Consider the following 144,179-nt stretch of genomic DNA (forward strand, 5'->3'; position numbering starts at 1 on the left):
TCCGCTGTCTGTTTTCTTTGGCACAGTGAAACCTATTTGAAGGTCACACACATTTAAATGAACAGCTATACTTAGTACTCAGCTGGAACCGGAGCCTGCCAAAATCATGAAGCCTGGTTGTAAAAATGGGTTGAGGAATACCAAAAATACACAGTGAAAATAAGTACCATACATAGTGAAAATTTCATTTGAACTCATAAAAAACATACCACATACTGTTGTGATATAATACTCAGTTATCAATCAGCTTTTTACAACCCATTACGCTAGACTGATATGCCACTGAACAGTTTATATGATGATAGCCATTTATCTTTCTCTAAAGCTGTTTAGGCTTAGGCAGCAGGGACTGCCAACATGGCAACCACAGTCTGTAGGCAGTAAGAGCGCAGCACACACAAGCTGGCAGCCTGGCTGGTAGTCAACCTATCAAAAGTGATCATGATCAACAAACCTTATGGCAGAACCACCAGTTAGGTAATACGTTACTCACTGATGGACATAAGAGAATGAATCACTATTAGCAACCCAGAAAACAAAATAAAATTGGGCAACACAACATTGTTTCAAAACTTGCCTGTAGTATTTCTTCTACATTCGACAAGTGTCACATTTCCCCTCCTTAATTAATATTACTATATTACTCAAAGACAAGACCCTGTCAAAAAAAGTTTTTTTTTCTGTGCTTCAGAACTTTTTTTGATCTCCCTCACAGACTTTTACTCAAGAGACTTTCAGACGTTTCGTAAGGGGAAACATTTTAGACAATGCGAGTGCAGCCCCTGTCTGTGCCAGAAGGTGCGGCTTGCCAGGCACACCCTGTTTCCAGTCATCAGAGATAGCCTTGTAGGGTGTCCTAGTGGCTCAGTGGTCTGAGGCACGTACCATGTGAATGTGAAGACCTGGGTTTGAATCTGGCCCAGGACCTTGGTTGCATGTCACCGCCCGCCCCTCTCTCTCTCTGAGTTTTTCCTGTCTCTCTCGACTTTGAAGTGTTAAATAAAGGCCCCCAAAATATGATATAATAATGACAATCTTTAAAAAAAAAAATGAAAGGAGAGAGAGAGAGAGAGAGAGAGAGCAAGCCTTGTATGGAGCTCTCACTTGTTCATCATCCCCCATGGGCAACTCACTTTCCTGGCATGGGAGACTAATCTGCAATGAGAGGAGCTTCGCAGTGACACACTGACACACATTGCCCAACCAGGCCAGTGAGCTCCCTGGCTAACTCTGATGTAACACTGGCCTACTTCTATCGCTAGAGACAAGCTTAACGAATGCAAATGCCATCAAATGTTGCACTCGCACATATAATCGGACTGAAACCCTCACATAGGTGCACACACACACACACTCTCTCTTCTGATTACAGCTCCTGCACTTGAGACCCATGTTTTAACATTGTGTTCTTTTATGCCTCATTACTTTTGACACACACCACATGACCTTGAGCTAAGATAAAAGGGGCTCAAGGTTTAACAAGCTGAGACTGAACAAAACCCTTCCTCACCCCTGCCTCTCCGAGTTCTAAAATACTTCTCTCCCTGGTCTCACATGATCTCACTCAGCAGGCATGCACTTCCAGACATTGGCCTACAAAGCCGCACAAAGGACCACTTCTTGTAACAACTTGGACAGGTGTGCACCCTTAAATCCAGAACATTCATGGCGGAAGAGGGTCATCGACTGAACCATGTTCTGATCTAAATATATCTGTGCTGAAAGTGTCCCCCCTCTCTGACCTACAGACTAAAGCCAGAGCAGAGCCAGTCTGAGCCTCCGTCTGGCGCTGCCAGCTCAAACTGTCCTGCCAACCTCCTGGCCGAGTCCCGCTGCATTCTTCGTATTTATGTAGATAAGGCTGCTCTATTACCAAAGTCCAAGTCCAGACTCACAGGCAATATGGTGCCTTATTAAATTACAAAGCCAGCGAGAGGAAAAGTCTAGAGTTTGGCGCTGCTCCACTGTGTATGAATAGGTGGATACTGGAAGCCAGTAATGAATCATGATGTGATATCTCCTACTTCTCTTACTTAGGGATCATACTACTCCGTTTGGACTCTTGCCTTTGATTACAAAACCAAGAAATTAAATACAGCACATGTGCGCTTCAGGGTGCAGCGGCAATGTGACGTGAGATTGTGGTGGCTTTATTACACAATCAGTCCCTAAAACATCGGTCGATTATCCAATCGGCATGTAGAGCAGACACCAGGGGCAGATGTGAGAGTTGAGAGACAGAGCAATGGGGCACTGTGTCTCTTTATAATCCTTTTTTCTCTCTGTCTCTCAGTCTCCCACCCTCCCAAACGCCAAAACGGGGTCATGTTCATAACAACATAAAGGACAAAAAGGAGGAGCTGTGCTGGGGTGTAAGGGAGGGGAGGGGAGGGGAAGCAGCAGTTAAACCAGTGCACTAACCTGATCTAAGCCTGCAAACAAAGCACCTCTTTGAGGCTGACGCATCAATGCCCTTCACAATGCTCCCACTCACACACGCACACACACACAGACACACACATATATACACACACACACGCGCGCGCATGCAAACCTAAACGGACACACCTCCCTCTCCCCAGTGTTTTGCCTTTTGGGTAGTCTCAGTAGTTTAGCTAAGATTGCATCCCTTACAACAGCCAACCCCAGCACCCATGGGATCGTGTCAAGGTGACACTCCCTGCCAAGAACAGCACAGCTCTGGCAGCGTTTTGCTGCGTCCCCCATTTTCCTGATTTGACTTGAACGGCCGCTGCACCGGAGCTTGCATAAACAGCTCAGGAGGAAAGTAGGTCATCGTGCGCGGGAAGGGAGAAGAGCGGAGAAGGAAAAGGGAAGGAGAGAGAGAGAGAGAGAGAGAGAGAGAGTGCTGACGGATGGATCGATGAAGGTTGTGGCACTTTCTGCGTCACTCTGTGTTTGTCTCTAGCAGGATAGATGCTCTTGGCAAACAGAGCAGAAACAGGGCTCTCATGTTACCTGGTTCCCCTTCACAGCCTGGGGAAGAGGGTTAGTGGAGCAGCCAGCCACCTGGGGAGGGAGGGGAGAGAGAGAGAGAGAGAGAGAGAGAGAGAGAGAGGGAGAGAGAGAGAGGAGAGAGGGAGGGACGGAAAAAGAGAGAGGGGTGGGAGAGCAGAAGGGAGGGATGCGGGGGGACCCCAGGATTACAGAGATCTGGCTTGTTTCCAAGGTGACACTCGAGAAGCTCAGAACACATTTCTGTGTCAGGTTCCAGGATGCCTGCGAGGCCAGGTCAGGTTCAGGTAATAAGGCTGCAGGGCTGGACAATTTCCCTGCCTCCATATAAGACAGTAGACAGAAATCACAAAACTGAATTTACTTAGCATGACACAACTGTCGTCAAATAGCCTTGAATACACAGTGATCTACATCGCATGCAAATAATGAGCAAACTCAGATTTCGATGTGCAGGAAGCAGACATGTTGATGCTTTATTGTGTAAGTAAATGTCAGAGGTTTCAAGTCCAGTTTAAACAGCCTCAGGTATTATTGACCCCTTGCTCACCTATGACAAGAACTAACTGTAGACTTTATTCTATAGAACCTACTGTAACTAAGCAAACACACCTGTGCATACAGGCACGTGTTGCATGTGCAGATGCACACATACACACACACATACGGTACATACACATGTGCAGTATGCACACACACTCTTCCACCACACTGCTGTTGACATGAACTAATTATCTACCATGCGAAAGGCAAAAGCCGCAATTCCTCATCAACGATTATTTGACTCATTACAGGGGCCGCTATAGGTCAGAACTAAACATTGTCATTACATGAATAGACAATAACATAATATCTCTTTTAAAAAAACACAATGGCCTATAAATGTAGGCCTGGATAAAAGCTTTATGAGTCATGAATCATATCCCAGTATTGTAAGCCTCTTTCAAGAAAGCATGTAAGTGAAAAAGTGAAGATTAAAAACATTTCTGTTTTGCGTAACTGCAAATCTTCTAGCCTGAGGCTCAGCACACATCTTTACCCCATGTTATAGAAAGGTTAGAGAGAGGGAGGGAGGGCTGGCAGATGAGAGGCGGAGAAGAGAAGGACTGACAGCAATAAAAAGGTAAAGGAAGGGCAGGGGAGAAGGAGGGAAAGAAGGAAGGAGTGATGAATGAGAGAAGGAAACACCAACAAAATAAAGCAGGAAGCACCAGTAAAGATGACAGTTTTTAACTTCTGGTAAAAACCACAAGTAGAAAATCACTATGTATTTGAAAGTCAACCACTCATTTTTAATCTCTGTTTGGTCTCCAATTAGGCTAGGGACAGGATTAAGTTGGTTTGGGTTTGTCATCAACTTTTTAGGTAAAAACTGTGACAAGTTTTAGCTTTTCAGCTTGGCCAGAAAGTAACAACGACAGATGAGGGGATCAGTGTTCACCAGTCAGATTCTGTCTTATGCTGCAGTTGCTCAACCACAGCCAAACTGGTCTGAAGCGGCTGGCTGACTGAATAGAGCTGGGGCAGGGAGTGGCCTGGCCCCGATTCAGCTTTGGGCCCACTCTAGCCCCCCCTTCACTGCACTCCCTCCCTGCCTCCATCAGCCTCTCTGGGTCACGCACACACACACACACACACGACATACACACGACACACACACACACACACACACACACACACACACGACATACACACACCCACAAGACCTTGTTGACCTGCAGCCCCAACTGTATCTCCCCTGCAAACAGTGGGTTGACAAAAGTGATGTAAGGGGTGCAGGCTTTGACACAAATACCATAAATTCTGTTGTTTGTGCATTCACTCTCACACTGAAACATCGAAACAAGAATGATGGAATGATTGTAACTGTCTTGTAGCATTTTTTACATGACAGCCTGTATGAGAACTCAGCAGATTCTCAGGATGGTGCCTGTGTAACACCAGGTGATAGGTAATGGGAGAAGCCTGAGGCAAGAACAGGTGGAATAAAACTAACCCAACAAGGTTCTATCTAAGTTAATCCCTCAACCTTTGATCTACCTATCACTATATTCATATGACCTATTTTTTTTTTAGCATTCCTGAGTCATGATAGCAGAGTCATGATATGTGGTGTGAAAACCCTCCAGTATGGTGCCTCAGTTATCTCTCACCACCTACACTGCAGTGCAGGGGGATCCCCAGTACAAGTCCTCCCTCTCAGCAAAGTAGAAATGCAAATGCAGCAATGAACCTGCTGCTGGCTGGCACAGCAGCCAACCTGGGCTGGGATATTATCTGCAATGCCAGGCTCTCAGCGTTACATAACGACGGCTCTTATTAGAAAGTAGGTCAGTGGAGAAAAGAACTGAGTGAGAGAGAGAGAGAGAGAGAGAGAGAGAGAGAAAGAGAGGCGTATGCGCAAGAATGCACAATAATCAGGGTGAGAGAGTCAGAGAGTGAAATGGTCGAAAGGGAGTGCGAGAGGAGAGAGAGTGAGTGATGATGGAGGCCCAGAGGGCACAGAGAGGGAGAGGGAAAACACTGCAGGGAGTAAAAACAAAGAGCTAGCTGTGTCATTCCCCCACGGGTTTCCTTCCTGTTGGGCCAGAAGGCTATCCACCAACTCAGCGGCTGTAGAAAAAACAGAGAAAAATCTGCTCAGCGCACCGCCTCACTGCTGCCCCACCCAAACGCACACACACACACACGAACAGTAGCCCCACCTGCATCTCCCTTCCAAACAGTGGGCTGACTTACAGAAGTGATGTAAGAGGTGGGGGTGCAGGCTTGACACAAATACCGCAAATTCTGTTGTTTGTGCATTCATCGCCGCTCTGGCAAAACCCGACTGCAGCTCCACCCAAGCCACACAGAGCAAAAAAACACTTACTACAGCACTGAGCCGGCTGCCTCACCCACCCAGCCACTTTCTCAGGTGGTCAAGACTTAGATCGTCTAGATTCCCCACAGCAGGGGAGGATGTGGTGGAGAGATATAGAGATACAATCTAGAGTTCATTGGTTCATCTAAATTTTGTGGTATATTCACATACTTTTAAGGAGGAAGCTCAAGCTATAGATCTGTTATACTCTAACATTCACAAACTCAATGTAAAACACTTTAAAACCTATGATGCATAAAGAACTCGTGTTTAGCTGTCTTCATATCAGAAGCCCAGACAATAAATCAAGTGGAAAAAAACATTTTCAGAGCAATAAATCACTAGGTAAACACATCCTGTAGTGGGGCAACAGCGTTCCCTCTAAGGTTACCAAGCTGCAATCACAGACTGGCCTGTTAATACACAGGCCCACCTCTTCTTGGTATGTTATGTTCCTGTTCTCGGAACAGTTGGCCTGCACGCTGCCTAATTTCAAAGAATTCTCAGTCACAGTCTATATATAATGGTTTATCATGCACTAGCATAAATCTTAGGTATACCCTCTGGGGACGATGAAGAGAAAGAGATGTTTGTTCTGGCTGTTTCCCTGTGAATCAAGCAGTGGTTTGTAACGCTCTGCTATACGTCGGTTTACATAATTGATTGCTGGTCCACATGCAGGGTTCTTCTCCTATACTAGCGATAACTTGAGGGGATGTTTAGGGCAAAAAAACATTGGTTCTATTTGTTTTTCTTTATTACTTTATGGTTTAATGGTTTACCATGAGGAACAAAGAGCGCTAAATTCACCGAGGAGGAATGTGTTTACAGTGTGACGATAAGCCCTAATGCAATCATTGCAACATTCTGCTAAGGAAAACAATAACAACGTGCAACGTGAGCTCCGAGTTTAGTGTGCTGCTGCTACAGGAGAGCAGTGATGTAAAACAATATTGCTGCATTAGAGTCATACATGCAACTGTGATAATCTCATTCAAATATTGACTTTATGGCTATCAAAGGCTTTATGATACAGATCATAATGAAGCATTTACTGGTAATGTGTAATGAGTAATACAAAACCACCGAAGCAGAATTATAGAGCTACGTGCAAACAGTCAGATAGGAAATGTTTTTTGTGTGTGAAAAAAGCCAGATCTTTGCTTCTTAACGTCATAGGTTGATAAAATCAGAAATCCTCTTCACTCTTTTTCTTCCCTTTGAAGAAGCATAGCACTGCTGTTGTGTAAAATGCTTCTACCTTCTATTTTGGCATTTTTCTTTTTGATGTATTTTGTATGTGAACTGTAAAGTTGCATGGCCCTTTGGATCGTGAGCATGTTTCATCACCCAATGATCCATGAAAGCAATTCAAAACCTAGTTTCTATTTTCAAAATATACATTCAGCAGGCATCAGTGAGAAAATCAAGCACGTCCAGCTGGAAGCAGCTTACACTGTTTCTTTTTGACTTTGGCTGGAACCGTGAAAACATTACATTCCTACAAGCAGGCATATCTCAAGGCATCAGTGTTATGGTGTAGGTGGGAAAGCTCAGGGGAAGGTATTACACAATAACAGGCAACCTGCTGCCTTTAGTTATAGTTGAGTAACATACGGCTGGCCGTGTTACTGTGGGAGGCGGGCAGGGTGAGTGTGGAATGTTTGTTTTCATTTAAGAGGGCTCAGGCGGGGGGCCCCAGGGCGGTATAGATCCTCCACGCACGTGCTCTAAGGACAAGAAGCATCATGTGCCATGGCTGTGTGTGTGCCTGAGTGTGTCCATGTGTGGCATGTATGTCCGTGTGTGTTTGCACATTTGTGTGTTTCCGTGTGCATAAGTGAAGGGAGGGTTCACTCACGGCAAATTACCCTCCCTCGCCTTGGCTCTGTTTTTGTTTTCAATTCCTCATCCGTGGCTAAAAATTAGGTCAGCAGTCACATGTGATGTGTTTCAACAGGAGGAGCAGAGAGATACGGATAGAGAAAAGACGACACAAAGACAGAGACTGATATTCTTAACCTTTTCAACAAATATTAACATCTGCCATTCTGCAACTGACCCTTAATGTTGAAAGCCAAAACGTCATCCTTTGTTTGTGGATTTCTTGAGGCCAGATCATCACCTAATACAATAAATGGGTTCGGCATCAATGGTCTTTTCTCTTTTCAGCCAACACCTAATGGCAGTTAGCTGTATGTTAGGACAACTGTTGACTTTGGAAGGGCTCCAGCATCAGTCTTCAGTCACAGGTGTTGCTGGTGCACACAGACCCTCTGATACCAATGTTTACAGACAATGGGAGTGGCAGTTACAAGGAAACAACAAGCAAAACACGAAGAGACACAGAGATAAAATATCCTGCTCACAGTCTTAGTTTGTGTAATGTGGTAATTCATGGCATTTGGTATTTCTTAGTGCCTCTAAGTCATTGTTGCTCTATATTAAGCCAATGAAAGGTGATCAAATGAAACATTACCAGGGCACCTTAGTATTGTCCTGACATGGATGACCTCAGTGAAAAGCGTTGCGTGGTGCAGAGCTTCCACATGCTATCATCTGGGGTAACCTTTCATCTTATGATGCCTGACAGCCATTATTTCAACCAAAAATAGGAATTAGTCAATCAGCCCTTTGTGGGTTTCCACACAGCGCTGACGGCTGCGCGCTGCAAGCAGTAGGCAGAATGTAGGTCAACTCCTCCCTCGCTCTCCAGCACGGCCCCGCCTTGCTCCTATCCTTCCACGAAATAAGTTTTCAAGCAGCGGAACCTCGAGTGAACCCGTGGGCCACAGCAGAGCAGCTGCGCCCCGTTAGGCTGTGGGGTAAAAGAGGGGTAAGGAGGTGCGGTGTGGGGGTGCGTGTTCAGGGGCAAAGTGGGGTTCCAGCAAAGTAGGGCATGCTAAAAATTCTGACTTGGCCCTCCTACCATGTCTCAGTCTCTTGCCCTCCCTCTGGCAACACCCCCCCTCCCCCTAAACCCCCCCACCCCCCCCTCCTCTCTCTCTCTCTCTCTCTCTCTCTCTCTCTCTCTCTCTCTCTCTCTCCTGCCTGACTTCAGTGGAAATCTGCTCTCTGCTCCAGGAATCCTGACCATATACAGCAGCCTGTGGGATCACAGACTGACAGACTAAACTGTAGTCACGTTTCTTCGCTGGCTCTGCTCTAGATTCGGTCTTAACGGCTGGCTGCAGGAATGCGCTGTCGCCGTGGCGACCCCTCTTAAGAGTGGCCGTTATCTTTCAACGGGTTCAGTTTTAGTTTTCCCTAGTGTTGATGCGGATCTGTGACTGTTTGTCTTTGGGAGGGATGCAAAAGAGAGAGAGAGAGAGGGGGGGGGGGGGGAGAGAAGGAAAGAGAGAGAGGGCTTAAGGAACAAGGCCACCTTTTAAGGAGACAAAAAACAAAGGGGGTATTTGATTTCGGTTTAGGAGTGGGATGGGATGGGATGGGGTGAGAGAGAGAGACAGAGAGAGAGAGAGAGAGAGAGAGAGAGAGAGAGAGGAGAGATAGGTTGATGGGGTGATTTTTATTTTCCACTCAGACAGGAATGTGAGCAGAGCCTCTCTTTGGGGGCCCCTGGCAGCAGCTGACTATGTGAGGGTGTGGGCGGGTGACTACAGCCTTCCGTTATGAGTCTGCCATTCAGGGCAGTGTGTCACATACTGGGGAAAGCACACACTCTCTCCATCACACCACCGGCAGATCGGACTCTGGCCATTAGTCTGTGAGCTGGATTATTGACACTGAGATTCACATAACAGAGGATATTAAGTCATAGCTTAAGCCTCAACAGTCTGAAAAGATACAGGGGACTGAGTACGTCGCTGAAGTCAGGTTGATGACTCATTGTCTTTAAGATATTGAGAAGCTTTTAAACCAAATACATCTCCTTGCCTTAGGATAATAAAGGTTTTCTGAAGACAAAAAATACTATAACCGTTTCATAAATTTAAATGCAATTACTGCAACAAGTGTACAGGCCCCGTCAGTGACTCAAAGAATAAAGTGTTCCATTATTCCACCAAAGCATCCATTTAAAACTAGATTCATGACTTCATGTGTGTGAAACCTTCTCTCTTACAGTAGGTGTCTATTTCCCAGGCTGATGTTTGGAAACAAGGCCAAGTCATTACACTACCTACACAGATTCAAAACACAACACGCAGCCTCTCATTTCAACCTGAAATATGATCCGCACGGCAATAAAACAGGCATTAATCACATATTGGGAGCGATGACAGAAGTGTCACACACAGCAGCAGGGCGTCAGCAGGGTGTCAGCATCGCCGCGGTTTACAGAGGAAAGGAGATACAGTGGGAGGACAGAGGAGATAAACCTCGCAGAAGGGTCTCCTTGTGAGATAAGCGAGATATGATATGAAACCAGAGATGTTTAACTGCATTCAGTGTCCCGTTATGCAACTCTTTACAAAAAGAACCTTTTGTACACGTGTGACTGCACAGAATAGTGCTATCTAATCCACAGTGGCCTGCATAGAAAGATTCACAAACAAATGCAAGCATTGAAAGGGCTTGTAAACATCTTATGCGACAGCTTGTACATTGGCTGTAATTCTTGGCAAAGAGACAGACCGGTGAAGCACTACATGTTTTGTACATTTTATTAAATTCTCACATATAGATGCTAAGTGCCCATCAAAGCGCTGTAAGCACACACACACACACACACACACACACACTCGTACCCACACACACTGATGCACATACACTTGACATACATCTTTTGTTCACGCTGCCTCTTTCCCTCTCTTGCTCTCTCTCACAAATACACACACACACACGTACACGAACACACACCTACAGACTGTGTCACGGTGTAATTGATTCGTCCTCGCACACAAAGCCGCTGAACCTAGTTTCTTATCCAGTTCTATCCAGTTTGTCACAAAGTAGCAAACAACGGGCCTCAGGTGAGTGAGACCTGAGAGGATCGTGAGCTGAGCATTGACATTCCAGAGTGCCTTGTGTAAGAGTGTTTCTGGGATCAGGTGTCAGGAAAAAAGACACACGGACCTCTGCCGTTTCCTAACGGGGTCAGAGGTCAAAGCTGCGCTGGACAAACATCACTGGAGCCGCCCCGGGAGATACCGCTTCAACAGCGGCCAAATTCAAGTCCAAAAACATCAAAAACAAGCATCAATCATGTCGAACCTGTGCATCTTCTTTTCCAAGTGATGGTGTACTATTCACATTTTCTGGAATATGAACAACATGGAATATGCAAGTGCAAATGATGTTGGTGTAATTTTAAATCCGCTCAATAGGATTAAATATCAGAGGAGCGAACTGTTACAAAACGACAGGGTGCAACTGGAGACTTGTTCTAGTTATTTTTGTGCCAGTGAAGTCACCGCTCGCTGGGGTTCATGGTGTCCATGGCCTGGACCAGTGAGTGCAGGTGCAGAGAGAGTCCTGCTGACTGACATGTTGCAGGACACGTTATCCCTGCCCACAGTGAAGATGGCTTCCTGCCACAGACAAAGGGCCGGGCCGAGAGCCTGGATTCCACATAGGCCTCCATGTGGATCTGGTTTATTGTGCCAACCAGTCATCAGCTCTCACACAATGACAGGCCTTGTATCCATCCTCCATCACTTGCTGTTCTTAAACCCTGCTCTCTGTCTCTTTCTCCCTCTCTTTTTCTTTCTGTCTCTCTCTCTCTCCCTCTCCTACTCTCTCCCTCTCATAAACTGCCCCTCACTAGACTCAGCCACAATCTCTCCATTACCTCCCTTCCCTCATAGATGACATGGGAGAAGGGGGATGAAAAAACAACAGCAAATGAATTGGAGTGAAAATGAATGAGGTGCCCATTGAGGAAACTCACACAGGAAATTGAAGGGGAATTAATTGGAATAATAGCTCTGCTATGCTAACCGTGCCAGTGCACAGTTAGCTTACTCAACAGACCTCTAACCACAGTCATCAGGGCCTAAGGCAGAGCAGGGAGGGAGAGTCTTCTCAGATCCATCTTTCTAGACCAAGGCTCACAGACTCAAGGACGTGGAAAGGACGATGTACGTAAGTACGATCACAGCCTACGTAAATACGCTGTTATGTTTACATAAAAGAGGCATGTTTCATTATTTTTCAATGACATTCAGCGGTTAGGTACGTAACAAACTATTCCAAGCCCTCTGTTATTGTTTGCAAGCACCATTACTGCTGACCCAGGAGAGGAGAGGAGAGGAGAGGAGAGGAGAGGAGAGGAGAGGAGAGGAGAGGAGGCAGCCGGAAGGATTTGTTCTCACTGTGCACATGTCCATCTAGGTCAAAGAGTTCTTTACAGGCCTCCATAGAGTCAACAGGACGACAGCCACCTGCTATGGGGCAAGCACACACGCACACACACACACACACACACACACACACACCCAGAGCCCACTAACCTTCATGTGGAGCCATGTACTTAGTCCCACTTGTGACTGTACCACGTAACCACTGCTGAGCTGAATCTTTAGACCAATCCAAACTCTTTATCACTTTAGTAACATGACAGTATGTATTAACTGGTTACTATAACCACAGTGGTTAGTCTCTCGTATATACAAGCAGACAGGGATTTGACATGGTTTTTAGGACTTTACTTCTGCTCTCTAAGCTTTGTTGAATACGAACAAATGAACCACTGCACACACACGCATGCGCGCACACACACACACACAGTAGACACACACCTAGCATTCATTAATGATAATTTCAGGGTCTTATCTCCATTAAATGACACACATCTACACTAACAGGAGGACTGTAGATGGGATCAGTTCTCCTGTCATAAATCCCCCCCCTCTCTCTCTCTCTTTCTCTCTCTCTCTCTCTCTCTCTCTCACATACACACACACACACACACACACACACTATATTCCACTCCCCTAAGCTTCTGGGAAAGAAACACAGAACGTGTGTGTGGCGTTTCACTTTGGCGCCACGTGAGTTGGTGGTAAGTAGGCCAGTCAGTAAGTCAGGAGTGGCAGGGAAGGAGTGCACAAACACACAGGCTAACTCCATTACCTCATACAGTGGATTAGTGTCAACAGGGCCATCCATCTGTCTAGGGCCGTCCTGGTTCAAGTGACTGTAAGGAGAGCAGCGAGGACTGGTGTTCCTGTTCTCCTGTGTGCCCTGGTAAAAACACCTCACTCACACACACACACACACACACACACACATATATATGCACTCATAAGCATGCACACAAACACCCAAGCACGCACCCTCACATACAAGACAAACACGCACACATAGAACACATGGACTCCAGGTCAGCGAGTCAGGCCAGTAAGGTTACACCTGTAGTCCTCATTGCTGAATTAGTGTGAACAGCCCGGGGACAAAAGGAGTACTTCCTGTTCCTTGTATAGAGTGTCAAAGGACGAACTGAAAGACAACAAAGGAGGAGGAGGGAAGGGGTGCTTCCTGGTGCAATAACCTTAAAAACAAGCCTTCAAGTGTCTGTTGACTGCTAACAAACACATATACAGGAAATGTCCAGTAGCAGCTTCTCTTGTGTTAGGCCAGTGAGACCCAAGTATTAAGTCAAATGAATAACAGTTTTAAAATCCGTCAGAAATACTGCACTGAGGAAGATTACCAGTTTTCCTTTCTGGGACAATTTTCTGCAAAAGTCCAACAATGGGCTTCAGTGGCAGCAGAACATTTGTTAAATACCATATTAAAATACGACAGCTCAATCTGATGTTTTTCATTATTTAAAACATTGCCTGTGACACTATAGCAGGTATGGCTGAGAACACTAAAATGAATTCTGATACTGATAAAACTGATGATTCATTTTATAAATTTCAATATTTTGCTTCCAAAGTAAATTTTTGTCCTCAGTTTGTCCTCAGTGGGATTGTAAATCTTTCAGATGAATGTGATTTTGTGGGCCAAGAATATTAAACTGGCCTTTTGTTTTTTTCATTCTTGCATAATTTGTTGACATGGCCCTTTACTCGTCTGCCAAAATATGACTGTGCAAACTCAGTGCAAACCCTGAGATTATCTCCTGGAATCAATTGTTGCATTTTTTTCAACATCCTCAGTACTGTTTGAGGCATGTCATCCACACCTTGGATGTGATGAGAGAAATACATCCCAACAATTTGATATGCATAATTTGTAACAAAGATTTAGAGAGGGTTCAGGTGCCCAGTGAGCAGATAGTTTCCCCAACTTTGGAATCCACTGCTGAAGCCTGTGAACCACCTGCGATGTTTATGCGATGTTGCATTTTACAGCGCCGGGTCTCACAGGTTGTTTGGAGAGGCTGGAGCACAAACAGCATACGCAAACATCTACAGCAAAAAAAAAAACACTGATGGTGTGGAGAAGCAGAAGAGGTAATGTCAACGGCGCTAGCAACAACAGCACAATAAAGTTGGAGGGCCTTGGATACCAAGATAGAAAGACTGAGAGAAAGAAGGAAGTATAGAGGCAGAAGTGGGCTATAAATGTATGTGGTGACAGCAGAGGAGTCAGTTTACAGTAAGGGCCTCAACTCCTCCCCTCCACTCAATCCTTCCTCCTCTAATCCAAACACCTGGAGGGGGAGGGAGGCGGGTGAACAGCAGGCCCCATGTGAGCGGCTGCTCACATGCAGCCGGCACGCAACGTGTTACAGTAACACCTTTACTGGGGCCAAGGCGGGCGGTTACGTAAAGCAGCCCCACAGAATACACGCGCACACGCACACACACACACACACACACACAGTACCGGCACATACGCCAAGGGCAAGGGACGGGGTGGTCGGGTGAGCAGGTGGGAATGAGAGCAAGTCGGAAAGGAGAGAATGCATCAGCTGTTGTTTGTGTTTGGCGTTTCACTGCTTCCATGCTGTGTAAAAGTGTGCCACCACAAGTTTCAGCCCTAGTTGAATCACTCCATTAAGCTGGCTGCCAACACAGCATAATGTGTGAGCACTTCACGTTCAACAAGTTTATTTGGAAATGTTACGCATTCAGAGGAGGTGACTAATCCCATTGCAATTTTCTCAAAGTGACCAGGGGAGCGGGATTTAAGACAAATGTGCGCTACGTTTGCAGTAGAATCACTCCTGAAGTATTTGTCAGTTTCAAATTCTAGGCCAAGGTTGTGCTGCGTTGCGTTGTGTTGTGATTGACTTGGCAGGGGTTAGAGGGCTAAGACAGACAGACAGACAAACAGAGAGAGACTAGACCAGAGGTAAATACACGCAGGCTGCATTTCTCGAAGGCTTTTACGAGTCAGAGAGACGGGTTAAGCTGGGATTTCAGTCAGTCAGGTTATGTGGGTCACTGAACCTGTAACGCCGGGTTTTTCAGAACCTCTCATAACGCCGGCGATGACAGTTACAGCAGCACTAGTTCAAACACTCTGCTGCACAGTGACCTTCAGCCTCAGCCGTGAGCAAATAAACGCTAGAATAGCTAAACCGGTGAGACTTTGTTACAGCCTGGGAATGTAACTGTAGTGGGAATATGTCACCAATATGAGGCTGTTCAAAAGACGAGGGAGTTGTGTTTTACACTGGGGCAAAGTGTCGCTAATGTCATGTGTGTGAGCAAGCACCTGGGTCTGTGTGCACCAGAGATCACAGAGAAGCTTCTCAATTTGATTTGGCTTCCAATCCTGTCATCACTCACCCTCTTTTCCTAGAAGCCCTCCTTCCAAAAATTCCACTGGGACTCGTGGCAAAGATCTCTCTCTCTCTCTCTCTCTCTCTCTCTCTCTCTCTCTCAAGTAACTCCTGCACAGACAGCTCCTTATTAATAGCAACTAAAACATGAGCAGTTGGGGCATGTTTAGACTGAGCTTAAAGAAGAATCTGCTGTGCAAAAAATACAACTGAGTGAAGATTTCAGAGCAGCAGAGGCAACGAGGATTCTCGAGTAAACTGAACAGACTATGCAAATGAGCGACATCTGGACAGGGCATAGCAAACAAAAACTGCAACTGTTTGCTTGAAAAAGAAAGAAAATATGGTCGACAAGGGGCAGAGAAGTGAGATGAAATCTAAATGTAAAAACCTGTTTCCTCTCCTGCTTGTTCTGCTTGTTTGTTGTTCAAGAAAAAGTAGGTTATTGACATATACTAAGTCAGGGAATAATAATGGTTGCCATTGTCCGTGAAGCAACAGGCCGAGCAAAGGATATGGGTGGGTTCTTGGTAAAACGGAAAAAAGGCAATGCTCAGAGAGAAAGAGAGAGAGAGATACAGAGAGAGAGAGAGAGGGAAGGCCAGCACGTGAAGGCAGGGAGTGTGTTGTCTGGGAGCCATGTGCTTGGGCCAAGCGTGTGAGCGATTGAAGTTGTACACGTCAGAGCATGACTCACACTGGAGAAGGCCAGCGCACCCCCCCTCACCATCTCCATTCACATACACACACAGACAGACACACATGCATACATAAACACACAAACACCTGCGTGCACAAAAACACACACCGCCACTTGACTCACACCCTAACCAGAGACGCCAGGAAAGTACGGAAAAGACATTAACCTCTCCGCTGAGCAAATGAGGAAATAATGGTAGGAAACATGTTGAAGTAACTATTCTCTCCTGATTGACCAAAATAGAGAAAATGTGTCACAGCAACAGTCAAATGGGTCAAACGGGTCACCGCAGAGCCTCCTGATCTGAAACCTGGGGCACTGCAGGGCATCAGGTCATCAAGCTGCTGCCAGGAAAGGAATATATCCACAAAAAAAATAATTTAATAGGAAATATGAAAATAAGGCTCATTTTCTCATTGATGCCCATGTATTTTTGAAATTATCCGTTTTTAGCAGGTTTCATGGGCCTAAACGTCACGACACTCATTCAACACATAAAAAGCCATATGCAATTTCAATCCAAGTAAAGAAAAAATGAACACCAAAGTTTGAGCTATGTGGGTTTTACCTCACATAACAGCAGCAATATACAGTGGCATGTAGTAAAACCAGTAGCCAGTAGTGGAGGTTTCAGTTAGAGCAGTAATAAGGAGGGTCAAAGCTTAGCTTCCACGGCCTGGATGGGAACCATGAATGAGCTTATGTCAGGCAGTAACAGCAGTCGTAAAAGAAGGAGAGAGAAAAAGAAGCAGCTCCAATTTATGGACGCTGTTTTGCAAATAATGTGATTAAAAACTCATTAAAAACTTACAACAGTGTCACACCTGAGAAGCAAGAAACAGCACCAATTATGGGCCAGAGAGCTTTATAAATAGAGCAATAAAAATGTACACGTGAGCTTCCAGTGTGTGTCAAGTGGTTATCAGTTCCTGCGTGGTGGTAGAGATAGAGAGGAAAAGGTTAAGGATGAAAAAAGAATCCTGATCACCATCCTACGTTCATGTTAGAGATGAGGCAGAAAGCCATGAATAGCTTGTGTGGGCAGCAAAACATCTGTATATGAGTTCAAATATGCACACAAACACGTAAGCGTCTCAGAAATAAAGTAAAGAGTCACATTTAGACCACAATGCATATGCATGAGTGTGTGCACATATCGCATAGCCAGTCTGTACACTGCCAAGAATAGGTGTGCATGCGTGCAAACAGGCACGACTGTCACTCATGGTGATTCACTGTTTGTGTGCATAGTGCAGGTCTGTGTGAATCTGTAAAACTTTCTGTGTATGTGTGTGTGTGTGTGTGTGTGTGTAAATGGGGTCAGTACTTGGGCTATTCTCAACACAAGCACCCCCAGCTTCCTCTTCTGAGAATGGGGAACGAGGTTGTGTTTATCAACAGTGTGCAGAGCCGGCACATGCAGACGGGGCTTTGGGTCGGCTTTGTGACAGGTTTTACAGCCACCGGCACATCTATTTAGGATGGTGAAAACAGGGCAGCAACTCGGTGACCTCGACACACACGCATGGGCTGTCGTCACATGTCCACATTCCTCTGGCTCTAAGCTGTAAAAACAATTGAATGCCATTCTCTTCCACGAGGGGAAGAGCCCACCAGGTGAGGCGGGAGACAGTTGGCTGTCATTAGCTTTACAAGCTCAGTCTGTGCAGAGATCAGAGGAAAGTGTTTCCTAACAGTTTCATAGCTTCCCATCCCCTCATGGGCCTGCAGTCAGTGTGGTTATAAAACAACCAAATGATACAACAATAGACATGTTGCTGCCATAATACTGATTTTCAGGAGAAAGGAAAATTATTTTACTTTAAGTATGAACCTCTAAGTCATCCCTATGTCAGTCAAAATTGCTTTATAAGCTGCTGCTACTCGAGCATCGTGGGTTCTATTAGTAAAGCTAATGGCATTGCAAGCGCAGCGGAAACAAAAGAGGGGTAACGTCATACAGCCTTTTAGTATGCATGTGCAACATTTTCTTCTTATCCAGGACACAGGAACTGATGCAATTATGCTATGTGCTGCTAAAAAAGGGTGAGTGCTGATGTAGAAGCCTGGCTTGGATGCGAGAGAGTGCAGGTTATCAAGTGCGCACCTCCCATCACAGAGGTTTTATTGAATTAGGCCCACAACGCCTTCAGGAATCCCGACAGTAAATTTAGCTTTCACTAATGCCTGTTCTCAGCACAGATCAGATCTGCACTACACTGCACCTTTACACTTAGCACTCAACAGTACAATGTATTCCAATATCAACGTTGCTAGGGTTAATGAGACAGCTGACCCTGCCTGCTTGAAACACTCAGAAGCAATACCAATCCAAATAACACAAATACGCTTTCAAGACCATGTGAAGATCATGATATTGCATTTATGCTGAGAAATACTGCTAGACATATGTGGAAGTGATGGAGAGGAGAACCCAGAGTTCACTGCAAGCTACTTAATATTCACATTACACCAAGAGTCCTTGCAAGCGGGGCGTGAGCTGAGACGTCTGTGACTTCCTCACACACTCTGAGGTCAAGAGAGGCGAAGATCATCGATTTTATTGACATCTAAACTCCACGTCTCATCAATCCTCATTAGAGAGCTGCTAGCCGATTTCCTGGACAAATCCAGATAAGACCTTGAATTTCTCACCTGGCCTGCACAGCGGCACTCCAAAGGTATGCACCAAAGATAATACCATTTTGAATTTCTAAGGGCGAAGGGCAGCATTGATATAATAATGTGCACTTATGAGCTCACACACACACACACACACACACACACACACACACACACACACAGTCAAGTCAAGCTCTCGACTGGACATCACACACATACATAATGCATGAGAGAGTATGAGAGGAGAGCAGCGTCCTGTTTCTCCTCCAGAACTGCTGACCGATGCATCTCACACACACGCACACACACACACACACACACATTTACACACAGTAGTAGGGAGCTGCAGCATGGCATGGTGAGGAGGAGGCCTTCTCATCTAATGAATCCAAGTCCGTTTCCCTCTGCTGAGTATGCGTCTACTGCAGTCAAGTGCATTGAGTGGGCAGATGGGCCGACAGCGCTCAATAGAGCACAGACTCTCCTCTTTTTAGGTCTGTCCTGACAGAAATCCTCTCACGCTCCAGTCATCTGAGCAGCTGAGCGACTGGACGAGGTGCATAAAGATGGATTCCTTCTAGTCTGATGTCATTATTTTATCCATGTTACAGAAATGGAAAAGAACTACAAAATCATCCATAAATAAAAAACATCCAAAATCAACTCCACATCCAATTTTGAGGGAGAGCATGAAGTGGAGTAAACGCTGGAAGAATGTTGCATTGTGGGATAGACCGATATCACTCCAGGAGGTCAGCACCTTCATGCATCTTCTCCATTACCCATCAATGATAACCTGAGGCTGTGAAGTTAATTGGAAGCTGGTGTTGTGATATAAACATGAAGGCACAGAATGTTTGTTCAATTTATTAAGGTGCAACCTCATTTAATTGTGAAATCAATCTGGAACCAACTGTGTAAGAGTAGAGTACTGCCAGTGGGATACTACTGCATCCATGTGGCCTATGGATGTAAATACATTTCTCTAGTACATGAGCTCGCCAACGGGGGAGCATAAAGCTATGTGGTGCCATCTAGCGGCAACATTTCATCTACTATTTCCATCAAGGTTATTGTGAATATGAGATCAACTACATAACTCAGTTGGTAAGGGCTGCGATTCAGGGGTGAACAGGACAGTGTCAATAACTCATTGTCCAAGTTTTCAATACTACTGGTTACAGTTCTTCTTATCTTTCATAAGAAGCCTTCACCTTCTAGTAAAGATTGGCTTGAAGATGTCATTAAGTAGGGCAGGCTACTGGTGTGAGCAACCTTCCAAACTTTTATTTATGAAGCATATTAACCAAGCAATTCAATATATTAAAACATATTTAGTCGGTTTTGCATTTTGGAACTTAGTGTGACTAACAGGCCTATAACCAATAATATTATAACTGCCAATAATGAAATAAAAACACAATTTTATAAAGCCGATAATGTGATAAAAAGTCAATAATGTAATAAAATCTTGAACCATTACATTATTGGCTTGTTACCCATTTTTGGCTGAATAATGTAATAACCTCAATCAATAATGCAATAACACTCTGAAAATGTCCTTTCCTCTGAGCACATGAAATGAAATACATATGAAATAAGTGTTGATTAATCTCCCCAGTTATAATAATTTGGATTGAAGTCTTTCATTTTGATAACAATGAAGTAATTCACTCTGCCATTCTAACGTGTCTTTGCTCACAAAATGGTCTAGATGTGAAGATGTAGAAGAAGAATGTATATTGTGTTGAATCTTCACAATACAATACATTAGGTTTCATGCCTTTCCATAAAGACATATAATAGTTATCAGGGGCGTACCATAAATTTCTGGACCCTGTGCAAATGCAGTCTCTGTGGGTCCTGTGGGGTTTCTGTATATGAGGGCCATGTGTTTCACAATATTATAAGCTTGGTCTAAAGTTGATAACCTCCTAATATATCACTCTGTGCAAAGATTTATTTTAATACTGCACCACTAACGTTATGAATTCTTATAATATTAAATAGCAGGCTATACTTAAGAATATTATTGTAATATTCAATAATATAATATATAATATTCTTATCATATTCTTTTTAAAATATTCAATAGCAGGCTATTTTAAATGAGTGTGGTTAATGTCCCTTTCATTGAAACTATGCTACAAACAATTGCTTGGATTAACTTTTAGCTGACACTTTATCTCTGAGTCTCTGTTAAGAGTTAATGTTAAGGTTTGATTGTTTGTTGATACAATTTGGTATGTGATCTGCTGAGTGGGCTGTCCAAAGCCAGCAGAGTCAGCCGTCCCTTTAGCTGTCCCTTCTGTACCTTCCCCAGGACCAGAGATGTGCCAATGCATCAGAGTCGGAGGAAGAGGAAGAGGAAGACTAGCAGCGGTGACAGCAGCAGCAGCCCCCCTCCTCCCAAGAGACACCTGAGACTCTGACTGTAGGTACTGTAAATAGTATAGTTTTAGACATAAATAGGTTTTTAGAGATTTGGTAGCCGGCGCGATACACTGTCCTCAGATCTCGGTATGATTGTTTGTTGATATAATTCGGTTTCTGATCTGCTGAGCAGGCTATCTCAAGCCAACAGAGTCAGCTGTCCATTTAGCCTATATTTGTTGATACAATTCGGTTTCTGATATGTTGAGCGGGCTGTTCTAAGTCAGTAGAGTCAGCCGTCCCTTTAGCCTATAGGCCTATTTGTTGATACAATTTGCTTTCTGATCTACTGAGTGTGCTGTTCCATGCCAGCATTGTCAGCCGTCCTATTAGCTCAGAGCAGCAGTTGCAGCCTCCTACAATTTTAGACATAAATAAGTTTTTAGAATGATATGGTAGCTGGAGTGAGTCATGATACACTGTTCTCAGGTATTGGTGTAATTGTTTGTTGATACAATTCGGTTTCTGATCTGCTGAGCAAGCTGTCTGAGGATAGCAGAGTTAGGCATTCTTGTAGTCTTTAAGTATTGATAAAATTTAGAAGAAGAAGTTACAAAGTGCTTCATGGAGAAAAGCAGCCAATACCACCAGGCTTCACGCTCCTCTCCATCAGCCAGTAACACCAGGCTTCACTCTTCTCTCTATCAGCCAATACCAGCAGGCTTCACTCTCCTCTCTATCAGCCAATACCACCAGGCTTCACTCTTCTCTCTATCAGCCAATACCACCAGGCTTCACTCTTCTCTCTATCAGCCAATACCAGCAGGCTTCTCTCTCCTCTCTATCAGCCAATACCAGCAGGCTTCACTCTCCTCTCCATCAGCCAATACCACCAGGCTTCACTCTCCTCTCCATCAGCCAGTAACACCAGGCTTCACACTCCTCTCCATCAGCCAGTACCACCAGGCTTCACTCTCCTCTCCATCAGCCAGTACCACCAGGCTTCACTCTCCTCTCCATCAGCCAGTACCACCAGGCTTCACACTCCTCTCCATCAGCCAGTACCACCAGGCTTCATTCTCCTCTCCATCAGCCAATACCACCAGGCTCCACTCTCCGCTCCTCTCCATCAACCAGTACCACCAGGCTTCACTCTCTTGTAGCGGGGCACTGTTATTGTATTTCATTTTGCCATTTTTGTTTTAGTGTTTCTAGATTTTTATGAAAGGATGGTTGTATATTAGTTGTTATTGGTAAGTGCGTTCCTGATCGGCTGTCTCTCTGTTCCCTCCTATGTTCCGGTGAGTCACGTGACCCACTGGACCTGAGCATCTGTGGCTGCTCAGCAATCAAGGGAAGTCCAGTCGGTGTCTTTTTAAAAAGGGGCTCCGGACTTGAAGAGGAAAGCTGTTCCAGAGCGAGCGAGGCTTGGCTACTTCTGTGCAGTGTTGTATGCCAGGCACGTTAGAACTATTGTCTGAGAGGGGGTGCTGTATGTGTATTTTATTTTTTATTTTTATTTTTTTATTTTTTGGGGGGGGGCATCTTTATTGTTATTCTAGTCTCATACATTGCCAAAAATTGACCTTCTCTGTATACACCTTAGTCGCATTTCTTGAACTGTTCAAGTTGCGCATGTGTCCAGCTCACCATGTGAAGGTAAAAGGTAATTGTAGTCTGTACTAGGCTACATTAGGGGATTCTGACCAATATCTGTCATCCACAACAGTTTGTAGGATATATTTCGGTTGATGAAATCGCTATATCCATCCAAAGGCGGCTTGACAGTTATGTGCGTTCCACCTGCGGCCGCTAATTTGAATGATGTGGTGCGCATTTTCAAAGCGCTGCGCAATTACGCATACCTCAACCAATGTAGGTACCTTGATTAAAATTTGCACAACCAGCACCAGGCTCTTGCAAAATAGGTACAAACTTCTGTGTTTTTGTGCGCACCAAGCTGGTAGGCTATTCCCACAGCTTCCAAGTTTCTACAGTACAAATCATCAGGAATACAGGAGATGGACAGTGACACTGAAGACGCGCTGGACACATCGGCTCACAGCTCCATCCAAACACACCGCAACAACTGCATGCGTCGTCGTCTGAAGCATTCAGTGGGGAAAGTCAAATTGGTGGCATTGGTCTCGTATTTTGGTGGTATTGTAGACCTATTGATCGCCTGGTGTGTAAACTGAAACAAAATTGACTGTTCTTCCTTATATGAAGCCTCCCGGCTCGCTCTGTAGCAGACTTATCTTTTGCGTGCATGCAATGTTCCCTTGTATTGGGGCTCCTTTTTATGTGCTTGTATGCTTTTAGTGCAGATTTTATGTACGGGGTGGCCTATGTATTTTTAATTTAAATAAAATTGCATTTTACCTTATCCACTTAGTGTCTGCCATCTATGTGTCCTTAATCACTGAGGTGCTCTAACCCAAGCCTTATTAGATATCCACTTTGTTACACGCTACCCTAATCTTAATGACATTTATTGTCACGATCTCAGCCCTAGCCCTTGTGTCCTGTCATTGTCTGCCCCTGTCTGCTCCTGTTGTCCGGTCCATCACTTCCTTTCACGCCACCAGATGTCCTCGGACTTCCCCTCATCACCTGTTCCCCCCTCCTGCTCCCACACACCTGTATTCCTGTATTTGCCCAGTTACCTTGTTCCCTCTTCTCCTGCCTGCCTCTGCCTATCACTTCCCGGACTCTCCCCTGCCAGCCAGCTGTCCCTCATATGTAATCTGTCTGTGTGTGTATATCTAGTCTTGTTTCCTTGTAGCCTGTGCCAGTTCATTGTTCAGTGTTCTGTTGTCGCGTGTGTTACCTGACCCTGTGTTTCCTATCTCCTTGCCGTGTCACCACCCAGGTTTGGTTCTGTTTTGCCTTTGTTCTGCCAGCCTGGTTGTGGTTTGTTACTTTTGGTTAGCCTTCAGTTAGCTTTGCCTTTGCCTTTTGGATTTGCCTGCCTTGGTTTTGTTTGTTGCCTGGTTTCATCATTAAAGCCTTTTTTCGTAACCCCAGTTCTCTGAGTCGGTCATTGCATTTGGGTCCAGCCCCCCTCCTCACATACGTGACATTTATACAGATAGTAGCCTATTCTGATACATTTTCTTAAGAAACAGAATGGGCTACCCTAGTCTGTACCACATTTATACTCTTAGTAGCCATTTCTGATACGTTTTCCTACACAACAGGATGAGCTACCCATGTCTTTAACACATTTATACAGGTAGTAGCCTATTCTGATAAATGTTCCTACCCGACAAGATGGGCTACCCTAGTCTTTAGCACATTAGGCAGTAGCCTATTTTCTTAAGAGACAGGAAGGGTTACTCTAGACTGTACCACATTTATACAGGTAGGAGCTTATTCTGGCACATTTTCCTAGGCGACTGGATGGGCTACCCATGTCTTTAGCACATTTATACAGCTAGTAGCCTGTTCTGATACATTTTCATCACCGAATGGATAGGCTACCCTAATCTTAATGAAATGTATACAGCTAGTAGCCTATTCTGACACATTTTCCTACCCAACGGGATGGGTTAACCTAGTCTGTACCACATTTACACAGCTAGTAGTCTATTCTGATACATTTTTCTAACAGACAGGATGAGATACCCTAGTCTTTACCACATTTACACAGCTAGTAGTCTATTCTGATACATTTTTCTAACAGACAGGATGAGATACCCTAGTCTTTACCACATTTACACAGCTAGTAGCCTATTCTGATACATTTTCCTAAGCAACAGGATACGTTACCCTAGTGTTTAGCACATTTATACAGGTAGTTGCTTATTCTGATACATAGGATGATAGTGCATTTGCGGTCAGGTTGGCCAAGACATGATGCTATTTTGTTAGTTAATTGTTAATGCTGACCTGGTCATGCTGAGTGAAGGCATGGCTTTCTTTTTACCATAACCTTTTCCACTTCAACATATATGATGAGTATCTAGTAGGCTTAAAAAACAAAACAAATGAAATGAACATTAAATGAACATGGCAAGCGAGCGTGACCGCATATAGTCTACATGCATTCCGCTATTAAAATATAACAAGCAAAAATAAAATTGTCCACATTTCATTGTGTGCATAACTAGAACGTTCAAGGACCCATGGGTGTATGCATTTGCTGATGCTACTTTCAGGTGTCAGTGGGCCGTACGAGGCAACGTGTGCTGCTTCAATCCTCTCTCTCTCCCTTCCGCTCCGCCTCTCTGTCCCTCTCGCTTGCTCGCTCTCCCATTTTCTGCTACTGGACTGCCATTTTTTTTTTCATGACAATTTTAGCCTCTTAATAGCGCCGCTTATGCTCCCCGACCTTGTTTTGGTTTTGAGCATGTTTGCGCACTCATGTCTGTCACGTTCCTCATCAGCATCCAGGTGGGAGGGCCTTCGATATTTTTTATGGATGCAAAATTCAGTCTCTCAACCCATTTATTTTGCTGATATTTGTTTATTTATGACACAAATTACTTGGACATTTAAAATTGTACACCAAAGCAAACTAGTGTCCAAGCCCTTTGAGGGCTTGGACACTGGGTAGTCAGTTCCACTATTCCCCCAGCTGTGACTCTCCAGCAGTTAACATACTGCATGGACTCTGGTCTTATTTTTATACTTTTATTTTATACTTTTAAGTTTTTTGGTTGTAGCTATTTTTTCTGACCACTAGGGGGCTTTTATACATGGCTGTTGATGGATCTAGCAATTTTTTCAGTGTGTATCAGAATCAGAAATTAAAGTTCACCTCGATGTAGGCTGTCTGTCAGTATAAACATGCAGTAGCTCATATGACAAGTCAGTTTCATAGCTGATTCATAGAGAATCAAGCATTGATCTAATTTAGCTGAGACATTTGAGGATACGCACATGCACACACACACTTTTTCTCTCAACATTTTTTTCTGAGAAGAGTTTGAAAGTATGTAATGTTAAAAGTTAAAAGAAATATAAGTAAGCCAAAATACCACATGAATTCCAGCCAGTTACTCTGACTTGGCTAGAGGAAACTAGAGGCTATACATGTTGGATGTAGAGTGTGAGAGTCTAAAGCTTTATTTACAAAGATAAAAAGGTCTAAGTAACTGATTTGCAATGGATAAAAAAAACAAAATCAACATTTGAAGAGATTTCAATTATTACATTATTCAGCTAAGAAATGGTTAACACGCTGATAATGTAATAACTAGCCAATAATATAATATTATTACATTATTGGCAAAAATTCTATTACATTATTGGTTCAAGATTTTATTATCAACTTTTTATCACATTATTAGCTTTACTACATTTGGTTTTATTACATTATCAGTAATGACATCATTGGCCTCTACACACGCAAAGCATCAGCTTTCAAGACAAATGATTAAAACCTTATGGGAATGTACAGTTTAAATATAACAGGCTGTGTGGAAAAGAGATGAAAATGGTGTATGAAATCCCTAGAGAAAAATTCCTGCCCTACAAATTTAATGATCTTTTATTTACTTATTTTGGAAAGCGCCTTCTGTGTTTTAGAAAAGTGCTACGCAGATAATTATTATTATCTTTATTCCTTCCACTTCCCCACTGAGTGGTTCAATTGGTCTTAACAGCATAAACACAGTCAGACAATTTCAGACAAATAGGCTTGAAAAAGTGTTTATTAGGAAGATGTCAATACAGTGTGACAGCAGATCTCAAATGCTGGATTTTTTTTTTTTTTTACCTGATCTTCAAAGCCAACAGCGTATCATTTCTTTTTTGTTTTACAACCATTGTATTCTCTTAATTGATCACAAGAGTGAACAAAAAGCAATCTTTTAATAAGGTAAGAATGATATGATCAGGACTCTACTGTCAACAGGTGGCAGAGTTTAGAGAAGCAAGGTAGTGGGAAAGAGTTTGCTGCTTCAAAGCCCCAGAGGAATTAAAAAGACATCCATTCCCTTCCTCAACAGCTGCCATACCCTTGAGCAAGCCACTTAACCCTTAAATTCTGTAATTGAACTGCTGAGTGAGAGTACAAGGCTGTGATTTTACCAGGTGTGTGTGTGTGTGTGTGTGTGCGCACATGTGTAACCCTTCTTCTCCTTGCAACTACTGTCCTCCTGTGACAATGTGTTCATTATCAACTCACAAGAAAACATAAATGTGTCAGTGTGGAATAACGTATACGCTCCCCTTTAAAATTTAGTCAAGCCATTTTAGCACCAGTTACATCCAGGCTTCACGAGTCTGGACAAAATTTGTTAAAGAGTAACTAAACCCCAAACCCAAATCTGTATAAAGCCTGACAGGTGATGTCACCAAAGATGAGCCAATAGCAGAGCATAGATGACAATTTCAGTAGCATGTTTTTTACCAATAGATGTCAGGCTTTACACAGACTTGGGTTTGAGGTTTAGTTACTCTTTAAATACATTTTTGAAGAAAATCTGAAGTAAAAAAAAGTTTCAACATTGATATTTTAAATATTCTCAGTATCCATTAATCACAGAAATCTCTACAATGATAACTATATTGATCATAGTTTTATGAAAATAACCTTTTTTTTTTCATATTTCCGTACCAGTCAAAACACAACTTAAAGCCACCTAGTGAATCAACAGAACGTGTTAAGGTGCACAATTAATCACCAATGGGATCAACATGAACCACAGTGGAACCGCAGGAGAAATAAATACAAAACATTACAAAACCTAAAAGCTGAAAATCCAAATCACATATACAGCACTAACACTGAAATTCTAGTCGGCGTTACACAGCAAGGCACACTCATCGTTAGGTCGTCAACATAGGCCTAAATCTAGATAGCCGTTCACATGTGTGCATCCCGTCACTTGCGTGTCCTCAAAGAGCTGTCTGTCAAAGTCACTGCTGCTGCCATGGTTACCCAGACTCAGGAATGCCATCCTTCCAGTCGGGGCTGCCGCTCTTCCTTTCTGCCGCACATGATGAGTATCGCGGTGACGCTGGCAGAGCGGGCCTGAAACTCCCAAGGAACATCGTGATCCGGTGAGAACGTTCCCACCCACTTCTCAGATGGCACTGGCACAGCAACACACACGCAGACCAGGCCCGCTCATCTCAAGTGGCTGAAAACCTGTTCGGGGGCCTCAAGAGTCCATTAACTACTGTATGTCCTTCATACAGCGTTTGACCCCATTCCCTTTTAAACACACAGGTTATTAATGGTGCTCAGCTGCGTTGGGAAATTGTCCGTCATTTCTCAATGTCCATGTGTAAATAGGTCACTGCTGTTGGCATGTGTTGTTCTCTGGAGGGGATGTGAAGTGTGGTATGTGTGAGTGTGTAGGGTTGGAGTACGGTTTGAGTGTGTGTGTGTTTATGCACATGGATTTATCATACATGAGATCTAACAGCAGTCTCAGAGTTAAAACCGTTGATGCTATTTGCAAACGTACCCTTGATTCTGTCATGTGCTTCAATCCTGTGACCATTTCCAAAGAGGTAAAACACTCCAGGGAAACTGTTAAAAAGGAATGTGTTCAGTTTTCGAGGTTCAATGGTGGGATTCACAAAGGGTTTATTCCACCGGGAATTAAAGGCATTTCTGTTCCAAGTGTTTTTAAAAACAGTTCCCTCCGTCTCGGAGGTGTGCATTCTTCTTCATAAAGTGCCATTGCATCATCTTGTCAGTTAACATGATTACTTCACATTTTCACCTCTCTGTTATCCAAAACGGACGGACCATCTTGAAGGACATACTGTACTTGGTACGCTTTCCCTCTTTTCTTATGAACAGATTAAACAGATTAAAAATAAGCAATTCCCCAAGCTCAGTCCATCTTGCACTGGTAGACTTTTCTTGCAGACCCAAGGCACTATTTTGTGTACCGTCCGAGACTGGAAGTGGCTCTCAGTGGTTTCTTCTGGCCTTTTGGGAATTGACGCAGAACAAAGTCAAAGTTTGCTGTGGTGGACATGGCATAGAAGACGTTTGCTTTGTCTGGTATGAGCAACTCTGAAAAGAGAAGAAACAGGGTATAACAATTGTCAAAAGTGGACATCGGCATTTATCAGCAACATTTCAGCTATTCTTTTGACAGTACAACACCAAGAACATGTAGAACAAGCTTTTCTGTTCTGACCTCTTTCCTGGGAGATGACCTGTGTGAGGGTGAAGTCCTGGCAGCTCATGTGTTCGAGGTGATGCTTCTCCAATGCCCTCTGAATCACCTGGGCAGTTTTGTCCTGGCTGGTCAACTATGAAGGACAAAAAGAGTCAAATGCACCATTAACACACAGACCTAACAAAAGCAGGAAGTCATTGACTTAAAACGCTCTAGCCACTCATCTAAAAGTCAGCCTTTGCATTACGTTTCCCTGTTTCACCCATTGCAACCTTGAGTTGATGTCTTAAAATCAGAAGAGTTTCAGTCAAGAGCATTGCCCCTTTGGCCCATTCTAAATGTTAAAGGTGTAGTGCACATACCAATCCGTTCAGTCATTCCTTTACCTTACAAATACATCTTGAATACATCCATTATTTATTTACTGTGTTCACTGAATATCTACTAAGTTTACACCAAGAACTTATGGACTTAAGACCACCATTTTCCAACTGACATCTCAGGATAAACTCACCAGGATGCTCTTATACATGTTGCCATTGTGACTGCCCAGCTCCACGCTGACCCTGACTATGCAGGAGTCGGCCACCTGGCGGTTATAGACGGGCAGGGAGGTCATGGACACGGAACGCTTGTGCTGCGACGCCAGGGTGGGTTTTGGCCGAGCGCCTCCGCCGGACGTGGCCGGAGTGCAGAGATCCGGCTGGGAACTGGAGGAGGAGCTGGAAGGAGTTGGGGAGTCCGGAGAGGAGGTGGTGGAGGAGCAGGGCGAAGAGGAGGAGGAGGAGGAGGAGGAACAGAAGACCTCGGACACATTGTTGCAAGAGTTGGAAAAGGACTGCAGCGAGAGAAGGAAAGCAAGCAAGAGAGACGAGACAAGAGACAAAGAGAATATCGATACGTTTTTTTGTTGGAGAAATTGATTTTTCTGCAGGGAACAACTGAGGTATTGAGCCATGCTGGAGCAGTGAGATCCGTGCTCCATTAAACAAACACTACTCCAGCTCGGCTAAGGACGGGCTCAATGGAAATTCCACTTCTCAAGGACGCGCACTAGTTTCGATAGCCCATCAATGAGGATCTGTTGTGATGGGAGATTATATAAGTGTTCCTCTTTTGAAGTGAAGGCCAGTCATTGTATTTAACTGCTCATTACAAATGCTTCAGGGTGTGTTTGACTGCTTAAAAAGGGGATGATTGTTTGTGAAGTGTAAATAGTGGATGTTTTGCTGAACACAGAGATCCATTGGATGAAGGCGCAGCGTGACCAAACCTTGAACAAGGAAACCACTGATTGCACAAATGAGGACAAGGGATGGACAGAAACAAGGATATGAGACAATGAGATGGATACACACACACACACACACAAAATAGTTGTTTACCTGCAGTCTGATGGAACAGGCTGAGTTTGGTGAGGATAGATCCTCCATGTCAGATCCACTGGATCCAGAAGACGACACACTGATCTGGTCTGCCAGTAGCTTCTTAGATCCTTCACTCACTGTCAGGAGGCTGAAGACAGAGATACGACTAGAGTATGAATCGAAGAAGCAGGATCAAATGCATTAGCCGGAAGTTTTACTATTAAAAATTGTTTTACTTGTTTTAGTATTCTCTTACGTCGCCACACAGGCATTTTGTTAGGCAAACAATGAGAGTTTGTAATGCAGTTTGCTGTCACACAATAGCCAAAGCCAACAATCACTGTTCATGGCAAGACATCATAAAAAAATAAATACTGTACATGCATTTCAAATCCTCTGACTACAAGACTGCAATATTTAGTTTCTTTTTCCTTTACTGTGTGTTGCATAACAATGCCTCTAAAAATTATATAACACTAACCCTAACCCAAAATAGTAGAGTCCTTTCAAATGATGGCAAAGGTACCCAAATTTAGAAAGCGGGTCAGCCAGGACATTTTGACGACTGTCACTGATTTTAACTACTGCCGGCTGTGACTTCAGAGTGTATTTGTTGCATTCAGGTCTATCTCTGTACGTATCATGAACGTGCACTGTGCATGTGATAAGCTTGTAATCGACACTGCAACAGTATGTAGATTAGCCCACAGTACAATACTCACGAGGAGAGTTTCTTTGTGAGTGTGCGGTGGCTCCAGGGAGTTGGGGAACAAAGATCCACTGGAGGCTCCAGTTGCCTCGACAGTTCATAGCTGTAACAAAAGTAAATATTTAGAGCCTCAACTGCAGCTTTTCATTTACCTAAGAAAACTTTGTTTGTTTTTGTTAGTGGTTGGCGAGTCTTGAGGCACTTAAAGAGGTGATCTACATATTCGTCTTTTGTTTTTTTTTATTTTGGCAACATCTTTGGTGCTAAGCAGTCATTCCTGTGGTGTTTTTGCACTGCACTTCCCAGAAATGACTTGGCAATCAAACAGGTCAGTACTGTAGCATTTTTCTAGGTACCAGTCTGTTCTTTGCCTGCTCACCCATGGTGGCTATTGCTGCTCATGCCAATTACCCAGTTGTTCTTCTGTTTATTCCAAACAAACCAGTGATGCTGCTTCCAGTTACATAAAAACGCATCACTTCCTATGTGCCAGAGGATTTTGCCTGGGAGAAATCTACCTAACACCAGGTTTTTAGAACAACAAATGCAGCAAATGTAAAAGCTTTCATGAACTGGGTATAGGTTGAATCACTATTGTGTTATATCAATCGGCGATATAGAATAGCAAAACTTTGTTCAGTTATACAAAAATGCCACCGATTATGACTTGTGTCAAGTGTCAAGTGACACTAGTTCTATATGACAAGACTCTGACTCTAGTCTAGATAGTATTAAATCCGCTGTTCCAACTGATAACAAGACCAGAAATTATTAATTGACACAGTATGATTAAGTATTAAGTATACACAGATATATGACTAATTGACACATTGAACCACAGTATGACCGCACACTGTGATGAATTTAAGTGCAGAGTGTTTTTCTTAGAAACCTACACGCCTTTATTTGTCCTCATGGGGTATGAAATCTCCAATGACAGCAGAGGAATTTTTACAATGTACATTTCAGATTATGCAACTACCAAAGCTGTTGTTGGGCTTTCAGCGGGCTACACTGTACAGCCTGATCCTATCACAGACTCTTCTCATTGAACTATAAAAACAACGAGGGATAAATAAATAACTGAGGAGCACTACTGTGAAGTTTGCAAAAAAGGAACAAGGGGCGTGTTTTGATACGTTGTTCAAATGTAATAGGGGGAAAAAAATAAAAATCTTGAAGTCGACACTGAAAGACACTTCCTCCACCTCACCTCTCCTGGTCAGTGAGCAGCTTGTGTCCCTGCAGCCAGGCGGCGATCCTGGGGTGCTGGGGCAGGTTGTACTGGGAACAGGACGCCTGGAGCAGCCGAATCTGTGACAGAATGTCAAACTCCTGCAGGGAGAGGAGAGGGGCGATGGAAAAACAGGTAAACTGGAGTGACAGAGACAGCGAGCCGTCCCGACTCCTGTCACCTGCGTGCTTACATAACCCTGCCTTGAGCAACAAGGCACAATGATACTTTGAACAGTCATGAAGCTGTAGTCAAGGCTTCCTGAGAGAGATAAATGTGTAAGAAAATAGGCCACAAACAGCCGGCACATAAAACAGCACAAAAGGTGCACAGGTCTCTCCCCTTCAGCATGTCAAGTAGTAAGAATATACTATCAACTCTCATTACTCAACACTAACAGGCACACCCAGGAGACTCAAGAAAAAAGAATGCAGTGGTGATAACAGAATGTGGAATATTTGTTGGACACCTTTGTTTGCTTTCTTGCTTTCTACTGTAAATAAAATGATCAATAAAAGTGAAAGATATGGAAGAGGATAAAAAGAGGAACCACACTTACCCTCCTCCTCTTCTCAAAGTTTATGAGCCCCCCCTGTCAAGAGAATATGGTATGATTATATATTGATCCTACTATATATCTATGATTAATTATACGAGAAAATTAGAAAACACTACACTGTTTACATGGCAAAATGGAACCGCCAATGGAAGTAGCATGTATAGAAACTTAATTTGACAAGGCAAATAACATATATCATTCTGTATTTTGTTTGCTACATGATTGGCTTCATCTAATAAGAGACCGATTTGAAAGTGTTAATATCTACAGTGAAACAATGTGTTACACAGGAATTGCCACAGTACGCACCTCCATAGTGTCTGGCAGAGCGGTGTCCAGCATGGTGAGGGCGGTCAGATAGGTGCCCAGGTAGGGAACCACTCCACTAGAGGTACTCTGCAGAGACACAATACACACACACACACACACACACACACACACTGTTCTTTAGCTGCACAAGTACACCAAAACTCTTTTAAGAGTTTTCAAGGCTTTGTGTGACATTTTCAAGCAATCAATTTTCCATGCCTTTTTCTTCCAGAAGTGTTCCGTGGTACGAATTGCATTGAAATCGGTGTGCCTTCACATACAGTACGTACGTCACAGCAGCAGCACTGCAGGTTCATGTTACGGCCCAGGAGAACACGCATATGACTCATAAACGACTCCTGTCTAGTCTATTATTACTGGCCTTTAATCCTGGTAATCTGAGGCCATTTCAAACTCGTCAGAGACATTGAGGGGGGCTAAAGATAGGTTTGAGTCTCTGCCATGCCAGAGGTCCTCCTCCCACACTGGGGGGAACCAGCACAGTCTCTTGTGGTTTTACAGAGTTGTATAATATGGGAAGATTTGGATTCTACGTGGGACTTTTTGAAAAGATGAAACTGAAAACGAGGCTTAGGTAAAACTACTGACAAGACAATATCAGAATCCTTCCTTCCTCTTTCCCCCGCAATGGTAAAGGATTATAAGATCAACTGAATAGGTTTTCCTCACTCGCCATGTGATTCTATTTTTGTAATATTCCAACAGTATAGTAGACCGTTTGTTGCAACTGAAGAAGAAGATCACTGCTTAGCATTTAGGTTGAACTAGACCTCAGTGACTTATAGCAGTGGGCTTCATCTCACTTCTCACTCTATTCTCACCCTGAGGTATAGCTTACCATCTGTCTGGGGATTGGACACCGCTTGGATATCTTGGGAGAAATGTTATCCACGGCCGGTTGGCCTCCGTCCTGTGAAAAGGGGGTCAGATAGAGCTATATTCAGCGGGAGGTTATGGACACATACAGGGTCCCATTGTCGAATCAGTGAATCGAAAATAAAAACATTGGCTGTGATTTTCACTTCTGTGTGTGTGTGTGTGTGTGTGTGTGTGTGTGTGTGTGTGTGTGTGTGTGTGTGTGTGTGTGTACACCAACATGTACGCACACATGCTTTGGGAGGGCTGGAAATGAAAGTCTGAGCAAATTGGAGGTTTAGATTTTCCTTCACAAGCAAATTCCTTTCTTCAATACCAGGTTTGGATTTATTATACAGTAACTTGGATGTCCTGTATAATGGGAACCAGTCTACTGTTGAGCACTTTCTGTATGTATGTGTGTGTTTACAGTGTGTTGTCTGTCTAAAGGAGCCCAAGGATTAGGCTAAAGTGTGTGATACTGTTTACACAGATAAAAGCTTCCTTTATAAAAAGGGAGCGCCTGAAACCTACTACAATGCAAAGTGGAGGAGAACAATAAGGTAAAAAGGTGCGAGACACTTGAAAGCATTTCCAATGGGGAATCTATTTGAGCATGATTATGCAGCAGCAAATATTAGTGGAAGTTGCTTGGATGTTGTGGACAAAAAGTACTGATCTATTGACTTATGAGTCCTTTCACTGTGACTAGACACAAGGCACCTCTGATGCAACCGCCTAAAGGAGGCTAAAAAAAAAGAACACTAGCTTCCCATTAACACTGAGTTAAGCTATTTCTCTAAACATTAACCTAAAAGAAACATTAACCTACAAGATTTTTTTAATAAGTCAGTAGAAAATCCATGTACATTGAAAACTTGGGAAGACAACTGTTTCCAAGCACTCCAGTCACATGTTTTGAACAAGTAGAACGTCTTTGTATTGTGTGTGTATTGTGTGGATGTATCCTGACCTGTTTAAGATCACAAATATTCTTAGAGATTAAAGCCCCAATCTGTACTTCCAGTAAAGCACCATCTGTTGAAACACTGTTGCCCCACTACTTGGTTGGTTAACGATTTGATTAGCCTTCAATTCATTGGATTGAAGGCATTTTTCTATGTATTTCCATGTGTAATTTAACTAAAAATCCACATAATTTCAAGATTGGGGCTTTAGATCTGACATGCTTTATAACAAGCTCATCCATCCCTCCTATGCTGTTCATTCTGTCTTTTGTCCTTCTCACCTCAATCAGGATCTCTCTGTTGGTCAGAACGCAGTTCTCATCAGGAAAGGTCTCCCATAGGTTATCAAAGGTGGCCATGCTGTCCCTAAAAACAGAATAAAAGCCATCTGTATCAAATATACCACTATTTAGTCCAAAAACAGGCACTTTACAATCATGATGAACTGTTACGTACAATAGCAGGCGTTTACATTTTAACTTTCACTTCTTGGTCCAAGAACAGATGGTTGACAACAGAGAAATTTATGAGGTTATAGTTCAGTTCAGTTATCCTTGACATTATCATTGTTCACTGGAATGTTATGGAACATCAATATTTATGACTTGAGATGAAATATGGGTCACCCAAAAGAGAGACATTTGCTGACTTGCATCCTCAATGACATTAAAATGTTATTTGATGAGGGTTCAATGCCCTCGTTAAAGGATAATTATGTAGAACACAATAAAACAGCCATAGAGACGGGCCCAACCCTTGCCTTTTAAATGTCTATGACCCAGCCCGGTCCTTGTGTCCCTCCCTGCCTGCAGTGCCTACCTGCTAACAGCAGCCCAGGTCTTCCTCAGCCTGTAAACCGCATTAGACTGAAGGGCCGACAGGATTGCCCTCAGAGAGGAGAAGTTCTTCAGCTGACGACATTCCTGTAGAAGAAACAACTGATTAATATTCCTTGAGTTCAATGGATTCACTACATTTGATATACTACTCCTATTTATTTCAAATAGCATATTCCAGTTAATCTCCTTTTTTGTGTTTCTGGTTACACTTCTGATAGGTTTAGTCAATCAAGCTGTCATGAGGGGCAACCTTGTCTGAAATGTCAAGACTCAGCGTGGCTCAAGACTCTGACAAGCACATAAAGTCAGCTTTATAAAGTCATAAAGCTGGAATGTTAAATGCTGAATTTTTTGCAGCTAAGAAAATTATGAGATAAATAGGATTGGAAACACATTTGTTGAAATAACAATGCTATAGGGAGGTTTGCAGCCAAAGGTTGATGTAAAATATCGAATTTAATACCCCAACCCCACAGAAATGTTATGCACGCTATCACTCCCATGTATAAGGTCATGGTTGTATGGCTATTAGTTGGTGCATTAGAAAAATGTCAAGTGCATTTCTTTGTTTTCATTGCTGAACAGCATTAAATCTTGCCAACATTAGCTGACACCAAAGAACAATAACAACTTGCCCCTATGTAAATCAATGCTTGAAAGACTCCTTGTAGAGGTGTTTTCTGATGTATCTGCATGTTAGTTTAAAAGTTTAATTAAAATCTGCATAACCACACTGCCATACAGAAATACCCCTGCTACAATTTGGAGTCAGTACTGCAATGGTGCCTAATCATTAGCCATTATGGCTTCAAGTCAAGCAGCATGGCTTCCCCTTGACTGACCTGTGCTACTCTGATCCACTTCTCTATGATGCGGGCCCTTTGCGTGGGCGTGGTGGGCGGCCTGCGGGACAAGGTGGGGCTGGAGGTGCTGGCAGCAGGCCGGCACAGCAGGGAGATGATGACCCGGTTGGTGATGGCATTGAACTGGGCAATGGTGGCCCGGATGGTGGGAGACATGTTTTCCTTCTTGTCTCTCTGGGACCACACACAGCCCAGACACTGGTAAGGCACCACTCTGACAAACAGAGCCTGGAACACAGGGGAAATTAATCATTAGCCTTTTGCTGTTTTCAATAAGTGCCATATCCCCATAGCTCCAAGTCTTGTGAAACATAAGGAGGTTGAGGTCAAGTGGCAGTAGTCAAGTGGTTCATTCTCTTATGGCAATGTGAAACAAAAAATAAAACCACAACGGAAAACTCCATTACACCGACACCTCCTGTGATTCAGACCAAATGACAGTGTGATATAGGTTAAGAAGCCTTTCCTCTCACTTACAGAGTCCAGCCGGGTCAGCTGCTCTGCGATGGCCGAGACAAAGAAATCCATGATGTCACCTTGATGTGGAGAGTTTTCACAGTCTGATCCTTCATCACCAGAACCCTCCTCGTCTTGTTCCACATCTGGCTGGGCAGAACTGCTATTTGTTTCAGCTTCTGAACAAACAGAGAGAGAGGGGATCAAGAAAAAAATAATGGTCATACACTTATTTCAGAGATTGTCAATCATTGTTACCTATAATAAGACTGATGGTATGGTACGTGGACCACTAAAACATGTGGACAATAGGTAATGTGGATGAGCAAGTTAATCAACATCTGAGACCAGCAACCAAAACCGACTAAAGTAAATCTTCATACTTTTGTTCCATATAATCCAACATATTATTAAGGATGTGATAAGGAACATAAAAAAGCAGGGAAAAGGCAGTAAAATGGTGATATCCCATTAAAAATGAATGGGAGTTGTACGTAAAAAAAAAAAATGAAATCCCAAAAGAACCCAAAAACTAATCACAACAATTTCAGCACAGATGATATCCCTACTGCAGACATTATTTCCCATCTCAACTGCCTCAAAAAACTGCCCAGGTATGATCACTTATGGTTATAAGGTCATGTTGTGTGGTGGAGGTTCACCTTCTCTCTGGAACCTCTTGAGCAGTGCCTCAGCCTGCCCAGCCAGGGAGCAGAAATTTGGCTGGCTCCGCAAGTTGTCGGCCACAGCAGAGCTGATCCTCAGGTGGTCCAGCAGCAGCCGGAGCGAGGGGTGCAGGGGGGGGTCCCTGAAGTCCTCACTGTACTCATCCAGCCATGTCTGGACAAGGGCCAACAGGGGGCTGGGGAGACAGCGGTAGAAGCGTTACATTTAGTTATTTAACTGGCCAGAATGAGTGAGCAGGTAGGGGTTCAGTGTGTTGCAGGAAATATGGCTGCTGACGGACAGGGAGAGCTGTTGTGTGGGTTGAACTTGAGACCTTCTGGTTACGAGACGGCCTTTAACTTCTAGCCACACCTGTCATGGTATGAGGAGGTGGTTGACACCGGTCTGGACTAAATGACAGCCTAGGGGTTGCAGAAGGGCTTAAGAGCCAATAGAGCAATTTGTGGCTGTATTTCCAGCAGTGGACAATATTGGTTAGGGTTAGAGCTTTACTGCAACCTGCAACAGTGTTCATATGAAGAGATCTATTTCATTGTAAGTTGCTGCATAATAGTGTCGGCTAAATTCCTAAAATGTAAACGTTCATAACTTTATATAATTGATGCAATATGGAAGATCCAGTCTGCAACTTTTGAAAGGTGTAACTTGATTAAATGGGGAATATCTGATTTTGTAATGAAACTCTCCATACTGCTCCATAAAATTTGAATAAAAATTCATCCACCCACCTCCTGTAGCATTCACTGTTGTCCAGATCTGACATGGCACTGTCCCTATAAGGAGAGAACAGGGACACAGTCAGGCACAGATATGAAAAGGCCACTGAGCTCGTGGCCATACTCTCAGGTTATTATATACGTTTTTTTTACATGATCATTTGCCCCTGCCATGCAGCTATCCTGAACCTGACTTCATGCTAACCACAATCTAAAACCGCTCTGTGCATAATTGTTGTTGTTGAAAGAGCCACAGTAATGAGCACCTGCTAGGTAGTTATTATTACATCAAAGATGGCGGGAGGCTGTTGCTTTGTCAGGGAAACGATGTCGAAAAAAAAGGCCCTGACGCAACATGGTGACTTCGCATGTACAAAAGTTGTTTTTCAAAGGCTCGCACAGAAGAGACGGCCTGTCATCTGCGCCCCGACACGCTGAAGCAAATTACACCAAATCTTATTCGGTAGTGCGATTAACCAGGAATGTGTTTAAAGAGGAGTGTGCTTTCTGAGCAGGGGAAGATGATAAGCAGAAGAAAAAGGTGAAATCACACCAAAATGTTGCCAATTGCGATGGTTGAAAGAGCCATAGAAACCCAGAGAGAGAGAGAGAAACAAAGACTGAAGCAGAGAATGTGTGAATGGCAGTGCGAGTGTGAATTTGAATGAGAATGAGTGTTCCACTTTGAATTAATGGCGAGGGGAGCTGCAGTGCCATAGCACAAATATTTAGCTCATTCAACTAACCATTAACTAGAAAAAAACTAGATCGAAATGGCACACAGTGGTACAGAAAGAGTGTTAAGGTACTTTGGACATTTGTATAAAAAGGTTGAATGGCTTTGGACACACAACTTACATCTTCTACATTGTTAACTGACATGAAGGCCTATAAATTCAGTGACACCATGATATAGACACTATAAGAGACTCCTCCCACAGTACCTCTGGAAGAGCAGCTCTATGAGCGTCGACATGCTGGTGAAGGTCCTGTATGTGGAGAGGAAGATCCTGCCGTAGTCCTGCTCCTGGCAGCCGGGGTCCAGCAGATGGTTGACCAGCAGGTCCAGAGTCGCGGCCTTCAGACGGCGCACCTTGCTGGTCCGGTACTTGACAAAAGCGCAGCATGGCTTGGTCTCGCCGGGGTCGGGGTCGGAGGGAACGGGCTCCCGCCGCAGGGTGATCCCGTACACCACCCCCTCCTCAAACTCCTCACCCCACTCCTGAACTGGGTTCTGCGTCAGATGGAGGTCGAGAATAATGTTGTTTAGAGTTTGAGTCTAGTTTACGCCCACGCTAAGAAATAGGGATGGGACGATATATCGAAATTGAATATATCACGATACAAAAATGTGACAATACGTATCATGGGGCTGAAAAATGACTTGCGATATTATCTCCATTTTATTCTGCTGTAGTAATCACAAATGAGACGGCTTGACCATCAGTTTCACAAGCTCTCCATCCAAATTATTATTATTTGCACTTTGTAAGACATTTTTAAATTGTTGTTTACATTCTAGCAAGCAAATCCCATCGCTAGAAAGATTTGTGGCTCAGAAATAAACATAACTCTGCACAATCAGAATTTGTTGTCATTGAACTTTAATTTATGACATCGTATCGTGGTTGTATTGAATCATGAACCCCATATCACATATCGAATCGTATCGTGAAGTAAGCATATCGTCCCATCCCTACTAAGAAATGGGTTACCATGGATACCATCCAATGCCCAGAGTAGCCTTTGTCCCTTGAAATATACAGGTCAGGACGTCTACGGAAGACATAGTTATGTTACTGGTCACAACACCGGGGTCAGAGGCTGGGCCACGTGGAGGTAAAAATAGCAGCAAGCCTCCATAACCAAACAGCTAGGTCAACCAACAGACACACAAACAAGTGACATGACACCCCACTAAGCCTCTGGGTGATCCTGCATGTGTGAGTCAGCAGCTCTGCAATATTTGCCCTATAGTCATAACCATCGTTTCAAGCCTACGATGACCACACAAACAGGTTAGCGTGTGATGATGAGCTGTTCAGGTGGAGCACATCCTGCAGCCAGTAATTATCAGGTGTTTGTCCACTTTACATGCTGACGTTCGCCAGTGTTTAGTTTTCATTTTCACAATTTACCTACCAAGCTGTAACCTTACATTTCCAGGTACTTTGTAGGACGACATGAAATTGATGTTTATGGACAAATACAGGATTATCAAAGGTTAGTGCATTGTAAGCAAAACGTGAAAACAGATGCAAAACAGTGCGTAAATGTCAGCGAGCTCTCGATTTCATAACCTCACTCATCCTCCGCTGGCCAATACGAAAAGAGGTTGAGAACTGTTATGATTTTGATGAAACGTGATGATTTTGCATTATGCTTGCAGACAAGAGATCAGACCTCGTTTGATCTCAGTGAGAGCGATCAGTGTTTTAGCAAGAGCTCCTCCAGAACGCTCAACAGCACTCAGCATTATTATGTAGAGGAGCAGGATTTATCGAATGCAAATACTGAGCACCTTGTTCAGGCTTTGCTGTTTGGGAACAAGATTATCTGTGGTATAATGAGACAGCAGCTGTGTCGCTTCATTTAAAAAGGCTGGTCAAAGGCAGACACCTGACAATATATGATTGTAATTCTAAAATTACTGTCAATGACCGTTGAACTCTCCAGCCTCAATGCGGGGTCACTTGCCAAACAAATTTGTAACCCCCTCAATAACAATAACAAAACACTACAGTTTCTCTTGGAAATCTGTGTTCCCATTGTGAATTTGCCAATCAGCCACCTTATGTAAGCCGACATCTAGCTCATTACCGCCCTTGAGTAGTCAGTCCTCTATTTCAATACTCCCCCTCAGTGCATCCCTCCTCTCATCTACCTTTTCACTCACTCCATCCATCAAAGCACCACTTGTTTAGATCACTACATCGCCAGTCTTTTCATCCATACAACACAAAATACACATCTAAGCCCACTTTCACCTGTTACTGTCTTGTTTACTGTCCATGAGCTGGTTTCTATATGGTTTCAATAATAAGCCTAGGTGTCAATATCAATTTTTGTACGAGCATCACAAAAGTTATGGAGCTAGACTGGGGAGAAAGCCAATAACCTTCAATACCATGTACAGTTGATGCTAAAATTTGGCCTTTACCTTTATTACTTAATACTCGAGCATGGTATAAAATCTGTTCTCCTGTGGTTATTCTGTGCATTGATACAAATAGCACAGCATATATTGTGTATCATGGGTCATAGGATCTGAATCATTCTACTATCCAATTCCATTTGCCACAGTAGATCTAGACGGCTTCTTGCATCTTAAATGAGGATTTCTAAACTCATAATTTGTCTATTTTATTCCAAGCTCATGTCTGGGCAAGCGTTAGTCACAAAAGACATTATAGAGAGGGGATGAAATGGGAGCTGGCTATGTGTCACACCGTAATTATTTACAGCAGACCAGCGTATATAGGTCAGGAAAAACCTTTAATTGCAGTGTCTGCTAGTGCTGACTAAGACACATAAACCCCATTGTCCTTAAAACTAGAATAGGCTAATTAGCTTCTGCACAGAGGGGAAACTGTGCATTGTGTCCTACTGTGTTACTCATTGTCAGCAGGGGCACTATTGGCACTATGCACTCTACACAGCCAATGTATGAATAACATCATGGTGCTGTAAGAACCCACTGGAACATAAATATAAATAACACTCAGTGACAGATACATGCTTAGGTACACATAAGGTAAATAAACGCACAGTCACAAATATAGAATGGGCTTGACCCTTTACAGCTTCAGCTTTTTCAGCTTCTGTAAGCCCATGCTTACAGCCTGCAAATTACCAAAAATGCAGTATATTCCAGATGTGTTATTCTAATATTAATATGCAGAGGTTATTCAAAATAACTCTGGAATTTAGAAGTGAAATGTAAACTTCCAACAGCCAACTTTCCACAGCAGGACCAAGTGGGACTTCTAGAGCCAGGGCCATCTTAACATATGAGACCAAAAGCAGTATTTTTTAAATCTATAGCACAGTTAAATTAATTTCAACTGATACAAGAAGCATCTCATCTCTCATCACAAAAATACTTTTGATCTTTTTGCTTTTTTTCTTAATTAAATTCAGTGTCATACATAAATAAATCATATTGTAGACTTCAGTGAGGCATTTCATTTTACATCTAAAAGTTTATTCTTCAAATAATTTCAAAAGTTTGTTTTACCATGGTTAACTCCCATTTTCCCATCTCGTCCGCTCTTCTACGGAGTGTGACTTTCCATCTTGACAGGAATTACAATTCTTGAACTGAAAATAAACTTCCACCTTGCGCGAGAGTAAATTTAAGGCTGCATGTTGATATAAAAAAAAAAGTTTTCTAAATTATCTTGCTTGGAACTACATTCATGCGCCTGTATTAAAATTCCAAAGACGATTTTTGTTCCTGCAAAATATTCGTTACATTTTATGTCCGCATAGAAATTTGCATTGTACCATGTGTCAGCTGCGGGCTATGTGTTAAATCTGTGTGAGACAGCGGTGCTCTAAATTAATCCAGCTCGGTTCTCTCCGCAGTAAAATGTGTTTTTTAATCCGCCGATACTCGCTGTGAAGCTTCCAGCTGCGTGTGGAAACACTTGACAGGCGGACTGAAACTCGCAGCTCTTTATAGTGGGTGGCGACTTTCTGCGGGACGTGTTGACTAGGGAGGAGTGTGTTTGTGTTTTGTGTGTGTGTGTGGTGGGGGTGGAGGGGTGGAGGGGTGGAGGGTGGTTGGTGGTCACTAAAAATTCTACAGTATTAGCCTATATTATATAATGTGTCTGTGGTACTCAGTAGTGAGTTTATGGTGCCCTTATCGCAGGCTATTTATGTTTTTTTAGGCTATTGTTTTGCTGTGATAGTTAAAATAAAATGTATTATAGGGTTACTGTGGTTCTGTTTCCTAAGGGGATTACCGTGGGATGTCTGATTGATAATAGTTAGGAAAGCAATTGTCTCAATAACAGAACATTTATTCCAATATGCTGTTGACAAAATGATCTGTTACTGTATCTCCAAAATAAATTTTGGCCACTTAAAATATATTTCCAATGAGTGTCACCACTACTTACACATTGGCCATTAAGACATTCTATATGTGCATTCTTTCCACATGAAACGTCTTTTTAATTTACAATCGTTTTACTAGCAATTCCATTCATTTGATATGTTAATTTCCTGTCCTCTGAGCAGCAAAACAGCAAGTCAACCTTCAGTGTGCGTGACTAGTCTTTCTGAGGGCAGAGATAGAAATCTGCAATTCCCATGATCTCACTTGTGAACTCGTATTGTCATGTTATCAGTTATAGATCACTATAGGGGATGGTCATATGATCCTGACAAAGCTTCTTCACTTTGACCTTTCATTTAGCTCAATTCATGAGGCTTGTGTTTCAAGAGGCCTACAGCTGACCCACTGCCTGGACTACAGGACAATTATTTATGTTACAATTTAGGCTTTCAGCAGATGCCTTTACCTAACACAACATTAAACAAGTAAACATGTTGTCCTCCATGAATGATGCAGGCACCTCTTGGGCAAATCAGCAACAAGATGCATCATCCCTCCAAGTTTCATCAAAATCAGTTTTCAAATTTGACCTTTAATTACAGCCTCCCCATCAGGCCAGTCAGTGTCATTTTGTAAATGCCAGAGCACAGTGCCAAAATGCATCATCCCTCTACATTTGGTCAACATCAGACCAGTGATGTCTAAAATATCACATCTGAGTTCAAATGTATGACCTTTGATTATAGATTAGATTTTCAAACACTTGTACATTTCCATTCCAACATATTATTAGATGACCAGTGAACCAAATCTCTGTTTCGTGTTTTTGTTAGCCGGTCATGATGTTAACCATATGTCTGAGTTTATTTGATTGTCTGTCTGGCTGACTGTCTCTCTGCATGACGGTCTGCTTTCCAGTGTGTGCCCCCTTCTGTCTCTGTATCTTCCTCTCTGTCATTTGACCACTACATGAAATTTACTGTATTTTCAAAATGCTTTTGTAGACAGCTGATGAACATGTTTGCTTTTTTTTTCGATCTGCAGACCGCAAAAACAATGAGTGGTCAAGACCCTGACCCAGGTCACCAGTGTGTGTGTGTGTGTGTGTCTGTGTGTGTGTGTGTGTGTGTGTGTGTGTGTCTGCGTCTGCGTCTGTGTTTCATTCAACAACTTTACAACCTGACCTACTTGCCACTGGCTTTTCCAAGAAAGTGAAAACATGCTTAACTTTTCTCTGAAAGATAGCTGCTCCTTCCTGTGCATGGGATGCTGCAGTGTTGATGTGCGTCATCATCACAGCACCTATACAGCCAGACATCACATGCTCTTATTTAGTCAGTCACATGCAAAAGTGTATGCGAGTTCACGAACATGTGGCATGAATGACGCCGGGCTTATGCAAAGCAGCCAGCAGAAAGTAGTTCTTTGACCCTGCGTTGATGATCATGTTTGTTATATCCAAAAGTTCATATTCATTCTTTTGCCATCACAATAGCACAAGACTAAGTGACACTAGCATATGTGCACTGACGTTCACGTTTCCTCTTCTATTTCAATCTTGGTGCAGATTTAATTTGTTTCCAGCCAGCCAGTTACGCCACTGCTTTGAATCCAGTGACACCTTTAGGTGTGGTGCTTCCCTTGAATCTGTTTCGCTGGCATCATACATCAGCTCCGGCTATAAACACAAGTCTGAAAAGGACGTAAGGACGCCACCTAAACCTGCAATTAAAGTGTCATCTCTTAATATATTGTATAAGCTCAACAGAAGGACATTTCTAAAGGCTTGGGCAGACTTTGCTTATCTTCATTTTGAGGACAGTCTGACTGGTTTTTCATGTAAATGGGGAAAGCTTTTAAATCAGGTTATAATGACTGCTTCCAGTGAGTCAGTAATGCCTCTTCCTATCATGAACCTTTGCAGGGTGATATGAAAAATATGAAATATAAAAATGACACATTCTGTAAGTACTTTCTGAACACACCCAGTTCCACCTCTGTGTGCAGGTCTCTCCAAAGCTCTTCAAATTGCATAAGGCCCTTGAGCCGCAGTCCACCGAATGTTTTCAAGCCTTTTGTTTATAGCATGCCTGCGTTCTGCCATGAGACTCCAATCAGGGATTTCACTTTTTTTTTCTGATACCTCCTTTGTGATCTACCATTCACCCTGATTTACTCTGAGTCCAGATACTTAATTGGTGTCTGACATCACATAACGGCGGTAGACAAGCAACTGTTGGCCGAAAAGGAAGATGCAAGGAATACATCTGTCCAAAAACTATGAATATTTCCCCCAGCTAATGAGCCACTGATCCCCTCCAAACAGGAGAAGCCGATGCCCCGTGGCAGAGAGCCACACAAACTAAGAATCTGAAACACTTCACAGAATGCAGGCCGGAGAATTGAGAGAAAGGCTGAAGCATGAAGGTTACAGCTGTGGTGAGGAATGCAGACAGGCGGTTCTTTATCTACGCAGAGCAAGAAACAAATACCTTTTGAAAATCCTCGCATTCATGAGCCACATGAGTGGAGCTGATCTTTAAGGCCGAGGATATACAGTGTGATCTTTGCTTCGCCGAATTCGGAAATTTAAGCCTACACTAAAAGTTAAATTGACCAAAGGTGTCTGAATTTAAAAGGTTTTAAGACAGCTTTCTTCTCTTTTCTTTCTTTCTTTCTTTTCTTATCCAGGCACTGATGTTACAGTAAGCCTCAGAGCTTCAGAGCGCTCGGCTTATCCCCATAAATCCCCCTCATTGAGGAGAAACGCACGGATGATGAAACTCACACATTTAAAAAGCAGATGAGCTCAGAATAAAGTAAATGCAGGCTGTAAGCAGTATGCAGAATTAGAGCTAGACTAAGTGATCCACAAGGAAAGATGAAGTAGGGTTGTCTTTGAATAGGAACTCTGAACTTTGATTTTATAATGATCATGTAACCTGATCAGTGATTCCTCAATACTCCCAGTTTGTGAAGCTTTGTGCACGCAGGACCAAAAATGCATTTCGGTTAGTAGTTTGTGTGTGAATGTCTGTTTTTAGAAATAGTGTTGCTGAATTAGGTCAGATTCCTTGTGCATAGAAGGTGGCATGCAGCTTTGATTTGCCCTTCACAGCGACTGCCAGCCTCTTGGTTTGAGAGAAAGCCTCTCTCTTTTGCATTTGATTCATTAGCGTATTCGGTTATTTAAGTTATTTGCTTGGTTCACACACACAAAAATCTTAGATATTCCTACTTAATTATGAAAAAATGTTCCAAAATACTATGAAAACGTATAAATGTTCCATCAAGGTATTATCAGTAAGCTGTTTGTCATTTTCTATGGTTTCCAGGGCCACAGTAGGAAATATCAAGTGCATACCAGTCAGTCTCAAGGACTGCAGCACTCCTGCTAATGGCTCGACCACTCAGGTGTTCTCCATGGCCAATGGAATGAAAGGAAACGCTCACTGGCCAGTGAACCTCGTTACCCCCTGGGTCTCTGACGCAAAACCACTGCTGAGCAAACAGCATCCTCTGAGATTCAATTCCTCAATAATCACTCACTGTTTGATTGCAAACAACAGAAATCAAAGTCATATCGTGGGAACATTCATGACACTAATGCGTGTTTACTGTGCTGTCTATTCAAATTAAGTTTATGACGGTTAAAAATCTGGCATTAGGTCTACACTGAATGAATAGAACCTCTGGGAGAGGTGTGGCATAATGAGATGAAAAGCAAAAAGCAGCCCGGTCCCATGATTACCCCTGGAGAGATCTTCCATTGTAAACCGCAACGGACTTGTTACCATGCCAAAAAACTCATTAAAAGCAGGTGATGTCATTTCTGTCATTGAAAAGGCGAGGTTATTCTCAATTTGTTCATAAAGACTAGTTACTGACAAGCCCACAAGAGCTCAGATAGACTCAGTTGGAACGACAACACCTGGAGGGCCCACATGTCAGCCGTGATATTCCCCCTCAGCTCAGTGTATCTATTGATTGGGAAAATACTGTACATACAATTATGTGTAAACAACACATGATAAGGGGAGGAACATGATGATCAGCCGAGACTCTGTTCCCCTTGACCCATGTGAGTCAAGTAAAGACGAGATGTATACAGCATCCTCCTCTACAAATCTATCTATTTAGGAATGTGTTGCTCAAAATGTATTTCCTGCCGTCATACTTAATTGCCACTTGCACAACATTTCAAACATGCATTGGAACGACAGGAACGATTGCAATTGCTGTTGAAACATACCCATGCCTATGTGCAGTATGTGCTACATACTGGACAAAATAACTGAGACACCTAACAATATAGGAATATTAAGTACCAAATAAATAATAGAGCCACTTTTTGCCTTCAAAACTGCTTCAGTCCTCCTTGGATCATACAAGTCCTGGACTGTATGCAGTGCAGTATAGTTTTTGTTAAGACTATGTGACTGATGTGTTGATTCAGCTGTATGCAAATATTTGAGGCCATACTTCGGTTGTGTCTAGCAACTATCCTGTTCAGTGTCCATCTATCCCTGACCATGACCTTGCGACCACTGGAACTCTTTGCCAGTGGGGTTTGTCTCTGCTGACATGAGACTGTTCCCCTTTGCAGTTTTTGTGACCGATGCACCTACAACTCAAGCACCAGCTATTTGACCTCTTTGGAACTCTGGTAGTTGCTTCATTTTCACACTCAGATGTAAAAGTGGTGACTGTCAGACCTCTTCAGCTGACACATACTGCTTATTGGAATTCAACTTAATATGACTCACCTGTGAAGCTGCCTTTGTAATTGTGATTTCTTCATGCCTTCATTCTTTGTCTTTACCCACTTAATCTTACTCGGGGCCATGAGGGCTGGAGCCTATCCCAGCATGCACTGGGCAAAAGGCAGGTGAAACATCCACTCACACTCATTCATACCTATGGGCAATTTACAGTCTCCACCTGACTTGCATGTCTTTAGACTGTTGGAGGAAATCGCAGCAATTGTGATTTAGTTAGTTACTTCAAAATTTAAGTCCTTTCCCATACAGTGTAATATTTACCCATAGATTTACCTGAAACTTTGCTGAGGTGCTAATATGAATGATTCTTAGGATGAGGGAGAGAAGTGACAGCATTATGTGACCAAATCTGTCATCTATGCAAGGCAGACCTCTCCTGGGACTGTCAGATGGCTCTTACATAAAGCCAGCATTGCCACCACACAGGTGATAAAAGCCTCTTCTGCTACCACATGCTGACAGAACTAAACTGAACAGTGGGTGGGGTGAAGTGGGACAAACAAGAGAACATGTTACATTAGATTCAGCACTCCCTCTCATGGTCAAATGTAGAACAGCAGACATGACGGTGAAATCAAAGCTTTCATGATAGGTCATACTTTGCAACTTCAGGCACTTTACTGTGTCTCAGCTTAAGAGGAACAGTCTCACACAGCTTATATGTATAAAACTATTTTTTATTTCAAAAAACAAACATGCTCAATTTAACTCCACAGGCATGAAACAAGCGCCTCACACAAAGTGTGTCCCTAAAGTCAATTACATTGTAAGTTTAGCTTCAACTCCCATTTCAATCCTTCTCCACAGGTTTGCTGATAAAGTTCCTCCACAGTATCGGATGCCTTATGCAAGAGTCTAAAGAAATGACCAACTTTGTAGACAAGGCTTTGACAATGACTGGTAGAGTAATGGCTTTGGTAACAATAAGGTTAAATATTTAAAATGTTACATTGCTTTCATAAGGTTACACATTTGAAACAAAAACAGCAACAAAACAGCAAAGGCCTGTGTATACAGTTAAAACACCTTTTAATAGAACTTTTAATAGATTAGTTTAACGTTCACCTTCATGTAACCCAAACATTAAAAATACAACATGCTCAAATTAAGCTGCTTCTTTAACCAAAAATGTACAACACATTGAAAGCATGCTTATGTTTGTAACTGTATTCAATAAATGAATGAATGAATAATCTTCAAAATTCTAAAATACTAAAAAAGGACACAGCTCTAAATTCAATAGCTGACATAATGAAAAATATATTTGCCTCACTCATAAAAAGCAGAGACATGCAGCATTAAAATAAAACTCAATTTTCGGGAATGTGAAACCCTTTTAAAACCTGAGGGGACGACACTTGCACATTGGACTGAAGTTATGACACGTGTGCTGGTCACACATATAGTAACACAATGGATGACACTACTGATTGTCACATAGGCACTTGGTGACTGATGGCATTAAGTCCTTGCTCGAGCCAGTTTGTTTAAAGGTGTATTCCACTGTACAGAAACCACTCCACAGTGGATTTTAGCTCAGAGCCTTGCCTCACTAACACTTCCACCGTTAGGAGGCGCTCTACTCTGCAGGCTGCGTCTTGTTCTTCTTATTCAGGACTTTGCGGAGGCTCTCTGGCATCAGGAAAGGCCTTTCTGGACTGCCATCATTCCTCTCAAGATCCTCCACTATAAAGGGATAAAATGAAAATGCCATTAAACTACAGCAATCAGATGTACGGTTTTAACTCATGAAAACAGTCTAAACATTTCTTACCATAGCAGAGGCACTTTACAGCGCAAAAGCAAAGTCTAAAGGAAGCCAAGTCATTTAAAATTACAGTCAAGCTTCACAATTAATGTTCATAACTAAATCTAGAGTAGGAGTTTTACAAAGTTACCTTTGCTTGTTTCCAGTTCCACACATTTATCACACAGAAAAAAGTCAAATAGGCAGGTAACAAACACTTGCAGCTTTAATCAATAGTTTTGACTATCACTACAAACATGCAGGAAAAAAAAAACAGAGCCACCATTTAGGCAGTTCAAATCCCTTAGCTTCATGCAGTGGAGAATCACTGCCCTCAATACTGCTTGTCAAACCAACTGCACTGCCAGGCACATACAGTATTTCATGGCAAAGAGGTACTGAATGCAAATGCACTGCTTTACAGGGAAATGTTCCACATATGAGACTATCAAGCTACCAGCCTCAAGAGAATCACTAGTGTTCATATAGATATAAAATCACTTATGGCTTAGTAAGTGAACAGAAAATAAAACAGTGCATTGACAGTAGAGCGCACTAAAGTAGTAGCATTGATAGTGCATAAACTGTAAACAATTAGATACCTTTAAAGTTTTAAGTCCAAGGTGCGAACATTAGACCGACACTAACACTGTAAATTAGGCACATAATCGGCTTCAAGTTTCTATTGGCCAGTGGCAGTGGTAGAACTATTTAAAAAGGCAAAAAACAAGTCTCAAAATGTCAGTTTACCCCCGCACAGGCCAATCACTCCATATCATCTCCAGAAAATTAGTTGAGCATGGCAATTCAACAGTTGTCCAAAACTACCATTAACCAACTACAGACATCGTAAGTACAGTATCTACCATAGGCGAGGAAAGACACGGTTGTCAACAAGGGCAACTTTCTAACCTATATCCTTTATCATTTCCTATAGGAGACCGGCCTTAAGTTATATTTCATGCAACATATTACCCACATATTTCTGCACACATCTGATCTCATCATTACGGACACATGCTTGACATTCTATCAAGCTAACCATCAAATCCTTAACATCTTATTTCCCATGATTCCTTGGGATGAAAGACAGGTAAAAGGAAACAATTTCTGATGTTGTGATTGCACTGGGCAGCTGCTGGGAAAGCAAAAAGACAATCTTCCAGCAGGGTTCAACAAAGTATCAGATCATTACTATAATTATTATTTGAGGATGTCTCCAGCCGTGACAGGAGTCGTTCTTTTAATGTACAATTCACAAAGTGACGCATGATTTTTCGTTGTTGCGTTATGCCCATAACTTAGTGACAAGTCTGCTGCAGATACACACACTGTGTGCCAACAGTGTCTTTGCCCGCACTACTCCTCCTAACTAAGCTGCTTCCTCCTCCTGCATCTGAGTCTGCTGTTGTTTCAGCTGGACGTCTTCATCTTCCGGCTGCTGAAGCTGAGCAGAAGATGGATCCTCAGCTTTGTTCTCCCAAAGAATCTCATGGAGCGTCGAAGACATGTAATAAGGCCTCGCAGCTGAGCCGTCATTGCGCTCCAGGTCTTCGCCTTATTTTGTGCGTGTGTGTGTTTGTGCATGTGCAAATGAATCGATGTAGAAGGAAATTATTATTGAAGTCATGACCATGAAGTGTCAGAGGACCAGTAGGAAGGGGAGGTGGAGGTGGTGAATTGAGGGAAGTGAGAGGGAGAGACAAGAGAGAGGGGGAGAGAAAGAAAGTCAAAATAGCAAGCCAAGACACCCACAGGAATTTCAAAAAGATTTTGAAAGTTAACAGTCCAACACCAGCAATTAGCAAGTTAACATATTGCAAGCCACAGATTGTTATTTTGAAATGGTGCTGAAAATTTGAAGTGAGGCACACCATACTCATGCAATTTAGAATTAGTGACAGCCCAACACCAGAAGCAATGAAGGAGTTCAAGTAATGAGGGAAGTTTTGATTCAGTCCATCATTGAGCTTGGCATTCTACATCAAGCCCTGAATGATTTGTCTTCCCAAAAATTAGCCTTTCTTCCTTGAATGTACCATGAGATGTTTGCAATGTCCCTTTCTTACATACCGGAGATGTACATCTGGCACTTGTGTAACCGATCTGAATGCATTATGTAGATGTCAAATATGAGAAATAGACTGAGGAGGTGCTACTTACAGAAGCAGAGGAAGAGCGTGTCCACACACATGGCATAAACGCTGAAGAAACCATGGGCGATGAGGTAGGAGCCAACCACCACAGTCTAGAGAACAACAAGAACAAACACACATTTCACCCAGAACATATATATAGCTACATAGCTACAAAAAAGCAGGGGGAAAAAAACAGATTAACTGTAATCTCCCATTACAAATGACAAGAAATTGGTGGTCCAAAAAACTGAAATCCTGAGGAATTACAAAAAAGAAAAACCACATCCCTGTACATCCAGAACATGAAATTATCTCTGATTGAAAGCACAACTATCAGACTCACCAGGATGGGCACCCAGTAGTAGTGGAGATTGGGAGCCGTGTTCTCAAAGGCCTTTACTCTCCCAGAGAAGAAAAAGAATGCAAAGATGCCTGTGGTGGAAAGACACAACTCACAATCCACATTTTCTAAAATAAAAAGGTTATCCAACTCAACTAAAACGTGCCAGCATGAAGATTAAGGATGAAATGAATAGAACAGCCAAAGACTGACTCACCCACAAGCCCCACAACAAGGAGTTTGCCCAAGAACAATAGGAAATCTGTCACTTTGTCCAGGACAGCTACCCTGGGAGATTAAACAGAATCAATTTATCTATTAAAATCTAAAAAAAAAAATATTACTAACTGTATGAAATCAGAAATGAAAAATTTACATCACACCATCTATTCTACACTCACCTGATCATGTTCCTCATTAGGAGGAAGAAGGCATCTCTGGCAGAGGTGCAGAAGTTTTTACCGTAAATCGCCACCTAGGGACAAAAGGCACTCATTACATACAAGACAAACTTCCAGATCATGAATAATGTGTAGCCATAATAATGATATTAGGGCAGAGGGCACCAAAATAAGTAAACCACACACCATAATGTAGGCATTTCTGTTGAGAAACTTGATGAATTTCTCCAGGCACCAGAAGCAGCACTTCAGACAGCACAGCAGAAACTTGGTAAACTTATTATGGGCTCCTGTGAGGGACCACACACACACACACACACACACACATACACACACACACGCACACAAACATCTACTGTAACAACAGAAGTAGCCAACACAAATCTTCTTGGGTCTGCATGTTCAGAGCCCAACCCAAACAGAAAAGTATCTGGCATCATTCCTGGGTTAAATAGGCGTTAGGTAGCAGGACAATACAATGAATGCCAGGAAGTTAAACAAAGGAAAATATTGGGTCATCAATGTAGTATACCTTCCTGCAGCTGACAATTTACTTGCTACTTTCTGAGTTACTCTGATACAGTAAACATTACCAATGTGGGACTGCAAGCAGGTTAGAACAAAGGCTAAGAATTATTTGCGACTACACTTTGACCCAGGTCTGTATGTTATCATCAGTGTAGATTGTAGCCTAAAGTAGATATCTACATTGCGTTGTATGTAACAAAGGTAACAGACCTTTAAGCTTGTGGTCCAGATACTCCAGCAGAACCCTGATGATCTGAACAATAGAAAGGATGAGAGAGCCGAACGCCAGAGTTCCTGTGTGATACCTAACACAGGGAGAGACAGTAGTATAATAAATACATAATAAAATCCAAATCCCACACACTTACAAGAAAGTTATGAAAGTAGCATGTTTTATGTCATGTGTATCAACTGAAAGAGCACCTATGCAGACACTTTTGTATAAAACATGAGGTAAATCACACGCAAATGAATTCAGCATGTATTAAAGTGTGTATCAACCGAGAGATGAGCGATGTAGACACTAGAAAAGCACGACAAAGCCTCCACACACATGCAAGCACATACACACACCTGAGAGATCTCCCCAGGGCAGAAAAGACCGGGAAGGCAGGCATGTCATCTGGCTTGACGAAGGCCCAGTAGTAGGAGGCAAAGGCCCCTGCCAGGGTCATCTGTCCCAGAGCCGTGACAAAGTTGGCACACCAGAAGAAGAGGAAGACATTGTAGAACTGCAGGCCGATCAGGTACTTGTGGTAAACCGTCTCTCCACCGTAGAAGGCAAACAGGCACTCGGAGTCAGGGCAATCCACTTTGAGATGAGTGGTGGTGAAGTTCTGACCACAGATACAGGTTATAGAGATTGTACACACAGTTTGTAATGATTTATGAGACGAAAAAACAAATTTAACGATCATATACTTCAGTCACTGTATTAAGATAAGAAGCTGCTTGTGGGTTCTGATGGAAACTGACAATTTGTTGACCAACAAGATAAAATATGAGAAAACTCACAGCTGGGTCACAAGTTTTCCTCGAGTGCTCACAGGCCGTCTCATTGAACACTTTGTAGATGGGCTCATTAGAGGTCGACAAGAAGCTGATCAATACTGTCAAGGACTATAATGATAAGGACTTCTAAGACTACAAATCCCAACCTCATTCATCACTAATGTTTATCCAGGTTTTTGTCGGCCACACATACCCTTTTACAGCAACGCTCTGCTTCACACTCATACAGCTACACACACACACACACATTTGGCAGCTGCCCAGCACAAAGCTGACTCTCTGCTGCTGGCCACTGGGCGGCAGTTGGTGGTTTGGTGCCTGGCTCGTAGGCAGCTCAGTTGTTGTTGAGGGAGGGGAGACCATTACTCATTCACTTTCCCTGCCCATTATTCCAAGACCTGTGACAGCAATATTTCAGTCCCAAGTCTGCTTTCAGGTTTTTGGCTACTGCCAGCCCTAAATAATAACATTCAACACCACTGACTGTAACTTGAAAGGATACACAGCAGTAACTGCCCAGTAGGCGATGACCATGGCCAAGAGGCAAAAAGTGAACAGAGGGTAGAAAAGGGAAGACATCACATGCGCAATGGCTCTGTAAACACAACAATAACAGCACCAGTGAGGAGGAGCAAGCAAGGGGAAAAGGGGAAAAAAAACATCTATTGTTATATTTGAATTACCTCATCTGTGGCTGTGCCATTAACTTGACATTTCAATCCATTACTATGAGTCACACTAAACTTATTTTTAAAGCAAAGTCATTTAACATCTAGCTTTCATTGATCTGTTTTCCACCCTTTCCACCCTCTCCTCTAAATGTCTCTTGGTGTCTTATGTGAAGTCTGACCTGCTGGCCTCTTTGATAAGAGCAATGGCAATGAGGATCCTCTTCCTGAGGAAGATAAGCAGCAGGATGATTATAACCTCCACGATGGCCAGGATAATCACTAAGGGAGAGAGGGTGGGCCAGAGAAAGCAATGATGAGAACCCAATATACTGTGCAGAGAGGATTCATTGTGAAGCTTTACAATTCAGTTTTACTGTATGGGCATGTTGGCCCAATTTTGTAGCAAAGCCATCAGGAATTGAGTGTGAGCATGTAGTAGTGAGTGTGTGCACATGTATGTGTTGTGTACTCACTGAAGGCCAGCCAGGTCTGTCTGATCTGCAGGTAGACTGAGAAGTCTGTCTGGAAGCCCAGGTCCTGTAGCGTCACATCAGCGCCAGGCTCTCCCTTCAGGGAAGCATACTCCATGTAGCAATGGAAGATTCCTAATCAGCAACAACAAACAAACCACAAGAGAGATAGAATATTGTTAAAGTGGGAATGGTAGTAAGCAAAAAGATTTTCCCAACAAAAAGGGAAGAAGTGTATGCAAAAGAATAAAAATGGAAATTATGATATTCAAAAAATCTTATTCTAAACTCTAGAAAAAAACACAGCAAATGTTTTTCCTCAAATGTAGTTCCTACAGCAAGTTTAGTTCCTCATGCTACGTTCCATTCAAGGTCGGAAAGACCAATTTGTAGGTGGTAATGACACAACTTCCATATGTTCCAGTGATGCAGCTCAGAAAACCAGGGGAGAAACATGGACGCCTGTAAGATTTTCTTTGCCCAACGCATGTTCCCCATGCAACAGCTAATGTTATGTCAGTGACATTTGATGTTAGCTAGCAAGTTAGTATAGAATGTTAGCGACACTATGGCACCTTTAATTTCAAATCTATATGCTTAACCGTTTACCACTCAGGTGTTTTGATAACTGTAAGGTCATGTGATGCTGAAAATCAAATGTATCTTTACGATAATAAAAATGTTAAAAGTAATGCTGTGTAGCATTTACAGTGTATGCCACCATGTTGACATTATGTTAGATAACTGCATCTCTGCAACCTCAGGGTTAAGAAAACGAACTTCTTGGAATTCTAAATTGAAGGGCCGTTCCACAGCATTTTTCCTAGTAGGAAGAATTTCGGACTTTCTAACATCTCTGGAACGCAGCATCAGAACCGCTCATTTGAGGTGAGATTGACAAAGATGATGATCATGTCTTAGAAGAAGCCACTTTATCCCTTACCGTATCCTATGACCAGTATCACCATGACGATCATGACCCAGACCATGATCCCTGCCAGGAAGCGCAGGAGGACGATGAAGAGCAGGCTGGTGAGCATAGCAATAACCAATCCTCTAGAGGGAGAGAATTGAGGGCGTGAAAAGAGAAGCTCAGCAAAGACAGTGAGCAGTAAAAACAGGTGATATCATTTCATGCTTTGTGTATGGTTTTTGAAGGCCTTCGCAGTTCTCTAGTTGCAGGAAGTGGATTTTACGATGAAGCATAGTGACTTACATGAGGATCCAGTACCAGGACTGTGTGTAATCCTCAAAGATTTTCATGACCACCTGACGAGCCTCAATCACCACAGTGGCATTCCTGTGGGAAAGATAAATGTGTCTTTATCCCGTTGAGCACAGTGCAACTCTATTGGCTTTTTCCCCTTCAGGTAATACTTATAAAACCTATTTTGGCAGGCTGGGGCAGTCCACAGCACAAGACAGCCATTTTCAAATTTCATTTATAATCAAACATACTGCAGTATGTTGTCCTAAACAAATAACAAAAAATGGTGACAGTATGAAAGCTTAACTTAATTTTGTATCACAACGATGCCTGTGATGTACTCACTTGACTCCATCCACTAGATCCTTGGCGTCTCTCATGGTCCCGGTTCCATCGTCAAATTGAGAGTTGTTTCCCACAGTGATTGCCCCTCCTTTCTGGCCCAAAGCAGGGAAGCACCTACGGGTGACTGGAGGGAAGTGGAAGAAAAGCCAACTTATTAAAAAGGAACTGGTCAGGGGTCAACAGTAGAGGAGCATGCATGCTCAGCAAACCCTTCACTGGATAAATAAAAGTATAAAAACAGTTGTGGCACAGTTACAGTATGACAGGCTGTGCATAAGTTTACTAATGTGGACCAACTAGAGGATGACAAATACACTCTGCTTCACAAAAGTTCCTCTGAATTTTCCATTGAAGTGTCATACATCCTACAAACTTTAATTCCTTGACTGGATTTGAAGATTACGCTCAGTGTTCAATATGATGTATGCTGATAGTGGCTGGGCAATATCAAAGTCATCTAGGCCATATCGCTATTAGTTGAAGATAATTCTTCATAACAACAAACACAGGAGGTCTACAACTACATAAAATTGTTAATCACATGTATTGGAACGAAATTACAGTTTTCCATACTTTTCAGGACTTTTTGTTCAATTCCCAATAGTATTAAGATGTATAAATTCACAAAATCAATTTCCATACACCAGATGTTTTTTCCAGATTTTCCAGACCTGCATAGGAGCTGTGGAAGTATGCAAAATATATCCTATTTTGAATTATCTATTTTGCCTTCATGATGTAGAAATGAGACATGAGCAGTATACACGGAGCAAAAGGGGCCAAGTGGTGGAGGGCAGGGAGAGTATTTTACAGATGGGTTGGTAGGTAATCAACTCACAGGGTTTGCTGGGGGTCAGCATGGCCGGACATAGACCTGCCTTCAGGATCTCTGGTACACTCTGAAACAACACGTTAAATAAACTGCATTTGAATGGCTTGTATAAAAACAAATAAATAAAGGTGTTTCAAAGCTTTTTGAAAGTATTAATAGCTGAAGTTGAAGACGTTGACATTGGCCAGAAGCATGGTGGAAGGTTGGAATTTAAGTGTCACAACAACCAAAATTCCCAGCATGGCATTGTACTCACCATTGTGTTAGTCACCCCTTCCTTGCAGAAGTTCTTGTAATAGTCAAAATCCTTCTTGTTGATGTAGGCCTTGATCAGCGTCATGAACTTATCAGGGCACTTCTCCACACACATCTGAGGTTGAAGCAAAATTTCCAGCATGATATAGTTTAATCAAGTACAGGGGTCTTACTGTATCAAAAGCGTTCACAGCTCATGATTACACATAGAACAATGCAGCATGGCAGGGTGGCGAATGAAATGGTGAGAATAACAGAAGTTTTAGTCCATATGGATAAAAGGAGCAAACAGAAATCAAAAGTACAGTTTACAAAAACAGTAAAGGCCATGATTCATGATGAGAGCTTAAGAGAAGAGGGGAGATCACACCTGTGTGGTAGGACACTGGAACTCCAGCAGCACCATGGGGCTGGCACACTTCATGATGTTGAAGTAGAACAACAGCGGCTTGTTCCTGTTTAAGGCAGACAAAACCACACACACACACACACACAATGGTCAGAGGCAGAAGGAGCTTAGAGAAAACTTAAATGAGGGCGGTGTTAAAAGAACAGAACAGGTGATAATGATCCATGTCTGTGCACTTCAATGTCCAGCAGTGTATTAGGAACAGTGAAATCCATGATAGGAAGGCAACTTACTCCAGTGGGGTGCCGGCCTGCCCACAGAACTGGCCTCGACTGTCTGTGGGGTAGATCACCTTCCTGGGGTCACCCTGGGACCAGGCTGGGAGACAAAAAAAAACACCAAGCAACCAATCCATCATAGGTCATCAGTAAAGGATATAAAAAGGTTGTCTGGTGGTTTTGTGCTCTTTGTCAATGATCTACACTATATTAGTAAGTTATAGTTGTATCTATTCCTTTCAGCTCCTAGTGGAGTAAACCAGGAATTCAACAGTGCTTTTCTGAACAAACCAAGACACAGTGCTGTTTCCTTACCAAGTATTCCCACTGCAACATATCCCAGGATGGCAAGAATGAAGAGGATGCAGCACACAATGTCTGTGCAGCCCCTAGAATGCAGAGAACAGAGAAAGGTTTGGAGGGACGAGGGAAAACATTCTGTATTTTCCTGGCCTGCACACTGTAAAAACCAGGGGTAGAATCAAACCTCTATCTCACCTGTTGTGGATTGGGCCCTTGAAGGTAGGGTCATACTTCCTTGGTTCACCTACACACAAAAAAATGCATTTATCATTCAGTGAGCTCTAAGCATTGTGGCTAAAAGCATGGCTTGTTGTGCTTGTGGAGTTACGCAACGGTGATTTTTTAATGATAAAGAAGACACACTGGTGCCATCTTAGTCATTGGTGATTAGGACTTAATACAAATATGCACCTTGCAACCAGACTGAGTCATGAAAACAGCTGCTGGCTTACAAGACTTTTAAGGGGGAGTCGATTTAACGTTAAAGAAACAGTACTCCCCCTTTCCTCCCATTCTCCTGTGAAATGACTTTTCCCTGCAGGCAGACACGCCTGGCAACCCGACAAATTCCTCCCTGGTGACTAAGCAGAGGCGAGCCCCATGTGAAATAAGGACCTGACATACCCTGCACAGCCACTAGAGGGGGTCTGAATCATTTACTGACCTACATTTAGGAGTTAAATATAGTATGTTTAAAAATTAGGTATAGGCTACAGTTTTTATAGCAATAAATGAAAAACAAAGCTGTATAATTTTAGTCATTTAAACAAATTAATTCAGCATTCAAAAGTCTGTAAATACTATCTGTAGCTGGAAACATGAAAAATATTGAATACAGTGAATATCAATAATGTATCTAAAAATGTACACCTACTTTTGAAACACACAATATTCATTAGCAAGTTGATGCTATATTTATGCCATAACCATGGATTTGAAGTTGTAGCCTATAGGCCTACATCACTTGAAGGTAAAACTTGAATTTCAAGTGTCACTACAAACACTGACCCATATAAACCAAAGGGCAATTTTGTCCTCACTCAAAATACGTTAGTGCCATATTTTGATTTGCAGTTAAAGCGCGAAGCATGGAATGCAATGATCAATGATTGCATTGCATCATAGCCTGATTTTCTGCAAATGATCATTCATTCATACAAATTAGCACTAAAGCAACGAAGCTTTTTGTGTACAGTGATTTCATAAATCACCAAGACATCTAAGCCAAAAATAAATCCAACTTCAGCAATCCATTTCCTGGCCTTAATTGTCCCCATGGGAAAATGGGTTTGCAGTGCATTGAATTTAAATGCTGCTATAAGGTGGTACAATCAGGACGGAGATGTCTCAATATCAGAGAGTACGGGTAAGGAGTGCCTGGTCTATCAGCTGATGTACTGCAGGCTTCTGATAAGCCTAGCTTGCTCAGACATACTGTATAGTCAAGTTAACTGCAGGTTATCTAAGGTCACTATGTCAGAGCTGGGAGGGAAACTATCTCTTATATAAGTAAACACATCTCGCACCAGTAACCTAATAGCATTAATCTTGGCTCAAAGACAAGAAGCCTCATTTGGGAAACATTAGCTTTGATAGTTTTTAGTCAGGTGGTTGATCTCCAACCTAGAAATTGCAAAGCAATGCACACCATTATTGTTGGAGTGGAGGCAAACAGAAAAACATGAATTAAAAGTAATAGAGTAATGGGCTGCACACCCAACGCTCTAACATCAAAAATATAAATTTTAAAATTATCTTTATATCTATTAGTCTTGTCAGGACTTTCAACCTCCCAAAGCACTAACAATCAACCCCATACCAGCACAATATGTAGGCTACTGTATGTGCACATGTGTAGCATCATGTATGGCAGCATGTCCTGACACCTGAGTCACCGAGTCTAGACAGTGGAGTATGATATTCTGTGTGGCGTCTTGGCACATTAATAATTTATGCAGTCAGGGTGATAACGCTGCAGCAAGCATTTACCAGGTAAGCTCTTAGAGACGCATAAGTCTTTCTAACACAGCTCCCTCTTAGGAAAAGAGAAATAGAGAGAGCATGGGTGTAGTATTTCATGTACATGTTGTGTGGAGTGAGTATTATCACTGAGGTGCCCTTCTTGATATGGTAACAAAACATAGCTGAGCCAAGGTTGGCTTTGTTTTCCAAATAGAGCGACAGAGTGGATTTCCATAGCCAAATACAACAACAAAGAAAGAAACTTATTACAGACACATTTGAATAGAACGCTTAAGATGAAGGCGGGCTTGTTGACCTTCTCTTTAGCCGTAGCAACCAGTGACACAGGTATGAAAAGCATCCATTCAGTGATATTTTCCTATTTGGATGAAAAAACAGCCTATCCTTACTAATCAGCTCCTTCAATCATTATGTTCACACAGCACAGTAACATTTGTGCAAGCCAAACCGCTGATAAAAGAGCTGCCTGCACTCCAGCACACCTGTATAATCAACAAAGCTGCCAGCAGTAGCAGGTTCCACACACACACACCCATTCCCTGCTCACCATGTCGACAAGCTGATACTGCCACTCTAGTTTCACTCAAAACAAAATCACTTTACACTTTAACAGCCTTCAAGAGACTGATTCCTTTTGTCAGCAGTGAGAAAAGACAAGCCTTAAGATGAATCAATAAAGATACTTTGAAAAGAACTATTTGGCAAACAGCTAAATAGGAAAAAAAGCTTCTAGTCAAGGTGAAACTTAAGTCAGTATGAGCAGCCGTAATTAGTTACCATGCTTTCCAAAATACGCTCCGTCCTCCTCAGGCATCTTGAAATTCCTTTCTGGGCCAAATGTTGAAATAAGCGGAAAACCCTTTCACTCTTTCCACCTTTTTTCCAGCCCCTTTTTCAGCTTCACTTCCTTCTCCTTCCCACCAGTCTGTGTATGTATAAATGATCGAGAGAAGGGGAGACACAGGTATTGTGGAGGGAGAAACCTGTTCAACCTGTCCCTGAATAGCAGCAATGCTCCACCTCAGAGTTCTCCCTGTGTTTTTCCTGCAACAGCTGCCTCTCTCCTATCTCCAGTCCACCTGTCCATCTCCCTCTATCTCCTCCCCCTTTTTTCTCCTCTCCAACAGACCTCTTATTGTCTGTCTTTCCAGTTTTATTCCTGGTTTCTATTCCTCCTCTTTCTCTGCCCTCATCTCCAGAGAGCCATCCAAACAGGTAGGTAACTCAACTACAGGGGAAGCTGGGGCTGAACGAAAAGAGGCGTGGACGCACAAATAGGTGCTGTTTCACACACTGACCCCTCCCCCTCCTGTTTAGAAATGTTTGTGTGTGTGTGACAGAGAGAGAGAGAGAGAGAGAGAGAGAGGGAGAGAGGGGGAGAGGGAGAGAGAGAGAGAGGGAGGTAGGGGGATATTGGGAGGAATACCAAGTAAAGTTGCTCAGATCGGAAACGTGTTTGGAGAAAACAAGGAGGAATTTGCCTGCACCGTTGCCTCCAGTAGTGAGTGTCAGCAGGATTGTGGAGTGTTGTGTAGCTGCTATGGAGGAGGAATGATGAGATTCAGGTGTGCAGGATATTTTAGTCTGATGACTGCAGGCAGCAAACATCACCTGCAGTGGAGCGCATGCCCACAATATTAACTTGAAAATGAATCTTTTTTGTGATGTTTTAGCCTATATAGCACTAAATGTTATGTTTCAACTAGGCCTATTCTTGAAGCAGTCGAATGTATCTTCATTTGGAAGTGAATACTTTCACAAATGGGTAAAAACTCAAAGGCTGATCAGCTCACATGGCCAAGTGTGTCATCTCAAACCTTTGTCCTCTCACAGTGTTTTCTCCCATCTTGTGGGGACATTGGAGTATTGCACTGGGTGGCTCTACATTGCTTTACTGTGATTCACGGGGCCAGAAGGAGAAGACCAAAACCAAATCCTGCTATTGCCCCTTTCTGTTAGGACTGCTTTCAGTGTTGGTGCTTGCGTGCAAGAGAGTTCTTGGATTGCTCTCTGTTATCTGCATTCAGTAGTCAAAGACAATTAGGGAGTGTGTTAGCTTTCATTCATCATCTTAACAGAGGACTGTGAATTCTCATACAGAGTTCACAGATGTACTCAGTGTCCCACACTCTTTGTACAGATGCTGAAAGAAACAGAAGATTCAGCTGAAATGACTGAAACTTTCCATCCATTCTGTTCTCTTGTTATGGCCAATGTTGCTGCTCATGGGAAAGCCCATCTGGAGCCCTGGCTTTGCCGTAGCCAATTTTCCACACACAAAAAAGTTTTTCAGTGACTCAATGTGAAACAGAGACTGCTATTCTCTAGAAATGTAATTTGCTCCATCATACTAGACTTGACATGGCACATCATCCCAACAGCAGTTCTCACTTCCCACTATTGTCTGTTCACTGTTGAACTGTGGCAGATAATGCCAGAGGCCAAACAGTATTTGCAAACATTTAGTTTAAGCTGCTTGGACTGGCAGATGGCTGGGTTTTGTCATATAGGACAATATAATGAGTGACATAAAGTTTATACAATTGAAATATTTGAATGTCAATTTAGTATTCTTAATGTGCTGATACAGTAACCCCACCCATCTGATACTTCAAACAGGCCGAAATGAATGCTAAGAATTATTTGCAAATACTATTTGACACAAGTGTGGATTATACCTGATCTATACAATTCATTATAAGACAAGCAATTGAATAGTATCTCACGTTCTATCTTTTCGTTCGATCTATTTTTCTTTCTTAAAAATGATAAACATTGGTGCGGTGCTAGAGGAAAGCAGGGTGGGTGGCAGTGGGCAACCATTTTAATCTGTTAAAAGCATTCTTTCCAAGGGATCTAATCCAATTCCAATGAACCACCATTGCGCATGTGGCCTAGATGCCCCTCTGCATTCACTAAAATCATTACAAAGACAAATAACATTTGTGACATGGGTAAGAGTTTTGATTGAATTATGAAATGCCACACTATTTTCCTAATGATTCTTTATAAGGCCACAAATTTAAAGAAACACAAACTCCAGTAGCTTCCCCGATGATTGGTAGTAACAAGTACGATGCATTTGTTTCTGACTATTATTATTAACAAACAGGAAAAATTACTTATTGGAAAGAACACAGAACTAGTCAATTAGGCTAAATAATATTATCTGGGTTGCATTGCCATCGTTTATACTGTATATGTGTTAGACGTTCAGTACATCAGTACTGCTGCATGGAGCAGCCAGTATGACTGGTCATATAATCATATGTGGCATGCTAAAGGGTGAAAACGTTTTATTAGAGGGCAGTATCACTTTAAGAAAAGCACATCCTGCACAGTTTTTTTTTAAGACTTTCATTTTCAGGTACGGTATTTACTTGGTATCCTGAGCTGAGTTTCTCAGCTTTATTGTCTTGCCACTACCCTTCACCTCCCGTCCAGAAAATAAAGTCATATTTCCTTTCCAGCTTAACATACAAGGAATCTGTGTGTCCCCTGTTAACTTGTACATTAAGTTGTATAGCACTATTGTATAGCATCTCGTCAAAGTTTGTGGATGGATGGGTGAATCTTGGTTTACACAAACTGGCCAGTATGAGAAGCATTTTGTGTGGTTTCTAATACAACCATCACTTAAATCTGCCTGTATTTTGCCTTGTCTATTGGCTGATGGAGGACAGCAACATGTCGCTGTTGTCATGTAAAAACCTTGTAACTCCAGTTTTGATGATTTTCATGTTTTAGCTTCAGTTGACGTATTACAATTCGGACCTCTTGGGCTTTTGAAACCCTTTCAAAACCCACTGGATAAACTCAGAAATGCATGATGGTCAAGTTAGAACCATGGCTGGTTTTTTTTAGTTCCTGAAAGAGGAGATACAAGGTGTTCACTCGACAGCGACAGTATGAGACAGGACTATGATGTCATGGCCAGGCAATACAGTAGGCAGACTCTAATGCTATCTAGAAGCTGCAGCCTCCCTCCCTGCTAATCTCCCACATGTCTTTCATTACAGTAAGAGGGTGTGGAGTGTTGAAGTCCAAGTTTCAAATCTATTTACAGTGTATCTCACAGAGGAAGCAACACCACTATCGTACTTTCACACTTTTTAGACTAAAGAGCAGTGACGCTATTTAAAGTGAGAGAATATCATTTGATATCAGTTTGAGAAGCATACAGTATATGTGACAATACTGTCTAGTAGGAAGGTCTCCAGATAGTGCTGGCTGCTGGAGATAATACAACTGCTGCAGATACTGTGGTTAGAATTGGAGCAAAGAAGAATGCTTATTGTCCTCCACACACAAGGTCTGTTTCCCAGTTGTCTCTGTGTCTGGGCAACCAGACAATATTAATTTCAGATGAACCAAGGAGGTTGAGAACACCAACAAGAAACCAGTACATCACCACTGGGATAAGAAATATGAACACGGACAGTGCACCCTCATAAGGTTTTACAGCCTTAGTTGGTATAGTCTACTATTTTTCGGGCATCCCCATGAGGCAATGAGAAATTTGATTCTCGCTGTCTTAAATCTACGTATCACTGTTCTGCCCTGTTCTGTCTGTCACTGTCCTGTGAAAATCTTGTAAATCCAAATTTGATTGATTTTCATGTTTTAACTTCGATCAAAGGATTAGCTACGTGCTCCTCTAAAGGTTGAGAAAATTCTACCACCCTTGGACCGATGAAACCCTTTCGTAACCCAATGCGTAAACAGGAAAATCCATGATGGTCAAGCTACAAACAAGGTTGTTTTTCTTAGTTTCTGAAAAGTTGACATTTTAGAGATACAAGGTTCTCATGCGACAGCAGCAATATGGTACAGAATGTTATGAAAAGTCAGTTGTAACACTTCATCTCAATCCATCTCTTGTGCACAATCCTCTTGACAAAAAGTTAATCTTTACAGTGTGCACTTTTGGTAGGGCCCTTATTGACCTCTTAAGACAGGAGAAGAGGTGATGTTTCACCCAGACACTGTGAGGTCAATGATAAATGATCAGCTCCTAACATCCAACCCTTATCTCCCTTGGTGCACCTGGTGTAGCTCCTTCAGTCACTCAGACACAGATGACAGAAGGTACTACATTGAAACAGAGTTCCCATTCATATAGCACTTATATTTTCTTTCCCAGTGTAGATATGTGGGAAACAGAGTTTCAGCGCCTAGCAATTAGAAAGAATCAATCTAATTAGCAAGGCTTTCTACTGATAAAAGCAACAAAACAGGAAGCAAACATGATAACATTTTATAGTCTAAATATCTCTTAAGTTGACTTCACGCCTCACAAGCAAACTCTTCTCATGAAAAGTCCTGACTCAAATGCAAAATATTTAAAGAGAACATTTCACAGAGCATTTAGGGAAAATAAAGAAGTTGTCAAAGTGCCAATAATGGGTGTATTCCTGTTAACAAAGAGCGATATTTGTGCTACGGAGGGTCAGCAAGATCAGCCAAGTTCAACAGACACAGCTAATGGTTTAGGAAGGAAGCCCACAAATAGAGAGGGGAGTTCATAGGGGTGGCCTAGTGCTATAACTAAACATCCAAATTACAGTATGTTTTTGCCTCTTTTCCTCTTCATTTTCCCTGACCTTAATAACCATGGTCTCACACTGCTCTGAACATGCCTTTGTAGTTCAGACTGTAGGCTAGCTGGCAGAATCACTAGCAAGTTAGTAAAGTCATATGATTCTGTTTGGGTTATACGGCTATGATCAAGCATATTAAAGTGGAAAAGCCTGGCTGTAATGACGGAGACTTTCCTTCGTCTGTAGCGCATGGCTGTTTGTGACTTGTGAGTATAAAAGAGACTGTATGGTAACAACACAATTCAATTGAAAACTGCTGGAATAGGCCAAAAAGTAAATCTTCAAATATAGCTCAAAAAACTTCTATTTAGCAAACTGCACAAACTTGAAACAGAGATCAGAGAGACTCAGGATCAGGTTTCAAACCACTCTCCTAAATACGGCTTATAATTACATCTAATCTACAGCAGGGCATGGCTGCAGGCTGGTTCAGATCCTGTCATTGAGGTTTCTTGATATATCTCAGCCTGAAATTACTCCAACATGTGAAATAGTGGCCAAACGTACAGTGTGTTAGGGAAGTATTCTGAACAAGCTGTATTTCTGAAATGCTCTTACTGTGGGATGACACATTAAGAACAAGCTTATGAATACAGCGTTGGAAAAACATGAATGTTAGGTTAATGGCGTTAAGTGCTGCTGGAGATTTACAGCAAGACACATTCCTCAGAGATGGAAAATGGACAAGTGAACAGATGAAAGGGCAACATACATTATGATACACAACGCTCCTCATTATAGCCCTGTTACAATTATGGTGTAAGTCCTCTGACCATGTCTTTCAGTTCAAGCATCCCAAACTCCTATGAAATGAAGACACATGGCTTTGACAACAAAAGCAAAATAGCAACAGCAACATCAGTTAGGATCATCCATCAGCTTAATGAATGTAAAGAGGGACTCTAAGATCTGCTTGCATTACTCACAAATAATAACCTCACCTCCCTTTTCAGTTGGATTGCCTTATATCTCAAGATGCATCGATCATTTTGATGAGAAATATTAACATGCGGAGTGTGTCTCACTAAAAGTTTCTTGAGGCTATTGACATCCATGTTTTCTCCTACCACAGTCAGTCCTCAAGTGCATTTGCGGTCAAGTCACCGCTGGTGACTCCCACGGGCCCAAACACAATTATGTTTGTCCTTGGTTTCTTACCATTTATCATCTTGTTCTGACTTATACTGTCTGAATCCTTGACATATTATAAGAATGAATCTGGCTATTACAAACAATGGTACAGACAGTATTGTTGTGCCAAGTAAGAGGGGTTAAAATGAGGGCTGGTAATGTAAATCAATTAGCCATCATGGGACAGGCAGAGAGGAAAAGGGTGTGTACAGAGGAGAGGAGGAAAACACTATGTTAAAGCCACATTAGGACTGCCAGAGGAAAGGAGAGAGAAGGGAGACAACCATCAAGTTACCTCATCCTATTATTCATCCCTACTTAACAACAACCCGCACAAGCCAAATAAACTCAATACATTGCTGCACAACAGTATGTATGACAAAATCCCTTAAAAACTGACAAAATGGTCCAATATTTTTTGTACAAAAGAAGAGGTTACCACCACGAAAATAAGGCTTTTCAGTGTTAAAGTCAATACAATGCTGCTTGCTTTTTCTTTTCTTCCTTAATTTCTCAAAAACTTCCACCATTGGCTGCTTAAGAAAGGGCGATGTGCCATACCCATCATGTAACAGGGCGTGTCACCACTAAAACACATTCAGAAAGGGTAATTGGGGTAAGGAGGGCATGCTTAACCTAAAATTACAACAGCACAGTATACACTCTGGCAATCACATGGCGACTGGGGATCCTGTTTTCAACAATACAATATAGATTTCAAAACTAGGAAAGGATCTTAAACTAAAACATGTATCCCTAGAATTGAGAATAACGTTTCAAATATGAAAATAAAATATATCATATATGACCAAGAGAGAATCAAGGCGTCCAGTTGTCAAATGAAGACACTATTCTTATGTTTGAGGTATTTTCTAATTAGCTATGATCTATACATAGCTGGGCGTCATACTTGTGTCTGAGCTAAGCTCCTCTTGCCTGCCATACCAATCTGAGGAATGTAGCAGCAACTGGACAAGCAAAAGATAAACTGGGACATTGTATACCCTGACAACATGCTAGGCTGTTTCACCAGCAGCTTACCTACTCTATCAGGCACCCTGACTTTTCATTTCATGACAGACAAAACACTTATAGGCTTCTGCATTGTTTCTGTATGTACTGGACAGCACTGTTCGCAAATATTTAAATTTGCATATGCAGAAGTTCCAAATCATTAGAGGCGCGAGAAAGTGGACTACCGTACGTTATTTCAAGTGCCAGCGAGGGGAAGCTTGGAACAACGAGACAAAAAATAAGAAACCTAACAGTTTTTACCCAACACACAAACAGAATAAACTAGTTGCATAACTGTAATGAGTATCATATGAATCATAAAAACGAGACTACTGTGTGTCCGCTTTCCTTGAGTGATAGCCCAGGACAGATGAAGTGAAGCATGGTCGTTTTGGGCTTTAAATAATTACCATATTTCGGTTTCTCCTCCAGTTCCATGGTTAACGGCTGTGTCTTCTGGCTCAAACAAGCTCAAAACTAAAGATTATATCATATTCTTGGTCTTGACAGTGACTGTCGTGTTGTGGGTCTGTCAACTGTAACAGTTCGCAGAAGTCCGCTCCAAATCTCAACTGTCCTCCTAAACATTTACAGAGAAATTCCTTGGAAGAGAGCGGTGACCAATGAAAGTGGACGAAATTGTGATTGACAAGGCGTTCAACGAATCAGTGACCGGAGGCAGGAGTTTTCGGTCACGGAGCCGTTCTAACGGGACGCTGTCCGTTTCTTCCAATATTTATGAACATAGAGATAGGCTGACTATGGAAATTTCTCTCTAAAATGTCTAATTTCAGGCAATAACAAAGGATTACAATTATGATCTATTTATCTATCAAATATATAATATCCAAATATAATGTATTTTAAGAGAGGGTGGAAACTATAAAACAATTCCAATGAGGCTGTATAGGCTACAGTAAAAATACAGTAAACACAGTTTTGTAGCAAGTATGTGGTATCTCACATAATGAAAAATATAGGCTACCACCAGTGATTGTCCACCATGACTGACTGACAATCTGAATATTTTCATTAGCCCATTAACATGGCCAGGCAGCCCTGTATGGCAGCAAAGCAATGACAAAGCATAACTTTTATTGACCTAATAAAGTTCAAGACAGCATTAATTATGAATCTATTCATTCATAATTCAACCTATAACAGCTGATGGCTGACTTGTCTGACTGCACTCTGTGTGACTAGGTGAGAGTCAGGGCAGTTGTTGGAGCCTACACCATGTGGGACAGGCTTCTCTTCTTATAGAAAAGAGGATGTGACTCAAAATGTGTTAAAGCGAATGTGCTTATGGCTGTATAACTCCACATAATTTGTTTGAATGTGTCAAAAAGACTTGTTTCTCTTCTGACAGACTTCTCTTCTGAAAGAATGTTTCCTTACTTTGTCGTGGAGAATAGGAATGTGACTCAAAAATGTGTTAAAGCGAATGTGTGAATGTGTGGCTGTATAACTCCACATAGGCTGATTTGTCTGAATGTGTCAAAAAGACTTGAATACTACTCCTATAGATTCATACCCAAGATAAAAGGAAGTTCTAAACTTGATAAAAAAACAATTTTATTGGCATCCAGGGCCCAGGATGAGTGGTGGGACAAGAAATGCAAGAAATGTAAGTGGTGCCGACATGGAAAAGGACTTCAAGATCCCTCTTCTTTTGTTGACAGATTGTTCTCACACAAGTGCAGTTCATAGCACAATGTTTTGCTGGAGCGTGAACGACATCCATATTTAATTAACTGTATGAAGTTGAATTTAACAACCATTAAAAAGCAAAGAGTTCTCATGTTAGGCTACTGCAAATGTGTCTCCTGCAACACAACTGTTTACATGAGTAAAACCGAATTAATTAACTGGATCCTTTGATCCTTTCTACAATAAAACTTGTGGGTTTGTCTTATTGAATGCTGCACCCTGCTGGTGCTGGTATGCCATGCATACCATTATGGAAAAATGGTAGGAGTGGAAATATCTTACTGGTCTAATGCAAGTAATATTTTGGGTGGAAAAGTCCCCATGCAAAATCTTCCCTGATGCTTGCTTGGGTTGCCCTGTTATGATAACAAATCAGTATAATGATAAGTCCAATTATAGGCTACATCATCCTGCAGACAGAAGAATATGGGACTTTATGGGATTAAAGTTTGGCCTATTGTCTGGTCAGGTAGGCCAAAAAGGTTTGGGTCCATTTATTCTGGGAATAGAAACATGACCCATAACCACGCCTTGAACCGTCACACCCCTGCTAATGAGCCAATCAGAAACGTTGTTCAGTTGCCAGACAGAGTGAGCTGAAGCGGCCACTACAGGCAGCCATCTTCAGTGATGATGGAAGGACACAAATAAATAGTTCCTCCGCAACATTATACATTGATGTGAGATTTTGTGTTGTCTTAGCATAAACAATAAGTTTGATTTGTACAAGTTTCTTAAGGCAACCACTGTGTAATTACTGCCACATAGTTCACCGGCAATACCACACTCAACATGGCGACACATCTCAGCCAACTTGGTTTGCTTTACGCGATGACGTAGGTACCAGTTTTGACGTTCGACCCCGCTGCTCTGTCAACCTGAGAGGCAAAGTGAAGCTAGGACACGGATTTATTGTACTACTAAACACAGGTAAATGTTCCTTCCTATTACAGTTATCACCACATTTCCAGTATTTTCCAAAGCCAGTGCTCATCGTTATAGTCGTTCGGAATTTATCTACAGTTCACACCCAAGTTACTAGCTAATGCGAGCAGGCTAACGTTACTTAACGCTAAATAGCATAGCTAGTTAGCCTGTCTTGCCAACAAACCAGTGCCAGTTGGTTCTTTTCGCACAGGTATGCTTGTCTGACAGGTTGCCTCATACTAGACAATGAACAGGTCAACAAAGCAGAGCAGTGAGAGTGAAGCCACTGCAAGAAGAATCACTTTTTGATAGCTGCTGTAGTTGTAATTTGAGAAATGAGGGAATGTGAAACTTCATGTCATTGCATCTACTGTATGGTTGAATGTTTATTGCACTCGCCTCAGGTTTTCCTATTTCTTATGCATCTTCTAGAATAATCTCCGTCATGGCATTGAGAGGCGCTGTGTGCCGACTCCTGGTCAACCCTCAGAGATGTGCCATCATCTCAGCTTCCAGAGCACAGGGAACTGCAGCACCTGCTAGATGGGGTAATCACTATTACATGTTACCCATTACAGACAACGTTGTCTAGCTGTAAACTACAAGCAATGTTAGGCAAAAGGGTTTCGTAACAGAACATACATATATTTTTTTAAGGGTTATGCTTGTGAAGTTGGTGCCAACAATCTATGTTTCCCCTCTACATTACAGTCAGTATAGTTGGAAGTATCAGGGCTTGTTTCCCTACCTTCAGAAGAAGCCATTTGCTGCCATTCATTCTTGTACAGTATGAAAAATAACTAACCCAGACTTGAAAATTGCCTGGGGTAGATGATCCATCACAGTAAATGCAAAGCCTTAATTTGGTTTTGTTACAGTTTATGTTTTATTATTTCATTGTGCCCGAGTTGAGTGTTTTCATATCAATGCAGGCTTTACCTTATGATCTGCTTACTGTTAATCAACTGACACCCACATGAAGAAATGAAAGTTTCTTTGTCTTTGTTAGGACAGCAGTTCATTTCAAGCTACTAATAATAATAATGAAAAATCGAATTACATACGCATTGCAAAATGATTGGGGAAATGTAAACTACACATAGATAGTAAATGAGCTGTAAGTCTAAATGATACCAGTATTCTTTTTTAACTATTTTAGATTTCAGGGGAGAAAGTGAGATTAAGTAGTGTTTTATCTCTGTATCATCTGTTTTATTAAACTTTAACAAGTTATTGTTGATCACAATGGGAATCTTTACACTTAATAATACATACATAATAATATAATACTGTGCACTTTTGTAATAACTGATAATATGTGGGTTGTATTTCCACAGATGCAGAGAAGACTGAGCAGAAGCCCAAAGCACGTAGGTGTTGATATAGGCTACTAACTTATGAAATTGCCCTCCCAAGTGACATTTTGAAACTGAAGCACACACTGAAACATATTAACTGTGGTTTGATGGCTTCATAACTGCTCTTATAATAACTGTCTGACAGCCAAGGTCCAGTTCAACTGGCGTGATGCCCTGGAGCTGGAGGGCCAGCTGACTGAGGAGGAGATTATGATCAGAGACTCCTTCCGCACCTACTGCCAGGAGAAACTCATGCCCCGCATCGTGATGGCAAACAGAAACGAAGGTAAGCCAGAGTGAGAGATCCCCCTACATACATGATCTAGGCTTTATGGATGCTATAGATGCTACATGTTACCTTCACGGGCATACTCCCCAGTCCAGGCTGCAGCAACATTTATTTACCACTTTGTTAAATTGTTTATGTGCACTCAAGTAGTAGTAATGGAATGTCAGTGGTGAAACTTTTAACACGTCTGACAGCTCGTTGTGTCATTTTCTGTCAGTGTTCCACAGAGAGATTGTGTCAGAGATGGGAGAGCTGGGTGTCCTGGGCCCAACCATCAAAGGTGAGTCTGAGCCAAACTGAACCATTTTACTGCCTTTTACAGCCATGTCCCTATTTAACAAGTGCACTGCTCACTAGTCATTACATGTATTACAGTGGCATACATACAGTATATCCTTCCATCTCTATTTGATGACCTAAACAGAATCAACCAGATCTGTGTTTATTATGGCATATTATTGTAGGCTATAAAGTTATTCTGAAGTCTGACTTCTCTAGCATGAAGTAACTGTCTGCGATGGACTTTGGTCATCTGCACACTGTAGGCCAAAGGGTTGTTTGTTTTTGAGAAATCTCTGACTGTGTGTGTACCATGCCAAAATCATTAAAACATAAACCTGATGATATTTTACTTGATTAACTTTTCACATACTGCTTTTGCTGACACTCATAATAACTTTGCTCCCTTTGTCTGATATAAAGGTTACGGCTGTGCTGGGACGAGTTATGTGGCTTACGGTCTGATTGCCAGAGAAGTAGAGAGAGTGGACAGCGGCTACCGCTCTGTCATGAGTGTGCAGTCCTCACTGGTCATGCACCCCATCAATGCCTATGGCACCGAGGAGCAGAAACAGAAATACCTCCCCAGACTGGGTAAGGAGAAAAGAGGGGAGAAACAACTTAAATTTATACATGCCATTGAGACAGCATTTTTTTATCCACTCATAATTACCATGAATGTATACAGAGCATTTTTAGTACGGGTTGCCCCAGTGATAATTAAACAACTTCCTCACCTATTCTTCCTACTTCTTCCTTACACTTGGGGGCACAGTGATGATTTTAGTAGAGCTTTTGTTGGATACTAATACTATAACTGTATAAACCCAATGATTACCGACTGAGATCTTTGTTTAAACGTGATTGATTTATCCCAGAATTATGATCACCTTCTTAATCCTCTGTCATTCCCAGCTCGTGGGGAGATTCTGGGTTGCTTTGGCTTGACGGAGCCGAACCACGGCAGCGACCCCAGCGGTATGGAAACCAAAGCCAAGTACAATCCATCCAGTCGCACCTACACTCTCACCGGCTCAAAGACCTGGTGAGCAGATTGAGTTGAATTCTTGAAGTAGCGTGTGTAATAAATGATAATTGAAATGTTTCTGTGAAAGGCTTCATTGAGAAGCACCTACCTGGAATTTAAATTTTAGTCTACTTTGGCAACCAGGACATGCATAGCATTCCTCAACAGCAATAGAGACAGTTGGCATTCGTACCGGGTTTACACTTTGTGGATTTACTTATTCCATTACCTTGAATCAAGGACTCTCTTTTGCTCTCTGATAGAAGTGAAGCAATGTGATATATCTTGTGTTACCAATTTTATAGTTCCCTATAAATACCTAGTGGTTCGTATTACAAACACACTCCAGACTTTAATGACTGTTTTAATAATAATACCTGACTATACGTTTTTCAAACCTTGAAAGCTTGACATCTGATAAAGGACACAATATTATGAATTAAGTTATTTAATATGCATCACTGCGAGAGCAGAAATGTGTGTATGTGTGTGTGCGTGTGCTCAGATTACCTTTATCCCAGGAGGACTATTTCAAGGCAGAGTCAAGCGGCGTTAAAGAATGTAAACAAATTCTTGGGAACAGTGTGTCCTGTCAGGTACAGGAGATTAAGAGGAGTTTATGTTAGTAGTTCAGTCCAGTGCCAGCATGCCTGTAAATGTTTTTGAACCAGAATAATTAACTGAATAATGGTGAAATGGTTATATTGGTTGCTGGTAAATTAACAAGCATATATTCATAATGTTTGGACGTCTCTGGTGTTTGTGTCAGGCTTATTGACTCCCATTCATTCTGACTGATTCTGGTCACACAGAGAATGAATTCAGTGTAAAGGACATTCAGGGTTCATGACAACCACAGACAAAACTTTTTTAATGTAATTACCTTGTTTTTATCTCATTAAATGTCATCTTGTAATTTTGAGTAGCATTTCTACTTTCAAGGTCAAGGTTTTTGTTGTTTCCCAGGACGCCATATGACTTGTAAACAACATGCCATTGTTTAAGCCTCAGTTGTCCACATGGTGGAGCAGTTAATCTATCAAACTCCCTGAGATGTTGTCATTTGTCTAGTGTCTGTATTTATGGCCATTAGTACTGAGGGATTGTCTAGGCAGGCATGTTTTATTGAACAATTGGGAACTGTAAAAAAAATCTTTATTCTTTCTATAACTAGACCGGCCTACCATGGCTTACACGAAGGCCTCTCCCTAACATTTGATTCCTTTTCCTCCTCCACCTTCAGGATCACCAACTCCCCAGTAGCGGATGTCGCCGTCGTCTGGGCCAAATGTGAGGACGGGAAGGTCCGCGGCTTCATCTTGGAGCGCGGCATGAAGGGCCTCTCCACACCCAAGATCGAGGGAAAGTTCTCCCTGAGGGCGTCCGCCACCGGTATGATCATCATGGACGAGGTGGAGGTTCCTGAGGAGAACCTGCTGCCTAAAGCCTCTGGCCTAGGGGTGAGTGGAGTAAAGTCTAACTCAATGGTTATGGTACGCAGAGTAGGATACAATTGCTATTATGTAGTTTTATGTGAAATTCCGCAATGTGATTCAGGTGTTAGATGGAATTAAACACTTTGGAATCAATACTGCACACAGGAGTTAATGCTCTTCTTTCTCTGGTTGCAGGGTCCTTTTGGCTGCTTGAACAACGCCCGCTACGGTATCGCATGGGGCGCTCTGGGTGCTGCAGAGTTCTGCTTCCATGCTGCTCGGCAGTACACACTAGACAGGTGAGAAGTCCGGAGCCCAGGACTGGCCCTTAGATTATTTCTGTTCTATCCGTGTGTCATACAGGAGTGTTGCATCATTGCTTTGTATCCAGTATCAGAGTAATTTCATTCTGATGGTTTGGAATTGGATGAAAACTCAATTTAGAGTCTGTCTGGGCACAGGCGTTTTTTAACATTTTTGACACCTGATCAGCTTTGCTTAGTGGGCTCAAGGAATTGAGTACCTCAAGATTTTATTTGGTGCATCAGATCGTAGTTCTACTGTTAATTTACTGAAATGAGCAGAAAGCACACATTTTTGGTTAGATGCTGTGATTTCTTTAATGTTCCGAATACAGTTAATGTTATAGTGATTTGAATTATTTGTTGATAAACATGAAAATAAAATGATTATCTTGTTCTCTAACCCAGAATCCAGTTTGGCGTGCCACTGGCCAGGAATCAGCTGATGCAGAAGAAAATGGCCGACATGCTGACGGAGATCACTATTGGCCTACAGTCCTGTCTGCAGCTGGGGAGACTCATCGATGAAAAGAAGTAAATACTGCAGGAACCTTTAACTGAACTGTATTAGATGGGTCTATGAGATAGAATTAGCACTATTCTGTTATTTTGTGCCCCTACATCAAAGTGTATAAGGGCATTCGTGCCGCAGGGTGGTGACACTGAATCTCTACAAGCTCTTACATTGTGGCCACAGACAAAATTACATTGCATTACATTTCAGAATATAATAGCCCTGGACCTTGGGATCCAGTGTCTCATCTGCTGTGTCTGCCTGTGCGTCTCAACAGAGCCGCCCCAGAGATGATCTCCATGCTAAAGAGGAACAGCTGTGGTAAAGCCCTGGACATCACCAGGCAGGCCAGAGACATGCTGGGAGGAAACGGCATCGCTGACGAGTACCACATCATCCGCCACGTCATGAACCTGGAGTCTGTCAACACGTACGAAGGTGAGGCTGGAGGGAGGAGTGAAGCTGTCCTGTCTGGGCATGTTTAAACTCGGTGTAAGCACAGAAACTGAAAGGGGAAGGGGAGTTTTTATCATTTATTTTCGATACACGGGGTAAAAATGCACACTGGTTAGATGAATTACTGACAGTTTGCTTGTGTGCATTATGAAGCTGGATTTGGAGTGCTGTATTTGTTTTCACCAGCAGGAGTCAGCATTGTAATAAGTGTAACCGATCAGATTATATTAAAAGAAGGCAGTTTCTGGTTGGAACAACTGCAACAATATACATTTATAGATTTCATTTTTTAACTAAATTGCATCACAGCTGATGAATTTGTGAAGGAATATTATAGTCCCAACCAGTGCCCACCTGCACATGTATTGTACCTATTCATCCAGAGTCATACTGTGTATCTCCTCCTCCAGGTACCCATGATATCCACGCCCTGATCCTGGGCAGAGCCATCACTGGATTACAGTCCTTCACTGTGGGAAAATAAATCTGGCCTTTTTACTGCTGTTCCTGCTTTTGGCAGATAGCCAACTAACAGGAACCTCCTGTCAAAAAAATGTCACTCTCCTGTCAACTCTGTAATAAGGCACAGGCAGTTTTCAGATTACTTTGATGGATTGTCATCTGTATAATCAAAGTGTTTTTTTTCTCTCTCTTAAGTTTGTAGAATATATATTTGAGAGCTTTATTTTGAGAGAAATCAGTCAGATTTTCAAAAGTAAGTCTGTCACTGAACTTGTGGTAATTATTCAAAAGTAAATTTTTCAACTTTAAAGAGGGCTATTTTTCTACTCTGTCACCATACCGTAGCAGTAATTTATTTTCAGTTCCCAATTTCCCAGTGTATAGTGGGAGTTCAATTCGTTGAATATAATTTTGTGGTCATTCACTATAGTGACAGTAAGTATGAACAGTTTTGAAAGAGGTCAAGATCAATGGGTATGTTTGAGGTTGTAGAATTGTGGGGTTACTGATTTGCTGCAGTTATTCATGCAAGCAAAGTGAAGTCATACAGCACTACCGTAATACTGTAATTATAGAGCAACAGAACCTAAATGGCCCCAGACTTGTTTCAAATTGCCTGTGAAGCTTTTTTTATTTTCTCTAATTATACTGTTTTCATTTGATAATTGGTAAAACGTAATCTTACTTTGCTGATCCCTCAATTAAGTATACCATGATGAATGCTGTTTGCACTTTACTGACTCTATCCCTCAGATGTCATCATTTTGCATGGTTTGTCAAAAGTCAATGTTGTTGATCAGAGCTTTTAATAAAAACTAAGCTTATTTAAGTACTCAAGTTGTCTGTAGAGGAATAAGGTGCAAGTTGAGCCTGTGGGCCTTGTTTCTATGTAACATGTGTATATCATGTGATCATAGATTTAGTAAGAAGTGTGATGGAGAGCACATGATGAAAGTGGTGAGTCAAAAACGTGATTTTTGCTGTCAAGTGATTTCATCATGGTAAAGAAGTCATGATTTTTCCATTTAAATGGAAGTAGACACATTTGAGGCTTAATTATATGTTAGTTAATGGATGTCTAAGGTACAATATAAGGACATAAACTTGGAAAAAAAGAAGTTTCATCAAAATGGTGGTTGTGGGGTAAAATGTGCTGCCAGCTCCAGGGCAACTCAACTTACCCCAAACTAATTATACACACACAGACACACACAATTGCAATGTTGGGTTCAAAAGTTATGTTGACCCAAGTTGTGTATTGTTACAATGTTGAAATTAAGAGAAATCATCATGTTGTCCGTTGAAGTCACACACACACACCACACTAACAGGTTGACAGTTGTGTTGAACCAAGTTGTGCATTATTCTCTTGAAAATAAGAGAAATTATAACGTTATGTTGGCTTGTTTTTTGTTTCTTTTATCATAGACTGTACCAGTACCATGATGTCCTTAATATTACCTCTCTAACACCAGTTGTCAATAATTTTTTTCTCATCAAAATACAATGCTTTGTCAATTGCCGTGTGGTGGTTTGGTGAGGATTTTACTATTAATCCTCATCTCACTCTAGTGCAGTTTGACCTTTGCTACTCATATTAACTGTTGGCATAATCATGAGTGTTCAATAAAGAAGATGGGAATCAAGGCTTTAGTCACTAAAAATATCATAAAAGCTGACTTTACTGTCAATGTGTTATGTAATATTGAGAAAACAAAAAAAAGGGTAGTAGGAACCAATAGACAATGCCATAAAAGGTTTTTATAGCTAATGCTTTAATATTGTACAATTAGTCAAACATAAGATAAAATTATGCGCTGAAAAGGGCTAAATAGATGAGTCAAAATGAATAACACTTGTCATTCCATGACATGCCAGTATTTTCTTGCATCACAACTGTTATGTAGCCCTTGATATCAAATGAAATACCACCATTCCACATTACCGTAAACATTACCGATCAGCTAACATTCCACCGGAAAGTAAACTGCACATACAGATGCCACAAGGAACACACACACTGTTGTAACTGTAACATACTAATTGTGTGTAGGAAAGTTCTGGATAATATCCATCAAGCAATTCAAAGCTGGAGTGCTGATCCAGGACCACTTCTACCTTTCAGATAATAATGAATGAGATCGATAAAGAAGATCTGATTTATGACCGAAGATCAGCCACCAGTGATGGTGGCTAAAACAATGAAATCAATTAAATAAAACTAAATATAATAAATAAAAAAACATATTTTCATAATATTCATTAGTGATTTTACAAAGAACTGAGATGCTTGCACTTCCAATTACAAACTGAACTACAAGCTGAACAACAGTCAGTTGTTAAGGCTTATAATGGCGTCCTGCCTCTGCCTGATATACCCTCTTTGTATCTCCATCACGACCCTGGTGTCTGCAGCAGACCTGTGTTGATGGCTGACAGCGTCTGGCTGACTCCCTGCAGCTCCGAGCTGAGCTGGCTGCTCCTCTCGAGAACCTCGGACAGCTCCTGCAGACTGGCCTCGATCCCACGGCCGTGCTCCTCATAGCTGCTGAACATCTGCTCCTTTACCTGCTGACACACTTCATTCACCTGGTGGAGGTGGAGCTGCATGAGTGCTTTAAATTATTTTCTGAATATACAATGTAAATCACTAAGGTCAACTAGAAGGCACTTGGGGACCGCAAACCTCTCGAATCTCACACTGAACAATTCTTCAGTTTGCTGTTACACCCAAAGACATTCCTATCGCTTAAGTTAAATTGATTTCTTGACCCTGCAAATAGGATTTGGAATCAATCCCAGATCCAGGTCATCCAAAATCCAATCAATTGTTCCCTGGCCCAATGCCTATCTGCCCACCAAATTTCATGTAAATTTGTTGACAAATGTTTGAGATATCCTGCAGACAGACAGACAGACAACTAAAAACATAACCTACTCAGCAAAGGTAATAATCAGGCTGACTGCCTTATCCCAACCACAGCCATTACCTTACTCAACAGATCGTTCTCAAAGCTGGCCATGATTTCTTGGTCCATGGCTCGGCTCTGGTTGATCCTTTCTATCAGGTCCTGCGCCCTTTTCCCAATCTCATCTATTTTTGAGCTGAGAGGATAGGAGCATCCGGCCTCAGCAGCCTCCTCAGGTGGCATCTCACTTGTAGGCGCCTCATCTCTCTCACTGATGCTGGAGATGTCCAGGATGACACCTGAGTCCACACTTCCAAGGAGAGAGAAAGAGAAACTTGAGTATAACAGTTTTTCCAGGCCCTTAGAGAGCCATACCTGATAAAACTGTCCATGTAGTGGGTTTTTCCAGGTGCTGCTTTCTGGGTGAATACCCTTTAGCAGCCCTGAGCAATTAAAATACACAATAAAACTGATGCCTTATGCAAGATCAAGATATGTCCTATGTAGAATATTTCACAATGTCATTTAGGTGGTCAGAAAAAAATGGTGAGCCGCCTCTGCCTGTATAACAATACACTAAACACACCAGACAGTCAAAACTTCCTCTTGTCAGTTTAGCAACAGAGCACATGGGCTTAGTGTGTAAAATGTATGGAGCAGATGGCAAATGACTAGACTTTACTTTCAGATTACATAACTCTGCACCTGTGCTTCCCATGGCTGTCATCAAGGGTGACAAATGTCAACGTGTCCTCCCCTGGGATACTGTGGTTCATGACATCCTGTCCTTTAGTAGGATCCTGAGGGCACAAACACAACACAAACAGTCATATGGCCTACTGGCTTAAACACAAAATAGAGAAATAAACTCAGGTTCAGGGGGTTGCAGTCTCATTGAAAGATATCTGACGTAAAGTATTGGAAAAGCAATGGCTACAATTTTAGGGCTGAACCAACAAACCATCCCAGTTGGTAACACCAGGCAGTGCCCAGGTTTGGGGGTCGACTGGCAGGTTGGAGCTGATTTTGCTGGGAAGGACTGTGCCATGGTCTACACAAAAAGAGGTCTGTCAAAAAATATAACGTTAAGTGTTGTCCTTGAGAAAGACTCCCAAACGCTATGCAAAAACCACAAGGAAGAACGGCTCTATGCTCCAAGTTAATAATTGCTGTTTTATTCTACGCTGTAGAGAAGAAAAATCAAGACTTTTTAGCTTCTAGCTACAATTTTTGCCTTTAAATACTTCTAAATAATGAAAAAAAGTATTTTACATATATTAGTTCCATAGCTAGCTAGCAGTTAAAATACAACGGCTAACAGGTAGCACGAAGTTTTAGCTACGTTAACGTTAACTAGAAGTTAAAACGACTAATGCTAATGGCTAATGGCTGTTGCTAGTTAGCTCGTTACCTTGGTTAAGAAACAGTTCGGCGAGCAAAGGTTTGTACAGATAAAATATTTTGCTACCAGGATACCTACGTCAGCAAACTTGTATGTAAAAAGAGACTGTTGTTAGGGACTGTTCGTTATTTATGAGAAGGGGGGGGGGGGCTGGGGTGTGACGTTTTTTTTTTTTATCTTGACCCTCCCCGGAGCTACAAATATTTTTCCTTGAGCCTCCCTGAGTGACTGGGGGAAAATGCATGACCCTCCCTCCACCATAAATAACCTTATTATATTCACACCAAAGGTAGGTAGTTTGGAGAAAATAAAAAGCAAAGGCTGACCTTTTCCAACCTTATGTTGATTGTCAAATTATGAATTGATAAAATAAAATTAGCACTGATGACTTTTTAAATATTATTTTTTAGAATATAATAGGTCCTGACGGTTCCCCTCGCGGTGCGCATGCGTTTACGTTCACTGTGAACGCACGCGCACCGCCAACGTAGCCAACGTGCACTCTGGGTATGACAGCTGCTGAGAATCTGAAACGCAATGAAAGATAAACGTAGAATTTCCTCATGTATAAAAGACTGCGTAGATTTCATACTGAAAGATGGCGTACTCACAAAAGTTGAAAAGTACGTACGCACAGAAATTTTCAGATGTATAAAACCGTGCACACGCCAGGTCCTGCGCACCTTTCCTTTATACATCCCAATCAACGTGAAATTGAGCGCACATGCACGAGCCTCTCACCCCGCCTTGTCTCCTCCCAGAATTAACTATGCAAATGACTATAAATACGCCCCTCTTGTCACCTTCTTGTCAAAAACGATGGTGAATGTGTCTGTGTTCAGTGCTCCCCTCTCCAAGTATGTCCAATGTGCTTTTACGCATGCAGTGTTTTTGTAAATAAAGGTAAAACTGCACAATTGAAAAGATTAAAAACAAAACCATATAATGTGACATGTCCAGTGTTCGCAGTGCTGCCGCTCCAAATATGGCAATTTGTGGCATTTTTTTCTACACTACTTTTTTTTTTTTTTAGTTTTACGCACGGGTGGCCTTTCCTTTCTTACCGTTCAGTCCCGCAGTCAGCGCACAGCTTCGGTGGTTTGTGTGAGCAGGTACTACACACAAATCGTTTGGACATCACACAGTTGTTCCAGGACTTATTCCGAGTGCATCTGCCCACCCGACACTGCGTTTTCTTCCCAGGAGAGATGGATCTGTGCGCCTCGCCTCCTGTGCGCCATGGATCTCTGTGCACCTCGGCAACTGTACAGTCCCCGACGTGCGTTAACATCTCCATGTCACATAAACAAAGAAAACTGTCCAGTTTACTGGCGATCTTGGTTTTGGCACTGTGAGTAAGGCCTGATGTCATCTGTGGGTGGGAAATTAGTTTGACTAGGTTTTCATTGCGCTCAATAAGTCAGACCTACTTGAAGCGAGCCGGAGGAGAGAGAGACGCGTATTCACACAAACCAACGCGGCGATATAGCGGAGAGTGCCTGTATCTATTTCCTAAGTGGCTTTTTTCATCCATTTAAAACCCTCATATTTAGGAAAAGTCATGGAGGGAGGAAAAAATACCATTTTCCTCCAGTGTTGGAGGAACTAACAATTGAAAATAACAATGACAGATGGGTTTTGGCCTTTCCAATGTTAAACATTATCCACATAAATAACCAAACTATTATGGTGTATCAGTATAATAATAATAATTACGTTTTTTCATAGACTACTTCATAGACATAGCACATTGAAATGAGTGAAAACGTTATTTTGAAACATTTGGAGAGTTTCACTACTTCATAGTTTGGCTTCGCCAACTGACAAAGCCAGACACGTGCGTACGCATGGTCTAAAGTTTGCGGGACGGCCCGCACATTCTCACGTCAAGTTCATTTTTATACATCCCGACGTGTGCGTGAAAACCAGCGTACACAACCTTTCTGTACGTGCGCAACGTTTACACATGAGGCCGGTGTCTTTCCTGTAGGGACTGTGAAGAATATGAGCCCGGACACGACGCAAACCCATGTGGGTATTGTGGCTGTCCACCGGGAGCTACCTCCGTACTGCTGCTGAGTCGGGCGTGAGGTCCAATGAGGTTTACCTCCGCCAAGGAGGTTATGTTTTCGGTGCCGTTTGTCTGTCTGTTTGTCTGTTAGCAGGATTACGGAAAAACTACTGGCCCGATTTTCGTGAAACTTCGTGGAAGGGTGTAGCATGGGCCAAGGAAGAACCCATTATATTTTGGAGCGGATCCGGATCCGACTCACGAACAAGCAATAATAGCACTATCCTTGGCGGAGGTCTGCGCTCTCCGAGTGCCCTTCTAGTTCCTAATTAGTTATTTACTTTTAATAAGGATAATATACTAAATATAGTGTTAATGATAATTTTAACTAATTTAATTAGTGAACTGTAGCTTACTTTATTTCAGTTGCGTACCAATCAAGCAAGCGTTCTACAGCTGACAAAAATGTGACAAAAACGGCATCTACGATCATCAAAACATGCTTGTTTTCCCTGTGAGACAGTTTGCTGTTGTACGGAGCCCGGGGGTACGTACTTTTAATGATCAGAAGCGATCAGAAGTACCTATATTCGTGTAACGGAAAGGGAAATACTGTTTGTAGTGTGGCTGTTGCGGCCTTACAATTAATATGGCTGGCTCGACTTATTAGCCCATCTAAAAAAAAAAAACCCGCTTTATTTTACAGCCCGCTAATTACGGTGTAACTAGTTTTTAATTATGGGGTAGGCTACTAATAAAATAACAATGCTGTAGCTACAGGGTAACAAAACAAGAAGGCCTGGAATTAAGTGGTAACCATTTTGTAATTATGAGAGATTTATAATGTAGTTATGGTGTTGAAAAATAATTACAGGGTACAATAACATAAGTAGGGGGGACAAAACAAATGTTATCGGTGCTTGTTCCCTAGTTATAGAGTAAGTATTTAGACCCTAAATTGTTTTATAAAAGGATTATGACGGTCTTTATTTTACATTTTAGATTATAAAATTGACATATTTGATATTTCATCTCAACATACTGTATATTACATTCGATAACGCTTGCTCAATTAAGTCTCTCACTGTGTGTTGAAGTTCCATATTTTTTGTGTATGCTATATTGTTACAGAAATGTCATCAAACAGCTGGTCTAGGGTCTGCTCTCCTAACATCGATTACCAGATGGACATGTGACTTTCTGCTAAACTGTATTTAGTGTGGGACATGTGTTTTTTTTTTTGTTTTTTTTTTTACAGAAAACAAGTGCTATATTAAAAGCAAAATGGACTCTCAGTGAAAAAACAGACACATTTAGAATAAGTATTCATTATATTGTTAGTAATAGAGGTAAAGAAAATGTTAATGGCCAACATATATTTACTAATTCCATTACACTTTCACTGCTTTCGGCTACAGGTTACTCATAACTGCAGGAATAAAGGTGTGTTTTGAAGAAATGTGCAAAGACACTGTAACAGTGGTGTGCAAATAAATGTATTCAAATAAAATGATTCAGTTGTTCAGTTGTGTAAAGTGGATAGGAAGAAGACAGGAGCTCAGAAGTGGACTGCAGGTGAGAGGGCAGTCAAGCAGGACTTTGGCTCATCTCCTTCTGTTTGGCAGGTCTGTTGGAGCGGCATCTGCTGTAGCAGCCATGTTGTCAGCAGATTTCTTGTTCTTCCCCCAGAATATGCAGTATAGCCAAGAAAAGAAGCCACGCTTCTTCTTCTTCTTCTTTGGTTTTGTCGACAGGCTGTCTTTGGCACTGGAACTCTGAGGTCCTGTAGGTTTGACCAGCTGGACGGGTGAAAGTGTCTTTTCCAGGGTCAGACCGGACAGATCTTCGGTGTCCTTTACAGTTTCAACCACAAGGCTTGGTGGAGCCTTGACCTCAACCTGGATGGCTGGAGCCTGGGACTCCTGAAGCGGGTTGGTTGATCCTTCCTTCAGCAGGTGGATGAGGGTGTATTCAGCAGGAGAGACAGGGAAAACCTCCTCTGAGGAGGAGATACTGTCAGGTCCAGCAGAGAGGACAGTGACTTCTGTTCCCTCACAACATTCAGGTTGATGCAGGACGGTGACAGAGCTTTCAGCAGCGGCCTCAATCTGTGCACAAGACCTAAACGTTTCTGTCTTGATGATAAAAGGACATTGTTCTTCCTCTTTCTCTAAGTCCTGGAGGAGCAGCATCAGGTCAGAATCAGCTTTGACGATTGGCTCCCATTCATCAAGATGATCTTGAGTAGGGGCATGGTGTGCAGCGCAGGCAGCCATAAATGTAGAACTCACTGATGAAGCATTCATGTGCTTTTCACTAAGTTCCTCTGAGAGGAACTGCATCAGGTGAGAATCAGTGCTGCTGACAACAGGTTCCCATTTGTCAAGCTGGTCCAGAGTCGGCCCATGCTGTGGGGAGCAGTCAACTGCAAATCTGTAATGTGATGAAGCGGAGAGGAGCTTCTCACCAAATCCCTCCTTCTCCAAGTCAAAGTGGGATTTGACCAGTGGCTCCCACTCATCCAGGCAGCCCAGAGCGGATCCACAGGGTGAGCAGCAGTCAGCCACAAATCCAGTTGAGTCACCTGGGGGAGCATAGAGGTATCTCTTTCCAACTGCCTCCAGGTGGTAGTCATCGTCAAAACCATTGGTGGAGTGCTGAAGCAGCCTCAATCTCTCAATGATTTTGAAGTCATCAGTCACTGGAGCCTCAACAAGGCGGAGCAGGTTGGACTGAGCCTCAACATGCTGAGCTGGGTGGATGGATGCTCCAGCATTACCTAACGCTGTGTCTTCGGTCATGAGAGGAGACTCTTTCTCTGTGGGAGGAAGGTCTCCTTTGTCCATATCCAAGAGAAGTTTGCATGCTGATGAAGCTGTGCTGACTATTGGTTCCCATATATTGAGGCTCTCAAATCCACAAGCAGGTTTGGAGCCGAGACCAACAGCAGACTGAGGTGAAAGGTCACAGTCGAGCTCAGCAGGACCTCCAGAGAAACTAGAGGCTTCAGCATAAAGATATTGCTCCTTATTCAGGACTTTCTCAAACATGCAGTTGATGTTTTCATGGCGATCGTCATTAAGGGCATTGAGTCGAGCGACCATTTGCATGGATGCTGAAAGAAATGCAATGGCAACATCTTAATAATCAAATAACCATGAGGCCACCTGATGTAGCTTCATTCAAGGTCAACATGCTTCATCATAGCTTCATCTTGTGTCTTTCATCATAGTTTTGGTTCAACAACAAATGTGAATTTACAATGTAAATCAAACTAAGGAAGAACGGGACACAGATACAAATCCTTCAGCACAAACAACTGGTCTACCCTGACCTAGTCTGTCTCTTGTTTGTCTGTTCAGCAAAGTCCCCTGTACTAATCTTTTTCTGCTACATAATAAAATTATAAATACATGTGGCTTACCAAGATGGAAATCACTCTCCATGGTTTCCTTTCTGAAAGGCAGATATTATTGATGTTTCTCCAAATGAATGCAACGTGAGTTTTCTGTGTCAATGTGCAGGTGAACAGCGATCAGAAATGAAACTGTGAGTCTGAGTCTGTCTTCAGGTCAGTCTGTCTTTATGACACTGACATTCTAAACTCTATGAACTCTGCTGCATTCTGTCCAGCTGCATTATGATTCATCAGATGAAGCTCAGGCCCCAAACTCTGATGACAGAGATGTCTCACTTCATACATGGTTTATAAACTACACATGATTAAAAAACACAACAGAATATTTGGAATTTGTATTTAGATACCGTACTTTTTATGCAGAAAACATCTATTTAATTGCTAATTCCTATTGCACTTTCACCTTTGTAAGCCACAAGTTAGCTCACTACTACCTGCTACTATTACTACTATATATTACTATTACCTATTACCTACTATCATATCTGAGGGGACACTTTAAGAAAAAAAAGGAAAAGTTATTCATCTTCAATTCAGCTTTTCAGGTGTAGAATTTCTTTTTTTCCAGAACAACCTGTGCATCAACCCATGTAGTTAATAGAAACATGGGTAGCACTTTACAATGGCCTTTTTCCAGTGCATGAACCTTTAAGCACCCATCACATTTGTTTTGTCCCGTCTAATTACATTATTGTACCCTTTAATTATTTTTTAAGTATGCACTACTTACTTACAAATCTCTCATAATTACAAAATTGTTACCCCTTAATTCCCGGACTTCTTGTTCTGTTACCCTGTAACTACAGCATTGCTATTTTATTAGTACCCCATAATTACAAACTAGTTACACCGTAATTAGCGGGCTGTAAAATAAAGCATTACCATTGTGTTTAAGCATCAACTTATTACCCACTGTTACTGAGGAGGAATACACCAACAGGGAAAAGCTGCTTCACACAAGCATCTTCTGCTTTGATTTGCCTTGGGAAATGCAATGTCTAGGGAGCACTGTAGGACAGTGTCAATCAGTGGAAAACCAGGTTAAATGGTCTCATATACCATTTATGTTCTCTGTCAGTGCTGTTATCAGCTTTAGTGACTTTGTCGCAGTGTCTGGGTCAGGCTTGTGTGAGTGTGGTATTGTATTACAATAAGTCCATCAAAAGCTGTGGAGACAGGATCCTTGCCAGGGTCGTCCACCAAAGCGATAAGTTCTGGCAGAGCCCCAGGTATTATTCGGGCCCTCATTGTCCTCGCTGTTCCTTCTCTTGGTAACGCTATATTGGCTGAATATCCTAATATAAACAGTTATGGAAAATGGTTGAATTTGGAGATTTAGAGAGAGAATTGTACAGAATCCTGGAGCTAATTTTTGACAGAGGGAGGGGGAAGCTGCAGGCAGCCAGTCAGTGAGACATGTATTTAGACAAAAACATAAAATGATTATCAGACATTAAATGTATTGGAACCAATGGAAACCAGTAGTCTACCATATAAAGTTACATTGCATAATATTGCAGCAAAACAGGATCAGGTGCATTCATTCAACAGGAAAATGTACATACGTCAGTGCAAAACAGCATGCATGCTGAATGTACAGTGTGGCATATCTGCATTTGCCTGAACTCAACCATTCATAGATACACACACACAAGCACACGGCCAGTTTATCTTGCTTCAACATAACCTATCCATACACATACACACCCACTCACACAGACTCTCTCTCTCTCTCTCTCTCTCTCTCTCTCTCTCTCTCTCTCTCTCTCTAGTCAGTTTTTTCTTTTTTCATTAGACAAAAATAACAATACACAAAACACACAGAACTAAAACAAACATGTAGAGACATCAGAAAAGAGATGAAAAATACTATGGGCATAACTAGACAGAATGGAGATCACAGCAAAAAAAAAAGGTATAGAGAAAGTCTGACCGATATGCAAATACAGGTATAATCATATACGCATATAAATACATAAACATACATATAGTTATATAAAAGAACAGTCAATAATGACGTATATTATAAGCTCCATTTACAGTCTTTATAAAGGCCAATAAAAAAGAAACAGAAAAAGTGGGAAACAAGAAAAAAAATACAAAAAAGAAATAAGACACAGCTCATCAAAGCCCAGTATCCCATTCCTTTGCGACTGATAGTTTCTCCCATTTACTGCTATTCCCCTACTTCAGTCAGTTCACCTCCTTGACAATAAAGGAGTACTGAACCCCACAAAACGTCCTCAATGCCGAGCAGATAATCTGTGGGGGTTTGTCTCTGTAACAGTTTCAAACCCATCAGGCCAGGAGGGATGGTGCGGGGGGGGGGGGGGGTATTGGACAGATAAAGACCTCCGTCCTCTCCAGCCTCATCGCATGTCTGCCACTGCCGCTTTGAAGTGGAGGGGGGGAATTAAAGAGCCGGCAAATCCCGCGCTGTACACGATGCCCAGGCGTGTTCTACATGGTCTTACATAAGGAAATTGCTTTTCCATTTTTTTTTTTTAACCAATGGTCTTTCATCTTTCGGCCATGTGTAGATGTGACTTGCTGTGACTAATTGTATCCCAAATGAGTTGAGGGGATGGACTGTGTGTTGTGTGTCTTTCTGTTTTGGGTGATGAAGGCTGGCGTGATGCTTCCCTGAATTCTGGACAGAATCTCTCTGTCTCTCTCTCTCTCTCTCTCTCTCTCTCTCTCTCTCTCTCTCTCTCTCTCTCTCTCTCTCTCACACACACACACACACACACACACACACATTCACAAATCCAGACACAAACAGCAGCTATGGCAGTCTAATGCTCAGTTAATTAGGATGCTTTTCATCTCAAATAATCATGTGGATTATAACCTCCGTGAGTTAGAAGTTCTGTCAAAATGATTCATTCTCTCGGTGGGGCTTCACACCATCAAGTGACTATCTTTTCATGAAATACATTTAGCAGGGACAAACACACTAATCCTCTGACAAATCTACCGCAATATAAGATTAGGGAATGTCTGGGATTTGTGGTGCAAAAACCCTTTGGTTAGGGCATGTAACATGAGGGCTGAAATGACGCATCTGGACATGAAACTAAACTTTTTGGTTTGTCTGGGATTCTGAATTCATATGTTTTTTGTTAGAAGAAGCTCACTTTTCATTACTTTATTATTTGTGTGTGTGTGTGTGTGTGTGTGTGTGTGTGTGTGTGTGTGTGTTTTGGGGGAGGACAAAGAGGCTGTGTTCACTTTCACAGCCTGTTAGAGGATTAAAGGCTTGTAGGAGGAATTGCATTTATTTGAATAGTAATTGTTGCTTATTTATCTGACATATTTGCTCATTAGGCCATTGACTGAGGTCTAGCGGCTTATCATATTAGTAACATGCCAGATTGATTTCTAACATATATCAGAGTGAATGGGAAGGTGTTTCTGAACAACTTGGATCAACGCAAATAGTTCCTCTCCGTGGAAAGAGTTTGATTCACAACTATTTCCTTGCAGGTTTAAGAAGGTTTACTTCTCGGTAAATCTGTAAACTGGAGAATTAAAGGCACATCGCCAGCTGTATATATAATCTTGGGTTGGCTAGAAGCGTGTAAAAGGCTTGTTGTGTGTGTTGGCTCTTCGAGGCGAGGGGTCGAGTGGGCGGACCCGGCAGTTTACAACTCCTGGCACACCTCCGCGGTTCATTTCAGCACCAAGGACAGAGGCGGAGGCGGCAGACGGGAGCTGCGCGACGCACCGAGTCCTGAAGTCTGGTCCGCTCCGTCTTCTGCAGCTGAAGGAGGTGCCGCTCCCACAGCTGAAAACTTCATTCAGTTTACCAAGGACAAACATGCATTCAAACATTTTGATGGAGTTGGAGTCGCGAGATGAGGTAGGCAATGCGTTGACAGTGTAATGTAATTTCCGATTAATCGATAATTTCAAAATAGTTTTATTTAATTTTGACATGCACCTTTTATGTTTCTCTTGTTTCCTTTGCAGAATTTAACTGATTTTTGCGGGGCTGCTTGATATAAGAAATCAGCCTAGTTGGATGGTCCAGTTTTGAGTGTCGGACACTGCAACTAAGCCGAGAGAGATCAGACAAGAAGTCATTCTCAGGAGGAACTACCACATAATCCCTATAGCGATGAATGGCTTTAATATCACCGGCTTGAACTCCACCGATGAAGCACAGGCATACCCGTACTCCACGTCAATAGACGACCCGCTGTACAAACAGTACAAGCCCGCAGTGAAGGACCTCATCCCTTTGCCGAAGGCAGTGCTCTATCTGCTCATGGCCGCGCTGGTAGTTGTTGGAGTTGCCTACGCTATTGTTGGACATCTCATCAAGGATCTGGCCATCGACATAGCAGGTATGGTCCTCTGTAAATTCAACACTTCAGACAGGCTATGGCCATTAAAGATATCATTTTATTTGAGTGCACTTATTAGGTACTGGTACTACAGTCATGGGACACAGGGCATGCAGCATCATTGCATTAGTCATGGATCACATTAATCACATTGCAAAAGAGAAAATATATAGGGATTATCATTGTCATTTCTCATACATATTTTCAGTAGCCACATCTGGGTGCATAACAATAACAATACATGCAAGGGCAACTGTATTTACACATTACCTTTAGCCATATTCAAGATTAAGTCTGATCACACGCAGCACATTTTGAGGCTATTGCCTTCATAGAAACCAAGCCACTGCAACAGCCACTGACTTCATATCCTCTTTTTATTGATGTTAATAAATCTACAATCTCCTCTCTCCCTTGTTCCCCCTGCAGATTGCATGCTGGGTCCACCTGGCGATGAAGAGAAAGACAAGGACAACAACCTGCAGTGCGTCGCCACCAGCCACCCTCCTTCAGCGGTGCCGCTCCCCCGCACCAACGCCTTCCACGTGTGGGACCAGGACAACGTGATCATCTCCCTGCCCCACGACGAAAGCCCCCAGGGCAGCCCGCTGCTGCTGGCCGCCATCCCCTACATCCCCTCCTTCTTCCCCTCGCACACGCACAGCCCCACCAGCCACAACTCTCCGGCCCTCTCCAGCAGCCCAGGCCTAATCAGACAGGAGATCACTATCCCAAGAGAGTTCTGATTTGGAGAGGAGCAGCTACAAAGAGCTGGAACTTCAGACTTGCCTGGCTGTTTAGTTCAGGACTCTTTGAGGAGCTTCCACTGCATATGTTCAGCTTCGACTGCAAATGCTGCAACACATGCTGATATGACTTTGACGTTCCCTGTTTACGGAACAAAATGTGATTTGTTAGGGTCAAATGGTTGCTGTATTGCCTTGAAGAGATCATTGTAATATGTGAAAAATGTGTAGAAACCCCTGGTCGAACTCCTGTCTCATCTTTCCCTCCTTTGCCGTCAGATCTTCAGTGATGCTGGGATATCAAATGCAATGACCGACTATCCCGTGTTCCTCTCTCTTATGTAACATTTTAAAAGGCCCCCCTCCCAGAATCACGCAGTGTGACTAAAGACTGTTGTCTATATTACATTTGCATCATGTCAATAGAAAAGTCAGGAGAAGAACCCTGAAAAGGGGAAAGCTGGGACACAAAGGATGCCAAAGGACTAACAACAAAAATGGATTACTGGGGGAAATCACTGGTGTATATTTTCTGTGCACCTGAGCTTCAGGAAAAAAACTGTTGTATATGCCATTGTGTCACATAAATGGTGAGATGAAGTTTAATAGACATTACATGTTACATGATATATACTGTTACAGCATACTGTCTTTCTTCGTTGGGGACAAAATTAATGATTTTCTAAACAATGCTAAGCAAGGGGCTGTAATACGGTGTGAGAGTGGAACTGTGTTTAGTATGAGTCACATCTGTGTCTGTGTTGTTTGTACATATGATTGTAAAAGGAGCATGAGAGCGAAGATTAAGAACAAGCTACTGGGCTTGTCCACTGGTTGTAGCAATACAACCCACAACAGCAAATAAGCTATAAAATCACCCAATGACAAGAACTTACAGTTTACATCTTCCCTCAAGTAGTATAAAGTGTCTCGAAAGTATTGAGGCTATCACTGTTAACACTTTTGTTATTGCTTTCAATGTGTAGTTTATGTTCTGAAAAAGATACAGAACAGGAGAAACTATTAAACAACTGTGAACTTCAAATTTGTATTAAGTGAACACAGATACCACTTACAAGCTCCTTGTTTTTGTACAGTAATGCAAGACTGGTGCAGGTTATTACCATACCTGACCCTGGTAAATAAACAAGCAATGGTAACATAGACCTGTTGTTGGTGGCTTAGCCGTCACATCAACAAGGGTGCTTCCAACCTGTAAACCTAGTAAACCAGCCACCTGGCCTTCACAGACTGGTTTAAAATGTTATTTCAAGACACTCGGGGATTACTTTAAGAGGGTAACTTCGGGAGTTCCAGCAATTCATCAAGTAAACAAGACTTAATCCTGCAGCCATTATCACAGGTGTCACACTCACTAATGGATTCCCCTATCTGGCATGCAGCTTATAGCACACAAGCATGTGGCAGTCTAGGACAGAGAGCTAATATCCCCTCTGTTACCCACACAGCAGCTTCTATTCTTGCTCTTAAAGTTATATAAAATGGAGTGAAGAATGTTTGAATGATGGGGATTTTTAATGTTCAAAATCCCTTTCAATTCAAAACCTACTTCAATGCAAATATTAAAGCTCCAAGTAAAAGATATTTTAAATATACAAAGGTTTGTAAAATACACAGATTCTCTTTGCAACTTTCAAACGCCACCATAAATCAAAATATGGGTCCATTTGAACTATTGTTTACACACAATACACATGTAAATAAACTGCTAACAGCTTAATTTTCCAATCGGCTTTAGTATATTTTTTCAGACAATTGGAAAGCAGAGAGGTAGACACAAGCAAAAAAGTTGTGGCAGTATTTAGAATTCAGCAACCACGTCCATGTGTTTAGTATGATGTGAGATGAGGCCTTGCATGTCTTAGGATATTAAGATCGCTGAAAGCAGAAGTTCTCAAAAAGCAATTACGGGGGAGGAAGGATTACATGAGGATGAAATGCAACTTCAAAAAAAATCTGCACTGCAAAAAACATATTTCCATTACAAGACGCTTCCTCCCTACATTCTCATAGATTTTGCCTATGCCAGCTAATACATGTTAACATCGTACCAAATTAGTAGGAGTACGGTAATAACACTCAACAAATGAAACCCAGGGAAGCAGAAATCATATTAAATGCTCTGATGACTACATAAAATGTATCTATTCTTTATCTTTACCCACCAGCACTTTCTTGTACTGTACATCCCATGTCTACCTGAACATCTATCCAACACACACAAATAAGACTGTGTGCAGACATACGCATGCATACTCATGGAAAGCTTAAGGACAACCCAATCTACAATAGCTTGTGGGGGAAGTTAGAGGGTTAATTATAATCCCAACCACTTGGAATTACACAAATAGCCCAACTCTTAAATCCTTCAAGTTAAGGTCAATCTCACACGAACACACCGCACTACATCCATCCAGACACACATTACACACCTATCAATAGCAAGGATGCAGCTCGAGAAAGAAGTCATCAGGCTAAAACTGGAGCTGTGTGTCTATCAAGGGAGCTTCCACACCATAAACAAGGGTTTGACCTGTAGTAGCAGCGCTTATAACAACAATCACACAAGACAGATATGTGTCAGTATTTGGAAAAATCTTTATTTTACCCTTATTAAATCCCAAAAGTAGTATTTTATCCTGTACAAGTAGGCCATTTGGTGTAGCAACTGGGGCAAAGGGATGTAAAACATAAATGTTCCCAGTATGTAACACACTGAAGACTCACATGCAACCTCAGCAGTGATGTTCTGCACTGCAGCAGAGTACGCAATTCATACAATAGCTGCTTGAATGTGTTAGTTGTTTGATAAATTAAACATTTAGTGCATTGTAAACTGTCTGAGGTGCCGCATGGAGAAAAAGTAAGTCCTCGTTCCACTTCTCTCTCTTTCAGACAGATTGCTCTCACTGGCCGAGTCTGGATTCAGGATAAATGGGAGTTTTCAGGGAGTCCATATTGTAATCAGAGAGTGGAGGGGTTTCTCATATGAGACAGTCATGAACGAGATGTCACATGATGAAGGTAAGGTAGGTCCATCCCAAAAAAATATGGCTGGGCAGAATTCAAGAGTCCAGTCGACATATGGGGCTGTCGTACACCATCTGTAGGTTCACCTTGTGTCCCACCAGCTCTCTGATGTTGTTGATGCCGTATTTAATCATGGTGGGCCTGGAGGAGAGAGGAGAAGGCTCAGAGTGAGCTATAGAGTTACCGCTGTGCCATAATAAAGCCACAAGTGTTGGTGTGTCTATTCCAGGTCTGACAGGTCAGAGCATAACAAGAGGGCTGGGTGGAAGAGGGAGGATTACTCAGCGTGGATTATAAAGCCTTTCCCAGCTCACTAATTACACAGTCATTAGCCACGATAGTTGCTTTCAGGTAAAACTACACAAAACAGGGAATAAAACAGTGAGGGACATGCGCTCAAAATCAAAAACAGGTGCAGTGACTACTGAAACTTTGAAGCGCTGTAGGAAATTAAAGGGATTGGACTGATCTACATTTTGACTTGTTGCAAATAGCCAACGCAGTATCTATGATGGGATACATTCTGTGATCCAATATGAAGTACATTCTGCGACACAGAAACTTTCATTTGAGTACATGCATCTGTTTGCACACACACACACTAATCAACCTGGATAGTATCTATTCCATTCCATGTAAATATGATAGTGGATTACAATTATTTACAAAGGAATCCTAATAATCCTCTTCAGGCACAAAACCTAAATATCTAACATGTGGGTCAGATGTGAGCTCAATGGCTACACAGCTGGAGGACAGGATGAGATCTATAGACCGACACAGCGGACTGAACCACACCTTTAATCCCTATGCAAAATATGATAGAGATCATCAGCAAGGTATAGCTTTGACATTACAGGCATGCCCCCATTTGCAAATCCCATACAGGGTTCCCACACCTTAAACATCAAATTCAAGGACTTTTCAAGGACTTTCCAGGCCCAATTCCCTCAAATTCAAGGACCCAACACGGCATAGTTTGAGACATGGATCAAGGTTAATTACTGTTACAACACTGAGAATTTTTATAATGAGAACTAGCAGGCTTTACAGAAGCTCACAGACAACAATTAAAAAGAGAAAGAGGCTTGAATGTGTGAACACTTCTCAACTGTGCTGTGTTACAGTGATGGCAGACTATGTGGTCTCTTGCCTTCTCTAACACAAATATATAAATTCAAGCACTTTCAATGACCCATGTCTATTTATGTCTATTTTCAAAAACTTTCAAGGCCTTGATTTTTTCCCCCTCAAATTCACAAACTTTCAAGGATTTCAAGGACCCGTGGAGACCTTGCCCATATTATATTCAAATGAGGGAGTGGTAAAATAAAATGCAGATAGATTATGATCTCAGTATTGGTGATTGCAATATTTACAAAACCACTGATACCACTGAACACTGATTAGTATTCATTTATCTTTTATTCCCTCAAATGGACCATATTTTTATGTAATTTACACAAGGCTGATTCCTTTTACTATGCTGTATACAATGGATTTATTTTGGGATTTTATTTTGTTGCTGTAAACTTAAGTGACTTAAGTTTAGGTGAGTTTGTCATCCACTACATCCCTGGTCAAACAATGACGACAGTGATTTTGTTCTCTTGATATCAAGGCATATGAGGCTGATGCAGTGTGAGGGAGACAGCTGGCTGCTACAGTGTTTTGGATGGGACAGGAAGAGGGAAAGTGAAGGGTGGGCCAACCAAGTGTTTAAATACCTGATGGGGAAAGGTATAAGCTGGTGTGTGTGTGTGTGTGTGTGTGTGTGTGTGTGTGTGTTCACCTCTCCAGAGACAGTCCCCAGGCGATGACAGACACATCCTCAGGAAGACCCATGGGCAGCAGCATCTCTGGTCTGAAGACCCCCGAGTTTCCAACTTCCACCCACTTCTTTAGCCCTGCACATGCAGAGGGAGAGAGACATGAATGAATAATCATTACATTTTTTTTTTTTCTTAAAGATTCTTCCTCTGTCCATTTAATACAGTTGGTGTAACAAACAACACCGCACATGACAGAATCTCTTGGATTTGTTCTTTTTTTAGGACAATTGGTCAGTCCACCCTCCAATTAACTTCATTCATTTTTCAGACGATACAAAGGTGCAGGAAAGAAAGGAGAGAGTTGCGCTAAAATAAGATGAATACATTCAAACCATCACAGTAGAATGGATATCTGTACTGTACCTTCGTGGTAGCTGAACACTTCCATGCTGGGCTCTGTGTACGGGTTGTAGGCAGGCTTGAAGCGTAGTTTGGTAATGCCTATGAAAAAAACCAGAGGGATCAGATGTCTGTGACTCAGATCACTAACATACTTATGTTTCTGCAGCGATGTGTAGTTTCCAGTCAGAAAGTGGACATTATAATCAAGAAAACTTGTCAAAATGCACAAAACAAGACTGTTAATAGATTATCCTCTTCATGGGGAAGCTGAGTTTCTTCCCTCTGGCAGAAGATTTAAGACCGCAAAAGCCTAACAGGGAGGAACTGTTGTGTTTCCTGTGCCTTTAACTTGCTTAACTTCGATTTTTTAATTTATTATAGGACGGTGAAGAGGCCCTTGATAGAGCTGTTTATTTTAATACTGTTCTATTTATGATGATGCTCTTAATTTATGTCTCTTGTGCTATGCCTCATGTACTTCTGTGTATTTATGCATCTGGCTGCAAGGACAATTTCCCCTCGGGGACATTAAAGTTAGATTTAATTGATAAATGGACACGCTTTCTCATTGAATTAAGTCCTTATCATTTATATGTAAAGTCAGGTTCACAATAAAACATCAAGAGCCTTCCGCTAACCTAGTTTGGTGAAGAACTGATGCAAGATGCCCATGAGGTCTCCCAGCGTCAGGCCGTAGTCGGCCACCACACCCTCGATCTGGTGGAACTCGGCCAGATGGGTGGCATCCAGGGTCTCGTTCCTGAACACTCTGTCAATGGAGAAGTACTTGACGGGGGTGAACTTTTCCTGGTGGACGCGTGGATGGATTGACATGTGGGTGGAGAGATGGAGAGGGAGAAAAGTTTCATGGTTAATGACTATGCATGTACAATAGAAAGGCTTTCAGGTGACATAACACACCCTCTGGCGGCCATATTGGACGTCCTCAGCTCTTGGGCAGCAATTGCTGTGAACAGCTGATTGCATTTCTCAATGTAAGACTTGGCCGTCTACACAGAATCCAATAGACCATGGTTAATTTTTGTGTTGTTAATTTCTGAACAATCTTTTACATGCATCTCTCTTTTTCTCACCCGGTTGTTAGATATTTAGTCATAATTTACGCACAAACAATTCTCCACTGGACCTGCATGATGGCACCAGCCGTGGTTTATGTCACTGCAGAGCCTCTATAGGCTGTTTCAACAGATCACCATTATTTCCTGAAGATTTGAAAAAGTGTGTTTGTGTGCGACTCACCTGCTGCGCAAGTTTATACAACATGCGTGCGCTGACTGCTGTTGTGTGTGTGCGGAGGATGTTCTTCTGGGCCTCCTCTATCTTCCAGTCATATTTGTACCTGCAGACAGATCAAACAAGTCAGACTCAGCACTTAAGCTCCAGCAACTGAAAGACAGCAGGATATTGGATGATGCTGTCATAGGCTTTCTTGGTCCCGTTGTGAAGCGGAGGGACAGAAACTATAAACTTGTTTACACGTGGTTGAACTTGTCTTTCCAACGCGAAAATGGCTGTCATGCGTCTCCTGTGGCTGTATTGGTGTTACTTTTTCCACTCTCCCTGTCCATCTCTTAGCATTGCTTGTATGTGCATTGTGGCTGGATTGCATCCAGACTAAGTAGAATTCTGCAACCACGTCCATATCTGGTTTTGAAAAGCCAATGTGACACCCTCAAGATCATTATTGGTTTCAAAAAACAACTAGCAAAACCGTAAATGTTTTATTTGAAAATTTAACTAAAACACAATCTTTGTAAAGGCAACCACAAAAAACTATTTAACTTGCTTTCTGGTTAAATGGTCCTTTAGTTCTACTTGCTTCCTGGTTAAAAGCAAAGCAAAGGGGCAAATGTTGATATCTGGCATAGCAAGCTGGCTTCACTACAAAGTTATACTCTTCTTAGTCCCAGTTATATCTGCCAGACAGTTCACTCAGCAGGACATTTCAATACGGTTTCCCAGAACCCACTTCTGCTTGTCATGTTGTTAAATACTGTCTCAATGGAACTGCCACTTGGCAATTCACAAAGAGAAGTCAGAACTGTTTTATAAAATGAATTAATTCATTTACAACAACAAGCTACTGTGGGCTAAATTTAGGTCAACATAATTGCTTAGAGGCAGTTGAAAAGATATTCATCATGTGTAGAAGATGTGTGATAATGTGTCACCCTTGTGAACCGAAGCCTCCCTCTGAGTGGACCTTCTTCACTCTCTCCAGGTAATCCTGGGGGAACTCATGGGCCAGAGCCGGGTCTGGAAAACAATGTTTAAATATAAATATATTATAAATCATGAATGAACAACGACTTGGATACAACTAGGTGCGATGAGGATCATAAAACTGTATGAGTACACACAGCACACACACACAGAGAGACACAAAGTGAAACAGAGACACACACACACACAGCCTCTCACCAGACAGGAAGAAGGTGTCATGCTGGTCCCTGGCTGGGTGCTGCTGGGGCTGGAACAGGGAGTCAAAGTTCCAGAAGGAGCTCTCTATGAAGTTGTTGGTTGGCATCTCAGTGAACCTACAGAGAGCACAGAGTTCATACTGAGTGTGTAATATGGGCCTTATTTGTATTTGTACATGTGTGACAAGTGTGGAATGAGTTAGTACTGATAGGACCGTCCACTGTGTTATTCACAGCTACTCACCCCATCTCCAGGAAGATCTGCCTGAACTGTGTCCGCACCTTCATCAGCGGGTGCAGGTGGCCGCAGTCTGGGGCGACGCCCATGGCCTCAAAGTTATAGGGCTTGAATTTTTTCTCTTTCCAGGTACCGCTGCAACACAGCACAGACAGACAGACCGGAATAGAGTTGTTAAGGGAGGAGGTTTTCCATAATCAGACAACACAAAACAACAATTATCCCATGCAACTTCAAAACCACCATCTTTTGAACTTTTCATCCCTGGCTAAGATGTTTGAGAACATCAAATCTGTGATGTACAAAATCTGCACAACATCAATTTCAATTTTTGGGAGAGGGAGGCAGGACATCTGGATGCTGCTTTTAGCCAAATCCCCTCTATGATATCATTTCATGCAAACCAGAGAAGAGAGCTTTTTTCATTTAGCTGGCATTTTAATGCCCCATCCTTGGCATGACAACAGTATAAGCTGCATTATGAGAGTGGGCATTATTTATTTATTTATGCTTTATTTTATTTATGTTGTATATATTTTTTCTTTATTTAAAACTATTTCACAGGACCAGTGCCACATAATCAACTTTATGCGTGCCAACATGGACTAAATAAATCAGATCACAATATTTGCTTCAAACTGGTCTTTTCTGTCATCCTTATTTGTCCCACCCTGCCTTTAGGACAAAGTCCTTCTCTTTGGACTCGTCCCCTTTAATGGGTGAGGTTTCTATGTGTCCACTGTCTGAGGCCCTGCACACCGTCACTGACTGACAGAGGAGGGCAGACTGGACAACTGTTCCATATGTGTAAACCCTGTAATAAGCAGACATCATGAAAGATATTTAAACTACATATGATATATATTTTAACTAGTAGGGTGTGCGGCTCATGTCTATCATTACCACAGCAGTTACAGTAGTGCAGTAGTTTACAGTGGATCAGCAGGGGGTGGGGCTCAGAGGGGAGATGGGAGGCAGAGGGCAGAAGAGAGGCAAGTTTCCCCATGTGTGTTTTTACAACTAAGACCACATATGCAAAGATAATCCCAATGCTGCGATGCCTGTGGGAGTCTGAGCCCTGGACTCACCTGGCAATCATCTCTGGAGTGAGCTCCGTGTCCTGTTTGGTGATGGTGGTGCTGAAGGACTCGCCCTTAGTGATCCAGTAAGACTTCACTGTCCTAAACACAACACATGAGTGACAATTACCTCACACAACCATAGAGACATTACTGTTGGCTGGATAGCAGGAGTGGCTATAATTGATTTTGTATGAATATAATTGACTTACATTTGATTATGTCTCTCAGGTTATATATCTAATATTAACAACTAATTTTCCCAGACACACTGGCAATCATAGTTGTTGGTGGGGTGGGGTTGACAACTACTATTTTTATTAAAAATTTTAAATATTCAAAATGAATTTTAATGTTTCAACAGACCTGGATTTTGAGTTACAATGGGTTATCATGTAGTTGCAAAAAGCTTATTTTCCATGTTCATGTTCAATGCTTCAAGTACCTTAAATTTAAAATACACGTGACTGAGTAAATTCTGGATTTGGGTGTTTGCCTACTACAATGTATTCTGGATTGATACCAAAGTGCATATTCTTCCAAAATCCTCTTATTCAGAAAGCAATCTCTTATAAATTGGTAGCCAGACCACAGATCTGCTAAGCTGATCTAACTTGGCGTACTCCTTCGGGAGAATCTTATCCTAACAGCAAATATCGGAGATTGAGAACATGGACCATGGACTGTGGTGGTAGTGAGGTTTACTATGTAACTAAATGGATCACAATTTAAGAAGAGTAGGAGGGTTTCTGTGTTGCCCAGTGTCTACAAACTCCACAGTCATACGTAGAACAAACTGAGCACTTCATGATAATATTAGAGCAGTTTCACTTAAGCCAGACAAATTAAGCTGCGCCATTGGACCTGTGCCATTTAGGCCACAGAATGTCAGGTAGAGGCTTGTTGTGGAACAACAGGCCACTGGTGACAGACATCAGTCCACACTGACCAGGAGAGACTGATACATTACCTGACGCCTCCCATCACTAATGTTTAAATCCCATGACACCTCCAGAAGGCTCAACAATGGACGACATTACAAAAAGATTTTGCTTGCTAATGGTTTCCACAACAATAACCTAATGGAGCGGCTGAAGTAGCCCACTCAGCAGCTCAGAAACCAAACTGTACCAACAATCACAGACTACAGTGATGGTTTACCCTTCTGGCTCGAAACTGCCCACTCAACAGCTCAGAAACCAAATTGTTTCAGCAAACCATAGCTTAATTATGACAAATATACCAAGATCTGTGAGAGCAGTAACCAATCCTGCTGCCATAGCCATGCTCTCATGTGGTATAATTTCTTTCTTCAGTCACAGGACAGACCCCAAATGGTGTCCTTTCTTTTCAGCTAGAGCCACTGGCTCTTTTCAGCTGCTTCTGAAGCTGCCTTAGATGCCTGCCGTAACCACTGACCACAAATTCCTAAATCCCTGAGTAAACTAGAAGTGGATGTGGCATCATATCCACAGCACCACAGCTGGCTTCCCAGTGAGTTCTACAAAGTAAAGAGTCCATTGAGTATTGGACCACAACACCAGGTCAGGCTCTAGACTGTAAGTTGCTGGCCTGTGTCGACTCAAATCTCCCAATCCCTAGCTTCCCCTAAGTGCCCTAAATTGTGCCTACACAGAAATGAATCTTGCCCACCTTCAAATCCGAAGCAAATTTGATGCTTAGGGCTGTCTCTCCTAAAAGTGGGAGAATTAGGTTTCTTTTCAATAAACCTTAATTGCTGCTGTCAGGGATTTCAACACTTGCTAATGCGGCCAAATGCATCATCCTTGGGCTGGACTAACTGTGCATCCTGACAGGAAGTATCTGACATGAGCATGTGTTGCTCTTCCTTCACCGAGCCACTGGTTGAGGTTTTGAGTTGATGGCAGCACATCACAGGTTCCTCGAATAATGAATCTAACCTAAGACGCCTCCATACTCCAAAGTTCTCTCCAACTAAGCATCTTACTCTCTACATTTTCCTGGTTCATCTATTGTCCCTTCTCAGCTTGAGAAACTCGACTCAAACAATTTGATTGTTTACCCGGGATATGATAGGAAGACTCAAGTCTGTGATATAGAATGTGATTTAACTCTGATCCAAATCTCATTCACAACACATTAGCTACCATTTGGTCAAGTGTTACTCAACCACAGTACTCTGGGAAGACAATACTCCAGTATTCCAGGAATCCAGTATTACTGGTAGACCCAGAGATCACAAGGAGTTATGAAATGATTGGTGCTAAAGGAGGAGCAGGATGTATCAAAACAGCATATTCTCTGTTTCCACTAGATTATTCAGTGATGCAGTCGTTAAGAACTGATTTTGTGAAATTAGGAAATTAACTAATATCAATATCAAATTAAATCCTAATGGAAGGCAAACACTGAGCCACCTTAATGACGACAGACCTGAGAACAGTGCTTTCATATGCTGCCACAATAAACCATCTATTGCCACCTACTGGTAGACATGGGTAAGCATAAAAACAAGCATAATTTTCCACCTGTTAATTATTTTATATCTATTTTATCACACTGAATTCCCACCTGCCTGCTCCTTTTAAGTCTCTCTAAAGCGCATCAGCTAAACGCCATATATGCAAATGCCGAATGTGATGAATCCATGAGCATTCATTGACCTAATAAATGATCCTGTGTATCCTAACCAGTCATAGTTTCACCTCTCCAGTCATGACAGTGGCAAAGGGGGCGTGAGTATGATCAAGTATCATATAAAATCAGCACTTCTACTCTGAAAGCCTTGATCACCATGGGCACATATTTATAAAAGTTCTACATACGTTTCTACTGACGTTTTACATCCTTCCCAGTGAATATTCATTATAATTCAACTGGGAGCGCATAAGGCTCCAAATCACTCTTATTCTGATGTGTTATGAATAAAAGTCCTGGCTCTTACACTTCAGAGAGCAGTTTTCTCTTCTTCAGCTCATTCTTCTCCTTCTCCTCCAGTTGGGATGCCTGACCTTTCTGGACCAGAAGCAGCTTCTCTGTAACCTGGTCTTCTATGCTCTCCACCTGAGGACAAACACACACACACACACACACAGGCACGCACACAAACACCTTGTTAGACTGGAGACAAATATTGAGTGGGTATCATAAAAAGCAATGTTAACAGGTTGATAAAAAGGAATACATACAGCCTTGAATATCCTAGGGCCGCCCTCGTGTGCCTTGTCCACTCGGATCCACTTGTTGGACATGGCTTTGCTGAAGCCAACCTTCCCAAAGGCTAGTTTCTGCACAGAAACAAATGCACAGGTACAACAATATCACTGTTAACTGAAAGGTTTTAGTGCCATGACAGTACTTGCATTCCATTCTGTGGTGCAAGTAAAATATTTTCAGTTTATGTTCATTTCTTGGACCACATTAAGATATGCTGGGTCCAAGAAATTTGATAAATTGGTAAACACCATAGCACAAATAATAACCAGTATAATATGTACCAGGGAATATATATTATTTCAGCAAATAAATTCTAGTCTCCAGTGAAAGTCAGGTCAAAGGTTAAGTGCTGGGTTCCTTCCTTTGCAATCATACACCCAAGGCTGTTACTGGAAATTGTACAGTATTTCAACTACCAACTGGAATTCAACCACAAACCCCCAGCATCCTTCCACCACTCTAGGCTTACACATCTCTGACTAAACTGTAGATCTAAACGAAACCATATTGGGAGTCTTGTTTTGGTGGTGTGGTGTAGACCTGATCTGTTACACCTGCACTCACCATGAGTTCACTCTGGGCCATGCCCTCCGGCGAGATGGAGCTGAAGACCCGGGCCTCATGGCTGCCCTGCTCGGCTGTCTCTCTGCCCTCCCCCGTCAGCTCCCAGTGCTTGGAGGACCGCAACTCAGCTGAGATGACCTGTACAGCAGGGGGACAAACAAGAAGTCTCCAGCGGGTCAGCTCACCGACTGCTGCTGTCACACACACTACTGAGTGTTGGGTGCTGCTAACAGTGGGACTTCATATTCTATATTGTTTCATTAAAGCATAATTAGTCTTCTTTTGAGGCGGACTGGCGGACAGGTCCTAATTACGTCCTTATTGCATCAGTCACATTCAATGAACAATGTTGACGGTAGCAGTCCTCCTGACTTCCGCCGCAGCTCGAGGCAGTAAACTCACTTCCCCGAGAGCCTGCAGACTCTTCACGGCTCCGACGATGACCTGGTGGTCCACCCCGAGACCGGCCGCCATGTCCACACTGTCAACGCCATCGTCCACCTTCTCAATCCGCCGTAGGAGCGTCTCCACGACACCGGTGTCGGCCATGCTCGAGCGCTGCTAAGCTGAAAAGAGACGGGAAGTGACGTGGTTCTTCGACAGGCCGAATGTTCTTGAGAAATGGGAAAAAATATTTCTACCGTAAATTACCGTAAATATTGTTGGGGGAAGCTACTTTGAAAGATTACTTTTCCAAGCCGCCAGTTGCCCAGTATAAGTTACTCAGAAGAAAAACTGGTTCAAACTGCTTTGCAAAAAATATCATATGTACATCTGCAGTGTCATGTAATACAAAATCGCGTGACGATTAGTATGTTATGGATGTAAACGCAATTAAACCATTTAACCCTATTCGTCACTGGTTAACTTTCTGTTGTATCACAAAAGTAAAATCTCAAAAGTGGGTAAAATAAATACCTTTTACAGTCTATGGTAAATACACTGTAAATTGTTAATAAAGATGCATGTGGTGTCATCTGGGGTGGAGTTGGCTCTGAGCCCCCCTCCACCTTCCTCGCCCCTACACTACCATTATTCCATCCACGACAAACATTTATGTCCACCCATCCACAACGCAAATATTTCAGTGTTAAACAAAAGTATAAAATATTTATAAATATACTCTTAGCCACAAAAGGCATTTTAGTTGAGACGCTTCAGACCTCCCTCAGCTTGGAGCCCTTGGTCAGTACCCGTTCCCCCCACTATGGCACCCCAGGGAATTATCACATATCACATTATTACACTTCTGCAAAGCACCTATAGCCCAATTGTAGCACTTCACTGGGCCAATCAGTGTTATTTAAAAAAAAAATCCTGCAATTTTCTTCCAAATCTGATCAGTGGGGTCTGAGATATCGCAAAGACAAACCAAAGAAGGAGCAGACGGGACAGAGACTGATCCATCCTCCCCCTCCAGGTTTCATCATGGGAGACAGTTAAGCAGGTGAAAAAAACAGGACGAAAGCTGCACTCAGGATGTTCATGTCAGCTAGGAAACCGGCAGAAAACCAACTCACAGGTCTTGGTGGAAGCTTTCTGGACAGTTGCCCAGAATACTGTGGTGGTGAAGGCTGGGGGATTAGATGGAAATAGTTTTTGATCTGCTACTAGTGACCTGTAAATCTGACTTCAACCGCATCAGAGTTCTGATGAGGATAAACTACAGATAGAATTGGCTGATTCAGATAATCTATTCTCTAGCCTTGTTAAATGAAGGGGAGGAGTTCCTCGTTTTACCTTCTTACCACTGAGCACAGAACAAAAACAAAGTCAGTGTTACATATCAGTCTCGTTAATGATACATGTAGTCTCACATATAGCATAACCAACAGCAAACCACACAGCGATGGAACAGATAGTTGAGGCTTTAAATCAAAATTCAAAATAATGCATTTCCTTCAAAATAAAAATCCTTTATTGATACAAACACACTTTCTTATACATTGTTTAACAGAAATCCCACCCAACCGAAAGCTACATTGAGCAGAAATGTGGATTTGACATCAGAAATGTAAATGTCTTTCCAGTAATCTCCAAAAGGATTTATTAAAATAACTACATCACATAAGGTAAAATATTACAAAATAAGCCAAAATTACAAGCAATGAAGAAAAAAAACAATCAAGCAGTTCTCAGGCCAATTGTATTGTTACAAAAAATACAACAATCCTCAGTAGTCGAAAACTACAAGTGGTCAACAGAGCTTTGACTGGTTGCACAGGAGGATAAAATAACACAAAAGTAGCGGTCGCTACACAACTGTCCTTAGAGTAAGGAAACCAAGTCAGAGCTAGTGAGTGAGTATTTTGCAGCATCACCCTTCATATTTAGTGATGAGAACATGGATTGGTGGGATAGATTAAAAAATAAACAATAACCTAAAAATACAAGACTAAGCACTGACCAGACCACTGAAACAGACCACTAAGTTCAGCCAAAAATCAGCTCCGACAACTAAAAAGTCCAGACTTTTCATTTTGTGCCCACATTTGCTACATATAAACCCAAAAGCACATAAGAAGCAAACATGGAAAAGCCATAGAGCACAGGCTAGCCACCAATCGCTTTCTTTGGAGAAGGCTTGAGACACTGATGTGGGGTGCTTGGTGCCGATGATGGTGTCAAGGGTCACGATGATGCAGAAATGGAGTGATTACAGTCTATCTGTACTGGTAATTCATACTGGGGTCTCCTCTGCCGTAGCCCACTGGGTTGTGGTACTGAGCTTGGTTTGTGCCAAAACCCTGGTTGCCACCTCCCTGTGAGTTGTAATTCGACTGGCTGTTGTAGCCTATGAGGAAAGAAAGTGACTGTTAGTGAAACAATTTTCCATAAAACCACCATCTGCGATATTCAGTCCGACTCTGTTGGCGGAGGTAAAAATACAACAGGACTCCTATAAGAATTAGGTTTCTCCTCAACTCACCTTCATAACTGTAGTCTTGGCTGCCTCCTGCTCCCCCGGTCACCTGGCTGGGGTAGGCAGTGCTGTAGGAGTATCCCCCTGCTCCCCCCTGGCTCTGGTTCTGGGAGAAATTCTTCTTCCCCTGCCCATAGCCCTGGCCATACTGGCTATAGGAGCCCTGTCCTGTGGGAGTGCTGGACTGGTAGCCCCCCGAGGACCCACCAGTCACACCTGGGGGACCTGGAAAGGCCGACTTCCCTCCCTGGTGCAAGGGAGGTTTCTTATTGGGGGTTTTGGGGGCAGAGGAGGTGGCAGTGTAGGTTCCATCATTCTGGTAGTAGGAGCCATAGGAACCCTGTGCTGATCCCGGTGCTGTGGTGGCTGCAGGGCCACCTGGTGGGGTGCTTGATGCCCCGGTTCCTCCATTTGTGCCACCATTGTTGTAGTAATCTGGGAATTTGAAAGGACAGCACGGAATAGTCTTAGAAATGGGCACAACGACAAAATGTATTACGAGAGTTGCTGGTTGCATTAACTGCATGTGACTTTATAATGGCTCCATGCAATACATTTATGGCATGCACTCCAATACAAATTGAATCAGACGACGTAGTTCCACAATATTGAATGGTGACATCACATTTATTTTAAAAAAGCAAAAACATATAAAAACAGCTAGAACAAGAACTTTTTCCCTTCGCAAACATACTACCGATTATCAAATTCATCCAGTCCTTTTGTGCAAACTTTTTGTGTCGACAGCCTCAGTCCATCCGTGCCTGATGCTGTTGCACAGATGTGACACTGCGACTAGCAAACACCGAACACTGTCAAAGTAAGACCATCATGTATTCATCATGCATTCAGTAGCCACGACTTCAGCAGTGTTGTTGATATGACACAAAAACAGCACATACTACATAAACAATGTGTCCATCTTTCAAAAGCACAACAGAAAATACAAAAACAGCTTGATCATGATTGGAAGTGACTGATAGAAAGTCAAAGTAATGAAATAAAGACAATTCACAGAAGATTTTCCTAGTATTTTGAGTAAAGAGTATGGAGACAGAGCCCACTAGATACCAGTCTGTCTTGACAATATCCAATAGGCAGTATGTTGTACAACTCCCACAGGCCTTTCATCCTCATAATCCAGCAGATAAAAACAAAGCTCTGCTCCCAGTCCAACAACTGGAGGCAATCTACGATATATCAAGCCCGCAGTTTTGGCAGATCCAGGTGTTCAGATACATCCATAGCGCGAGTTGAGAACAGAAGGTGACTATGGCTACATGCTCTCAGTGGCATCTCGTCTCCCCGAGGTGTCAGGACACGATATGTGGATTGGCAAGACAGGGCGGAAGGGTTGCTGTGACTGTATTCCCCGGGTTGCGGACTTGGTGGTGAAGGGTGTTCATGATGCGGCTGGAACACTATTGAGTTTTTGTCCATTTTTATCCTCTCTACAGCTTTGTTTTTGATTTTCTAAAACATTGGGGAAGATCTATGTCGCAAACTCGTGGTAGCCATAGCAGTCTGAGACAAAGTCACCTAAAGAGTGAGACAGGGCAGAGAAGGGAAAAAAAATATCAAAATTAGATTTTTGGTTTATTTTGTTTTGTCTGCCATAAAAGAGGCAGTTGGCATTCATTTGGTCAGATTGCGTTCAAACTGATTTTGTTTGTTGGGTTTTTAGATTTCTCTGCTCCTGTCACGCTCAGGTAGGTCAGTCCTCAGAACAGGTTGCCAGGAGGAAGAAAGGGGTTCTCATAAGAGGGGGCTTGTCAAAAAGAGATTGATTCCTGTGGCTTAAAGCAGAGAAATGTAAAATCGTTGAACTGGGAACATCCCAATATGTTTGACTTTTGTCTGATAATCTCTGAGGTAGTCTGCAGCGAGCCTGTAGTTTTCAGCAATATGCTATATTCTAGGTACAGTATTTCATTAACAGATTGGTGGAATACAGGTACAAGGAGCTTTGTTTTGTGGAGAGTCCTGTCCAGATGTACCATCCTGCCCCAGGATGTTAGGATATCTATGCCGACGTGCTGGCTGAGATTCTAACTGCAACCCAGAGAAGGAGTACTTATGCAATCAAAACACGATTGTGAAGAATGAAATGAATACTCACTGTATCCGGAGTTAGCATTGTTCCCGTATCCATAAGTTCCGAAGCCACCTGGTTGGATGACACAAATTTAACATGCTGAATTGACACAATATGGCAATGCATTACTATGTCACTGTTACAGAACTCTTTTATTATTTCAAGTAATCTGGTAAAAATATGTCTTTACCTCCTTGGCCATAGCCTCCTCCGTTATTGAAGCCTCTGCCCCTTCCGCGGCCTCGTCCTCCTCTCCCTCTGCCCCTGGGGTTGGCCGAGTCCCCGCCTGCTGAGCCTCCCATCATACCAAAGCCTGGGGTATGCTGAAGAGGAAAAAAACAGTTTCATTTTGCACCTTTCATGCACAGTGAATAGCAATGACTCTTATATAATATGCTCTCCATGAGGGCCACCACTAAAATTTGCATAGGGCCTGACAGATTTGAGCCAAGGCTAAAACCCAGCTTGGACTTGATCATCTTTTTTCCTGGGTGCTTACCATGGGTGGCCCTTTCTTCTTTTTAGCTGCCTCGGTCACAGAGCCCTCGGGGAAAAGCCGCTCCAAAGCAGCCAGGGCAGCGTAGGCCTTGGCCACCTTCTTATTGGATCCTGTACCCTGGAACCTCTGGCCATCAATCTCCACCTCCATGACAAAGCGCTTGTCGTGGCTGCCGCCCGTCTCCGAGATGAGCTCGTACTTCAGGCCGCGCCGCTTCTCGTTCAGCTCCATCACGGGGTTCTTGCCGTGTTTAGTCAGGATTGGTCCCTGTTGGCGAGCAGTCTGACAGAAGGAGCGGGAGATGGTCAGTAACCGCGGTATTCAGCAGTACAAGAGTGTTAGCTGAATGTTAGCTTGCTGACAGACAGGGAGTAGCCTTGTACCTCTATAGCATCGGTGGCCTCTGCGTTGGCTGTTCCTGTGGCAGCGGGGGTGGTCGTCTCAGTGGGTGTGACCACTGGTCTCAATTCTTCAACTGTGGTGGCTGCCGCCGCCTCCTCTGGTTTTGCTGGCTCGGCAGTTTTTAGCTCCACTCCTGTGGGAAGGCCCATGTCCTGGAGGACCTGTGGTTATCCAGGCAGATTCGTTGAGGGTTAAATAAAGAATTTAATATTTTAAATAATGTGGCAAAAACAATGGGCTTTGAGGCAATATTAAAATTCAATACATTCACTGCCAATGCTGTGCTCACCTTGACAGCTACATGCAGCTTGGCAGTTCGTTTGGATGGGCCAGACGCCTCAAAGGTCTTGCCATCCACTTCTACAGCCATAGTGAAGACTGGAACATGGACAGGGCCAGTCTGGGAGATCAGTTTGTACTGGAGACCTGGCTTCAGCTGGTTGAGCCTCATCAAAGCGTTCATGGCCTGGGGAGGCTCTGCCTTCTCCTCTGGGGCTAGAGTAGAGGGAGCAAGAAGGCACTCTATTACCCCAAACAATAGAATAACATACAGCAGCAGTAAACTTCAACTAGCATGGCATTTTTGTAAACTAGCAAGGTAGGTAATTTTAATGTTCACAGCTGGCATGGCCATAAACCGCATTTAAAGTTAGTTTCACTTCACAAAACAACAAATACAAGAGCTAAAACGAGATGAGAGGATGACACTCGTGAGCACTTACATTTCTTCTGCAGCTTTTTCTTCTTCTTGTTAGGACTCTTGTCGTCAGTTCCCTCCTCTTCCTCAATGGGCCTTTTCATTGGTGGGGCATAGGTCGTACTGGGTGGGATTTGCACTGAATCACAGACACACAAAATCATGCCATGAGAACTTAAAAGGCACCGTCTTTAATGTGACTATTGCGGATTACTTAAATATTACAAGTTGGTCATTTGGCAGCTTGGCATACCTGTGTAATCGATAGGGGTCTCACTACGGGGTTTCCTGGGCATCTTAGAGGGAAGGGGATCCATTCCAAGCACTTTGTGAAGCTGTCCGAACGCAGACAGCCTTAAGGCATGCTGAAGACGCAAGAGAGACAGACATTGTGAATTTCACGTTACACATTCACTGGGTTGTGAACACACTCAGACACACACTTATCGCACTCACCTGTGCACTCTGTGTGATGTCTTCTCTCTGCTGACGGTCCAGGTGACCAATAGCATCTGTCAGCTCCTTCTCACAGGGATCACAGATTCCAGAACCATCTACAAACAGAAGCAGAATGACAGTTATAGACCACCTTCATCTCACACACACAAAAAAAAGATGGAAAAGGCAAATGAAATAACATTTAGAGAGGAACCAACACGTGAGGGTGTCTACACATGCTTACCTGCCATGAGGATTCCTGAAGCCAGACATTCTAAAACCCTCCGCAGAGCTTCTCCTGCCCCCATGGGCCGGTTCCCCGTGCCAATGGCTTTCTCACAGAGCAGCTCCAGTGGCTGCAAGGCAGGAGAGAGAGGAGGAGGAGACTCTTTGTTCAAGGATGTTATGTTTAATCTAGGTCACAAATACAGAGAAGTGTGCGGCCATCACGTTACACATCTCTCAAATTTAACGATAGTGACAGCGCTGCCTTGTCACTTTGTATCCAAGCAGAAAAAAGCTTTATCAAAGGAAGTGTCAATGTCAATAAAAGAATACAGTGTGGTGGTGAGTAACTGTGGAAGAAAATTCAACATATGTATTAACAGCTGAACTGGGGTCACCTCAGGGAATGTAAGGTTTCATGATGTATGGTCACCTCACTGTAACCCTTGTGCCATAACTTACTATGCCAGAGGTCTTGTTGTCAGAGTGGCTCCTGGATGTCTCCGAGATTTCTACGGAAGCTCTAACTTAAGACATAAAATGTGTTGCTTCTACTCTACTTTGGTGACCTGTTCTAATGTCAGCACATTCTGTACGTCCTTGGAAGATACATAAAGGACTGGTTCAATCTTTCTATTTGAAGAAGTGTATGTAGCCTCCTGCTGTGTGCATCTCTTCCTCTCATGAGACTCCTTTTAATAAATATGTATTCAAGTAAGACGAACCTCTGACTCCAGAACATTTCTACATTTCTGGAGTCAGAGGTTCGTCTTACTTGTGTGTGTTATGACAAGTCATTTCACAATACATACAATTCTAGCCTGTCAGTTAGAATTAAGTCAGACACATCTGAAGAGGGAAAAGGTTCAACAAGGGTAAGGAGGCCATCAGATACAGCTGGCAGACTGAATAATGAGAACACCGAGGCTCTGACTCACCCAGCCACGAAGCGGGGCCCATGTGGGGACGCGGGTGCACAGGTCCCTCAGGATGCGGATGACGATGACACAGGAGCGCAGCCCGTTGGCCCTGGCCTGGGGACACAAGGGAGGGGGGGCAGGAGGAGGACAGGGAGCCTTAGCCAAAGAGGAAGACTTCAGAGAGCATACAAGAAAGATACACAGCCAAGTAAAAAATAAATAAAAGTAAATAAAGCCACACAGACTATAACGGCTTAGCTTTGTCATTATGGTTGAAATGAATAGGAGATATTGGAGGATAGAATAATGTTTGATCACTCAGTTGGAAGACCCTACTTATGATCACTGTGTTTAACAAACATTCATTCAAACATTGGCTGTAAGTCAATAGCTGACTTGATCAATGGTATAGTTATCATATACATGGCAAATTTATGTTATTTGTGGAAAAACATGCTTATGAATTTAGATCATGAAGGAGGAGTAAAAGATAGCCTCTAGCTCAATACCAACTTTAATGAGAAAACCAAGTCATTGTGAGCTACTTAAAATGATGTGCCGTGATATTTTTCAGTGTGTTATCATTTGGAGGATACCAAGGGGGAACGGTGAGTCGGTGACAGTCAAAAAAAGACTACACAAGGTGCAATATTCCTGTTGCTTTTGTGGCACACAGAAAACAGAGACAGCCAGAGAGCATGGGGAGAGGTTGAGGCCACATACTCTACAAGAACAAGCTGCAGAGATGGAGCACTGATTGTTATAGTATGAGAGCCAAAGATGACACAAGGCCACAATACTATGACGAGAAATAATCAACATAGTTCACTAACAAAAAGAAGAACCATCTTTCTCTTCCACACAACAGAATGGGCAGCAAAAGGTGCTCTACAAGTAGCTTGTGTCAATATGAAAATAACAAAGACTTATCACTCACACCAAGACTGATATATAGAAATATTGCACCCGGATACATGATATATTAGTCCCATGTCTTTATCTTTGTTAATTTGAGTTAAGCAGCTGTTAATGTAAATGATTGCCCAGGAAACTGTTGAATTTGGGGACTAAAAAGCAGCAATGGACTTCTTTAAAATGGCACTGCAATAGAACCTGTTAAGTGAGCAAAGCAACTCTACAACAATGTAATGACAAAGGTTTCCTTGGAAACAAACATACAGATCATTAAGTATTACTACAGGAAATACACCTCAAAAAAAGGTAAAGAAAAAAAAACAACACATGGAACGCCCAAATAAAAGACAAAAAAGAACATACAGCATAAAAAACAAACTCAAAACTACTTTTGTTTTAGACAAATAAAGACAAGATGCAAACCTGGAACCACTTGGCGTGGCGGAGAGACGCCAAGGCAGTTAGGCATTTCTGCCTGTCCAGAACATCCGGGGGATCGTTGACTGAAAGCGTTTCTATTGGCGGGTGGAATAAGAAGACAAGGTACAGTTTGACCAAGGGGAGTTCTGTCAGCCGGCCAGGGGGAACACAGGCAGCCTTCCCAAACCACAGGCAGGAGGGGAAAGGGGAGGGGGACCCCTCCACTGGAGAACCACCAAACGCTCTCAACCTCCCAGTTAATTTTTGTTTTGTATGGTCCGGCATACAATGATTAGACTTAAAACCCACCAGAACGACAGTAAAATTAAGGTTGTGAAGTGGGTTGTAACTTGACATAGATTTATGGGAAATCATTAAAAATGCATGGCATGTAAAATAAGAATGTATGGATGTATGAAGGGATAATTGGCTGTATCAAATGGGAGGTTGTCTCTCCATGGTTAATTCAGTGTTAACTCAAATGGATGCCTCAGTTCCAGCGCTTAAAATGGTCTGAGTGCTTTTCTTTTCTGTCACAAGCAGGAGGTAGAGCCCCTCCCCTTTGCCCCTATACTGGGTATACTGCACTTAGCCCCTTCCGAGACAGAGAGCGGCCAGTTGGTCAAAGGTCCAGCGTCCCTAAAAATTGACAAACTAGAAGGCTTGACAGAGAGAATCAGAATTGGAACCACAGGCAGAAGTTATCAGATGCACAAAAGGGGGTATCAAAACAAGTCCACACTGCAGCAAAACTGATGGCTTAAAAAAAGACCCAAACTGGGCTTCACTGTTGGCACAGGGTTACAGATAAGGTCAAGGTGCAACACCTGCCAAACTGAGATCCTCACTATTGTTGAGAACATCCAAGAAGAATGTAGACTACCGGTAATTTTTTTGTCACTGTATAGCTACCATTAAGTTAAACGATTTGCCTGTCCCTCCTAAATGCCAGAACGCTACCGATAGATATATTTTAGGATTCCTTTATCCATTGCTGCCTGACTACTGGGGCTAATGCCCTGGATTTTGACTGTGACTGGACACACATGACATTCAGCCATGCAGAATCCAAGTGTCCCTCGTCGTTATCTATAACCCCTAGCCTTCCCTGCTAAGGAACATCAGAGACAGTCAATAGCCCACTGCTGGGTCTAGCAACCAAAGACAGTTTCACCACACATTTTGCTACTCATTTTTGCTGCAATGCAAACCGTTCATCATCAATAATAAAAACACATGCAAACAAAGTGGTCTCTTTTTTTTTTTTTTTTTTTTAATTCTCAGTAAGCCTTCATATCGTTGGTGCCTTGATCATAAAGGGGGAAGACAAAGCCATGTCTTTACCATGTCAGTAAACTACCTGTCCTATACTGTATATTGGGCCATCAAAAATGTACAATCACATTACATGGAACTACGAGAGTGTCTAGAGAGCTATAAGAATAGCACAGTTTCATTATGTGACAGTTCATTCATATCCCCTAGCTCCATTGAAGGCCCAATAAACAATATCTGTCTCGCCTGGTTGCCTGCCTGCCTGCCTGCCTGCCCCCCCTGCTTGGGGAGGGGCGCCACTAGGAAACACTGAGGCCCTCCTGTGGGAGCTTACCTCCGGCAGCGACCCTCTCCACCTCCTCACGGACCAGGGGGGACGTCATGTGGATAGTGAGGGTGAGGGGAGGCTCCTTGGTGTTCTTGATGACGATAGTGGCTTCACGGATGTGCTGGCTTACCACATACTTGTCTTCCGTGATCACCTATGAATGTGCAAAGTAGAGGGAAGCAAGGTATATATAACTTATATAACATATTTTATATAACTATAAAAAGTGTCATGCTAAAACAATAGCAAGGTCATTGTTGACTTATCACTTCTTGGAAACATACTCTTACAATCCTTTCCTGGAATCCTTGGGGTTGTTTTCCCCTCTGATAACTGTAATTCTATTTAACAACGTTCTTATTAACTCCCCTCACTGCAAAAACTCAAACAGTGTCAATCCCTAGATAGCATTATCCATGGTGCGCTTAATTAGCTGAATCACGGCTGTCCTCACCTTGAGCTGCACAGCAAGGTTTTCTGACACTTTCTTCAGCAGAGTGATGGTAGGCTTGTCCTTACAGAGTAGCACCAGTTCCAGGTCCAGATCCCCCTTCAGTAGCAAGCCCTTGGCAACCAGGCCCACCCTCATCACCCCACGTAGGGAGCGGGTGACCTGCTCCTTGTGTTCACTTTAAAAAGAGACGGCAGATATAGTGGAAAGGAAGGACAATAAACAAAAGCTTGTTAGAGCAATGAGGGAATGTACAGAATGACCAGGACACAACACCTTTAACAAATGGGGGTATGGGGTCTAAAGTGTATCAATTTGGGGGTACTTGACATGAAGAAGGTTGGAAACCCCTAAGTTTAAATGCAATATAAAACATAAAAGTTGTTGAAAAGGAGGTTTATCACTTTTTTATGTCTACCAAGTGAACATGAGGAATGACATTTCAGATCCTCACCTCTCTTTATCAGCCTCTGTGCCATCAGAGTCGGACTTGGACGACCCCTTCTCCTGTTCATCCAGCCAATCAGAGACAGCCTTGAGTGCACGCTCTGTGTGGGACACCATGTTCTGTACACTTTCCAGCTCCTCCTGAGTCGGGTAGATGGCTGAGTGCTTGGCCATGACATGGCGGTCATCATTCATGAAGATGCGCATGGAGCGGTGGCGCATTGGAGGAGGCTGGGGATGGAAAGAAGCGAGAATATGAATATAGAACAAATATCAGGGAAGTGCTTGCTGTGACAGGGCAAAGAGTCAGTGAAGACAAGCTTAGGAAGGAACAATGGGGTTATACTAGATACCAAAATATACCCTAGATAATGACAGTCAATGGCCCAGGTGCATAAAGATGAGAGCATCCTGGATGGGTGTCATTACCTCTCCCACAGTGCAAAGCAAACACCAACATCCACTTCTAATAGTGCATAAACAGTATGCATGCATTGTGGTGCGAGGCGGGCTGGCAGAATTAAACAACACCGATCTAACAGGCTGCCACTTTTTATACAGCTAGCCAATTTGGAAATTGCATTTATCAAGGTTAAAAGGTTTAGATAATTATACTAGAAGACCTAGTATTTTTACATCATTCACTTGTCTGTCATTAATTAAAACACTGACTAATAAGGCTCCCTGTCTAGGTCAGGCTGCTACCACCAGTGATTACACAAGACGAGAGTGTGTGTGTGCAGCCAAAGCCTATTTAGAGGAGTGCAGTGAAGTGGAGGCTGCAGCATGTGTTCCTAAAGCCTGGGGCAGATTGGAATGACAAAACGCTGGCACCATCAGTCCTGTGACTTAAATTAGATGTGACTCAATTCATTTGTACTGTTAAGAGTGATCTGTAATTAATTAGTGGGGCCAATGCACCATGTTTTGGCTGTTTGCCTGTTTACAGTCTAATAAGTCCTTCACACCAATAGGAATATCATTGAACAAAATAAAGACTGTACCAAAATAGTTACCATGGTTGCTCTGGAGACTGACTACTCTTCTGTCCAGTGAATGGCAGTAATGAAAGGTCTTCACTGTAGCAGAGAATATCGTTTGTCTCTGCAGAGAAAAAACAAAAGACAGATTATAAATGATTTAAAAACAAGGGAGATTTTTTGGCAAAAGATGTAGTGGGTGAGATTGTGAGCGACAGAAACTAGGCTAAATCCTGCAGTTCAGTTTCATGGACGGGTTGATTTGAAACAAAAGCTATCTCTGTACAAATGCAACTCATTTAAGACCTATTCTGAAGGCCAAAAAAACTGCTTGAGGGTAAAATACTTCACACTCCCTCTCAGAAGATTGTCCACTTATCATGCACAGTGAAATCAAGATGTCACTGGCTGTAGCGACTGAAGAGGACTGTTGGCACAGCAGTACATGCCTAAGGGACTGAACATGGAGCTCTACTTTCGCAGATAGAAATGTGATTCATTGTGATGAATCTGTTTCAAGCACATAGCCAAATTCATGGACATCAGTCACATTTCCAGCAGACAAAGACATCTTAACATTATAAAAACACTGATTATCAAATATAATCTTTAACTGAGTTCAGTGTACCAGAAAAAAATATGGACAATGCTGGAAACGTATTGATCTGGATGCATGTATAGAGGTCAGTCCAATCACCTTCATGAATGACCGCTTTTCTTCATATTTATTGCCTCAAGTGATGTGAGGGCAACTACTGTTTATCTACAAATAAGAGATGTCATCAAGACATCATGTCAATAGTGGGGAAACTAGGCAGACAGGAATTTCCATTAGATTTTAACGGTTTCTATGTGCCGAGAAAACATATCATGAAAAAAAAAATCGAATTCACAATCGCCTTCATTGCAAACTGAGCTGAAATTTTCGACCCAACAGCCATCTATTTGTTCATTCATCCATCGTGACCCTACTGATCACATGTTCTGATGCAAATTACTTTGTAAAATCAAGCACATCAATGCGGGGAAGGGCGTATTGTATTCATTTTTAATTTTTTGTCAACAAGTCACTGAAGCATGATACCAAGCCATCCTCAAGGCCTTTCTGGCTAACCTGTTGTCGTGACCAAAGACCTAGCGTCTCCTAGCTTACTAGCTAGCTACAACGACCAATTTGCATAGACGTGTATTTTCTTCACGTATTAGGAAAGGTGAGCTAAAGAGAGGTGCCTGCTGCCGACCACTGATACTAGTCTCATCAGGGGAATTTAAAAACAGACGCCATTTTAATTCTATGCTGTGTCTGACTCGGGTTGGTGACGGTAACAACCCCCCCAAAATGATCATCCATCGGCAAAGCTGAGCTGGCTCGCCAACCTAACGTTACCCAGCAAACCCCAAAGTCATTAACTGCTCATGTTTAACCTGCATCGCAGAGCCGCAAATAAGTGCAGGTGTATACAAATTATGTTTGTATTGAGATATCAGTTTGGTGCCTAACAGGTACCAAAATGGTCGAGAAGACAAATCCAAGTCCTCATTGAATTCCCAGCTACAGCTAGCGTTTAGCAAGCTAGCAGTTGTTCATTGAACAAAGCCAACCGTATTCTTCCCGGACGCACAGGGCTGTGAAAACACTACAAGACAATACTATTCTCACTGCATTCTCTTACTATTCAGCGGCCACTTAACAGACAATAATAGTACATTCTGTTTATATTTCAGACTAGATAACAGATTTTCACTCACCGGTGTGTCGTTTTGCTATTGCTAATGGACGCTGCACGCTCGCTGCCTCACTCGGCAGCAGGCCAGGGCACGGAAACGCCCACGATCCACAAAACGTCAATGTTCATTGGGTGGAAGGTGCATGTGACTTCAAATTAAGCCAATCGGGAGAGGGGAGAGTTTGGTATTTCCAGGGTTTGGCCGTGGTGATGAATTTTTGTTACCACCTATGGTTACCATCAACAGCATGGGGCTGATTCTCTCATCTGTGTTAGTACCAGCGTTAATCCTACAGCTCACCTGGGACCTTGATCATCCAAAGTATTAAATATCTTATCAGGCCATTGAGAAACGTCTACAGTTGGATATCTGCCTATTCACTGAAAAATCTTGAAATACATTTTTTTTGTAAACCACAGGGTGACTACTAGGGTGCCTCGAGCATCCTGGAAGCAGACCATTTCTTTTATAGACTAAAAGCATTCAGTCCCATCTGACATCCATGAACACACCTGATTGATCTAGTCCTTTGAACAAAAGGTGCTGGGCTGATTGACAATTGATCACGAGAGAGGCAAATAAAGAGCTGTTTTGCAGGCCTGTTGCCTATACTCAGGTGGCTGTTGAAAGATCTGCATGCTCAGAAAAATACGCTAGGTGTCAGTATGGCTACATTATGCATCCAGCTGTACGTGGGGTAGCCTTATCCAAACCACCCCTCCATCATATATTGACTCATGCTTGGTTCCACTTTAGTCACCATCAATCAAATTATGTTATGAGTTCATTTATTTAAAATAGCCTTCATGGTCAGTCTAATAAGAAGTGACCAGCTGTCCCAATCTGTTAATTTAAGGAATCACCTGTTAATTCAAGAGGGTTAAATGAAGATTTAGAATTAACCTCTGTTAAGGAAAGCAGTGATGAAAACTGAAATGTTATAAGTAAATACAAGAGTGTCCAGCCCCACATCTTATGTTAGGAAGCTGCATAGAATTCCCATAAATCAAAATGAGACTCCAATATTAAATATAATAAATTAGGTTACATATTGAAAGATGTTATTGACCGCTGTCCATTCACTCAAAATGAGCTGCTCAGAATAAATGGTGACTAGTTTTCATTAAACTAATTGCAGCTGCTGGAACCAAACCAACAAAGTGCAATTCATACATACTGTGCTGTCAAAGGGTGGGTAGGTTTACCCACGTTTGAAGAATAAAGAATGAATTCAAATAGGAAACTTTACCTTGCGTTGACAAAATTGTCAAATTTTGACCCCATTATTTGGCCCCATCATTAAAAACCAGAATGAGCTGGAAAGATTTAACAGATACCCTTTATTAGGTGATCTTACATTCCTTTTATTCGGCAATGCCACATTCAATAGCTTTTGCAACACATAGCTTCACTTCAGTCCCCAGACACCTGGGGAAAAATAAATACATTCACAGACACACAATAAAGACAGGTTCACATTCATGCCACAGCACTACGTCTGACACATACTGAGTGTTTTTCACATCTTCAAGCTGAGGTAAAAGCACAGCCTTTACTTTGCTCTGTTGTTTTAGTATTTACACAAGTCACTGACTTTTACATTGTGTCAGAGAACAAATCGAATGGCACATTTACAGACAAACGGTTAGAGTTGAGATGTTTGCTTTAAGACCATATGGATCCACTCGTCACTTGCTTACTCAGCAAGAAATTCACACATTGTTCTCTGGCCGGCAATTACTGCTCGATTCACATCCGCCCTCACAGAGGACAGACTCTGCAATGCAAATGTGTCCTGTATCTATGCATTCAGATGTACAGTATTAGCAGTTCATTATGTAATACAATGGAAGAGTTCATTATGAATTGTATCTTTTCCGCTATGTAGTGTAAGACTGGTTCATACACACAACAACCAACAAAGTTCTCACTAGCCTGTCAATGCTATTCCAAAAACTGGAAGATGCTGAGGAATTATAATTCTAAATACTTCATATTCACACAAACCAGGGTAACTCTCAGTCCCACTAGAGAAAAAAAAACTCTTTTCATATATGACCTTTTACCAGTGCTTTCTGATCCAAGTGATAGGCTGCACGGTTCACTTCTGATCCCATGAATAGGGCTGGCAAGTGACTGAGCGTCCCTAAAGAGTGACAGATGACACATCCCTTCCCTCCTGTGGATCCTCCTGCTTTTCTATGTCCCTTTAATCTGATTACCAGTGTTTTTCTCTGAGCTCTGAAAGGAGCTGATGTCCCAGCGGATGGAGCGGAATGTGCTCCCCTTGAAACTGGCCCGCCGTTTGGTGATGCGGTAGATCTTCTTGAGGATGGCGCGGCGCAGCAAGATGTAGACCCAGGGGTCCAGGATCTGGTTCCAGGACGCCAGCCTCACGCCCGTCACCATCAGCATCCTGTAGGTGTCCCTGTCACTGCTGATGGAGCCGCTGTAGGAGTGCGTCACTGACATCAGTCCAAAGATCTGAGAAGAACGGTTAAAGAATAAAGAGCAGTTTTAGCCAAGCTCATCCTGTATCCCTCAATCTAATTGAAACACAAACAAACAAATAAATCACAATAAACTGTAATGGTAGCTAATATTTGAGGTAGACAAATAGATACGTATGTTATATACTGTATGTGGTGTAATCCATTGTTTCAAATGTTATTTCGCTCACAAGCGACATATTAGGATACTGTAATTCAGCTCATTGATATTATTATGACAGTCCATCCTGTTAGATTAAGTTTACACGCTGAAGAATCTGAGATATGTAGTGTTAAGATTAGGTCACTATGACAACTTGAAATTTTTAGGTCATAATCTTAACACTATATATCCCAGATATAGGTATATATACTGTATATGCATCTTCTGAGCAATTATATTCATTTTAGTTTATTTAGTTTAATAAATCAAGTAAGATCCTGAATAAAATGTGTCTTATTTCCTTTAGGTGCAAAAAAAGATGTATTACAGTTTTCAAAACTCAATAATACCCCTACCAGTAGTCATTGGTTGGGGTATAATAAAATAAAAAGAAAGTAATTGGCTGCTGCTCTAAGACTACAGTAATATTAAATGAACCAATCACAGCATGGCACAATAAACTGTTTTCAACAGCTTCCTGTGACACAAACCAGTGACCATTTTTTTATTACTCACACATAAAATATCCTGGTCATCGTCATTTTAACTGAGAGTTTGTGAAATTAAACACAGCATATTGGTGGTCTGTGAACCCCAGTGTTTGAATCTTTAATAGCCTCCATGTTTGAAAAGTCTTTGTATCCTTATCTTTTTGATATGCAATTACTTCAGTTCTTTGAAATTCTGATTATTCAGGACTTTAAAATGAGAGAAGCAGAGCTGCGTTTCAGTGTGGAGTTTGTCATGGTCAAAGCATCTAATTCAAATAAGCTAATTTTCTAATGCACTGGAGAGACTTCTTTCTAAATGATGGAGGCGCTACTGAAGTAATTCCTAATCGTTCCAACTGACACAAGGAACTATGAGTTTGACCACTTTGTGTGTGAAGGACATCTCGTCTTTGCATAGTAATGTCACTGATGAGACTTTTGTGTGTGAACTGGAAAATCCACATTTTAGGCCTATAGCCCTGATATAGTTCTTCTGAGTGTGAAGGTGCAAGGAAGGAGCAGAGCTTAGATCAGTATGCATACTGATTAGAAGTTAGTAATTATTATATCAACAAAGTTTTGCTGGCCAATTTCATAAGCTTGAGAAAGCAAGTCACTATCCTTGGCTACATAGACAACCTGCTCAGGATGCAGTGACAGGTTTTTAAAGACAAGAGGTCTCTCACAACACCCTTGAGGTATGTATACAAAGGGCTTCAAAGTTTTCCCTTCATGCAATGCAGCGCAGTAACATTGAAATAAAATGGTAAGCTGTTGTCAACAGCTTGCTGTGATGCAAACCAGTGGCCCTTTTCATTTCTCATAGTTAAAATGTACTGGTTATTGTCAGTTTAACTGTGTATTGGTGCAGTTAAACATGACACTTCCAAAGTGTTTGAATCCTTAATAGTCCCCATGTTTGAAAGGTCTGTAAATCTCCTTACCCCTTTGGCATGAAATTAGTTCACTTGTTGCAAATTCTAATTATTCAGCACTTGAAAATGAGAGACGCAAAGTTTCAGTGCTGCGTTTGTCAGTGCCAGAACTCTCTACCAGAGTTCAGCAATCATCGATCAAATAGTCTAAGTTGCTAATACCCCGGAGTAACTACTTTCTAAATGAAGGAGAAGACGCCTAATTCCTAATTTATTCCACCTGACACAAGGAAGCATGAATTTAACTTAAAACATGAACAAATATGTATAAAATGTGTCTTGTGTGAAGACATCTTTGCATAGTGTGATATTTTAGAGGGTTTGAACAGCATGAACTTTAGGACTTCATGTTGATTTCATGCTTTTTAAAGGAATGATGGTGAAGAATGTGAAGAATGCAGTCATTTTGTCCCCAAAGACAACATGATCCATAGTGTTCACACATGAACTGTTTATAGGCTACATATATTTACTTGTATTCCTACATTCTGAAAAATAGTTTTAGAAAGGTAGTCATCAGAGCTGTTAACTATAACCTAACATTTCATTTTTTTCTGTGTGCACTCAACAACAACACAGAGCGTAATATGTTTGAAATCGAAGAACATACGGTATGTAGCCTATATGAATCATATATAAATATTCTCATGCTCTATTAGAGGTCATTAGGCCATGGCGCAGCTCCACTTCTCTACTTCTTCTGATCTTATCTTCCCCAAACTCACCAGCAGGGGGCTCCAGCAGATGCAGGAGGTGACCATGATCCCAACCAGCTGGACGACCATCTCAATGTCATGGGACTTGGCCGAGCGGCGGTGGGAGCAGGACCTCTTCCGTAGCCTGGCTCTCACTAGCGTGATCCCACTGATGGTGTTGCACACAAGGGCCACGGCCAGAGAGGCCAAGCCCAGTCCGGAGAACAGCATCACAAAGGCCAGATCCGTCCCTCTGGTGTCCCCCAGCACCCTGATGAAGCACCAGGTCCTGGGGTACTGGTAGGTGTAGGCGCCCAGGCTGAAGAAGGGCAGGAGGGACACGCATAAAGCCAGCAGCCAGATGAGGGCCAGGGCCATCTTAGTCCGTGCCGTGGTCACTAGCTGAGCGTGCAGCAGGGGCCTGGTGACACCCAGGCAGCGCTCAGCAGCCATGCCGCAGCCCAGGAAGAGCGGGCACAGGCCAAAGAACACCATGCTGCCCCCCAGGAACAGACAAGGGCCGTCGGGATCGTCCGGAGCGCTGGAAGCAGGATCAGCCACTCTTGGCCCAGTGCCCGCCGAGTACATCCTCAGAACCAGGGCTCCGGGGATAACGTGTCCGACGAGGTCAGTAGCCACCAGGGAGCTGGCGAAGAGCAGGAACGTGGCTTTGGAGCGCCGGCGGAAGCGGTTGTAAGCCTTGGCCAGGATGATGAGGGCCACCACATTGGACAGGATGCCCAGAGTCATGGAGAGACCGGCGGCTGTGGGGTTGCTGGGCGGAAGGGCGGTGGCATTATGCCTCTCTACCTCGGTCACCTCGCCTCTGGTGTGGTTGGATAGGGGCGTGGGGGCGATAATGCCCGAGGAGTTGTAGTGCTGCATTGCCAGCATCACCGCCGGGCTCCGGGCCTCATCAGGTTCCTCTGGGTGAGAGGGCACTGGGGAGGAGAAGAGCTTGGATCAGTATGCACACTCTTAACGGGTTTGCAGAGATTATATCACCAAAGTGTGGTGGGATTACTTCATACACTCCAGAGAAAGCAGTACTGTAGTCTCCATGGACAAGCAAAGCTCTTCAGGACAAAGTGACTCATCTTTAAAAGACAATAAATTAGTTCTCAGCAGTCGCTCAATATCCCTGAGCTTATTATGCAAACGGCCTCATAGTTTTCCCTTCGCACAAGGCAACACAGGAACTCTGAACAAGTTCTGACAATTTCTGTTGACACTGAAAACTGTTGCCCGCATTCCTTGAAAGGTGCTGTTTTCATACAGCAGCATGTGTATAATCAAACTGTCATTACCGCTTCATTAAAGTCACAAAACAGGGAAGGCATTGGGAATATATATTCTGAGCATTCATTTGTATATAAAGGTTCAGTAGGTTTACTCTATATGTTAGATCAGAGATACTTTGGGATTACCTTAGGAACCAATACCATAAACTGGTATTGATTGGATCAAAGAGAATTCATCATTGGGTGAGCCCATCAAAACACATAATGAGAATGGCCATATCTTGCCAAACATTACATTTGTAGCCCCATATAGTTTAATGGAGCACATCTGGAGTCTCTTGGATTTCTCTTCCAAGCGGCACATTGTTTTAATCTATGAGCGATATCAGATTGTTTCATTTCTTTCCTATTAAATGGAAGTTATGCAAGATTCAACACACTTTCTGGACATTCTCTAACATTTCTGTCAAATAGTTTACATTCCAAACTGTAAAATGTAAAGAAAGATGTTGCATATTATTTTGTCCAAAATAAACATTTTCAAACTAATTTTATGAACTAATCTTAACAATGACAAATTATGCTAGTTATTGTCAAAGTTTGTGCATGTGTCATTTGTCCTTTAATCTATCTTTATATTGAAAACGAGTGAAAACTTTGCACATAGTAGTAGCCTATAACAGCAATACAAATGACAACACCAAGGACACGTATCCTACCTTTTGAAATAAGAAGTCCATGGAGGTTGGAATTCCTTTCACAATTCAGCCATTACACGCTAATTAAAAAGAACATTAATCCAGCTTCAACAGATCCTCTTGAGACTTTCTTGTATTGTTCCACAGAGAGAGAAATTCTTTAGGTGAAGGCGACACGTTTCCTCATTTTGCAAGCGCACTATGCAGAAGTCCTGGCACTCACTAATTGCTCAGAGAACAAGCAGCCTCCCTACAAGATTGCACAAGCATGTCCTCTTCCACTTTGACTGCGGCGCGTCCGTTTTATACGGAGAGTTGCGCCGTGTTTGCGCTGCCTCTGGGCGTCTCGAGCCACGGAAACCAGTAATTGCCTCAGTCTGGAGACTCTGTGGAGCAGCCAGGGTGAAGGGCCACTCAGCAAAATCACACATTAGGATATGAATATTAAAATGCCAGTAGCCCCGCCCCCAACTCCACCCCATTAATTATAGGCGATTTATAGCTAATAGGCTAAACAATAAGTTAGGACTGCAACAGCAAAGTATAACATTTAAAAAGTTATGACACACCTGCCTGTCTGTGAGGGTGGCAGGCTGATGGGTAGAAAAGCTCATTCTAAATATTGCTTTTAGGCAGTGATGAAGTGGCAAATAAAAAGGTAAAGTATGCCCTATAGTTTCAGATTATCATAAAACAACATAAACACAAATTAATTATATTTTTAGACATCAATTTATGTTTTTATGTTAAATGTTATGTTAAAATACCCTATCTGCGTATAACTAACATCAGTTTGATACTACTTACTATGAATAGGCTACTATGAATTTACATTATAAAGATTTATGTCAGCTTAAAGAGATGGTTTAATTCTACAAATAAAAAAAGCGGGTAAACTGAGTTTAGGTGGATTTACCCTCCACTACATCCCTGCTTTTGAGCCCATAACAACTCTCAACCTTATACAACCTCTGCTAATTCTGCAGAAAACAACAAACACTCCACTGTGTGCCTGTGTACCACTGAACTTCATTTGAACAGCACACAAACTGAATAGACTTGTGGTCAGCTCACATCAATGTAAACCAGCTGTGCTCCCGCCTCTACAAACATCTCTGTCACAGTGTGTAGCTACAGCTGCAACTGCAAATAATTTGTCTGTTCTCCAGAAGGACGGCCAGACTGCTGCTCTGGACATTAGGGAAATATATTACCCCGAGAAGGTGTTTTAGTGCTCTAGGCGTCCTCTAAATTAAGCATGTTATATATACCATTCACACTTGTGCCTAGACTTGGAATTTTATACTTTATACATATAAGAAGTATAGTTCTCCTCTGGCTTCTGCTGAATTACACTCTTTCTTCTCTTCCTAGACGAATCAATGTCATTCTTGGTATTAGATCATTGAAAAGCACGCTGCACAAGTCTAATTAGAACTCACAGGCAATGACATTAATCGATGTTATTATGGGAGATGGTAAAGATCCAATAATGGGCACAGACAGCGAACGCACCGACTAGCTGTAAGGATTGTAAGGCTGCAGTCCCAGAATGCACTCTTGATGAAAAGGAAGAATTTGAGGCACCTCAGTCCCCCTTCATCACCAATCAGCTGTATCTTAGCACCGATCTGAAATTCCTCCTCCAGACAGAGGTCGTCTTTCTTCTGTCACCTTACGTCAAAACAGTATACTTTGGTAAGAATGATGTCCAAATGTACACAGTACGGCTCTTTCATACACCCAACATCATTTCTCCTAGAGCTGACAGTCTAGTGAGGAAAGGACTATAATGTGTGTGCACGTGCATGTGTGTGCGTGTTTGTGTGCATGTGCAGGTATGTGTGTGTGTGCAGGTATGTGTGCGTGTGCGGGTGTGTGAGCCCGCCAAGGAGTCGGCCAGCACGCCATTCACTTCCCCAGACCAACATGACAGGCAGGTGCAGCTGCAGTATTAGCTGAGGTCAGTCAGCCCCCCCCTGTGCTGTAAAAACCTGGATCCTTGCTAAGATCCACACCTGATCTAGCTGGGTGGAAGAGCTCAGCGGTCCTGAATGGAAAGGAGGCGGCATAGAAGAAGAGGGATCCGCTAAGAGGAATGGCAGTGAGGAGTAAGCCAGTCCTGCCCGGCAAATGAGCTCCATTCCAATGATTTGTTCAAGCAGGGAGGCGCGCTTATGGGGCATTTACCGTTATATTTACACAGCTAGAGCAACAGGATTATGGGAAAGTGTTGCAGCTGAGAACCCAGGTGGGGGAAACACTTAGAGCTATTACTGTGAGACAAAAAAACATCATTTCTTTTCTTTGGTCGCCCAGAAATACCCACTGTGACAAGGTCTTGACTACAGCTGTGCCCATGCACTCTTCCCTCAGGAACAAATAAATCTTTTTTTTTTTCTTACCAGTGAGAGCTCACTGCATTCATGGCATCAACCTTGCACAAGGGATATGTTTTATTATGCTGCAAAAAAGGAATTCATTTCAGATGAAATAGAAAAGACATATGTCATGACACCACCATTTCTGCACAGAGACTTGCACCATCAATCTGCTGGACTTAAACCACCTTCAGGCTCGTTGACACTGGAGCCAAAGGTGAGACGCCTTTGAGAGAGAGATGTTTTTAACTGTCGTCCACAAAAACTTGAGTCATTCTGACCTGGTCACTCCACCAGAAAACTGGAGTCTGTATCACTTGGCTTCAAACATATTTTTCCACGCTTATTTTGAAGTGGGAGCCATTGTCCATTTCTAATCATGGCGGGACGAGATTGCTTTTGGCCCCGATGCCCCTGGATTTGATAATTTGAACTAAACTCTTCTCACCAGGTTACATTGAACAGCTGCACAATGTGGTTAAAGCATTCCTTTCAGATTCTCAATCTTCGGTGCTGTATCCTAACTCCACAAGTGAGCTATTTATGTCCTGTTAATCACATATTTTTTATTTGTACCCAAGGAACACACAAGGTAACAGCAAAAGCAAGGCAAAACAGCCATAAACTTCAGAGTGGTTCTGTGTGATGCACTGTAGCCTACTGCACAGCAAGCGATCATTATTATGCCAAAATTCAACACTATTCCACTGTCAGTCTCAACATTTATGTAGAATTTAGAATAAATATGTTACTGTGCAGAACATGTTATTCATGTTTCTCCTCTGAAGTCCTGCTCTGACCTGATTTGGAGACAGAGAGAGTGCTCCGTGGTCCAGGGCCATGTTTTGGAGTTTGAAGTAAAATGCCTCACTTCATCACATAGGAATCTACTGGCTAAATGGCACTGCCCTGGGCCCAGTAAAACTCCCAGAATTCAACAGGAACCCCCCAGCATGCAGGAACAGAGCAGCTGACGCAGGGGCAGCTGTGTTCCTGAAAAGTCTTGTTGTTCGTTACATTTCCATTTCATCTGTCCTCATTCGAAGTCAGTGTCACCTTTTTCACACTGCAGTGTCATAACGTCTTACAAAAGATTCACTTTCCTGAGTGTCACAATTTCAAATCCCCCACAGCAGCAGGAGAACAGGCAGTCTGGCCAAATATGAAACTGCAAGTCGAACTTCTCGGTTGCTGTTTATTGCTTGTCACACTGTTCTGTGGATTTATGTGCAAAAAATAAAAACAGCCACACAAAATTTGAGGATTCCAAGAAGAGATTGCCTTGATTCTGGCTTCATCTGATAGGAGGCAAAAGATAAATGTTATTTCCTCTTCCTGCTAAGTCTCTCATCTCTCTCTTATCTGGTGAAAATACTTCCTGCGCATTTAGTCTGACATTATAGTCTGGAGGTAGTGTTAGTGGGTTGAGTGGGTGCTGACTACCAACCTTTGATATACAGTTTGCCCAGCTGGATTTCTTGCAAATGTATAATCATTCCAATTCTCATATGCCGTATGATTAAAGACATAACACCAACACCGTTTTAAAAAATCGTTCTCTTTCATGTGAAAGGGGCTTGAAGCTACTTCAAAGTGGAGCTAGATACATCAAGTTCTGTATTTGAGTTACAGTAATGAACCCAAAAATAATCCACATTAGCACGGTTCATTTCAGTGTGTCTGTCTTCATACACATTCCTGCACAGGCGCACCCTAACTAGCCCTCGGTTGACCACACGCAATGAAAATATGTCTGTCCTCCCTATTCCCGGCAGCGTGGTTGTGGGGTCCTGGAATGGAGAAGAGGAGAGAAGAGAAGAGAAGAGAAGAGAAGAGAAGAGAAGAGAAGAGAAGAGAAGAGGAGAGAAGAGGAGAGAAGAGAAGAGAAGAGAAGACAGGGAGGAGCAGTTTAAGAGCTCTACGTTTCTGAGGAACACTGCTGAGGATAAGAACGCCACAGGATGAACGTGATCCAAGTCTGCAGAATGAGCCAGGAGTTTTTATTGTAACATTTTTCTGACACTAACAGAAGATCATGCTCCATCCAACCAGTGTACCACATAGATTTCAAGCAAATAAGAGGCTGGGGAAAGATTTAAACAAACACTAACCAAAAGACTGAGAATAATGCTAAATGTGCTAGAAGAAATGACTCCCATTTGTCCCATTCAAGTGTCTCTACGGACCAGTAATCCCTTAAAATAACCTTACACTTACATTAATTCACCCCTTAATTCATGCAAAATCCCCCATCAAACACCCCTTAAATTTTGACTCCTTACATTCTAATTTAATTCAGGGAGACAGGAACTTTCCATTAATAACTCATTATGTCCAAGCACAAGATAACCCCTAACCCCCCACCCTAACTCTCACCCCCTTCCCATGTTAATATGTTCAATTACAGTACTGGTTGCTGATCTGACTGTCCTGTCCTGTTTTGTTTTGGGGTTTTTTTGTAATGAAGTTGATGTATACGTGTATTATTTGTACTCATACTGTTAAAAATTCCCCCAAAATATATGAAAATAAAAGAAATAACTCATTAATAACCTGTAAACCATGCACAAAACGTATGAAAAATTCCTTAATATAGCGTCTCCACGAATCAACCCATGAATAAATCCCTTAAAAACCCATGATACTAACCTTACTCTTTTAAAGCTATGTTATTTCTAATGGATAATTAATGTTTATGTAATGAGAAATTAAGGAGATTTCAGGGATAAAATGAAGGGGTTTGGTTTCATGGTGTATTGGGCCGTATTTCAAAATGTAGGGCTCTTCACTTTAAAGTGAACATAATGAGGGCCACGCCCACCGCCGCCATATTGAAGGGCATTCCAATCCAAAGTGTGTAAAACTCGCCCCTTCAAAGGGCCCTTTGTAACGGTCGTTTTCGAAGTGAGCAGGCAATGGTCACTCTGCTCCCACAATTCTTTGCGACGTCACGAGCCTAATCAAGAAAACGACGACAAGAATGGCGGTGACTGGCAGCGAACAGTTCACGTACAAGTGTAAGTGTGAGAGCACCGCTGCTAGGCAACGCTGCAACGCTGCGTCTAGAAGCCACCAAGGCTAACAATTTAGCTAGCTAGGAAATGCAAAGGCATAATGACAGAGGAAAAAGATGAGGCTGTTGGGAATATCAACATTTTCCTCAGACATAAAATTACTAAGAAAAACTCTATACGACTAAAATTACAATATATTAACTTACCACCGAAAAATGAACTTCCATGGCCTCTGCCATTTCTGAAAACGTCAACAAACACGTCACAACTCGTGAACTCTGAGCTTTCTGAAAATTTCCACTTCCGAAGTCGTGAATACCACAGGAGGGGGGCGTTCATATGGACTCTTCTCGTGAACACGGTAAACACGACCCCATTTGAAGGCACCATTTATATCAACAACATATCTTCTTGACTCAACATACCCAGTAGGTTTATAACTTACTGCGAAACCGATAAATGGCCGGTGAAAGCAGTTCATCCCGTGGACAGTGGACAGTCTCACAACACTGATGAGCGTCTGCCTTGTTGACACATATGCGACGGCCCCGAAAAACTTCACAGGGTGTAGGGCGTAGGGATTAGCCCTCTGGAATGAAATGTAGCCTTGGTATTTGCATGCAGGTGTGTGTGTGTCTAAGGAGTCGTTCCTGTTGAACTGCTGGCTGTTACTTTGCAAATATCCCCCTTTCCCATTCCCTGCCCTATTCTGGAATAATACCAGTGAATGAAAACAGCAATCAGTGGCTGATTGCAGAAATGACTCATGTGAGTGACTCCCATCCAACAAATCAGCTAATAATATTTTCCCTGGTACTGTTTCCTTCACGCCGCACTGCATTCCATGACCACTGTGGAAAGGTTTGTCGAGCCTGTTTAACGGGCCGGACTCTCTCATGAATTGAGACATCTTCCCCAGAGACGATCTCCCTCGAGCCGAGAGGCAGGGAGGTGTTTGTTCTGACTCGTCTCTGTAGCTATCTGGCGAATGCCTCAGTAATAGCCTGCTTTGATGAGCAGATATGTTTGACTGGTTGACTCTGTAGATAGCCACAGATTCGTCGAATGATTGGACAAAGTGGAATTTCCATCTGACAAAAGAACACCTTTTGGTTTTATACCCTTGCAAGTATCTTTTAAGGTGAATAAAAAACAAATCTCGGTGAATGATGGATTTATCTCCTCTATCATCTTGAAATGTTTCATCTTTTATTGCACCAAATAATGTGGTCGTACATTTTCACATGCACCCATAGGATCACATCAGTGCATTCCTGCACGTATAAAACCACATGTGCAAAATAAGAAAATAAATCACACGAGTTGCTCAAAAAGACATACATGGACAAAATAATAACAACAAGGGTCACGGAGGGGGGTGTAGGTTGTAGAGAGGAGCGAGGTCTTTCCTGCTCGGTACCTAGGGAGTTGAGATAAACACATGAGTTATTCGAGACGCCTTCAGCAAGTGACCAGTAAACCACAGCTTCCTCTCCGTGTCACAACTGCATGTCCCAGGAACATGGGAACTCACAGTGACAAACCTCACTCCTACAGATCACACTGCACGTACACTGCACCCTATACAGATACATGCACATGCACAATCTCTTTGTCCATCATGTCTCCAGGCAACGGTCCACCATTCAATAGCATTGCTCAATAGAGATAGATTTTGCTAATGCAGCTTTGCAGCACTCTCATATAGTGATTTATCATATGGTTTTCTTATGCCGTATCAACCTCTGTTTTCATTTTCACTCCATCTCTTTGAAGCACATGCGTCATCATCAGCCGATTCAATACATTCATTTCTGTTCAATCAATGGCTGGTCAAAAGGTGAAGCTATTATTTCAGTGAGGCGTTATTGTATATTTGTGATTATCTTGCCATGTTTATTTCCATCTCCATTTCTCATGCATTTCTGGTAATGAACTACCTCAGCAGGAGCGGTAAAGTGGATAAACTCTCCTTCAGGCTCCCAAGAGCAACACAGATCATTTACACATCAATGCACGTAGTCACTGCAGGTAATTAAATCTCTTAAATCTCGGTATTTGGTGTGTGTTTTTTATCAGAAGCGCCTATCAGTTCCATGAATGCTTACATTTCAGCTTAAGTAGCCACACTGAGAATCAAACCCCTGCAGTGCTGCAGCTATGCTCCACTCATTCAGCTATACAGGACCAACATTTGCTGGCAAATCCTCTGACACAGACGACTGAAAGCCAAATCAACACACTCATTTAGCTTCTGTTCTCCCTCCCTGCTCCGTCTGTCCACCATGTCTGCCCGGCATGACGACTATGTAATCTCCACTGCTTGGATGAACAGTAGTCATCGAGGTGCCAACATTATCATTCCTCTCTGTCACCAAACATATATAATGAATGGCCACTTCCTTGACTCACCCAAGTGTGAAATAGCAGGAGCACAGGAGCAGAGGCCAGTTGTCGTTAAGCTATGAATCAAATGAAAATGCCATTAGCGAACGTGAATGTGAAAATAGAGGTTCTCCGCAGCTTGCAAGAGACTGCGTGATTCTGCGAAAGGTCAGCCAGAGAAAGAAGCCACCACAGTAGCTATATGATGTATAGCTCCGTCTTCTAATTACATTACAGTCTGGCCTTGCTCCAGTTATGGCGGTGAGGAATAATGTTGGTTTACGAGGCTAGTGATGAGTAATGTCTGATTATGTGACGTCAAACCTCTAAGATGTACGTTATCAAGGCCCGAAGGATGTGCTACCTATCTAAAGGACTGGTGCAATGACAAATGTCTCTTAAATGTTCCACTCAGACACACAGAGTTTATTTATTGAGCCTCTTTCTGTCAATGCTCTTGAAATATTTCCTCCAATATGTCTAACACAGTGTGGAAACCTTTTTATCACATATCATATATGCTATCACAAAGTACACTTACAAAGTAGTGTGTGTCCTCACTGATCAATGTTTTCACACCTTTTTGCACCATGCGCTTGTTCATTTGGAGTGGTGGAGAGCCTATTTTTAATTTATATCCCTGTCCAATGTTGTGTTCCCATTCTCAGTCTCTGCTCTAGGCAATCATATTAATCTTGTTCCTGCTCGCCCTTGCTCATAACTAACTTCACACTGCAGCGAATGGTTGGCATTGGACGGGGTTTCAGTCAGCCAGAACTGTGTTAGCTCAGTCTCTAAAGCACCCACTTCCTGACCCTGCAGCTGAACTGCCACCCAATTCCCACAACTTTTCCCCATCAATCAAATCATAGTGAATCATGCTATTCTTCACATATCACCATTGCTCATAGCTCCGACTTTGAATTGTCAATTTGTGTCTGATCTGTGAGTGATCAGTTGATTTCTGGTGATATTATGCAGGCTAATACATGCACATGTCTGTTTTTGCAATGCATTTTGTTATGCTTTTCATTGTTTTATCAACTCAAAAATGTAGCTGGAACAAAATGGACATAAACCCCCATTCATTCCCTTCCACACTTCTAATTCATTAAGCGTTCTCGATGTCTCATAAACAAAGCACAGTTAAAATGAGAGATTTAAGGGAATTATTTTGTCATATACAGATGTCATTATTTTGGCAATAGAGTTGCTTTGAAAACAATTTCAATGGTTGTTTGTCATGGGAAATGCTCTTATGGGCTCGTTCAGTTTGGAATGTCCTTTGGATACCGGTGCAGGCCAATTGTTAGGAGTGATATGTTATGGAAAAGTGAATGAAAACTAATATAAAAAATAGCAAACAATAAAAAAGCATCAAAAAATTTCCATTACAGATCCATTGACGACTGCTCTGGCATCTCTCGTCAGAGTTACTGTAAAAGCTGAAATGAGACTTTTAGGGGGTCATAGGAAGAATTTCACAAGTCCAATGTACCTAATAATGTCTTATGTACAACTGTTTTTTTCTCTTGCCTCAGTCTTTCCACAGAGGAGTTGAGTCACACGTCTGCAGAACATTAGAGCTTGTCAACAGAAGTCAGTCATAGTGACAGATGCTAGCAGAGCAAAGGCTGTTAAAGACAAAGGCATAGTTACACAGCGAGGTCTCATTGGGACGAGGTGTTAAATCACATTAGGCTTATACATTAGCATTCTGTAGTAGTGAAACATGTTTGTGGATCATAACATAAGGTTTTAGCTAAGTCTATGCACCTACTGAATACCGTTTCAATGACAGTTAAAGGGGAAATACAGTTCATTTTATAGTTTTTGTGATTGCTTTGGCCCAATTTTCACAACTGACTCTCAGTGTGATGTACTCATAATGCAAAGAGTGAAACTGACTGGCCAGACACAAAACCCTGTGCTTAGACTATGGCTTAGACACAAAGTGCACAACTCTGAATTACAAGTTCCCTTCTCAGAATACCCCCCCGCAAAGCCTGTAAGTAGAACGTTCCAATGTTTATTACGACACGTGGTTCACTAAATCAACTCAACATTTATTTTCAATCATGTCTTGTTACTTCTAATAGCACTGTCCAGGTTAGGAGCACTACAACATAATTGCTAATCATCGCATCACTATGGTAAAGACTGTTACTATTTTTTATTTTTGGTTTCTTTGGGCCACTGTCACTGTGAAATAGTGTATGTATTGAGTTTCTGTTTTGTGTATATGCATTGTGCTGCCATACATTATTTGTTGCATGTTCACATTTTGACTGAATCTTGTATGTTACAGCGTTACCGCATTTGTTCATTTCAGTATGGTTATCAAAATATCTAATGGTTTGATGTCTTGAGTACAGTGTTTTATTCCAATGACTTCCAGTCAATATCATGAAACATGAATAAGTCTGTGCCAAAGCCACAAATCAGAGATCTACAACTCAAAGTCTTGTTCATGTTCAATATTGAGTGGATTGTCCCAGACCAGAGGATAACACACAGGAATTCTTAAATTCAGTGGAATTCCTCTCATAAAGTAGGAAAAGGGTGCAGCTGTGACTCTGCTTCAGGTAGTGACTCCTCCCACAGCTGAAAGCTGCTGAACGCTACTTAGAATAGGAAACACAATCACATTTGAATACACAATACCTTACACAAGCTTGACCAGTGTCACTGTCCAGTAAAACTGTGGACAGTTTTCAGTGGACTTAACTCTGAGATTAACTCTTGAGGTTTTACTTGAAATCCTCCTTTACAGTAAGGTTTAGCTCCTGGGCCATAGTTTTTATAATTCTAGAGGGTTTAGAGTAACTGGCATCATGATTACATATTCTGAACTAGAAAATAAATTTCCTTGGCTCGTTATAAGCAGCTGGAAGTATAAGAAAACCTCCCATTTAAATGGCTGCGATTCCACATCTGTAGACATTTCCAGTAATTGAACTGGGGCGTGGGGGGCTATGGCATTAAAATAAGTGTTATTCATACCAGCAGTAGAGCCTGCCCAGTTGATGGTGGCGTGAACGGCCTAAATGCGGTTTGCAGGAAGATCAGTTGTGAAAGGAGGGGTAAAAGAGACAAAGTGTTCTCAGTACTGGGGCTGCATGAACCAGTGAGCTAAAGGTCATTTTCCTGAAATGTGGCCTTAGAATCAATCTGTCCTTTCGTGTTTGATGGAAACATACTCAGCTGGTCCTGTACAGTAAACCTCAGCCAGTGAGGGGGCACAGGGAGCTAAGTGAAGACTGTGGTGCACAGACTGGGCTTGCTAAATGGTGAAGCTTATGCACAGAATCATTGTGTTTGTCCTCTTATCAACAGTTAAGTGGTTTATTTTGAATAAACATCAACACTGCTGGGAAACGGCAAAATGAGAAGTGCCTCCTCCCTGCCCATCAGTGTTAGACTTCACGTTACTTAGGATTTTGTTGCCTATTTATGTGACTACAGTGGCTTGTTGAACTATTGTACATATCTCCTTGACAACAACATACCAACATGCAGTATAAAATATCTGAATGCTAATAGATTCACCAGAAGAGTTTGTAACCTGTCTATTTCCATTTTTTATTTTTTATTTGGACCATTTATCTCTTATACATTGATCTCAGTAATAGTTTTATAGGAATGGATTCCTTGTCTCCTATCTGATACCTTTTCCTACCAACTATTTGTATCAATATATCGCCAACATTATCCTGATAAATTCATAAACTCGTTACTGTCTTGGTTGACCATATGGAGAAAAATAGCAGGTTAGGTCATGTGTAATCAAAGCATACAGCCTGATATATTGGTAAGCACATTTAGTCTTAATTCAATTTTCCCTTCGTTTAAAGGTCCAACCACTTTGCTTCAAATTCATGCCCAGCAATATTTGAACCAATTATGTTCAGTGCTGGAGGAGCTGGAAGGCTACTCTTAATGTGAAGAGGAAGAGAGACGGGTATTAGAGAGATCTGGTGAGGATTTTAAACTTAGTTTGACTGAGTCAGCATCGTTCCCTGTTCACTGCCAGTTTCCCTGTGGAGGCAGGGTGAGGCGCTTGTTATGTAAGACCATCAAGGCATTACATTACGTCTAAATACCAGTAATAGCAAAGCATCACTCATCTCCCCAAAGTAAGCCCATTTGTCTGCACTGCGCCTGTAATCAAGCCATCAAGATAAAATATATTCTGTGTAATTATCAAGTTTACAGTGAAGAAGCTATCAGTTCTCATGTTAATAACCTATGCGAACTTGCTTGCCACCCCCTCACTACATGTGAGAAATACACCCACTGAATTTAATGCTGCAGTTTAACCTAAAAGCCACCGACCGGCAGCTTTTGACACGTTTGTTCAGCTCTGTTACCACCACAGTTTAGTGTTCAGTAGAGTCTGCCATGTTTTTCTGTGGTCGCCCTCATGGTCTCAGGTCTCTGGCAATGAAAGCGTACATCCCGGTGGTTTCATTTAACATGGGTATTATGTGGTATTAGCGGCCCTGGTGAAATCATCTATGATTACAAAGACTGTTAGCACCATCACACCATTTATTTACCCTGACCTTCTCTGAGCCCCGGGACACAGAGACGGAGTGATCGCACATTATCGTCCACATCTTATGTCAGTTACGTAGCTGGTTATGCATGCTTATCAACCATTATTATCAAGAAGAGTACAGTAACACTAACAGAGGCATGCATCATTTGTTGGGTCAGATTTAATTAGATGTTTACAGATCAAAGCTACAAGACAAGCCCATCAAATTCTTTAAACAGAGAACTTCTGCTGAATCCCTTTGTTGGGATATTTGTGGCATGCTAGACCAGAACAATCTGTGATATTGTCTCTGGCAGAAATATATTAGTATGCACTATTTTCCTTCAGCATTCACTGTCTCTGACTGACTACAAAAAGTTCAACCTTAACATGTGATCTTAGCTAGAACTATGATTGTTGTGAAGCAACAGAGTGCAAGTACACATATATGATCACACACTATTCAATAGGTTTTCAGTGCCAATCTGCTCAAAAGAAGAAACTAGTTTATGTTAAACTGCAAAACAAAACAGTTGCACCCTGTGCTGCTTGTGCATGTTAGACCACTAATGCCACCAATCTAATTCTGACCTGCAGCCGCTCACCTCACAGGGACGCTCTTTGCTCTTCGCTCTCAGGCAAGAGTGGCGAGTGCTTAACTAAATATATATTGGAATGTTGTTTTGTGAACCGCATTTACAAAATACGACCTACCAGAGGAATATGAATTTGTGTATGTGTGTCAGCATGGCATCTTCGGGGCCAAAAGCTTATTTATATGTCAGAGTGCGGCTTGAACTGGGTGTTTTTGCTGCGCAGAGTCCAAGCCTCTAATAAGAGCCTCATTCACAAAGTGCCAGCCAGTCAGCCAGCCAGTCAGCTAGTTAGTTAGCCAGCCAGCAAGAAATGGTCTCTCCTGCCTGCGGTATCCTCAATTGAAACCAGATGCTCCAGACTCTTCCCCCTGCATCACAGCAGCCTAACACACCCCTCTAACTGTTCCCCTCTATTGTTTTCCCCTGGATGATTTGAATCACTTCCTGCTGTACTGGACGGGTCAACATTTGCATTTCAGTGGTTACCATAAGAGATCAGATTAAACCAGTCCAGATACTGAATGTGTAATGGAAAAGCAACCTATGTTATTGATAAAAAGGCTATAACGTTTTGAGGTTCAAAGCCTAATCCATAATTGGAATATAACACCAACTCTGGTGCCTCTATTGCCCCACTAAGACGCACTTTCAGTCTAAGTTTAACAGACAAATTTCTTGGCACAAGACAGTGTGTGGTGGCTGAGTTTGAAATATGAATGAATGAATGAATGATTTGCTGGCTACTATTTCGGGGCATAGTGTAATGTGAAAGTTGCAAAAGTTGATTTTCCATCAGCAAGTGTACTTGTATAACAATAACTGATATACTGAAATAATTAGGGTGGGGATTTAATTCATGTTTGCAACATGAATACATCCTCAGTCTACTTATGCAGTGCCTTTTTTAGGAAACCTGGAACTACAATAAATAATGCACTGCAGTGCATAATATGCTAACGCAGACCTGTGGCCATAAATCATTAAGTAGCTATATAAGCTGCAATGCATATATATTTGTGCATGAAAGCTGATTTGAGGTGAAAAATGGAAGTCATGAAGACATAGTGTGTCACATTTATTAAATGGCATACATTAGGTGAATTGTGGAGGCCATTATTTCCAGAATGGAAATTGTATCTACGCCCACATGACAAATAGCTATGGTGCCCTGACGTGAGGTCATGCTTTGTCCGTATCTGGCACAGAGTCCCTGCTTAAAGAAAATAAAACAATAACACCATTGAGCGATGCTATCTGTCGCTGTTCCTCTCCTTGAAATGTCCCACTGCTTGATTTGCCATCTTTCCCCATTTCTGTATCATTCATCCAATCACCTGCTGCTATTTCCTCTTGACCTCCAAGCATAATGGGCCCTCCTCAGGGGAGCACTCTCCTCATCCTGCACCATGGTCTACAGAACAATTTGGGACACTTCCCGGATGTCCTATTTGCATGGCTCTGTGTGACAAGGGACAGGAGCTATACTCTTTTTATACGAGGTACGTAAATGCAGAAGCATAAAGAGCATGTGTGCTCAGAAAACCCTTCTTGGATAAATAAGGATTAAAAAACGCTCCAAAACAAGAACAGAGCGTAGAACAAGTAGACAGCCTCTGCTAATCTGTTAGCAGCGGGACACCCAGAAGAATAGCCCACAGCTCAACCACTGATCGAATGTCTGTTGTCCCAATGTGTGGTGCTGCTGTAAACAAGGTTGTCATCACTTGATTGGTCGATCATGGTGTTCTAATTCTAGAACCTTCCGGTAAGGATCTGGGGGGCAAAAACAGAACAGCACAGTATGTGTGAAGCTGAACAAGCATCATCAGCGTAGCCAGTACAGATGCTTGGAAATGACACGGCCAATCACGCCGGCAATTAAGACCCATAATGCACTCTACTCAATGATAAGATCCCCTGTTTGCCTCTCTTTGGCAGAGTTACATGTTTGCAGAGACACAGACAGTTTCTGTGGACAATTTACCAATGTAAACTACATAGTTTGTCTTCTGCGAAGTGCATATAGACAGCAACAGCTCAGCGTGTTTACCAGACTCTGATGTATGGCTGCTCCTATTGCCTCTCTAAAAGCACTTTGTTGGCCTGGATCCAGCCATCCATGAATTACTCATTTTCATTTTTGCAAGATTGAAATGGTCACAAAACGAATATGAGAGAAAATGAAAATGAATGATTGATGGGGTTTGAGCCAGGCTAGAAATTTGCAGTTCTTGTTGCAACTATACCCCTTTTAAAATCAAATCTGCATATCCCACTAATGAGTCTTTCAGGACAATCAGACTCGATAGCGACTTTGAGAACTCGGTGAAAGCGTCATGTGACGCCGTGTCTCCCAGTGGAATGTGTGTTAAGGGATCCATTTTTCAGTAGCAAATGGCGAGCTGCAGTGAACCGCAACAAACCGGAGCAGAGAAACACGTGTCATGGTGTTTGCTGCTTTTTATCCCAGTGGGGAAATGGCTGTAGCCTCCAGATGCCTTGGCGTTTACCAGCAGATCTGTAAATCCACTCATGCACCAACTGGCAAAGAGGCAATCAGGGTGTGAATGAGCTCATTTGCCCCATGCCATCTGGGTGAGGTCATACAACCTGCCTCATCATCACAGAGCAGAGTCATCATCATGATCATTTATCGATCAAGCTGTTCAGAAAGCATCTCTGCAAGGTTTTGAGCTACAATACCTAAAACCAAAAAGACACAGAAAATTGTGTTTCTTGGAAGATTTGAAAATCAAAATCAAAGATGAGAAAATTATTTTTAAGTAACGCTCTCAGCTTTGGTGTTTTGGACAAGTGTGGTACAGAAGGTCTTTGCCTTTATCTATAAGCCAGGACAGAGAGAGAATAGTCTGAAATATTGTAGCCTGGAGAAAAATAACACCTTCCAACAAATCACTAAATCACATCCAACCGAAAGCGTAAACATGACTTGGAAAAGAGGCTCATGAGGAATCCCTCACGCTCAGGGACTGTGGAGGGAGACTTCCATCCATCATTGTCTTTACACCATGTAATCTAAACAAAGTCCGATGTAAAACTATTTCCTGCAGGATTTAGTGCCGTTTTACTCGGCCAGAGGTCTGAGAGAAGGACTGGTCCTGTGTGAGGCCCCATTTTGGCCGGGCGACCCGTTCGGCAGAGGGAGATTCCTGCTGCTCTGGTTGCTTCCAACTTTACTAATTTCAGCATGCTGAGCAGCGCACAGGTGTCAGTTACAATCTGTCATCACAAAACAAATTACCGTAATTCAAGACTGCCAGACTTTCCCCAGTTGGGCTTTATATTAAGCCTTTTCAAACATGAATGATAGAACAAAAAAAGTATGTGATTCTGATCACATCACATGCATGATATTGGTTTAAAAGGCAGCCATGGAAAGGAACTTTTCTATGGTACTTTTTATAGAAGAAAACACCAAGTCGTTCATTTCATTCATTTCCAGCACCTGCAGTTGCTCTACAAGCATGTGAGCTGTACAGTCTTATGCTGTAAAGCCTGGGGAAGTAGATAACAGAGTAAAGCAGTAGGGTATTAACAATAGTTATTATGTGAAGACAATAAACACTTGAGATACACCCTGAACTCCATAGTGTCCCTCTGTGGCCGCAGTAAGTCAGAGAAGGAATAATAGGAGTGTTTGTGGGAGCCTTGTTTCCAGATAAGTACAGAGATAAACACAGCAGGGAGGGTCTGGCTGTTTGGTCACTCATCGCCTCTGTCACTGGCCACTGTGGAGCGCGATGAAGGCTATATGCTCCGAAGCTTCAAGCCAAGGATCACATCTGCATTGGTGTTGTGTAACAAGAGAAAAACATTTCTGAGGAAAAACAACCAATTTTTCTCATGAGAACCGCATTTCAAATACGAGACAGCATGGTAGAATAATGGTTTAGCTCGTCAGTGCCTATGCACTGATAGTCAGATGGGCAATTAATGAATGAATTCTAATCTACAAAAGACACAACTGAGCTTAATGCAGTAAATGAGGGGATGCCCTCCTATCTCTTACTGCATGATGTGTCCAAAATTTCATTACAAATAAAGATATTAATGTTGGCATTTGCAATATGTCATCAAAATCCAAAATCTTTTAAGCACCCAATTCAGTGAAGTGGTGGAAAAACACATATTATTCATATTAGTTTGAA

At 42.3% G+C, this 144,179-nt stretch overlaps 6 protein-coding genes across 12 annotated transcripts; 1 reads left to right on the plus strand and 5 right to left on the minus strand.

The window, feature by feature from the left end:
* Positions 1 to 26,816: 26,816 nt before the first annotated feature.
* On the minus strand, positions 26,817 to 43,475 carry rgl3b (ral guanine nucleotide dissociation stimulator-like 3b). 2 transcript variants are annotated; one of them, XM_078284657.1, is made up of 17 exons: positions 43,088 to 43,475; positions 39,795 to 40,084; positions 38,863 to 38,907; positions 38,110 to 38,309; positions 37,469 to 37,623; positions 36,971 to 37,219; positions 36,109 to 36,212; positions 35,571 to 35,655; positions 34,305 to 34,376; positions 33,446 to 33,532; positions 33,137 to 33,169; positions 32,557 to 32,678; positions 31,357 to 31,446; positions 30,653 to 30,782; positions 29,782 to 30,105; positions 29,286 to 29,400; positions 26,817 to 29,158 (listed from the first exon to the last, which is right to left on the minus strand). In XM_078284657.1, exons 1-17 carry the CDS (start codon positions 43,109 to 43,111, stop codon positions 29,019 to 29,021), a joined length of 2,265 nt encoding a protein of 754 aa, XP_078140783.1. In that variant the 5' UTR covers positions 43,112 to 43,475; the 3' UTR covers positions 26,817 to 29,018. The 2 variants fall into 2 exon arrangements, with proteins under 2 accessions (XP_078140783.1, XP_078140782.1); XM_078284656.1 differs by having other exon boundaries at positions 37,469 to 37,626.
* Positions 43,476 to 49,352: 5,877 nt separating this feature from the next.
* Positions 49,353 to 69,877, minus strand: LOC139926683 (choline transporter-like protein 2). Of its 4 annotated transcripts, none has more exons than XM_071918474.2 (22): positions 69,710 to 69,872; positions 59,767 to 59,815; positions 59,584 to 59,657; positions 59,284 to 59,368; positions 59,012 to 59,096; positions 58,643 to 58,756; positions 58,393 to 58,453; positions 57,555 to 57,678; positions 57,219 to 57,302; positions 56,946 to 57,058; positions 56,006 to 56,137; positions 55,712 to 55,811; positions 55,364 to 55,456; positions 54,865 to 54,949; positions 54,424 to 54,686; positions 54,061 to 54,155; positions 53,509 to 53,612; positions 53,323 to 53,396; positions 53,139 to 53,209; positions 52,925 to 53,013; positions 52,607 to 52,691; positions 49,353 to 50,382 (listed from the first exon to the last, which is right to left on the minus strand). In XM_071918474.2, exons 1-22 carry the CDS (start codon positions 69,735 to 69,737, stop codon positions 50,276 to 50,278), a joined length of 2,115 nt encoding a protein of 704 aa, XP_071774575.2. In that variant the 5' UTR covers positions 69,738 to 69,872; the 3' UTR covers positions 49,353 to 50,275. The 4 variants fall into 4 exon arrangements, with proteins under 4 accessions (XP_071774575.2, XP_071774573.2, XP_071774572.2 ...); XM_071918472.2 differs by lacking the exon at positions 69,710 to 69,872 and adding an exon at positions 62,332 to 62,777; XM_071918471.2 differs by lacking the exon at positions 49,353 to 50,382 and adding an exon at positions 50,391 to 52,000 and having other exon boundaries at positions 69,710 to 69,877.
* Positions 69,878 to 71,875: 1,998 nt separating this feature from the next.
* LOC139926684 (glutaryl-CoA dehydrogenase, mitochondrial) lies at positions 71,876 to 79,530 on the plus strand. Its single transcript, XM_071918475.2, has 12 exons — positions 71,876 to 71,939; positions 72,369 to 72,484; positions 73,274 to 73,306; positions 73,440 to 73,580; positions 73,801 to 73,863; positions 74,286 to 74,456; positions 74,778 to 74,907; positions 76,133 to 76,349; positions 76,521 to 76,624; positions 77,036 to 77,161; positions 77,419 to 77,579; positions 78,008 to 79,530. The coding sequence occupies exons 2-12, from the start codon at positions 72,382 to 72,384 to the stop codon at positions 78,079 to 78,081; spliced, it is 1,323 nt and encodes a 440-aa protein (XP_071774576.1). The 5' UTR covers positions 71,876 to 71,939; positions 72,369 to 72,381; the 3' UTR covers positions 78,082 to 79,530.
* Positions 79,531 to 95,498: 15,968 nt separating this feature from the next.
* farsa (phenylalanyl-tRNA synthetase subunit alpha) lies at positions 95,499 to 106,205 on the minus strand. Its single transcript, XM_071918463.2, has 13 exons — positions 106,042 to 106,205; positions 105,640 to 105,777; positions 105,048 to 105,146; positions 104,804 to 104,922; positions 101,887 to 101,979; positions 100,805 to 100,933; positions 100,562 to 100,677; positions 100,312 to 100,396; positions 99,380 to 99,479; positions 98,758 to 98,926; positions 98,141 to 98,218; positions 97,738 to 97,852; positions 95,499 to 96,086 (listed from the first exon to the last, which is right to left on the minus strand). The coding sequence occupies exons 1-13, from the start codon at positions 106,186 to 106,188 to the stop codon at positions 95,981 to 95,983; spliced, it is 1,494 nt and encodes a 497-aa protein (XP_071774564.1). The 5' UTR covers positions 106,189 to 106,205; the 3' UTR covers positions 95,499 to 95,980.
* Positions 106,206 to 107,534: 1,329 nt separating this feature from the next.
* On the minus strand, positions 107,535 to 120,455 carry ilf3b (interleukin enhancer binding factor 3b). Of its 3 annotated transcripts, none has more exons than XM_078284432.1 (18): positions 120,404 to 120,455; positions 118,691 to 118,778; positions 117,682 to 117,905; positions 117,231 to 117,405; positions 116,783 to 116,930; positions 115,177 to 115,268; positions 113,857 to 113,952; positions 112,938 to 113,049; positions 112,712 to 112,809; positions 112,509 to 112,620; positions 112,281 to 112,394; positions 111,848 to 112,053; positions 111,540 to 111,719; positions 111,157 to 111,438; positions 110,848 to 110,980; positions 110,682 to 110,729; positions 108,569 to 108,997; positions 107,535 to 108,433 (listed from the first exon to the last, which is right to left on the minus strand). In XM_078284432.1, the coding sequence occupies exons 2-18, from the start codon at positions 118,691 to 118,693 to the stop codon at positions 108,303 to 108,305; spliced, it is 2,583 nt and encodes an 860-aa protein (XP_078140558.1). In that variant the 5' UTR covers positions 118,694 to 118,778; positions 120,404 to 120,455; the 3' UTR covers positions 107,535 to 108,302. The 3 variants fall into 3 exon arrangements, with proteins under 3 accessions (XP_078140558.1, XP_071774562.2, XP_071774563.2); XM_071918461.2 differs by having other exon boundaries at positions 118,679 to 118,778; XM_071918462.2 differs by lacking the exons at positions 107,535 to 108,433; positions 108,569 to 108,997 and adding an exon at positions 109,171 to 110,101 and having other exon boundaries at positions 118,679 to 118,778.
* A 1,278-nt stretch (positions 120,456 to 121,733) lies between these two features.
* Positions 121,734 to 127,357, minus strand: LOC139926714 (prostaglandin E2 receptor EP1 subtype). The gene is made up of 3 exons (XM_071918514.2): positions 127,116 to 127,357; positions 125,186 to 126,096; positions 121,734 to 122,866 (listed from the first exon to the last, which is right to left on the minus strand). Exons 2-3 carry the CDS (start codon positions 126,047 to 126,049, stop codon positions 122,582 to 122,584), a joined length of 1,149 nt encoding a protein of 382 aa, XP_071774615.1. The 5' UTR covers positions 126,050 to 126,096; positions 127,116 to 127,357; the 3' UTR covers positions 121,734 to 122,581.
* Between the last annotated feature and the right edge of the window lie 16,822 nt (positions 127,358 to 144,179).

The sequence above is a fragment of the Centroberyx gerrardi genome, chromosome 7 (assembly GCF_048128805.1).
Source record: "Centroberyx gerrardi isolate f3 chromosome 7, fCenGer3.hap1.cur.20231027, whole genome shotgun sequence".
NCBI lineage: Eukaryota > Metazoa > Chordata > Actinopteri > Beryciformes > Berycidae > Centroberyx > Centroberyx gerrardi.

Bases quoted from the DNA above. Each gene is read 5' to 3' on its own strand.
- rgl3b (XM_078284656.1), bottom strand. From the start codon at position 43,111: ATGGGAAAATGGGAGTTAACCATG. The intron at 35,656-36,108 runs GTAGGCACTGCA...TTCTGTTTTTAG, and splicing joins ACCTGGGCTGCTGTTAGCAG to GGACAGCATGGCCACCTTTG. The intron at 29,401-29,781 runs GTGAGTTTATCC...TGTCCTTCATAG, and splicing joins ACATGTATAAGAGCATCCTG to TTGACCAGCCAGGACAAAAC.
- LOC139926683 (XM_071918470.2), bottom strand. From the start codon at position 62,368: ATGCCTGAGGAGGACGGAGCGTATTTTGGAAAGCATG. The intron at 59,658-59,766 runs GTGAGATAGAGG...TCTGCATTCTAG, and splicing joins AAGGGCCCAATCCACAACAG to GGGCTGCACAGACATTGTGT. The intron at 52,001-52,606 runs GTAAGTAGCACC...GCACAAAATAAG, and splicing joins CACGCTCTTCCTCTGCTTCT to GCGAAGACCTGGAGCGCAAT.
- LOC139926684 (XM_071918475.2), top strand. From the start codon at position 72,382: ATGGCATTGAGAGGCGCTGTGTGCCGACTCCTGGTCAACCCTCAGAGA. The intron at 72,485-73,273 runs GTAATCACTATT...GTATTTCCACAG, and splicing joins TGCAGCACCTGCTAGATGGG to ATGCAGAGAAGACTGAGCAG. The intron at 74,457-74,777 runs GTAAGGAGAAAA...TGTCATTCCCAG, and splicing joins GAAATACCTCCCCAGACTGG to CTCGTGGGGAGATTCTGGGT.
- farsa (XM_071918463.2), bottom strand. From the start codon at position 106,188: ATGGCCGACACCGGTGTCGTGGAGACGCTCCTACGGCGGATTGAGAAG. The intron at 100,397-100,561 runs GTGAGAGGCTGT...ATTGTTTTCCAG, and splicing joins TGACACCTTCTTCCTGTCTG to ACCCGGCTCTGGCCCATGAG. The intron at 98,219-98,757 runs GTTAGCGGAAGG...TTTTTTTCATAG, and splicing joins TCAGTTCTTCACCAAACTAG to GCATTACCAAACTACGCTTC.
- ilf3b (XM_071918461.2), bottom strand. The intron at 115,269-116,782 runs GTAAGCTCCCAC...ACCCGCCAATAG, and splicing joins GGAGAGGGTCGCTGCCGGAG to AAACGCTTTCAGTCAACGAT. The intron at 111,720-111,847 runs GTGAGCACAGCA...GGATAACCACAG, and splicing joins AGCTGCATGTAGCTGTCAAG to GTCCTCCAGGACATGGGCCT.
- LOC139926714 (XM_071918514.2), bottom strand. From the start codon at position 126,049: ATGCTGGCAATGCAGCACTACAACTCCTCGGGCATTATCGCCCCCACG. The intron at 122,867-125,185 runs GTGAGTTTGGGG...CGTTCTTCTCAG, and splicing joins TCTGCTGGAGCCCCCTGCTG to ATCTTTGGACTGATGTCAGT.